Source organism: Parambassis ranga, chromosome 21 (genome assembly GCF_900634625.1).
Source record: "Parambassis ranga chromosome 21, fParRan2.1, whole genome shotgun sequence".
Lineage (NCBI taxonomy): Eukaryota > Metazoa > Chordata > Actinopteri > Ambassidae > Parambassis > Parambassis ranga.
The window spans coordinates 18,965,007-19,084,886 of NC_041041.1; the positions used below are offsets into that span (position 1 = coordinate 18,965,007).

A 119,880-nucleotide genomic window follows, 5' to 3' on the forward strand; every position below is an offset into this window, starting at 1 on the left:
GATTTAAGTCCAACTTTGCTAAAGAAAGGAGCAACACTGGTGCACTTTAGCACATAAAAAGGCTACGCTCGGGTACAATTGAAGTAATTTAGTTTGAAAATGTGGATTTGCACATTAAATTGTTGAACACACATGGAAGTGGAATGAGTTAGATGAAGTCCCCAGAGTTACATAGTTAAAAGCGGAGTGTAGTTGCTGCTCTTACAGTCTTGCACCTTCCCTGTCAGCTCTCTGTTCTCATTACCTGTGTGATGCATGCTTTCAGAACTCCTCTGTCTTGTGTTGCCACTTTTATCTCATTCTCATTCCTTGTCAGTTTCTATCTGTCATCACTGGCACTCTTTAATCCCAAGAAGAAATGAGACAGAGATTTTTAAGCAGTCATACCTTCTGCTTCATGCTTTTGTTTCAGTCTGGATTTCTCAAATCGGTGTCTTCTCTTTCTCCCTGACATTTTTTTCATCCTTGTATTTATCTACTTTTTACTCTTTCTACCTCATTATTTCCATCTCTCTATGTGCCTCTCTCACCATTCTGCCTCTAGAACCCCTCAGAAAATCACTACGATCTGCCTTTCACTACGGTTACATGTTACATATGCCATTTGAAATTGCTATGCTTGTTGCAACCATGGTAATCAAGCTCTAATTAGACTTAGGAGTGAAAGTCCAGGACAATGGAAGGATTTCCTTATGTCAAAGCAGCTGTAGTTGTGTTTATTTCTATATTTTTTTGTATGGGCACACGTTGGATATGGCTTGTAGCACAGCATACATTGTACTGCACTCCACTTTTTTTTAACTCCACTAAATTGTAGTCTAAGAGGAAGGCCAAAGTCATAGTACCAATAAATGAGAAGAGGTGCACTTAGTGATGAGGTTCTGCTGCAATAAGAAAACCAGGGTTGCAATGCCAATGCCAATACAACCCTGCCATGCAGTGCAATGATGCTAACACATGAGATGCTCTGCACACACAGAATCGTATGAATGAAACAGAACAGAATGCATTTGTGAGGTAAAATCAATGAAGCCTTAACACACACACTGAGAGCTGCTGAGTTATCTGAAATAATACGAGCTGTAAGTAATGATGACTCCAGGAGTGATTGATTGAATGAAGGAGGAGGCATATAGAGGACCAACTGTGGAAAATTGATTAGTGGGTACTATACTGGGTGTTATGATTAGAATTGTGGCCACTATAAAAACATCATCACTATGTTAAATAAAGGGTTTTTATTCCAATAAAATGTATTCCACGAAAATCTACTTATTCAAAAAAACAAAAGATCCTTACAAAAAACAAGTGAATGCAATAATAGGATTTGTTGTGTTGTTTGGCAACGGTGGTCAAAATAATGAAAAAAGAAAAAAAATGTACTTTCTAAAAAGTTTAAAAATAGTTTGTACGGTTTTTTTCTTTTCTTGTCATTGCCTGGTTAGTTGGGTCAAAATTGAACCTTACAACAAGCTTCTCCACCATCTTCTTTCTATTGCCCATTTTTCAAAGAGACGTCTATGGGGACTGACTTTTGAATCCACAGATTTTGCTCAAACTCTCAAGGTATGCACTTGTCACATCCGACTGCTAACGATAAATAAAGATAGACACTTTGAATAAATAAGGCCTAAAACCTGCTGTGTGGTTCATCTACCTGACCTTAGCCTGTTGCAGTAGCTTGCTATGACAAAGCTAACAATACCTAGAAGAAACGTAGTGATAAAATGATCCTTCAATCCACTCTGATCTTGTTTTCAGTGAAAAACCGCTATAATAATTTGTATTATTTCAGTTTGAGGTGCTGACTGGTCCCCCTTCAGTGGGCGGGACTTGAGAGTAAAATTCACATTGACAGAGGCAGACAGTGCTATGATCCCATGGTACACTATTATCCAAGTGATTCTGAATGGGCACTACTATACAGCCGGAGGCAGTGGCACCCTATCTTTAGACATGGCTGTGGCTGCTATAAGAGCATGAGGGAGTCACTGTATGTCAACTGTGATGAAAACAAGGTGATGATGTATGGTTAGTGACACATGAAAAACAAAACTGCTTTATTTGCGGCTGTGTGGATGTTTAAAAAGTGCCTTGTTTTTTTTTCTACATCAAAAATCCTGCAGTGTATTCATTATGCTACACATCAATCTTTTTTCAAATTCCTTATTTCCATCTAAATGGACATATTAAAGTCTGCATTGTATTTTAAATCACAATTTTAAAAAAAAGACCCACTGACTTTCGTTTCATTTCATTTTCCACTTAACATGCAAAATGCTTGTTCAGTCATTCAAATTGTCTTTTAGAAAATTGCTTTTCGCTGCTTTGAAATATGTGTTTGTTGTAAATGCATCAGGCTTTCCACTAATGAGAGAGGATCCACTGTCGGTGCAGTGCTGACCCCCAGTGGTAAGACCCACAAATACCACAAACATAACAGTTACGGTGGATGATGATGGATGATTTTGTGAACCCCACCTTCCTGATCCATGTTAAAAATACTAAATATAGGAGCCATCAGGTGGTTTTCCTTCATTTGCCATGGAAAATACAGTATATTCATTTTTAATAAACCTGAACAAGATCTTGTAGTTCTTCACACCACCTCCTTTTATCAATTTCACTCTAAATGGAACATGAATGTAATCAATTAGAGACCTGGTACCTATTCTGTGCGCCAGGTTGCCTCAATTCCCAGAGGGCTTGAAATCAATGAGGCAAAATGATGCTTTCAGCATTCTCACACCACTGAGCTAGATGCATCTTGACGGCCCTGAAGATTAATGAGGGGGAGGCTTCTGCTGAACAAGCAAGAAACACACAAGGTGATGTTAGTAGCAGCTGTTAACAAGACTACGGTCAGAGGTAGGTGAAAAGCTATGCGTTCCAACATCATGTGAAAAAAACAAACACAGTGAATCTGTGGAATGAGTAAAGTCACAATACTCTTTTTTTATTGAAATATAATCGACCCCTGAGGCTAGATAAAAAGGCCACAGTTTGTTTGTGCCTCGTCTAGCTCCTCAGTCTGACACAGCCATTTAGAAACACAGCAGACCTGTCAAAAATCACACATTACACAACTGGTGTAGAAACTTCAATTTTTTTTTAACTTAAAAAGTTTACACAACAAATTTTCAGGATGCACGAAACTGAAATTTTAAAAAAAAATTGCTACCTCTCCAAATAAAAGTGCACAATTTTGCTCACATATAACCCAGGGTCAAATCACTTTCAGCATTTATATTTGGTAAGTTTATGATGATTTATCCAGCTGTATACAGGACCTCAAAGTTAAAACTCAGAGAAAATAATGGATGCACAACATTATTGGTATGACATCGTTATATTATACCATAAAATGAAATATCAGAATGGAGATATTAGCAGAGACATTGACTTTAAACTTTAAAACTCAGCGTCCCTTGTAGACGTATCACAAATGATGTCAGTGTGTCACTGTGCATGTAAAAGAGACAGCTATGTCTGCAGCGTAGAGGCTCGAAGTGTCAGAAACTGCTAGCATAGCTGCACTGTATGGGCGACACTACAAGTTTTATTACCAAGTCAAAGCTAACGTGTGTAAACTAGTATTAGCAATCGGCCAATAGGAGTTCAAATAAATTATTGTGCATCCTAAGCATACAGATCAGAGATGAATAAACACCTTCATCAGTTTGATATTCATGAAATTTGACTTATTTTTGATTATCTTTGAGGTCCTTATACTTCAAAAAATAATAATTCCTCAGGTACATTTCTTCATTTTGGTCCACAACATATGGAATAGTCAAAAGGCCTTTGACCCTATCAGAGTAAAGAAAAAAGAAAAAAAAGGAGCTTTTTTGTCCAGGTCTGGGACACACTGAGGTAACATAGACAGTAATAAATTATTCAGTTGTTTTAAAAAAAACACTTTGCAAGAATCATATCAATAATACAAAATGGTATCAAACATACATGATGCAACATTTTTCATCAAACACATTCAGTTTTTTTCTTCATTTTTTCTCTCCTTCCATCCAGAGTCTGTTCATGATTTGAGTCCTGCTCTGAAAAGTCCCTTTAACAGTAGATGTAGGTTAATACCGTGTTCCTTCGTTTGCTGAGGTTGGTTTTTTTGTCACGTCCATGCTGAGGTGAATTGATAATAATCTGCAATAACGCAACCTTCTCAATTCAGAAGCTGCTTTCTTTGAATATATTTTCAATGATTAAATCCCAATGTGTTTAATCTCGGTTGCAATGATCGCCAAGGCAACAGGCATATGCAGGCACACAGGGTTACAACAGCTGTCCGCTATAGCCTTGTTATCCGATTATTTTTTTAACCATGCCTTTCTTTCATTTTGCTTACAGATTTGAAAAAAAAAACAAAAAAAACAAAACAAAACAACATGCCAATAGGAAAGTTTGTATTAAAAGTGCAAAAATGTATTCCTTCAAGAGTCGGTATTCACCCAGACAAGAAAGTTGTCCTCTGAAACTTTAGTGCGTTAACAGTACAAGCCATTTTGTAGGTTATTAAATTATAAATTCCTATCCACCTAACGACTACGAACATGAATATGGTGAATGCTCAGAGTGCGTGGTGTTTAATCCTAGAACTAAACGTGGTCTGTAGCTATAGGTTAGCATGGCTTTAAGCCCCCCCCACCCCCAGGAGCTGCTGACTTCAAACAGATTCCCGGAGCCACAGTATGTATTCTCATCTTAGTCCTGAATTCAAAGCCCCAACATTTAAATAAAGTGACATCACATTGTTTTGGTTAGTGGCCAGTGCAAATCAGCCTCTCTCTTCATCCCTTATCTCTGTATCACACTGCCACCTATAGTTAGATTTGTTTATATATCACAAATATAAGTGTATTTTCTAGACTTTTTAGAAACAAAACACAGGCAAAGTAACATCTGGTAATTCGTTAAGAACGGGAAAAACTACATCAGGACTATTGTTCATATAGCACTGATCAAGGTTTGCACTAATAACACCACTGACAATAACTGAAGAGGCAACTGAACCCACAATAATTACTCTCCGATATTTGAAATACAGTGGCTCTTGTGCACTGTCTGTGAGAATATTAACCCCTGTAAGAGTCTGTAAACACGGCCCTTAACAGATCAGTGTTGGTATGAACCCTGTTACATTTAGAGGGCGACCACGAACACTTGTACAATTACAACACGTATTCAACAAGCCGATTATGGCCATAGCATTCACTTTGTCAACCGATATGTCACATCACGTTTCCTTTCTACGACACACAATTTCCCGCCCTATACCTCTCCAACCGAGCGTCACACGACCACATGGTGCAAGTAGCGCTCACACTGTACTCACAGTCCACCCGTCCACACAATATCACTGTCACCGCTCTCATACACTGCGGTCTACACAGAGAAGACTATCTAAGGATCACACAGGTGCTTTTTCTCCACAAACTCTAGCCATTGGTGTACAGATTCCAGAAAACAGGAGGTGCCGTTTCAAGCCACTTGCTCCCTTTTCTATCCCTTTCTCAAGTTCCGGTATGGTGGTTGATTCTGATCTCTGGCTTTTCTCCATCTTGAGCCACGTTTGATATTAAATTCAAAAATTACACTTGATTGAGAAGCAGCCCGGTGGCTGTCAAGTTCAGGGTTGAATACAGATGGGGAGTGGAGGTAAAAAAAAAAACCTTTGAAAGGGACCGTAAAGTGAGGAGAGAGGGCAAAGCACTCATCCGAAGGCATTGTGAAGGGCTGAGGGGGACACCGGTCCAACGTTACATTTCAGCCTCTGGTTCCACAGAGCCATTCGACGTCGTTAACACCCCCCCACCTCCTTTGTTGTGCTCCAGTAGTTAACCACTGCTGGGAGGGTTCCCTGACATCCAAAGGCATGTTGAATGTGCGTGTGGGTGTGTGTATGCTGTGAAGGATGAATAGAGATGATTGGAGGTCACAATATGGCGCAGTGGAACCTGTGGGAACCCGTGGAACGCTCTGCTCTCCATTTCATCTTCTTTTTCTTCTTCTGGTTTCGTTCTGGTACTTGTTGTCTGTTGATGAAAATAAAAAAAGCTCTTTTAGTGACCTGGCTTACAGTAACTCAGTGGTATTCAGTGGACACTGATAAACACTTGTGTAGAGATGTGAGCAATGTAATCCAAAGGTGAAGAGAGACATTGGATTAGTCAGTTTACTATGTCTATACACAGCAGTAACATAGTGACCCTATTCATTGAACTGTTTTTTTCCATGTGTCCTGATGGTGATTTGAGTTTCTGTTTCCTGCTTTATTTTGAAAGATTCATTTACTTCCTGCTATGGTTTTTTTCAACCCGTTTTCTGTCCCACCTGAGTTTCATTAATTAGTTTCGTTAATTAGTGTGTTTTGTATTTGTACCTCTCCACCTGCACGCCTCCTCTGTTTGTCAGCTGTGTTTGCTGTGTCTTCTAGTTTGCTTCTTTTAGTATAGTATTATGTATAGTGAACTCTAAATCTGATGCTTTTAAAATTTGACATGTGCATTAGTTGGATTTAGTTTTTCCTTCCTGCCGCCAGTGTCCTTTATTCTGTCCTTCCTTTTCCTTTTTTTGTACCGATGCTGTTAAAGTGAGTCATTCCTTTATGTGATTTGGAGTTTTTGTATTTAGTTTTCACATTTATTTTTGTTTGTTGTCAGCAGAGTTTTCAATCTCTTATTTGAACTGAAAATAATCTATACCATGAGTGCTCAGTGAAACCTGAGAACCATGGCTGGATCAGTCAGGAGAAAGCAAACCTTTACATTTCCACTTGTTGACCACAAGGGGGCAATGTTGCTTCATGAATCTGCACCACTGAGACTATTATAAAAGGAGCTTTTCCTCACGAGTCAGTCACAGACCTGGTAAGTGCACGAGAGCTTTTCCACTACTAATGGATAGGAGAACACACCACACATTTCTCTATTGGTCCTTACAACAGGATATGACCACATACAGACCTTTTTGTTTTTTTTAAATTACATGTATAAGACGTTCTGGGATTTAACTGTCTTTTTCCTTTTTCAGATACCATCATTGCAGTCTCTACAGTAAGTCAATCTGTCTCATTCATTCATATTTCATGCAAAGTTCTTAGGTCATGATCGCAATGGGAAAAACACATAAATGCAGTTACCTTATGACCCGGACCAGTTCATGAAAGGCTTTGTCCACATTCATTGGGGGATCCTTGGCACTGGTTTCAATATAAGTTATCTGATGAAAGACATGTCAGACGTTTTATTAAATACAATACATTCTGCAGGCAGCACAATCATATGCTAGTTATGTGTGTTCGTAATTAATCTTTAGGTGGCATATTGTCAACTTAGTCTTGATCTATTATATTTTTGGTGCTTTTCCCTCAATCTCTCAGGACCAAAGAAAGAAAACTCAGCGGCCTCTCTTTCCCTCTTCCTCTCACTTTCTTTAGGGCTGAATGATAAGCGTGAGCTGTATTAAGTAAAATATAATCTAGATATTGGCAATGCTAAAGAACAGTTACAAAAGGGCCCTTTCACACCTAAGGCTGACTACACACTAGAGGATTTTTAGATCTTAACCGATTTTAAAAACGTGGGAGGCCACAGTCATGGGACAAGTTTGACCAATTTTTACATTTGATCCTCTGACTGCACACACTAGGCGATTTGGCATATTAGCCCCAAAATCATGTATGAAATCATCCAGTGTGTAGCCACAACATTACAGGTGTGAAACATTCCTTTGACCACAGTTCAGTGATCATCATTTGTATTTTTAGAGTCTTGTATAGTCTATTACAAAAAGTCAACTAAAAAACAAAACTGCAGACACTCATTTTCAAAGAGAACCTGAAGATAAGGAACCTGCAGCAGTGCTAGATTTTGCATTCAATAAGGCTACCCACCGCTAACTTGCTCCTACCGGTTTTAACAATCAGGCTGTGCTCACTGAATGTATACCTTACACTCATACACTCTATTAGCTATTAATAACCAAGCATCCAGCTGTGGAAACCAACAACTGATGTCTCTGGTACATTAAACACTCAGCAAGCACAGAAGCCATATGCTGAACATACAGAACAACCATTCACAGGATTGAGCTCAGAGAGAGGTTAGCTACTTACATTATGTTTTGCAGCCATCTCTTGGCCCTGGTCAGTTGTGACCTTTCTTAAATGGACAAGGTCCACTTTGTTTGCAACCAGCACCATAGGGAAGGCTTCCCTGAGAGTAACATACACAAAATAAAACACATTAATAGGTGAATAAAACATTCAAACAACCTTCACTGATTTTAGAGCATCTTCGTGTTGTTTTTTAATCTAAAGTCTTTGGGGTCAGAAAGAGCATCCTGTGCTACAGAAATTGCATGTGAGGTTTAGATTTCAGCAACATTTCAATGTGGAAAACTGGAGTACAGTTGAGCACCACCAAATATGGACAAACAGCAGCATGCTCAGTTCTAGTTTCTATTTCTGCTTCATCTCAGGCTCAGTTTTATTGTCTGCTGTCAGTCAGTGTCAGTGCACAGATGCTTGTGCTCTCTCACGGCTGACAGTCACAACATTACACATTTGATGTCTTTCCAAGTGTGTGCAGCTTTAGGAAAAAGTATAGAAGCTCGTCTTTCAGCACCCAAATGGTATGAAAGCAGTTCGTCTTAGTGCAGCCTTCACTGAAACATGCCTGCTGAGTCAGCAAATATCAATCTGATGTGACAGAGGGCAAAGCTTGGTTCTCAGAGGTGCTCTATGGCTCTGTGTTAAAGCTAAGTTCTTCCTGTTTAAAGGGTAAGGTAATGTAATCCAAGTATGTGAGAAAGTCCCAGTTTTACCCTCATGTAAATGACCTACATCTGACAGAGCTACTTCCTCATTTTGGCTTTGACTCGCTATATTTACCAGGTACCGTGGTACTAGACATTTTAGTGCACTCTTACTGCTCCGTCAGTTTATTCAGATGTTCTTAAGTTAACTTAGAGAATAAGATGATAGAATTACCATTAGCCTTTTGTTTATGTTTGTGTGTCATAACCCAATAACACAATAAAGAGTCTCAATATTTGAAAGAGCCACTCAGAAGCACTTCAACAAGACATCCATTATGGCCTTTCTACGCTAATGCTATTAACACCACTCAGTTAATGAGCTGTTGCATCTTACCTGTCTTTTACCCGTAGTATAAGTTGATGGAATCGGTCCACATGTTCAAAGCTGGCCTTGTCTGTCACAGAGAAGACGATGAGGAAGCCGTCTCCTGTCCTCATGTACTGCTCTCTCATGGCACTAAACTCCTCCTGGCCAGCTGTGTCTAGCACTGGGTGGATGTGAGGACACATACACATCACTACACATTGCAGAGTCAAGTATGAGCACATTGTACTGAATAAATAGCATAACATAAATAAATAAATTCCCATTCTGACTATAGAAAAGATTCCAAGTAAATAAATAACCCACTCCACTACCATACATGGTCATGTATTTTGTATTTTATTTCTTATTGCACCATCTACACAATAAGGTTCTCACAAAGCATGCCAGGACCTAATAAAAACGGATTTATTCTGATTATTAATTGTTAACCCTTTGCTGAACAAAAGGATTATGAGATTTATTTGCTAATAAGCAACATCAACACATAAACTGGCCCAGTTTGGAGTAATGGGTGTGCACTGGGATTGTGCAAGTGGACTGTTACATTAAATTTGAGTTTCCTCCATGAATTTGTAGAGGTCATTAACAGCGGTGGACTGATTAATCAGGCTACCTTTGGCCATCTGCCAACCTGAGCATATTAAGCTGATTAATAAGCAAGTGCATGTGTGGACAGCCCAGTGTTGCTGCTGTTGAACCGCCTTGTATTTTGATTTTCATTGAATGATATACAGGCATAGTTCACTGCAGAGGAGACGTACAATTCTATATATTGTTTTTATTAGGCTGTTATATCTCATCATCGGGTGGGCAGAAAAAGGAGAGCAGGCAAACATATTAATAAAAAAGTCTGCATCATATATTAGCCGCATATGAGCCACCCTGGTTTCCCATGAACAGCATCAGCCATAGAATAACTCAGAGTCAATCTATAGTTGATAGGTTTCATGGGTCATGAAATCATTAATGTCAAAATTCGACACGTTTTTATGTGTTGTTTGTTTTCAGATATGTGATATGCTTCTAACTTGGAACTGAATACTTGGGTGTAGGCTAAAATTATAGAATGCTACATAGTCTCTCCCGCATGCTAACCATAGTGGTGTCTTTCCTCACTAATTCTGTTAGACAATTGCTAGCTCAGTGTAGAAGCCAGCTACCACAGGAATGTAGTAAAAGTGTAAATGATTTTAAAACCATTTACACATATCAACTCACTGGACAGTGATGCCACTGAAACCTAAAGGATCCCTACTCACCATCCAGTATTGCCCACTGTCCATCTATTTCAGTGTGTTTGAGATAGGAGTCTTCAATTGTGGGATCATAGTCTGGCACAAATATCTTCTGGAAAAACTGGATAGTGAGAGCGCTCTTCCCAACACCACCATCCCCCACCACCACCAGCTTGTATGTTGGCAGGTTGTCGCTTGGCACGGCACTGGTCGCCATGGCAACCGTTACAGAGGTGGTGAAGGTGGGAAGTAGGCTAGTAGGTGGCTGATAAGAAGCACCTGGGAGACACGGAGGGGAGAGAGAGAGAGAGAAAACAAAAAAAAACAGATCATCAATGAGGCAAAAGACAGAGAACAAGGAGAGGTGTTAAGGCTTTTTGTTGCACCTGCTTTTTCATTACCATGGAGACCACAGTCCGCAGCAAGGGGCTGCTGATCAAAGTAAAAAGATGGTGAAAAAAAACAGAAAGATGGGAAAAACAAAGATGGAAAGGCCAAAAAAAGCAGAGTTCAGCACACTTCAAACCAGCATTTTTTTCACAGCTGAGTGACAGTGATTTAAATCCCAAGCTGCACCCAGCAAAGTAAGCTGAATTCCAGTGAAGGGTTTTATATTGGAAGCGATTCACTATAGTTCCAGAGAACTAGATCTTTATTATTTTATCTTTGATAGACTTGATGATGTACGACACAACATTGTGTCCAGACAGAAGACATCAGAGTAAGCAAAACAGTGTAGTCCTTTATATTTAAACACAGTTTCCACAAATATACTCCTACCTAAAACTGCTCACGTTCTTTATTATGAACTGAGCGTTATTCTGTACTCACAGTCTAAGGAGGATACACTGAATGACAATAACACTGTCCCCAAATAACATGCAAAAAGACCTTTATTGTAAAATCTACTACAGGAAATGCAGCAGCACTAGTCACCAAGATTAGCAGCATAGTGCTAAGATATGTATAGCATTTTTTTTTGTAAACTGACAAGTTTTAAATATAAGAAAACCACAGCCACAAACGGGTTGGATAGGGTTTTGGCCTAGAAACAGAACCCAGACTAATGACAATCTTCTCTTCTTGGCTCTATATGACCACAGAGCCAGCTAGCAGAGAAATATGATGTCTCAGACACAGATGGACAACTGCAGTATGCAATTATGGCTTTTTCAATACGAAAATAAACATCTCTCTACAATGAGAGGTTTAACAGAGGAGTCTTCTTAGCACAAGTGAAGTCAAAGCCACTATATTAAAAAAATCTATTTAAATAAATAATTTCAATGGACTGTGTTCTTACACAACAGGAACCAACTTGTTCAGTACTCACAGTCTAAAATGTAATACAGTAACATTTGTATGGTTCAAATCCTTAAAGGATAGAACCATACAATCATACATCACTGTTATAGCACACACTACATTTCACACAATGCACTCAAAAAGAAAAAAGAGCATGGAACAAAAGAGTCAGGCAGAGGCAGCAGGGGCGCATGAGGACAAAGTTGATAAAAATGTTACAATATAGTGTTGAGTCACTACATAGAAACCAGCGTTTTATAGTTTGCTTCCTGTTTTTAGACCATTATTTATTATTTCTTCAGGTGCCGGCTTTTGACCACACTGCTTTCAGACAACACTGCCGACAAATGATCTTTAAGTGATTAGATCTTCATACTGGCACAGATTAGAAGTGTACAGTAAGTTCCAATCAGCCACAATCAGCCCAGAGGTGGTAATGTTCATCTCCACCTTTACTTGACATCATCATGATAAAGTTCAGGCATTTATGAGTCTCATTCTTTAATGACTCTCCTCTGAGTATATACAGTAAGTTATATATACGTATACTGACTATTTAGATAATGCGTGTTTGTTGGCTTCCTGTTCCTGTTTGTCATGACCTCAATGCCACTCAATGTCTGACCACATCACTCTTCATCAGACTTTGCAAATACTTAATGGAAAAGGAAGGGATGTGACAGACATGATGGGTCATGTAGCCATTTAAAGCAACAGACCCATGAAGGGTGCAATCCACAGCCTTCTGGGTGAAAGTTTGGGGCAAAGTAATTTCCCCATTTCAACTCCCCTACCCTCCCTTTGTTGACTTCTCTCTGCCTCTATACAAATGTCACATGAACATAAACATTCTGTTTGAATATATTTGCTTTCTCTTTACATCCTCTGATATCTGAAAACAGTGGCTTATATTAGAATGTAGGAAAGAAGGACTTTTTTTATCCTGATGTCAGCATATTCAGTTACATAATAAGTGGATTAAAAGGTTGCCACCAGTCCACACTGTCAATAAGCAAGAAATAGACCAATCTACTCTGTCTTATTATGGAGCCTTCAGATTTATGTTTGTGAAATTGCAGCGACAGTTAAAAAGACACACATTCACATACTCCAAGCATAACATCTCCACCACCCACCCGCCAACCCACGCACCCATTCCTCCTTCATCCACCAGGAAACAGCTGTCAGCTGGCTAAAGTCCATCCTTTCCTGCTAAGCACAATGGAGGGAAGGAAGATGTTTCCTTCCTTTCCAAAGCCCAACAGCCAATCAGTGAGTCTGTAGCAGTCAGCCAGCCAGGTTTGGCAAAAGAATTTCTGTGCCAAATTCCTGACATTAGTCATTTACTTTGGTTGGCTGGGTGGCTATAGCAAAATACACTCCACTGTTTCAAACAGCATGACCTAGGACAGACGGTTCGGACTGAGAAGGAAAACAAAAACAGCTTTAGAAGCCCAATGAAATCGAAGTACCTGCCACCAGTGGTGTTTTTCACTCTAGCCATGTGTGGTATGGCCTAGCTGAAGCCAGTAAGGTCACAACATTGAAGGGTGTGTCAGGATTTTCCCTCTGTGAGACTATGTGGTGGGACCATGAGTTCTCTGAAACACTGCTTACCAGGACAACACAAACAGTGTGTTTGGGTACCATGAACTGAAAGAGAAAGCAAACAGATCCACTGTCTGTATAACTCACACTGCCATTTACTCCCACTTCTCAATAGCTTATGGCTATAAATCTTCATTTAGTTCATTTAGTCCCAAAAAGAGCGTCACCCAGCCACACATTTTATCAAGATGTAGCACAACAGCTTATACTGACTTATATTTCGTCTTCACAAATCCTCTCTGGGGTCTTGGAAGTGGCTAGGTTTCTGTCTTGGGATAAGGATAAAGGGATTTCCCTCTTCACGTGGAAACAAAGCAGTGACATAACTCAAATAACAGAAATAAGGAGGAACACAGTGGTGCACACACCCTAGCCTGTACTAGCCTTGATATCATCGATCACTCATCGAGGATGTGTTAAACATAGTTCACACAGTTGAAAATGTTCTGTCATGCAACACATTTTAAACAGTATCCTTCCTATCTTTACAAACTCTGCATTTTTAAACAGGTAGTATTTTATATAAACCACATTAAATTCTGCACAAAATATTATCTTACAGGATGAAGCCTTTTCGCTTTTGTCCACCCAAGTACAAAGTCAGAGAGCAAAATATAATTTATGAGCCATGCGAGGGTTGTTTCTTTCCTGAGGCACGCATTATTTGTATTCACATGTCTTCAAATGTATTTTGACGAATAATTTATACTGTATGCCTGTTCGAAACAGAAAAAAGGACACTTTTATTTAATGGAGTCAAGTCAGCTGCCCTGCCAACACACTTCCTCCTATAATGACAGACTTCACACTCAGGAGTTATTACACTCTGTGCCACATTAGACTGAGAAGACAAAGTGCGAATAGACTATTAAATGGCTAATTACATGATTGTGGGTCACCATCAGTGACTAACCTGGCAGTTTCCAGTCCCAAAGCAGTGACTGAGAGCCCCTTTAGTCATACACTCGATTGATGTCTTTTTTATTATAACGCTGCTGTAGAATTCCTCTGTGGATATGGCTGCCGTCAACACGCAATTCTCACATTTTACAGCAGTGCATTGTAACTTATGTCAGTCCTGTCCTTCTCTGACCTCTTTTTGCAGACATTTACTCTGATTATTTTGCTTTCTTTTACTCAACCAGGCCACAGAATGTCAAGACTGAACCCCTGCCAGGCATAGAGAACACTAAGTGAATGACTGAGCACTTGTTGTTATGAAGGACTGATTTCTAGTTGCAGTTACAAGAAGGAAACCAATGATACTCCCATGACCACAGTCGTTGGTTTCAGTGTTTCAGATTGTATCACTGAAATCATCATGTAAGTGGAAATAAACAGTGATCTGTCCATAGAGAGAATACCAGTAATATAATAATTAAGCTCTGTTCACACACTCTGCACACAAACAGCTAAGTGGCTGTTGGAACACCTGACATGCCCTTGCATGGAAACCTGTTTCTAACACATGACTTTTTGTCTCAATACAAATGAAACCTTGTGTCATATAACAGTGAGCAGTGGGGCAGCTTTTCACCATTTACCTTCCATGCCTTGCTGGAGTGCAAGAAACTACGTTAATAGTGTTGGAATTACATTTCCACGTTTGTTGTTGTCTTGCAGTTACAAATCATAACTTGATCATGAGGTCAGAATGCAACAATATTGCCTACAACACAAGTCTATGGTGTTAAAACGGATACATAGGTAGGTACATGTAGGTACAGTAAAAAGAGCCAATAATTATAGTCTGACTATGCTATTGTAGACTATAAATGACTATTATTCTGTTCACACAGACTATGACTATAGCTTATGTCTGTAGTCATTTGGGATGTTGAATATGGCGCACAAGAAACAAAACTGAAAGCCAGACTTTCAGTCTTAACTACTGAAAATGGGAAAGAAATCACTGTACTGTACTGTAATTTTTAAACCTGTCACATGTACACACTAATTTTGATGTAAAGAGGACATGGTTGACACTTTAGATACATTTCTGATATGGCCCTTGTTTATCATTGTCAATTGTCACTGTCAACAGAAAAAAAATATCCTAAAAGTAAACCATTGGACAGCACAAAATTAAGTTTTACCAATGTGACTTTTTATAAAAAAAATATATAAAATCTACTAATCCCAGATTAAATATTTTTTCTCAATCTGTGGTAAATGTAATGTCAATGTATCTTTAAAGGCCTACAATTAACTATTAATTGTCAATAGTACTTTTACAAACATGTTACATTACTAATATTAAACCAATGTAATAATAATGCAAGCCCTCAACAATGCAATAATTTGAATTCATTATATTATCTTTGGTTGCAGTCATATAGTTGTAGGGCAGCTCCTGTGCAAGGCAGCTCTGTCTTCATAATGAAGTGATCTAATTTATTTTTGTTGACTTTTTAGTCAAATAGCTAAACCTACAACCTCGTGCCCAAAAAGCCTCCTTCTCTACACTGTAGACCAAACTTTAGTCACACTGTGAAATGTCACCTAGGTGAGACTCTGTACGTGTGAGTGCCAATCTGACGCTCACAGGAATCACTAATTATTAACCTCTAATATCAGGTGTATGCACATAATAATGATAAACTGTGGGTTTAACAGTTATCCACATGCATCCACAGGCAGCATTTAACATCATCTGCAGCAGCAGCAGCAGCAGCAGCGAGGCTTGGCCTTTCCCTGAAGTTATGATGTAAAGATAAAGAGGCATCTGTCCCTCAGACAGAATGGTGATTTCAATGTGCTATTAATAGTGATTAGCGAGTGTGCATCAGTGTGTGTGTGTGTGTTTCTGCAGACTGACTGCTGCTTCTGAATGATCTCATCCTATGATTTGATACATGAAGAATCTCTCTGTTCTCTAGTCTGTCCAGCGGTTCAGTCCACACACACACACACACACACACACACACACACACCATCCCTGCCTCTGTGTGTACACAGCTGTTGAAAACACCGTCGTGAAACAGACATCCAGTGTAATCGTGACCATTTCTGACACAGGAGAGATGACAAACAAACAAAGTGTTTTTGTCTCGTCCCCACGGGGAAAATGTTTAAAACACGTAGCCACGGCCTGTGCGTGGAAAACCGACAGTAGCCGCCCCTGAATAACGGATTTGTGTTGCTTCATCTTTCTCTTCAAGTTTGTAGCAAAAAAAAAAAGAAGGAAATTCCGCAAACATTACACGGCCGTTCACGAGTTAAATTAAAAACAAGCTAAGCTCCCCTGGCTCTTCACGGCTGTCATTAGCTGCAATAATCTGTTAGCTAGTAAGTTGTTGATGCTGGCAGTAGTTGATGATGTTACATTAGCTGTAGGTTTAGTCCGAATACAGACGGCCGCATTCACGACCTCTTCTGTCTCAGCAGGAAAAGCTACTCACCGATGTGAGCTCCTCTGTCGTGAACACGGAGACACGTCCTCACGCCGACATATTCCTGCTCATCTCTCCCTTCATCGACTTCAAACCACCGCCGCCCTTTCGCCACAGTCGGGAGCGTACTCCTGCTGCTGCCCACATCTGCGAAACAACACGGCGAGTAGCTAATCTTTGTATTGCAACAGCTGATGCTATAAATAGAAAAGCCCCAAAGGGGTGGGCATCATTTTTACTAAGACACGAAACGACTAAATGTTGCTTTTCAGTGTAATGTCATATAAACGCTCACGAGGAATACGAAAGTTGTGTATTCATTTTGTTTCATGGTGTATAATTTAGATTAAAATGTGTGAATCTTCAGAAAGAGTGATAGGGTTCCCCTTTTTTGGTGAAATGGACTGTTCCCTTGTGCAGCGGACTTCTTTAAAGGGATAGTCCTGTCAAATGAGCAGTTCCTAATTTAAAGGGAGTGAAGTGGATTAATTAGTGGTGAGAAGAAAACGTGTGTGTGGTTGGAGTGTATGTTGCCTGACTTTGTTTGGCCTGTTATATCAATTATACCTTACACATTCTTACATTAATATATTATTACATAACAGGTTCCTTTACCAGTAAGGAAATCTCAAATAACAGAAGTACTAGTAGAAGTTTTGCTAATTGTGTGATATGTATACTCATGTACTACACCTTACAGAAAAATCAAAATGCAGGCTCCATCCCATTAAACCATGACTGTGTCACACAGGCAGGTTTCAATGTTAATGTTAGAATGCTGTGTTAGAAACATGCACAAAGGCAGGACCTCCTCTACCTGGAATGCAGCCTTAATTAATACACCTATTAATTGATAAGTCAAAAAAGTCACGAAAAAGAATCACAGGACCAATAAACTAACACCTACCATTCCTGTTGGTATATACACCTTTTTAGTGTCATGTCAGAGTAACTTCTCTAGATGATGATAAGATAATAAAGATAATGCTGTGTGCCCCAACAGTGTTTGTATAGTCCTACATGTGTAGTCCTACATGCCATACAGGCAAAAGAGTGTAGTTTATGGACACTCACACACACCTGTGTGATGTAGGTAGGCCTATTTAATCATAATAATAATAATATTTTTGTAACGTTTGGAGTCATTTTTTAGATCCCTTTACTTCCTTAAATGTAGGATACAAATCTTTACTTTGCAAAAATATAATAAAGAATTCTAAAAAAAAAATTAGGGAATGTTATGTAATATTTGTAGCTTTACTAATATAGAATAGAATAGAATACTTTATTTATCCCAGGCTGGGAAATTTCGCTAATGCAGCAGCAAAAACAGGCCCTCAGCATACTAAAAATATACCTCTTACGGTAAAAATTAAACAGTATAAGAAAATAGCCAAATATTTCAATTTTGGAAGTGAAAATATTTTTTGGTTAAAAACAAATCAAGTGTGAGGTGGCACACATATAGTGTGTAGTGAAGTATTGACATGCAAATCTGATTTCACTTCAACAGAGGAAGAAACCAGCTCCTCGTTTTAGTCCTATAGGATTCGCACAGTCAATGGAAAATGAGCGAGGGTGTGTAAGAGCAATAAAGAATGATTGAGAGTAAAAGGCAGAGGGGTGGTGTGACATTGAGAATAGATTATTGCAGATGCTGTAGGCTGCAATTTATTAAAACTGCATGCACTGGAATTTAAATGCAGAAGAGAACAGAGAACCTCTGTGGCCTGTTTTATAGATTTAAAACTGATCAGGAGCCCCTTCGATACCTCGATAACTGTCAACAAAACAATCATTCCTATACAACAACGGTGTGTTGCATTTGAGTTTAACTCTCCAAAGGAAGGTCTCCAGTTCCTTGAGTGACTTATTAGTTAGTCACACTAGCTTCTAGCCACTTAACCTAGAGTGCTTCCCAGAAACCTTGGTAATTATAAGGTTGTTTGTGAGCAGTGACCAAAGGGGAAAGCACCCAGGAATGCTGATGGAATACACATTTATGGGATATATTATTTAAACAGAGATATAATATAATTTTTCAAGTGCAAAATAACACAAATACAAGCGTAACTCACATGAATTTTACACTTTACAAGCTGTTATGATGTAGTAGTCCATTACCAGTATCTGTGTGAAAGGTGTGTGAGAAAGAGGTAGATAATGCTATTAAACCCAGGGAGTGGGAGCCGGACATTATACCTCTGTAAATAATCAGGCATTAGAGGGTTTTTAAGTTACATTATAGAGACTAAGTGATGGGAAATGAAGTCTCTTTTTCTTGTTCTCTCTACCTCGCTCTCTTGCTGTGTGTGTGTGTGTGTGTGTGTGCAGTATGCATTATTTCCAGGAATCCCTGCTGCTTTAAAAAGCTTTACTCTGACAAACACACATCAACACACATACCATGCACACAGTCATGTTTCCATAACACTTTTTCTGTAACGAAGGGACAAGATACTTCCTAATATTTTATGGCTATGTAAAATATACATGTAACAAATACTTGTGAAACATTCAAGAAGTGTAAAAGTACATAAGTATCAGCAGCAACTGTAGCGAGAAGGTGATCGGCTGCAGCCTCTCATCTCTCCAAGACCTGTACATCTGCAGGACTCTAAGGCATGCAGGTCGGATCACAGCTGACCTCTTCACTTACATGGCAGTAAACACAATTCTGATTCTGATTCGGATTAAAGAAGTAAACAGACTTTGTTATCAGGGCTACACTCACACAACAATCCTGTTTTCCCAGTATCTTATTCAAGGAGTCAGAATTGTGATCTGTTTGACGTAAGGAACTATTGATTTAGGCTTGAGGAAAGCAATCAAGAGGTGCTGAATTGATTGACTGGGTTGTTGATTTATGCCTTCATTGAGAGGTCACTCCATTAGATTGGGCAGCAGGCTGATGGGGTCTTAATTTAAGAATTGATTGCATTGTCTCTTAAAAACCTCTCATTTTGTCCAGATTGTACAGGTATGTGGTGGGCAGGGGTCAGACAGTGTGCTTCTCGAGCCATCCGTCCTGCACCTGCAGTCAAATCATTGGTTCAAACGCGTAATATTGATTTTTCTCATAAGAGTCATCAAAAAGCTTCATCATGTTCCTCTTGGAAAGCGTCACTGACGCTCTCTGTCGCAGATCGTTAAACACCTGTGACGTCTGTGTGTGTGTATTGATATGCTGAACAAATGAATGCATGAATGTGCGCATGCATCCATTTGTGAGGAAATACCAGCGCCTCCTTGACCTCTGCGTTTGCCCTTATTAATGTCAGCTTCCTCCACTGCTCAACTTAGGGTATGAACACACACAGGATGGATCACAGGTATCAGTATGAATGCAGCTCTTTTAAATATACTTGAATATATTATATTTCAGTCTAACAAGGCAAAGACCATGATTATATTTCATTGTGCAGAGGAGACACCATAAAAAGGTTGGTGATAAGTCACAGGAATGACCTATGAATTAAGTTAATTACAAACATACTCTCAGATACACTGATAATAGAATAGAATAGAATAGAACAGGGAATTCTCTCTTTACCTTAAAATATCACACACATAAAGACACATACCTCCTTTGCTGCTTGCCTGTTTCCATGGAAACCATAGTGAGCTGTTTTTCCCCTCTGAGGAACCCTGTATGACTTCAACACAAAATGCACATGCGCACACACACACACATACTGTAGTTATTTTGAGTCCATGGGCATAATTTCTTTAATATTTTCTGTTTTCTAAATTCTCCAGATTATATTTTAATGAACTAAACTAAAACTAAGTTAACCCTAAAGTACAGACTGACCCGGACCACGGCTCTAATGTTTCATGTTAAAGGAGAGGACAAGATTTTCAAGTGGTTGCACTTCATGTACATTTGTCGTCATCACACTATCAAGTCATCGCGAGATACAGTCTCACTAGTATGCACACAGCTTTCACTTCCTTCTTTAAACCACACATACATATGGAGGACCAAAAAAAAAAGATTAAAAAGATTAAGAAAACCTTTATTTGTCCCACAATGGGGAATATTGCATAATAAATTATAAATAATGCAAAAAAATTGCATCATAACTAAAAGCAAATTTGAAAGCAGTATTTTAAATGCTTAAATGTTTTGATATATTAATAACATATTTGTTTGCTTGTTCACTCACTCACAGTCAACGATGAACTGTAAAGGACGATGAACATAGATTTTTTTGAAGAAAGATGGACAGTGCTGCATTGTTATGGAGTTTAGAGGAAAAGTCATGTGCTTGATTGCAATGAAAGGGTTGGCGCCCTGGAGGAATAGTGCTATGACTCCATTATATCAGAGTGGGATGTGTCCCCCCCACATATGAGAATAACCTCACCGCTGAAATCCACTCAAGGCCAGGTTAGCTCCTGTTAGCCTGCTAGCGCCAGCCTCGCCGCGCCAGTGCACAGCCACCTGCTCCTATTCTTATCAGCAAGAATAAAATAAATGTAACCGTCAGGACACAGTGGAGCATTAATAAACAGGGAAACACTGATGTAGCAGATGAGGCAGGGCATAAACACTATCTACAAGGTTTGTTGTGGATTAAGTAGTTTTATAAACAAGTAAAAACAAAGACATGCATTTTTTTTGTAAGTTAGTATTTTCAGTGTTTCAGTATTATCTGCATTAAGCAGAGTTTTGTTCATGGTCCAACAACTTTTTGAAACTCAGATGATGAGAAGACCACTGTGTTCAATCAAAATATGCTGATGTTATTTCATTGATGATATTTTAAGCTCACTTATATTGGTTGTTAATTGAAAAGTAAAGCACGGTCTATCTCCATCTCTCTGCTCCATATTTGAGGTTGGTGAGAGTGAGTCAGAGGCAGGGCCATCATGTACTGAGGCAGGGCCAGTGGAGGAAGTTCTACTGCTGAGGGGAGTGATGACTGGAAAACTCTATCAGGTGGACATGAGGGAGATTTGCCAGTTTTTTGTCTCTGTAAATGAGAGAAGGCCTCAAATATGGAGGCTTTGTATCATCTGTTAGTGCAGTGCCACCAGTATGTTTGACAACACTGTTGTTTCACTTGGAATTTGTTTCTGTTTGTTACCGTGTTTTAAAATCAATGAGTGTTTATTGAATCTGTCTCTGAAATAGTCATTAAGTGTTTACTTCTGTAGGTAAAGTAGGTGTTTAACAACCTGTTAAAATCTGCAGGAAATCGCATTTACTTCATATTTCTTGTTCTTCACCCTCTTTCTTCTTCTTTCTTATTCTTCCGTACGTTTTTTGGCGCAGCTTATCTTCAGCATACATTGACCGATTTCAGCCATTCAGCTATCAAAATGTTCATCTCACAGAGGACATTCCGGGTCAACGTCAAGTTTGTTTTCCAAAAATTATAGTTTTTCAAATATTAAGCAATTTCTGTGTCACCTGCCAAATGTATCTCCTCCTACAAATTTCATGCTACAGACTCCATTTTAGTCTTAAAACACTCATTGGCTGCTGCTCTATCAAACTTCAGAATTTCCAGATCGTTTCCGCACGCCAGGCTCTCAAAGTGGGAGTGGGCCTGCTGTTACCATGGTGACAGGCTGACACACAGAAGCATACAAAGCTCTGAACTGCTCTGATTCTCCAGCAATTCAGAGCATCAATCCTTCACATCAGCATTCAAAGCAATGCTTGCAGCAATCAAACTGGCATTTTCTTCAGGAAATTTCTTTTTTTTCTAGTACTGGCACAATTTCAACAGGTTGACAATACCAGGTGTTTAATGAAGGATGTGAAATCCTCGGAGCAGAAGAGGGCGCTAGTGTGCCAGTACACGGAACTGCCGCTACAATTAACCAGAAGAAGTTAAAGTAGACTACAAATAGAAGGTGAAACTTAAAAATCACCACTTTCATCATGGCCTGTATGTGGTCACCTTCCGCCGAAGATCTCACCTGCGCTATCTGTAAGGGGGTCTTCAGAGACCCCGTCCTGCTTCAGTGCGGACATAACTTCTGTGAGGCCTGCGTGCTGCAGTGGTGGGGAGTTAAACGCAAGCGCGAATGTCCCTGTTGTAAATCGGTGTGTACGCGTCGTGTGCTGCCTCGGAACCTGGTGCTGAAAAACTTCTGTGACACATTTTCACTTGAAGTGGATTCGGGCATCGTTTGTGGCCGACATTACGAGAAATTCAAACTCTTCTGCTTAGACGATAACACGCCTGTTTGCGTGGTCTGCAAAGAGTCGGCGCAGCACAGAGACCACAGGTTCGTGCCCGTGGATGAAGCTGCAGACATTCACAGGCGTAGTTTTTCGGTTCACCTGGAACCTTTACGGAAGAAGCTGAACCTCTGCAAAGACGTTAAAGGTAAATATGAGAAGGCGGATAGTGACATTGAAAGTCAAGCTCAGGACACAGAGGAGAAGATACGAGGGGAGTTCCGGGTCCTTCGGGACTTTCTGTTGACGGAGGAAAACACCAGGATTGCAGCACTTAGAGAAGAGGAGGCGTTTATTAGAAACGCGATGAAGAACAAAATTGCAGATCTGACGAGCAAGATAAACACACTGGAAAGTACCATCGATACCATAGAGGCATCACTGAAAGAGGCAGACTCCTCTTTACTGCTAAAGTGTAATGCTATAAATAATGATGTTAGGCGCCCCCTGCCGGATCCAGAGGCAGCCACAGGGCCCCTTATCAATGTCGCCAAACACCTTGGAAACATGAGCTTTAAAGTCTGGCACAAGATGCAGAGCATAGTGTCGCACACACCAGTGATCCTTAACCCCAACACTGCCCATCGGCAGCTCCACCTGTCTGATGGGTTGACCTCTGTGAAATGCGGACCAGAACAGCCTCTTGCTGAAACTCCTGAGAGGATGGAGCATCACCGCTCTGTCCTGGGCCTGGAGGGCTTCACTTCAGGGAGTCACAGCTGGAGTGTGGAAGTAGGGGACAACCCAGTGTGGTCCCTGGGTGTGATAGCACAGGATGCTCAGAAGATGAAAGACGTGGCGTCCGGGTTGTGGATGGTAAGGTTCTGCCACGGTAAATTCACAGCTTTCTCCCCGACGTGTCAAGTCTCCATCCTCCCCCTGAAGGCCAGGCCAAAGACAGTCAGAGTGCATCTGGATTGGTACAGGGGCAGGCTGTCTTTCTATGACTCAGATGCAAACACGGTCATACACACCTTCACACACACGTTCATCGACAAACTTTTTCCATACATCAACACTTGGAATGAAAGTATCCCCCTGAAGATTCTGCCCATGAAATACTCAATAACTGTAACAGAGTAGATCAATGGTTTACCATGGAGTTCAAAAAGCAAATGGTACTGAACAATTGATGCTTTCATTTATTAATATCTCACTTTTGTTGATTGATTCATGTTTTTTTTGTCATGAATCAACATGTTTTTGTTGGATATATTCTGCAGCAGCATTTCCATTTGTTTGAACCATGGTTGCCTTACTTTTGCACTTTGTAATCATCTACTGCATACTGGCTACTCTACAAAATCTCTGCATGGTTATCTGCTTACATACATTTATACAACAGAGGAAACATGTTTTTGAGTTCTGTTTTTCCCCTCTCTTAATTATTGGATAATAAAAAAAAAAGTCAGATGTTCTTCAAAGATCCTTTATGGTGAGCTTTCCCTGTTAATAAGAATAAGAATTATCCGTTTTTGTGTCTAAAAAGTGCTGTGAATTCGTATAATTAGCACTTTAATGGATGAAAAACACGCCAAAGGTGTAAAAGCATCTACTGCCGTAAAAACTGTCGTAAAAACCAACGACGGCAACTGAATCTTTTTGCGGACTTGATCATCTGTCATCATGTAACCGCAGTGTAGTTGTCCTTGTAAAGATGTGGAGAACACGTGAGTGTTTGCTGACATTGGTTGATTGAACAAAATAAAAGCGTTTGTTTGCCATGTTGTACTTGTATTTAGTGAGATACATCGGTTTCGTTTGCGAGGCTTTTTCCGCATTTGTTAGCTAAGCTTAAGGCTGCAGTGCAAAGTAGCTAGGTTTAATAACAGCTAAACATTAGCACGCTTAGTGTAACACCTTGTGATGTTCTGTTACAGTTAAAAAACACGTTTGTGCTTTTACAATAAATATTTGCGTTAAATGACACCAGTCTGTGCTGTTACTCATTTGTTTAGAAATGCATCACTACTTTCTGTTTCCTCTAACAACTCAGGTTTCTCATTTTTTACCTGAAATAAACATTTTACAGAAACACATGAACGCGATAAATACTTCGCTAATGCTAGAAATGTGTTAACAAATGTGAACGACACCGCGGTATATTACTGTGGGGCTTGAAAGTTTGTGGACTCTTCAGAATTTTCAATATTTCTGCATAATTATGACCCAAAACATCTACACATTCTCACACAATAAGTGTAGAGTCACTAAAATAATAAATTTCGATATCTATATATTCAACTTAATAAATGTGTATTCATGACATGTTTTTTTATCCACATCTGTAAGGCTGTTGCAAAGGCTTGCACGCATTTATGTTTTGATAGTATGAACTAAAGGATACACACATTTCAATTTGAATATGTATAAATAATTATTTAGTTTTGTGACGAATCATGATCCAAAATTCTTCAGTTCCTGGAAGCTGTGCTGGTCTTGATCCCAAGCTACTACGTAAAGAAGGTTTTACAACTTCAAGACTTCAATAATTCAAGAATGTGCCAGGTTGATAGAGTAGTAGCAATTTTAGCAATTTTAAAAACACATTGAAGTACAGTTGGCAGATTTTGTCTAGATGTTAATAAACATCAACTTTGTCTCCTTGATAGATGTCACCTGCTGAACCTTGCTGACACAAAATAAGTCAAGACAGAAAACAACATGGCGTCTCGTTTCCTCAAGTACTCTGTCCTTCTTCAGAAGTACCGGACTCCGCTGCTCATTGCAAGCTGTGGTGGGGTCTTCACAGCTAAGATTTTCTACCATGTTTTCCCTGACTTGATCTACCGTCAGCTCTATCAGGCTTGGCACAAAGGAGAGCCAGACACACTGTCTGAAAAGCTGGAGAATCTTTTTCAGCAGGTGTTGTATGCATATTTAACGTTTTTAGTAGGTTATGTAAGAAAAATAGTTAAATATTAAGACTTCTTGATAGAATCAAATGCTGCACACAAACAAAGCACATACCCCACTGCTTTGTGGAGGAAAAATGATCACAAATAAATCTTAGTTTTGTCTTTTTAAGGTGTTAAAGGACTATGGCATCAGCTCAACCAAGAACTTCTCTGCTTTTGCCTCTTTTGGGTTCCATCCTGTTGGTGCTGGTGTCCCATGGCTTCCTGCAGGGGCCCAGGTTGGCATCCCGGCTAACTTTAACAGCACTGCCGATGACCCAAGTGGAATTACAAACCGTCACATTTTCATCAATGGAAAAACAGTGGACTGGAGCAGTGAAGCTGGTTCCGCTCTAAAGATGGCCCTGGTGTTTTCCCCCGAGGCACAGAAGTTTGCCATGGCACGAGAGGTGGCCCGCCTGCAGTCTGGAGGACCTGTTATGAGTGCTGCTGTTGCCCCATTCTGCCTGGGTGGGGTTTGGGTGTACAGCGTGATGCTAAAGCAAGTGTTTGGGCTACATGCTGGACCTGTGCTGTTTCGTGGATTTGCGAACGCCGTGGCACTGGGCATTGGTGCTGTTTCCTACTTCCTCACGTCAGATGCTCTCAACCAGTGGATTGACTATAGTTCAGACCGACGTGCAGCTGGAGTGTCCCATGATTATGCCAAAGGAGGGGTAGAGTTTTATGACAAAATCCTGTCTAGAAACAAGACACTGCGCTCACTGATGGGGCAAAAGGGAGAGGAGATGTATGCTCCCAGTGGAAACTTGTTCCCTGCTCACATCCTACGGCTGAAACACACACCCTACACATCCAGGAGGGATGGGCTCCTGGCTCTTCTGAAAGAGGAAAAGGCATGAAGGTTGTTCTTTTCTAAATGGTCCCTGAGATGTTTTGAAAAAGCCTAGCTAAAGAAATGTGCTTATTGCCATGTTTTGTCATCACAAGCTTGATGTTATTTGTGTTAAGTGTACAAAAGGTATAGGGGGAGAATGTGAGTGTCAACTGTACTTGATATGGAGGAGGGGAATTCTGGACCCAGTCGACAAATAAACAATTTTGATGACTGAGTATGTGGTGAAGTATATGTTGTATAAGCAGGGAGGATCGATTATTTAAAACAAGATTATTTTCTGTGATTGTTTTCAGCCATGCATATGGCTGGACTGACCGTGTCGGACAATCATTTTAAGGCAGCTTTGCACAAGCATAACTGAAATACAAATATTTTTTGTGTTGTGATAAATCACAGGTGCACATGTGTGGTCAAAGGTGCCATCTGCTGGACAAATGTATAAACATGAAACAGCAAGAAGGTCTGGAACCTAGTATAGACAGTATAGTACGGCAGTATATAATTCTGCTGAGTAGTAGGCAATTGGGTCTCTGCAGGAGCAGGATGTGATCGAGTGTGGTGTTGCCTGGGTAAAAGACATGTCAACTTTTCAATTTTCATTAAAAATGATCTCATCCTAGATTACCCATAAACGTTCACCTCACCAGCTCAGTCAATAAATCCTTATTGTGTCTTGTGTGTTTGAACCAGATTTTGGCAGGTGGTTAGTGCAGATTTGCCACCATGCTGGGTACAGTAATTACTGGAACAACATATAAAGACACTGATCTCAAATATGGGCAGCATGCTCTGTGGAAGATCCTGAATGTTGGCCATGTTGTTTTTTATTAACTGATCTGATCTCAGTAATGGACATGAAAGCACTACAGCACAGGATCATCCAACACCCAATTATCAGCCTTATTAAAAGTTCACATGCTCCTTTGTAGCCACCTGCAAAGAAATTGAGACACACTCATCCTGAGCTGTATTACCACTTATTTTATAACAAAAAGAAAGAATGTATCCGATTAATATGGAACCCTGTCATGTCTGTCTGCACAAAGTAGACATGTAGCACCCACAGTCACCAGCTGTGCTCATTTATTTCTCACAGGTCAGAAAAGAAACGACCCTCTAAAGAGAGTGACACTCTGAGGACTGATCATTTGCATGACCCTGTCTAAACTGTTAACTGATAATAATCTTAATATGCAGCGCTTGGTGACTCAGAGCCCATCATATAGCATTCCCTTAGGTCATTTCTTCTGCTTATTACCAAGGCTGAGATGGTGTTTTAATTACATTTGAAATCTTGTACCCTGTGGACTGAACTAAATATAGACGCCTGTAACTAATAGCGTTTCTGATACATACACAGACATACCGTCGTCCTTTGTCAGACCAGGCTGTGAAGACATGAAGCTGAAAGAGCTGTATAGAAGGAGTATAGGAGGAAAGCTCGGGTGCATTGTCCTCTGACAGTGTGCACTGTCCGTACATTAGTTCCTTTGAGCAGGATGCTGGATTTGTTCCAGCTCCACAGTCTTACAGCAGATTTTGGGTTTTGACATGCTAGATTCTTCATTAGGAAATAATCCAAATGCACAAATTAGATATTTCTGTTGTTCCAAAAATAATCAGGTCACATTATGCTGGAAAGGTTTATTATTTATTTATTTATTTTCGGTGTACTCACATCATTTACCTCGACCACAAAGCGGCTTTTGGAATATGCATATCAACACACACTGGGCTTATTGTGTTCTTCTCACCACTTCGCTTCATCAGCTTACTTCATTGTATGCTTGACTGAGTTATCTGCACAACGGCCCATTGTTCGTTGCACTGCAGCGTGTTTCTTTTTTGAGCCACTAGAGGTCAGTACAGCCCACATTACCAGTCTTAAAAAGCTCTTTGTTTTTACAATGTTCATCAATGACAGATTTTTAGATATATTATATTATATATATTATAATATATAACAAACACATAAATACAAACACATAAATACATACATACATCTATTTAAAAATTGAGCATATAGTATAGTACATATATTAGTAATTCATTCTCAGACCCTGACTTGGATCAAAACTTTTTCAAATGCATTTTAAATTTATATTGCGAATAAATAATAATATCTGTGCTTGGGTGAATGTGTACGTTTGCATCCATTTTGAATGAATTTTCACTAATAATGCATCTGGAAATGCATTTTAATCAAATATAAAATAAATATAATTTCTAGTGTTTTGTTTAATAACCGTGCAATTTATATAAAAACTAATGTTATATGAGTATGTTTAATTACATGCAAATACATATGCAATCCCCATATCCCTCTGCACTGCTCACATACATTTTGCAGAGGACTTTAAAAACCTTATGTTAATATACAGTTTTCCAGCTCTTGATATCATTCATTAAATGGCCACAGGATGTCTTATAAATTATTTTATTTATATTTTATTTATTATTTCAGTAGTAGTGCAATTATTTAAACTGTTAAAAATATCCCCAAGTGGCCATAAAATCATCTCCCAGTGTAAACCCCTGCGGACTAATGCTGGGGTTTATGGAAGAAAGTGTGCTCCTGACCAGGTTATGTTCACAGACTAAGTTACCATAGTAACAGACTCCGAGGATGAGTCACCGTGCTTTCTGATGTGGGCTTTAGTTAGCCCCTCTCCCCCTCAGGGTTAAGTTACCTCAACAGAAATAAAAACCAAACTTTTCCTCATTAGGCTGAGCATTCAAAGCTTCTACAAACCTGCGCTGGTATGTCTCACTCTCAGAGTGATACCAAATACCACGTTGGGATCTCTCCGCTGCTGCTATACTCTACAAGCCACGGCCAATTTTGCAGCAGCGGTTCTACCGGGGTCCGCTCAAAAACAAACACCGCGCCTCCCGCCTGGTGGCCCCGCCCCTGTGCGTTCGCCTTGCGCCATTACGTCGCTTTACAGCTCGCTGCTGTGCTGCAAGGCAGACAGGCAGCAGCTGCAGACACCAGGGTAATGCTGACAACAACGGACAGGCTCACGCTGGAAAAGTCAGAATCGCAGCCTTTGCATATTCCGTGAATATATGTTCAAGGTTTTTCCCCCGCCTAACCCTTTTGCTGATCACGTTATTCCTTATTTTTACGCATGCGTCGGATTATATTTCTTATTCTCTCGACCTGAAATGACTGCTAGTCGACTCGTCTAGCCAATGGTTACTGCGGGGGCTCCTGTCTTGTGGATTATCCGTCGTCGCCGAGTCAGTCGCATGGTCGAGCCCGGAGGAGGCCCCGCTTTGCTGGATGGATGTGTGTGAAGCAGCGCCGAAGTCCGAGTACTGATGAAGACGGTGATAATGATGATGCTCGGGTTTCATCGACAGTGGGTGAACTGATCTTGGATGTTCGGGCATTATCGCCCCTACACAAACCATTTCCTCATACAGCAAAATATATATTCCTTAAAAACTGGACGCCCCTGGAGCAGTTTATGACGGTAAGAAAGACACTCATTCAGAGGCCACCAGTTTTTTTACACAGCCAGCTGATGGTAGCTAGCTAGCTTAGCGCTGTCACTTTTATCCAAGTTGCTCCCCGCACATCTAAAATGGCCAATATTGCGAAATAACACTGGAATAATCCTGTTCAAAGGGACATGTTTTGTGTGTATTTGAGTGGGGGGATAAAAAACAGAAAGTCCGATTTTTACATTTCATTCCATAACCTTAACAGCCAGTGGTTGTGTAGCTTGCTTGTTAGCTAGCTGTGTTTTAGCCCATTCAATATCTCGCAGCTTACTTTATGTAGCTGCAAAACAGGAGCTAATCCTGTGTGCGCAGTATTAGTATGCATTTAAAGCCTTATTAAATCCATAAAACTTTGCTTCTGCTACATTAATCCCACGTTTATATTTGAGTGGAATAGGGTCGTTAGAGGCTCATTCATTGGACAGTGCACAATAAGCCCTTTAATGACAGGGTCCAGTTAGCGTTCAGTGGATGCGGTGCAGCGTCAGGAATATTATGGCTTTAAACATGGCATGCGTTTATCATGTGATAGCCATTTATCGGTGATTATTGTGACATTCGAGCGTTGTTTGATCAAAGCAAATCTTAAAGCGTAGCATGGAAGCTAAATGGCTGCAGAGGCAGAGCTGGATGTGTGCTTCAGTCATTCATTGCTGAATAATTGGCGAAGCAGCGCTTGTTATATCTGCTATATCTGCTGTTTAATGTCACATTCTAGAAATGTCACAGCAGAGGGCCTAACGTGCACAAGCTGCTTGTTGACACATTGTTGTGCATTAATAATATTTATTGTTTTTTTTATGCGTTTATGTGAATGAACCGGTCTGCGCGGACTGTGTCGCTGTTAATTGTCTGGTGTTAAGTAATGGATGTGAGCGTTTGCTGTGATGAGGCGTCCTTCTCTTTTTTTTCGATGACGTAATCCTCCACCATCCGTGCCACATCTTTTGGGTCGCAGTCGGTTCCTCTGCTGCCTGCCGCTTGCCGGTCTGCTGCCGCTGCTGAGATCATATGGACCCTGCTCTGTCCTGTTTGTCTAACCCCTGCGTCTCCCTGCTCTTGCTCTCTAGTCGTTTTTCCCTAACTGTACTGCATGCCATGTCACTATTGGCTTTGAATGGGATCTCAGTTCAGGGCAGGAAGCCTAAGGATTCAGTTGCTGGGTTCATTGCTCTCCAAAACAAAGCAACAGAGTGAGGCTGGGGGGTTCCAAGGGGTCCCTGAAGGGAACAACAGAAACACCCCATAGCCCTAAATAGAGGCATTAAATCAGGTTTTTTATTACAGAATAAATGGCTTTAATGCAATATTTTGTTGTTTATGGTGTATTTGATTCAAACTTTGTTAGCTGACCTTCTACCTATAGTGATGCTGCTAATAAATAGCAAAGAGACTATAAATACTGTTAAGACCTGCAACACACAAAAAAAAAATCAAGCAAGGTTACAATTTACGTTCTGAGTTGTTACCGTAATCAGATCTGTGTGTGGTGCAGCGTGCTGTCTTCTGTAATGGAATCTTAAAATCATTGTCATCTCACAATCATTTTCTTTTTCTTTGCTGGATACAGAGAGTGTGTCTACTTTTACAGAGCAAAAAAGATTGCATTGCAGAAGATGCGATTGTGAGAACTGGTAGAAATATATGTATTTTTTTTACCTTGTTGTTGCTGAATAGAGTCATTTAAAGAACTTAATAGTTGGGCAGTCTAGAAATGTATTTTATCTAACATTTGTGATTGGTCTTGACCTGAATACATGTGGGAATCCCTGCACTTGTTGTTGGAGCTGAACTACTTATCTTGCGAATTAGGCCCGTCATGCTTCACATTTTTTATTTAGGACACCCATTTCCTGACTGTTGGTTGCCACCATATAATGTGTTAAGCTCTTGATAGCAAGGATTATTTTTGCTAGGGATTGGTTTGAAAAGTACTTGTCACAGGCTTGTTTTACAATATTGAGTCTTGTAAATAACTTGCTATCAAATTCAAGTAGCAAGTTGTTGCAATTATAATGCATCTTTGCAATATTGCTATAAAATGCCTGAAAAACAAATTGCTGTGGCACTGTTGGCACCTAAACATGGCTAAATAAGGCAAAGTTTGTTTTCATGAAATAAATGCACTTTAAATTTATAAATGGTGCACCAAGTAGAATCCTAGTTTGAGCTAGGCCCCTCTTTTAAGCCCAAAGAAGTCCTGATTTTTAGGAGTGATGGACGGACTCAGCTGGTGAAGATTAAATTGCCCGTGGCAACAGCCCTGCTCCACTCTTGCAGTGCACCTGAACCTGCCATCACTATGGTATGCGAAAGCATGCATGTGTATGTGATAATAGACACCAAAAAGTGGAAGGAGAAGGGACACAGGTGTGGCAAGGGTAATTGGGATAAACTGCACCTGCTTAGCAGAGGGCAGGGGGATCTCATGGGGCTAAGTTTGGAGTCAGGTAGCATCATTGGATCCCGAGACACCATGGATATGATGCAAAGGCATAATGTAATTCATCCTTACATGTACTAACAATCACACTCAGACTTGTGTTGGTTGGTAGTAGTGGCTAAAAATGGCAAACCTTGCATTGCTGTAATACACAAAGTATGAGCTGTACAAATGTAAACTCTTTGGCATTCTGAGATCTTTGTTGCAAATTTAGCATTGTGCCGTTGTTGTAGTTGGATCTCCACAGTCTTGACTCGTGACCGTAGACAAGATGAATTAGGATGACAACCTCCTGGTTAAACATCATAAACTGGCCCACATAGCAGACTGGTCAAAGGTCAGCCATTGTTCTTGCCAGTTTGAAAGGCTGAGATGTGCATACACTTCCCTAGGAGCACTGCACGTTAGGGAATGTATATTACATTGTGTGTTTAAAGACCCTCTGCTAGTCGAGTTGTGTGCAACTTTGACATACCTTTGCACCGACCTTTGAGGCGTTTAAGGACGTTAGTCTGGGTTTATATGTTGATTGTGAGGATGTGAGCTTTAGCTACTCTCTGACTTTCCAACATTTTTGCATGCTTGTGTGCCTTTATGTTAATTTTTCTCCCCTTCTCTCTCCCTTTATCTGCTAGATTATTTTTTGTTAGTCCCAACATCAGAAAGGCACACCCTGACAGCTTAGTATGGGTGTTAATTCACAGTTATGGTAAGAAAGCTATGGCTATGTGCTGCAGAAGAGATATACATTATCAGGCTTTATGGCATTGGTAGGGTTGGAATCATTGCCAGAAATGCTATGAAGGAGCCCAACTTTAACCCATGTCAGGTTTGAATAACTCTGTGTGACTGCCAAGTGGATTTTTAAACCTCATACCCAAATTAATAACTTAGTTTTTAAGACCCATACTAAATAAGTGGTTCTTACCTCCTCTTTATTTAACCAAGGCCAACTTCCTGAACCTATGCTGACTGCCCTGTCAAAGAACGTCTTGTTCAGGTTTCACCAAGAGGACCAGCTGCCTGTCAATTCCTTTATAACCCTTCGGAAAGCTTGCAGTTAAAGAAGTCTACAGTGGCTGCACACCATCCCGACAGATGCCAAATGGCTTGTGATATTGTCCCAACTTATTATTTTTTATTTTAATGTTGTGTATCTTCCACGTAGCAATTACATGAAGGGTAATTGCTGGTAGTGTCCTCTACACCATCACCATCATTCTTCTGCTCAAGCTCAAGCTGCAGTTTTTTTTTGATTCTGTCTGACTGGCAGTCCTTAAATGAACCAGCCAAACAGCCATCCATTCACACAAATATCTAGCCAGATAGCGCCCAGAAAGGCAGCTAGTTAGTGGTCTGTTGCTGGGGCGGATATGGCACGACTCTTTAGCGAAAATCCTCTCCCAGGCTCCAAACACAGCTGTGTTTATTTGGTGCAAGATACCACAGCTACAGAATGCCAGGATGAAGGTGCCTTGACAGATCTAGACTTCCAAAATGGATAGCAAGCAGTGACATATTGATATGAGAATTACTATCAAAATGTCAGACTTGAAGCATTTCATCTCAGTATTGTTCAAAACTGGGGAGGATACTCAAAGAAGTTTTTTAATTTAAAGGCCAGATCAAAAATAAATATTGCCTGCCTTGTACTCTGTGTGCAGATGGATTCAGTTCATGTAAGTATGATTAATTTAGGAATAAGCAATACTGTAATTGTAGTTATCATCATATAAATTATATTACTGATCACTAATAAATTGATTTATGTGTATGGACTGTGTCTCTGAAAACTGACTTGTTTTCTTATAGTCATTTTTTTGATCATATTCTAGATTTTAGATGCGCTGTTGTCAGATCCGGGTAACCTCTTCTGTCCCCTCCCCACTCTCAGTGGGTCCACTGTTGGCATATCTGGATCATGCATAACTAATCAGATGAAACTGCAAATTATGGTAATGGTGTTCTCAGTTAGTGGGCAGTCATAATGCTTTGATAAGCTAAAACAGCATGTTCTCCAGCCAAAGCAGAGTGATATACAGACCCCCTGCTTCCACACGCACACACACACACACACACACACACACACACACACACACACAATCACAATACCTTGTAGAGCTGCATTGATTGCACCATTACTTAGAGAGAAAATTAATAGGCAGCTATTTTAGTAATTGATTAATCTGCCAGTTTTAATCAAGTATACATAATTTTGGAGAGAATTATGGCTACATGCATTTTTGACACTTACTGTACATGTATCTCAGGTAACAAATGTCAGATTCCATGATTCCATATTTGGCTTAGGGCTTGGCAAAAATATGGCCTAAAAATAAAATCTAAGATTTTTTTCTTTACATGAAACCTCATTTATGATTTTAAACTATTTTCTTTTCTGCTGTCCCAAAAACAACACATCTTGAGATGCTGAAATAATCATAATAATCAAAGAAAACATCAACACAAGTAGACTAACTAACGAGCCAAAGCACCGGCATCATGATTAAAGGACATTATAAAAAAGCAGCGAGACACCTTCAGTCTTCTTCCACATCCAGTCTGAACTCTCAGACGGCATCAGGCTGCTGCCCTCTGTCTCTCGGCCCACAGGATTCAGCCGTATGTCCTGTTTGTTGACATGACCCAAAAATTTGCATGTTGTTTAAAGAACTTGTATTAATTGATTGATCACCCAGCCCTAATTCGGCTCCAAACAAACTTGGACAGTCTTAATTGTTTGTCACTAGCCCCTACTTATTTCTGAAGCCTCATGGGCCAGTGACTGTACCAGCACTTGGTGATATGGGTGGAGAAATACTGGTAGAAGCATTAGTGTTGACCCCACAAACATTTCCCATCAGCCGTTTATCTCTCCAAGCAGAGGCGACTGCCCACTGTTTATCTTCAACACCATTTCCGTAGTGTCTAAATGGCCTTCCTTTCATTATGAATGAAAGAGTAAAATCTTTTTTTTTATATATTTAGTTATATTTACCTGTATACTTGATAACAGTCATGTTTAAAAGTTTGTACCCTTTCAACCTCAGATGAACAACATAACCCTTTCACTGTGCCATTATTTATTTAGTGCAAATAAGGGCAAGGAGAAAAAAAATACATGTGGGCAGTACTAAATACCCACTTCATTCAGTCGCTTGTGATCCACCTTTGGCAGCAACAACTTGAAGTAATTGTTTCCTGTATGAGTGTATCAGTCTCAGACATTATTGTGGAGGAATTATGGCCACTTCTTCACAGCGTTGTTTCAGTTCATTTAGGTTTTTGAGATCTCACTTATGCTCTTAGGGTCCCTCCACAGCATTTCAAGGTTAAGATCTGGATTTTGACCAGGCCATTCTAAAACCTTGATTTTTCTATTTTTCAGCCATGCCGGTGTAGATTTGCTGCTGTGCTTTGGATCATTGTCCTGTTGCATGACCCAGTTTCGACCAAGCTTTAGCTCATGACAGATGGCCTTACATTAGCCTCTAAAATACTGTGGTATACAGAGGAGGTCATGGTTGAATCAGTGTCTGCGAACTGTGCACGTCCTGTGGTTGCAAAACAGGCCCAAATAATCACCCTTCCACCACCATGCTTGACACTGGGTATGAGGTGTATGGGTCTGCTGAAATGCTGCGATTGGTTTTGTGACAGACATGGCCATGAGCACTAAGGTCAACAACTCCACTTTGGTCTCATCTGTCCAAAGGACGTTGTTTCAGAAGTGCTGTGGTTTGTTTAGATGTTCAGTTTTGTGAACCTAATAAGTTGTGCTTTCTGACTGCTACTTGTTCAGTGTTCCTCTAATTGTACTGTCAGGAACATTAACATTTAACATGGTCAGTGAGGCTCGTATGCTAGAAGATGTAGCTCTTTTTTTGTCGGCATCGCACGGTCTGACCTTGGGGTGAATTTGCTGGAACATTCAGTCCTGGGAAGATTGGCAACTGTTTACAACACTGTGTCAAACACTTACTGCTTAAAAGCTTGGTTTGAAATGATGACAGCCCTTTTCTACCCCAGAATTTAAATTATTTTCTTACTTTATGTGGCATAAAAATAAATTTCTAGTCTAACAATTAGTTAGATCTGAGCCGGTCTTTGTGCAACCAGTCAGATTTTTTTTTTGTAGCTATCATGCTGTATCATCACAACAGACCAGCCTGGTTATGAAAGGACAGTCCCTTTTGTTTCCCACTGGGAGCAGTGAGATAAAGGTGGCCAGAACACAGCTCCCATGAGAAGAGAGAACATGCAACGAAAATGTCCTTTGAGGATTTAGGAAAAAAAGGAAGGTTGTCTATAATATTAAATAATTTCTATCTGACTATAATTAATGCATTGGTAAAATTCCTCTCAAAAAGTTCAGATTCATTAAGTAAAATTAAGTTTATGCTCATGCCAGTGTCTGTAGCCATGGTAACACAGCAAGTGGATGTTATAATTCATCATCCTTTATCGGCCTTGTATGTATGTCTCTAGTGTGTTCTGTAGTAGATTAGTATGGTAGCAAGCCAGGAAATAAAGCTAGATTATAGTTTAGTGGCTGTGAGAGAGACGTATAGCAAGCAGCACAGCGGTGGCAATATAAACACATTAATGGACTAACACAGTCATTGATGAGCACTGACAATTAGATGAGTAGACTGTGGTATAAATGGGGTGCACTACAGATGGTGAGGTGGGTAGATGTGGACAGGGGGTCACTGACAAGCATATGGGAGTGGGTAGAGAAGACATGAATCAGTGCTGCATATTTGCTGTCACAGGTAATGAGATAATGCAGCATTTTTACTTAACAACACATATAGCTAAAATAGCAGCGAGTCCCTGTGGTGCTTTGCACCATGGGAAACGACTCGACTAAATAAGTAATCTCAGGGATTAATATGCTTTATTTAAGGAAATATGTCACATTTTATTTAGCAGTATCCTTGCTTGGCAAAGGATACAATTACCTGCTGCAGTTACCAGTGTTCTTCAAATTAAATCAGTTAAGCTGTTCAGGCATGGTCAAGACATCTGTCTGTCTCCTCACCATCTCTAGACACAATGACACTGTTTAAAAAGCCTATATGCATTTTTTTTATGGTTGATAGTGGAACACATTGAAATGAAATTGTTTGGTTTACATTAGGTTATTTTAGCCTGATGTGCTAAATAATTTGATACTTCAGGCAACTATAGCTGCAGTAGTGTTGTAGTATGTTGATGTTTCTGGTTGGTCTAAATACTCTTTGATTAGGTCAGTGTGCTTCCAATATGTGATCTTTAGGAACTATCTTAGCAAAGTGAAAACTTCGCAAAAGTGATATTTATACTTTTTGTGGAAGATGTCAGTTGAATTTAGACACAGGTTTTTGACTCAAACTGTCATAAAAGACTGAACTGGCACTTGCCACTCTAAGGTAAACATGTTGAATCTGACAGAGAGGATTCCACTCCACTGCAACCCCACCCCCTGTCTTTACGCTCCTCAGGTATGTGAGTACTGCTTGCTCCGTACTCCTAACTCAATAGTTATGCTCCGGTGCATGTCTTGGCTTGTCGTTTTCTTTCTCTAGCCTCCATCCCAATCTCCTTTAGACTGCAGTGAAACATACACCTTTGAGCTCATTTGCACATATATGCATCGTTTTCTAAAGGTGTATTGCGATGTGCAAATCAAAGAGTTGTTGCCATGTGCCCATTTTAACCTGCTGCCTGTGCAATCTGAGCTTACTTTGTCTGTGTGCGTGTCAGCTTCAGATTGTCAGGTCTCCCTTTGAAACAGCTGCTTAAAGAGCCTTGAATACCTCCGGAGGTCAGAGGACACAGTTGCTTAAGAACAGTGGGTTAGTGCCAAAAATGGAACATAGCACTCCTTATTCAGCTGTGTGCATCATGAGAATTGTGTTAAATTCATTCATTGTTCTTGATCTAAGGATGAGAATTGATGTTTTGGTTTCATCGTAGACTGTAAGCAGAAAGTCTTACCATGGTTACTGTGTTTCTAAACCGTTAGTTTTAAGCATGCTTTTGTGTGTCACTTGACAGTTATTTCTGGAACATCAACAGTTTACATGGTTAAAACCTTGTTTTATCCACTGCTTGTTGTTTTTGGGGATATGTGGAGGAGGAAGCACAAAGTGAGTCCATATCCAACTCAAACAACGACATAAAGAGCAGCCTAAAAACAGGACATTAGTACTACTGTTTTCATTTCGAACTGTTTCCGATTCCTTCAGGGAAGCCTGTTTTTCATCCATGCGTCTTTCTCTGCTTTCTTTTTAGCTGACCAGCGGATGGTAAATTCTTTCTGTTCATAATTTTATGCTTTGTTTTAGCCTATGGATGTGCTCCAATAGACATAGACATCTGGGCCTCCTCGACCTTTCTCAAAGCAAACTCATAGCCTGAGGATAGCAATGATCCTTTCCTCGAGCTGTTTTTTCACTAAATGAAGAAGCGCTGTGTTTTCTAACCACAGATTGTCATTGTGACTAAAGTGTTACATGCAAAAGAGCTGTTCTCTTGTTTATTTTTTTCCTATTGATTTAATAATTGTGTATTAGGAGAATTAGGTCGCCTACTTTCATGTGCATGCATGCACACACTATTTAAACGGACTCTTATCAGATGTAGGTATCCACTAAATGATCAAAAGACGGGGATATATAAATAATGGTGTGCAAAATCATTGTTTAAGTGTAGTTATTCAAGATGATTTGTAAATATATGAGGCTGCTCAGCACCAATTGATTGGACAGCAACCACAGAAAACCACTTAGTCTGCTCTTTATGTGAGGTTTAGGCTGTCATGAGACGTGAGGTTTTACAGCATTATCATCTCAAACTTGCTAAGTACTTAGATAATAGGGTTTAATTGCAATTTACATTCATTATTATTCAGTTATTATTGCAATAGTCATGTAAAAAAGTTATGTGAAAAAGCCCCCCCCCCACACTCCACCCAAAAAAAGGAATAAAATGCAGTTTGTCTCAGACAATTGCCGATAGCCGATAGATTCATCTTATCCCAACACTAGCCGGAAACCCATCTAATCTTACTGTTGGCTCAGAGTTATCTGTACACTGCTGCAGCTCTGTTCATGTTAGAGACAGTAAAACGAGGCCACAGGGCAGCTATCACCCAAAAGTTTTCTGTGGAGCTGCAGAGTCAGCTTCGTGTGACACATAAAGGTCTTAAGCCTACAGCAGTAAACATTACACATGCAACTCTCTGCAGTTTTACTTTAACCAAAGAATCTCTTGTTTCTCGGGAGGGTGAATGATCTTATTATAAGCTTCTTTGGACAAATACAGCTACCAAATGAATGGAATGTATTGACTGCTCAGTTTAATATTACTGTGCTGTGAGTCCTGTGCAAAAACACACCGGGTCCTTAAAAAGTGATGCTGGAGAGCATTTAAATCTTGGTATAATATATTGAACTCTATCAATCTGTCTGTCTTTCATTTGGTTGTTTTGTTTCACGTTACGTCTGGCTAGTCCCAGCATGTGCTGTGTATGAACGTGTTTTTTCTGCAGGCATTTGTCTAGATTTGTCGGCTGTTTGCAGCAACTCTCAGTAGGAAAAACAAATTGACGTCTGTGTGATTTTGCACTGTCAGGTCCTTTGTGTGTGCAAGCTTATATACAGTATCTGTGTGTGCAACAAGAAACCGGGCAAAATGGACAGCTATACCCTGAGAGAAATCAGCGTATGTGTCAGGGATGAGAATGAGAGGACAGGGAGAACATGAGAACGTACGTGTGTGTGTGTGTGTGTGTGTGTGTGAGAGAGAGAGAGAAACAGGCAGCCTCATTGCTATTTTCTGGGGCAGGCCATCAGGCTGCGAGGCAGCAGGGAGGGATAATAACAGAAGCTGTTACATTCTTGTGGTTTCTCTGATTTCAGCATGAGGCAGGGGGCTGGCTCTGGCTGACTCACGGCTGCTTTGCCTGCTTTCTTTTTCGATCAGCCTCTGTGCCAGCATGGAAGCTGCTAGCAAGAGGACAATACATGACATTTCTTGGACACTTTAATCTAAGACACGTTAATTATGTGCCCATAAATCTGTGCATATTTTACCACCTCTCTTGCCTAAGCAGAATCCTACCAACTGATTAACACTGGCTAAGCCACCAGAGTGAGCAGTGGCAGTAATTTCACTTTATGGTTTGTTTGTTCAGGTTGATTCCCCAGGCCATTTAAAGGCCAATTTCAGCTTGTGCAGCTTAGGACTGGCCATTATTTAGAAATTATTGATCTTTGTGAATGACTGCTCATGTTTCAGTACAATCTAGTGCATTGATTTTTAGAGTTGATAAATTGTTATGAATGTCCAAGAACAACATCTGGTAAAAACAGAACTGTGTTTGCTTGTTTCAAGCCAGCAAGATAAGGAGCAAAGTGATATGAACTTAGAACTGAAACTGGCCAAACTGGTTAAGTGACATCTGGACACTAGAGTCCAGATAATAAAGACCTATACATGAATGATAAGAACACTATAACACAGTTGTAGACCCGTCAAACGTTCCTGCATCAAAAATTAACTGAAGACTGATGGAGCATCACATGTGTTCGCACGTGCTTAGTGGCTTTCAAAGCCATAGTCCGTTTTTTGAAAATACAATAACATCATTACTCTGAGTTTTAACCTGTTTCATTGGATCTTTTAAGCCCTCACTTAGGTCTGGGGTTGCTTTAAGCTTCTTTTGTAAAACCAGATTAATGCAGAACAGGCTAAATCAAGCGCTCTTTAACCCATGTTTGCGAAAACTGGTTTAAGGGTTGTGTCGATCAGGCCAAGCTTGCACAGGAAATGCTGTCTTCTTTAACATGACACATGCACCATAACTCTTGTGATCGCAATCACAATGTTGCCACACGGTATCCCGTATAACAGCCTGTGTTGTTATCAAAAACATGCCCCCAGGACTCTGGGTTGAGCAGATGTAAAACGTCACTACAAAACATGCTGGTTGCAGATTTGTGTCAGCTGTTCGAGTTAAGCACATCAGCATGTGTCACATTATTTTACACAAAGCAAGCAGTATCCTTAAAGGGGAACACCGGAGCCAAATTTCTACCTTTTATACATCAAGACATGCAATAGCGACAAGCTGCTGTCTCAGTATTTTTCACCAGCAGCTAACCTTATTTTCTAGTGTGGCAACATTGTACAGGATCTGAGGTGACTGTCAGGTGGGCCCACGCTTTCCTGTTTCGGCCCTGTTTACCAACCACAATGTGTTCCACCCACCGCTGTTTTTCATCTTCATCTCTCCATACAAGCAATGGTAAAAGTGACAGCCCCTAACACCTCTCCCACACACAGACTTCTTGTAATATGAGCTATATAAATTATTTAATCATCAGCTCCACGTTTGAATCATATATTCCTCTTGAATCACGTGTGGGTTGTAATACAATGATTGTACAATCATCATCAACAATGATAATGTTTGAAGGTTATTGTAATCCACCTCAAGGACATTGTGAGAATTTGTCTGTTTCAGGTCTTTATCTTGAGCACTTAAGGTACTGCTAATATATTGATAAGTGAAGCTTCTGACCAGATGCACTGGTTCATAAGATATTTCTGTGTTTTTAATCTTTTTACACACAGACATGCAGGCAAGCACTAACCGCCCCAGGCACATCACTGTAAAACATGCTTGAGGGATCAACTCTTTAGCCCATGTCCCACCAGGTGCATTTACATCTATCTGGCTGCATAAGGGTTTTGTTCAACCTTAGTGTGAACTCCCACTGGAAGTAGAGTGTTGCCTTATGAGTTAACCCAAAACTTTTAGGCTAATGTGATCATTAAATCACGCTATTCACTTCCAAAATAAACCTCTCCTGTTTACGGTGGTTTACATATGGCCCTTCCTCACCAGTTAGACTTAATGGCAATAATGAAGAAACTGGAATCTGTGCATAGTATTTGAAAATGTCCAGGTTCTTTATGATGTTATGGACTTTCTGTCTACTCAATCTACTTGGCAGGGATTGCTGTGCCTGAGAGCTAAAATAGACAGTGGAACAGCGTAAGCAGTTGCTTGTGAAACGTGTTGTGGTACATCTGGCAGGACCACAGGCAATGTAAAGTGACCATAATGCAGCCTGTTTGTGGCCCACATGCACCTAGTGGGTACAGGGCTTTAGTAGTACACATTTGTGCTCAAGGCACCTTGACAATAAAGTTTTAGATGTTTTCAAGCAGCAGATGTGTTTTAAAATGTGGCCATGCGATCATATCACATCCTATACAGTGTTAAAAAACACATGTAGATTTGTGTTTTTGTTCATGTATTGCCAACATCAGAGGCAAAACCTCAACATCCATCTACCATTTACAGTACAATATCACAACTTAGAGTTTTTTTCCAGGAAAACGACTGTTGCATTGCCTCTGATGGATTTGGCAGCTCTTTCACATACTGTTTCCTCAACAACCTGCTGCGTCTCAGTTGTTTTAAATATCAATCTCAGTCTAATTCTGTTTCTCTGCAAAGAACAAGAATAGAAAAGGGCTTCTCAGAAAAAAGGCTCCAATGGTGTGAGGGGAGAGTGGTAATGAAGAGATGGGTTGAAATTTGATGAGATGAGTTCTGATTGGTTTAGTCTTTGAGTATTACAACCTCAACAGCTATAGCTTCTAAGAATAGGAATACAGGGTCATCCTGAGGGTGCAGGGGATTAAGTGAATCATGTAGTTGTCATATCTTTGTCACATGCTACCCTCCGTCTGGCTTTTTCTAAGACACCAACAGATTTAGTTACTTCAATGTTGCCAGAAAACACGCCTTAATATATTTATTTTGAGCTTGTCTTGGTCTGTGTTTTCACCAGTGGCACATGGTGCTCAAGTATGCACTGGTGTAGAGTAACTTAACATTTATAGTGCATACAAGTTTGCCTTCAGATGGTCTCATTTCCTGAGCTGGGAAGTCCTTTCCTTTTATGTGCTTTTTAAGTTTTGGAGTGTGGAAACAACATGGGCGCTATGAACAGTTTTCTTGCTCCAAACATCTGAACAACATTGATCGCTGTTTACAATGTTTGTGTGACCGCAAAGAGCAAAGGAAATAAACCAGGAGAGCCGTGACATTGGATGCAATTCGATTATTTCTTGTGAGAGATGTCCAGGTAAAGGTATACTGTAATTTGAAGATGTTTGCTTTGATTGAATGTCAACAACTCAGAGAGTTGTCTACCAAACATTTCTATTTGTAAAATTGTAGTGTAGCAGTTATGTTCCTGTAATTGTGGCTGTTAAATGTGTTATATAATAATGCATTCAGGCTTTGCTGGCATTTTGAAGGACCCACTATATCAAACTCAACCGAGCTGTTGTCTTCTGCAACGTTGCTGAGCTGCTGCGGCTGTGTCACTAACCTAGCAGCATGACTGCCTGTAGCAGCAGGAGGGCGTGTGCCTGGTAGAGAACACCTGGCCTCCCTGCTGGTGGGGCAGGAATGTGCAGGGTTGGGGTGGATGCGGGTGGAAATTTGCAGCGTGTTCAGAACACGACCCCTGGTAACATTTAAAGGTGCCAGCGTCAGCAGGAAAGAAAAAAATCAGGGGAATGTGCTGCTTTAATCAGACCTGCATCTCTGTCTCTCTGCTTTCTGTTTGTTTTACCTATGCGTGTGTTTTGTTATGCGCGAGTGCTGCATTACTGTACAGAAGAGGGCCTCTTGTTGTAGGGAACACTGTCCCACCCCTCTCATATTTCTGACTTAAGTGTTTAGTTTAGCTTTTTTCTTTCATAATAATCTTTCAGAAGCATCACTTGCTGCTCTGACAGCTGTTTTTGTTTCAACTTTATCTATTAGTTCAAGACAAAGTATTGAAGCCTCATAGAAAACAAACAAATAAAACATTATGCTTTAATAATGAGCTAAAAAGAGCTACTGCGAGTCTCCATTATCTGCATCTTTGATTCAGCAGGAATCTCCGTGACAGGTGTTAGGTTTTATGAATGGCTCTGTGTGTGTTTGTGTGCACAAGTAAATGGCTGCTCCTTGGCACTGATGACTGTAATTTGCATAATGGACTCACAGGCCACACCGACAGAGAAAAATCAAGGAAATAGTTTTTTTTTTCTCTATTTCAGAGAGGTGGATTCTAGAAAATTTGTACTGTTTCTTTCCTTATTTAGTGGTCAACACATTACTCTTTAACTGATGCTGTTGTCCTTTACTCTATATCTGTGAATTATTGACCTTTTTAAGTATTTTGGCTTGTCAAACAAAAATTGTAGCAGTGGTAGCTGGACCAGAGCTATTGCTCTTCTATTGCCAGAACACAAGGAATCACTCATTTTAATGTTGTTTTTAACAGCTCTTTACATTGGCTGATCATAGAGCACTTGCACATATGATGACACTCCATGCTGACAGAGAAACATTTTTGAGTAAAAATACAGATGGGGGCAGTGGCAGGAAACCAATTAAGAATATAAGAATGTTGGTTTCTGAGTTTTTCCATGACATACTGTTTATAAAGCTGATCTGTTTGCTGTAGCATGAAACAAAACAATTTAGCATTAGTTTCCAGCTCAATCATCATATGCGTCTAGTTACATGAGAAGTGGCTTACAACGGAGTCCTGGACTTATGTTTTTCTTTCCTTCCCCCCCACATCCTTAATTAAGAACACAGAAAAAGTAGCCTGGTTGGTGAAACCTCAATCTTGTGTATATAATATTAAATAACTGATTGAGATTCTGGGCCCCTTACTTGAAGTGGTATTATTCTTTTACTACAGCTTTTTTTTGGTGGCACATGTTCATCACTTATGGTGAAATAACAACTGAAGTGCTGTAGGAAGCTGAGAACTGGAAGGGACTGTGTAGTTTTTCCCAATCAATGCAGTTGGGGCTGGCTGACTCAGGATTTTCATTCATGCACTTGGAGAGGCTTATTCCATAAGGGTTCAGTAAGGTTCAAGCAGAGGTTTGCAGACGTTTGCAACACTGTGCAGCTGAATTATGAGGAATTTAATACCAAAGGGGAGGAAACTGAACTCGACATTTGGCACTGATAAAAAATAAATCATGATTAGTACAGTTTACTTCCAATTAGTGGAAGAGTATGCACTTTAATCATATACTACATGATTTCAGTGCACTATGAGAGAAGCAAGTTACATTCAAACTGGGAAGAAGATTAGAACAAACTCCTGGTTGTGTTATGGGAAATACAGACTGGGAAGGCTTGGCATTGTAGCATGCTTTCCTAAGTGTTGTCCTTCATTTGATAGCTGCCATACCTTTACCAGTTGCCGTGGTGAGAGGTAAAGATGCTGGAAAAAGCTTCTAACCTTCCAAACTTCTGAGTAATTTGTTTGACTCGTTTTTTTTTTTCATGCTGTTTGGATCATTTCTCCTCTCCACTGTATGACTTAACCATCAGCCGCATATGGCTAACCCTAAAGGAGGCCAGAGGTCATTTGCTGCCCACATTCCTTCAGCTGCAGCGTCCCCACCTCCCACCATGCAGGCACATTTTTTTTTTCAAATGTTTTGTTTGAATCTGTCGGTTATTCTGCACGCACACTCTCACACACACACACACAGATGTAGACATGAAACAGCGAACTGTCGCCTGTTGTTGCTACCGACATAAAATAAGTAGAGAACAGGGGGGTGGTCTGATGATGGAGGAGGGGGAACATGTCTAACACAAATTGTTCACAGCAAAAAAAGGGCAGGTAGAGAAGAGCGGGGATGTAACAGAAAACAAGATGTAACAGGAAATCTTTTTTTTTTCTCTCGAGCACATCGTGGCCTTGCTAAATGTAACAATAAGTCATGTCAGGTCTGTTCTATATTGCGCATTTCACTAGTAGGTTCAAATGAGCTGCGAAGGCTGTGAAGTTGCCCCCCCCCCAAATCATTCATTATGAAGATGGCAATGATAAACTCAGACAGTGATTCACACACATAGTGGCACACATCTGTAATTGACCACCTGTTTGTCTATGGCCTAGTTTGTGCTTTATGAAACAGTGGAGCGGTTATGTGCAATTCCTTTGGGATTCTTAACAGCTTGCTTCTTATTTCAGCTGCTCCAAATGCAACACAAAGGGACAGAAAACCATACGTAGCAAGATTCTTTGAAGAAACCGGGGATATAGATGGAAATGCACAGGGCAAATAAAGTTCAGTAGTCAGCCGATATTTGAACTCTGAAGCAACTTTTGTGTTGATGACTTTTGTTCTGTTGGTATATAAAAAAAAAGAGCTATTGAGAATTTTAGTGCAGCAGGCAATTTTATTTGTGTTTTTGCGTACATCTGGATAGGTCAGAGCTACAGAATGAATACATGACCTGATTCTGATGTACGACAACATGTGTGTATGTTTATGTGTTTAAGTAGGTGTGTGTCTATATGAATGCCGTGTATTCCTGTATACAGACAGGAAGGCTACAGGACCGTCTGTGTTTGTAATAAGGTACAAGCCCACCAGTGAGGGAAGCTTTAGGGTCGAGGGCCCTCATACACACACACACACACACACACACACACAAACACAGAGGGATGCACTCCTGCCTGTTTATAAGCTCTGCTGACTGCAGGAAGCAATAATGGTAGCGTGCTTCCGGAGTTCCGGAGGCTTCTCTCAGGGGAGTGTGGCCGTCCTGTCCAGCTCAGCAGAGCAAAACTGAAAAGAACACAGCAGAGCAGAAAATTATAGAACATTGGGAATAGAATAGAAAATGGTACAATGCAACAGGACAGTGAGGAATACAGTAGAAAAGTGCAGAAGCCAAAATATTAGAATGGGGACAATTTCAAAGCGAAAACAGTATAAATAAAAAAAAAAAAAAAAAAAAAAAAAAAAACTTCCACTGAAACAGATGGAAAATAATAAGGCCAAAGCAAAGGTGACAGGAAACATGTAGTAATTAGTTTGCTGTAGCCTTGGCAACAAAGCTTAGACTAGGTTTGATCTATTATTTTAGTGTATTTGGCAACAATTCTAGTGTTATTTTTGACTTGGATTTGGTGCTTTCACAGACTTTTTAATTATTACGATAATTTAAATCCACAGTTGTTATTTGAAAGTATGATGAAATGGTTGCACGCTATGTGTATGAACTGTCTGTTATTAGAATGTCTTTAGCTGGATGGCAACAATATCAGAGCAGCAACAGAGCAGGGAAGCCGATACAGCCTGGAGAGAGTCTATGTGTCAAAGCTCATCATCTATGTATCCCACAGCTCTTACTCAGTGTGAGAGAGTGATAGGAGCACAGCGGCCCATCCAGCCTTCCTTCCTTCTGCATGGCTTCATCCCTGCATCCGTTTCTGCTCATCTCCCTGGCCCATTCGCCCTGTTGACTCTGCTGTGTCTGCTGGCATCGGTCTGCATGCTCGTCTGTGTCTTCGTACGTTTGTGTTTGTACTGGCCCGTGCACTTTGTGTGAATGTGTTGGTGTCACCAGGATGACCTGCATAGCCACCTCCAGATTGTTTTGTGATATAAACCATAGGTTTTCATGGGAATTAACAGAGGTGGTAAATTGTCTTCTCCTGTGATTGATTTTGTTACTTAATGACATCACTGATCGTCATCATTATGCTCTACATTGTACATACTCTGTGTGATGTAACCCTCCTCTGCTCTTTTCCTGTGTAGGCTAATGCTCTATTTCATAACAGTGTAAGAATGTCTTCTGACATTAGTGGGGGCGGTTTTCTGCCACTTTCCAATAAAAACATGGTGGATTCAAAGATAAAACTTGGGATAACCCCAGTGATGTCATCAGGATTACCTTTTCAGCCTTTTTAAAAGCCAGAGATAACATTATAGAACCATTTCTATGGCTTGGCATTGCCTGCCTGCTTCTTGTGAAACATTCCCTGATGTTTAAAACCAGTTGAGTGCTCCTTTAACAAATATGTAATGGCTATTTGCGCTTTTGTATGATCTAAAGGTGACGGTTCAAGACATAGACATGCTTTTTTCTCACACCTGGATTCACGAAGGAAGCAAAAAATGTTGAACTAAACTTAACTAGATGTAATGAGATATTTTTCCCCAAATTGTCAGTTGAAGGGATAGTTAAGCACTTATTTCCACATTAAATAAAAAGATTGCTACCTCTCACTGTGGAAATATGAAGTTAGAATCAAGAAGTTAGCTCTTTTTTTGCCCAGTAACCTCACAATGACGACAGATTGACATGTCTGGTAATACACTCTTGTAAAACCACAATTCGTTGTTTTTACTCTTTGTTGCTCAGCTGGGAGATTTATATACCAAAGCTCCTTGGTATTCATATTTTTATGTGGTTCTGAGGTCAGTAGGCATTTAGCCAGGCATTTTATGAAGCACTTAATCGAGTACTGCGACTTGAGATTGATTCAGAAAAATAGGAGTGTTGTGATGTCTCACTCCTGTTTTTCTGAATGTGTGCAGGGAACTGTACAGTATATGGTGCATATTAAAGATATAATCCTCTCATGTGCAACTTAAACGTTTGGAGGTGAAAAGGTGAACTGTGCGATTGTCACTTGTGCCACCAGTACAGATGTGTATGTGCAAGGTATACATAAAAGAGCACACAATCTGCTAGTGGTCACGGGGTTTGAACTGATGTGTAGTGACAAGCAGCTCAGACACACTGGGAGCCCCACATATATACCATACACAAACACAAATGTCCTGTCACAGAGCCATCTGTACAAAAGCGGCAGCTCTTGACATTGGGCCACGGCCTCTTGTGGGGTTATTAAATGTCCTGTCGTGGCAAATCAACCCAAACTAAAGATGCAAGAGGAAAGACAGGAAACAGAATCCACTGCAGTGGCATATGCTCTAAGACAAAATATAAAATCTAAAGGCTAGGAATCCAGATTATAGTATTTGTTATTTGTGTGCAATATTACAACTGAAAATCACTTGGAAGTGTTTTAGTGCTGGGCAGCTGTGTGTTTTGGGGTAGGAAATCTGCAGCTTGCCTAGTCATTGACATTCTTTTCTCATGAAGCATTCACTCACTGCGCTTGTACAGGCTTGCATCGGAGTGTGGCTGCCTTCAGTAATGCAGATGGGGAAGAAAGTAGAACTTAGTGTATGTCGAAATATTGTGTTTTTGTGGACAGGTGAACCTTTACCAAGGTGTTTGTTTGTTTTTCTGCCCTACCCTTTTTACCGTTTGTTTATCTCACTTATCATTTTCTCCTCTCGATGTGTCTTGCAGACCCTGGTAAGAGCGTGATGAGCGCGCGCTTCCGCTTGCCTGCTGGCAGATCTTACAATGTCCGGGCGACGGAGCTGGAGCGAGACAGGCAGCACACACAGGTTGTGTGCAACGTACTGCTGCTGGACAACACCGTCCAGGCCTTCAAAGTCAGCGTAAGTACTGCTCTTCCATTTAGTCAGGCCAGAGCGAAAAGATTAAGTATATTTCACTCAGTTTGAAATTCGAATCAGAAGGTCATTAAATCATAGAGCAAATAACTGAGCCCACAAATAAACATTCATTAGGCCAAGCAAAACCTCCTAAAAGAAAAACAAAAAAATTAGAGCAACAATATTGAACCCCTTTCCTTCCTTCCTCTCACAGTCCTCCCTCCACTTCTCCCATTACTGTAAATTTCCCCTCGAGCCCACCTTAGATTAATGTTGGTGGGGGGAAAGCCTCTGTGTGCCTGTACACGTTGGCAGACACTTGTAACACAGCCCACACTATGTATTTTTTTTTAATATACTCAAAATTGTTTCTCTGATACTGTCTTCACTTTGTTCCCTTTTTTGCCCCGAGCTTTGATTCCAGTCTTGTACGAGCACTCAGTCATTCGCTTATCTTGAGGGAAGAGAAAAATTGTGTGTGTTGCATGTGCTCCATACCAGGTGACAGTTTGGCTTGTGACTGATGTGACAGTCGTCAGTCACAGGCTTCATGTCAGCATGTGTTTGATCAGGCTTGTCAAAATAAAAGCCGGGGGAATTCCCTTTGGTCATTCACCCGTCTTTGTCTGATCTCATGTTAATGCATACATTATCCCTGAGTGCTGATGTGAGAAAGGCCTGTCTGTGGATTTTGTAAGTGTGTTTTGTTGTTTTGGAAGCTCTTTCACTTCCTGCTGCTCTTCGCTGTTCTGCTCTTTCTGTGGTTTCTACCAAACTTAGTGGAGATGTACTTTTTCGTGTGAACCATAAACCAAAGGAAATTTCTATTACTTTATCTGACACAGAAACCTCTCATAGGTAGATCACTATCTTACACAATATCTTCTATATACATGTCTCCCTCCCGCCCTCCCTCTCTCTCTCTGTGTTTCCTGCTCCAGACACTTCACCCCTCCCTCTGCATCATGCTGAATGAATGACTCGGTCTCTGTCAGTTGCTCTGCCAGTGTCATTGATCAGACCCCTGCAGCAGCAGTAACTTCCTGGAAAGACAAGCCATCCTGAGAGCAACAATACTTCTATTGATCCTCTCTCTGGCCGAGTGGCCGTGATTCTAGTGCAGAGGGAAAATCCAGAAGCACTCCCTTATTGTCATGGAAACCGTGGAGCTTGTGGTGTGTCAGTGTGTCCGTGCAGATTGAGGGCTTGTATTGATGATCTTATAAATGATACTTCATTTGTCTGAAATGATACCAATACAAAGCAGAATCTCTTGTAGCTTGATAAATGACAAGGAATTTAAAAAAAAAAAAGCCCTGCCTACTCCTGACCCACCTCTCCACCATCACAAAGGCAAGGTCAGGAGCACAATTTATTCAGGTTAAAAGCAGTGGTAACCACAGCAACCACTACACACCACATAAACATTCAGCTGTCCACGAGAGCTATTTGGTAATCAAGTAAAAAGCAAGAGAGAAAAGTAAGAGGCAAAGCAGTGGTTGACTGCTAAAAGGAATGCAGGAGATTTCATGATATATTACATGTTACTAGAAAAAAAGACATTTAGAAGTTGAGGTTTTCTGTCTGATAAATGATAAATTATCTGATAAATTAAGTGAAATATAAGCAAGTATATTATTTGCCTCTTTTTTAGCCCTAATGGCTGTACTCCAGAACACAACAAACACACACACAGACATATCCTGGTTGGTCCCTGCAGCCAGCAGAGAATCACTGTGTTGTTATTGTTAGTCTGAAAAAGAGGATTTTAATTACTGTAAAAACATTTTACCATAAGGTCCATTTGGTTTCATTCACTGTCCTCCATACTAAATGATAGATTGACATCAATTTATGAAGTAACTTTTAAAATCTGAAGTATATCAACATTGCAGACCTCTTGGTGTTTTCTACACACCATAGCACGAGTCCTCCTTCAAATTGTTCTCCTCCTGTCTGAACAAGCTCACGCATTCCTGAATTTCCCTCGTTCTTTGACTGAACACATACATGCCACATTCATTTGTGTTTCCGGCACAAGGAGGGGAAATAAAGATGTCACAGCTTTTGTTAACCTGCCTTTATAACAAACTTGGGATTTCCCCCCCTGAATGCCACTGGGGTCCATCCGGTGTTATTGATGTTTGAGGGTTATTTCCCCTCTAACACTGAAGATAGACCCTCAGGGTGAAAAACTTATCAGAGCATCTCCCCCCTCTTGATCCCCCCCTTCTTTTTTCCTCCCAGCCGATCTCTCTTGCTCTGATTGCTCTCTATCACTCCGTCTCCTTCCTCTTCTCCTCACTCTCACGCACACAGACACTATTTCAGTCTGTGGTGCTGGTGGAGTGCACAAAGGACGTTTGTCTCACCCAGTCGCATCGTCAATCACTCCTTTTCTCTTCTGCCATGCTCTTTCTTTTTCTTCCTCAGTGTCTCTGTGACTCTCTGTCTTCTTCTTAGATTTGCTTTCTTTTTCTTTTTTTTCCTTGTTTGAAAGTCTGTCTCTCAATTTATGTTGTGTTTCTCTTCGGGAGTGCTACCCCATGAACTGTCCACAATATGGAGTTGCTGTAGCTGCTATAGTTTGTTGATGAGAGTGTGTGTGTGTGTGTGTGTGTGTGTGTGTGAGGACACGCCTGCCTGCGTGCATGTCCCTTGCTCGGTTTTAACAGTGTATGGCTGTTTGCTCTTGCAGTGGCAGCGATCACACACTTGGCTCAGATACCCGAAGAGGCTAGCACCAACCAACACACACACAGACTGGCAATGGTGTTTCACAGAGGGCTCCTACATGCAGCTGAAAAGCTGCCTCATACGAAGGAAAAGCATTGGACACACACATACAATTTTTATTTCTCACACAGAGTAGTTAGGTCTATTAATAGATGGAGAAACGCTGCATTACTTTTTCACTTTTTTTCACGTTTTTTCATATTCAGCCACAGGCAGCTGGTCACAATCACCAGACGCTTTACAACCACCGTCTCTTGAATTTAGCAACCTTTTAAACACTGAAGTTCTTTAAATGTGTAAAATATGAGAAACATGCTGGTGTCATATTTATGTACCCGTAGGACAGAAGATGTAGTCAAAAATAAAATCTATCCCTGCCATTCATGCCATTCTCATTAAATGTCCCCCAGATTTAGACCCAAGAATGGCATACATGAGATTGTTTTTTAGACATAATTTCTACAATATGACACCAATGTTGGATATAATGAAGTGAGTCTAATAGGTTTAGCTAATAGGTTTACCCTAGTGTGGCATATCCTGCAAAAATCTACATGTTTTTGAGCATTTTGATGGTTGACTGTGGAAGTATTAGCAGGAATATGACACGCTGCAGAGGTAAGTGCAGGGTGGTGAGGACTGTAGCGTCACATTTTCTTAACAGCAATGGATGTGAACTACAATGAGAATGGTCAGCAGAGTCATAAAATGATGAGGTACCAATTCTAGTTAAACGTGTCTGAATGTCAGGACATTTGTGATACAGTGTAAATATTACATTGTTAAATACAACATGTATATGTCGTCATTTTTTTTTCCATCACTCAGACATTGCAGTGGAGCTGTAGGCAAGCTAGCAGGGAAGGGGAGCTGGAGCACAGTGGGTATCAGAGTTGACTCACACTTAACAAGGCTTTGACAGCAGTAGACTGCACATACACTAACACACACACACACACACTCTGCCAGTTATCCTAGAGGGCAGCCATGTCAACATGTCAACTGTCAACTATCATTCCATTCGTTCTCCCGCGCACTCTCACACATGCTGTGCTGTAAAACTGTGTCACCAGGGCAGAGGGGAGAAGTGGAGGAGAGTAGTAGTTGTGTATGCATGCATGCAAGTGTGTGTCTGTGCTCCCATGGGAGCTCTGATGGAGTTACACACTCTCTTCTTTCCTCTCTTAAAGTTGCGGCATGATCAGGTGTGAATTTCTGCTCCACTTGTGGGCCCACAGTTTATCCTGGCGCCCTCCCTGCTACACTCTCAGGAAATGATGTGATATTAATGATGAATGTAATAAATTATTACTTATGTTTTTTTTTTCTAGCCATTTGTTCATTTGTAGCTGGCGTTATTAAATCCTTGAAGAGAAAAATATCCTGTTTTGTACCATGTTTATTACTTTTTTTAGGGCTTTTAATATAGATATGCTAGGACCATTTATTTTGGATTGCCAGATTGAGCAAGACCTTTTCATTTGAAGCAAATGCTTTCAATTATCTCTACTTATTTGTCACTAACTAACTAGCTCCCTTTTTGATAGTAAATTATGACCGCAGATAAGACACAGGTCTGTGTTGCTTACATTGTCATGGTGTCATAAAGTTTTTTGTGTAGCTCTGTGACTTTGCTCCTTTTTTCAAACAGGTGTTTTGTTATCAAAAGCGCTTAATAGCCCACAGTCACGCTCATTTCCTCAACCATGAAATTCGGATGGATGCTATTAAACATGTACAAACCACATACATTTTAATTGGGTGAAGTGCTTCAATGCAAATAATTTAAATATCTGTAGGGATGTGGATTTATGTATGTGCAGAGAGCGCCAGTACCATGTTTTAGACTTTACTCTTCTTCTGTGACCTCTTACTGAGCAGTTCAGGAGCAGCAAAGAGGCAGCAGTGTGATTCAGGAACATTTTGCAAGACCTTAATTCATTCTTTGTGTTGTATTGTTTCTCTCTGCAGAAGTCGGATGACGGCCAGGTGCTGCTGGACGCTGTCTTTAAGCACCTGGAGTTGACTGAGAGAGACTACTTTGGCCTGCACTTGACTGATGACTCCTCAGATGCACCAGTAAGTATGAGGTTTTCAGTGTACACAGCTTTGTGTATGTCACATTGAATTATGAATCATCTGGACATATTGATATTAAATTAGACATTAAAACTGTAACTTTACTATAAGCCTGTGTTAACATGCCGGTGTGTGTTTGTGTCTGCATGCTGTGTGTGAGTATTCCTGACAGGTCAGATGTGTGTGTGGCCAGTGGTGAATAATTTAAGTTGTGTAGTCGTGCTTTATGGTGTCTCTAAGTGTCTCTCAATCAATATTTTACAGCGCTGGCTGGATCCCAATAAACCCATCAGGAAACAGTTAAAAAGTAGGTGAACTTCACAACATAACACATTAACTAATCCAGTGCATTTTAGATAACATCAGAAAGTTCTGCAGTCCAACCTTGGTGACAGTTAAACATCCACAATCCAACCTCAAGACAAAGTCTCTCATCCATGCAGTCGTGTCATCTAAAATTCTGAATTTGCTTCAAGCAATGATTAAACTCCATTTCAACTCTGCTCCTATTTTTGATAATGACTAATAGAATTTGTAACATGTAGAACAATTAAGGAGTAGCTCGAGTAAGATGTGCAGTCCTCCTCCAGCAATGATTGAACTATGCTTCAACCCTGTTTTTATGCTGACTGATTGACTCATTGAAGAAAACAGGTTTTTCTTTCCCTCTCATAGAGCACGGATACAGGCTGATGTGTTACTATGAATGAATATGCAATCTCTCCATTGTAGGATATATAAAGGGTTTGGTAATCTTAATCTGACAAATTTACACTTTGAGTCATTTATGCCACCTATATATATCCTGTTATCAGCCATAAAGGTGGAGTAGCCTCTGTGTTATAATAAAAAGGGATCTTTCTCACATTTTTAGATGCATGTTCATGGTAAAGGGATTTCCTGTTTTTCTGGTTATTTATCAATGACACTTATTTCCTCAGGAGGGTCTCCCCATAACTTGAGCTTCAGAGTCAAATTCTTTGTCTCAGACCCTGGCAAACTTCAGGAAGAATACACACGGTAAGATTCTTTTAACACCACTGAGAGGATTGATGGCTCATTGGTGGATTTCATCACTGCAGCATTAGACCTCTGTTATATGGTATTGGGCCTCAATTTTTTAAATTGCACTGTTATAAGTTATAAGTTGCTTTGCTAGATGTGTATGCCTTCACACTAGCGACTGCCATTGGCTAAGGCATGGATTTTTGGGATTGTCAGTTCCATGTCAGGAATGCCTGCAGGAGCTACCTTTATATTTAGTATGTCAAATTATTAGTGGTCAAAGTTCCATGGTCATAACTCGAAGGATTTCGAAGCTATCCAGGACAAACAGTGTAAGATAAAAAGGCAGCATCGGAACTCGTAGAACAAAACACCAGCAGTTGTTGTGGACAGCGTGTGCATCTTTGTACCCAACATATACACTTACATGTTTTAAAGGCATTTTTTTCTGCATTGTAGCCTTCTTGTTTGCATGTAATGTATAATTCAGAATTGTATTTGATGTGCTTGTTTACATTACATTATGTGTACTTTTATACATTCAGCGAAGTGTATATTCCTTAGCTCCGGGTTGAGACTTTTTCTGATGTAACATTAGGTTATACTATTAGTTTGCTGGCCTTTGTGTGGGTGTTGAAAATGGCTGCAAATGGGGGTATATAATGTACCATAGCTGCTCAAGTAAAAAGCTGTTAGGTCTATAATGTATACATGTGTTTCTTTTCTGAAAACCCTTGGTAAACTGGGAAATATATAAAATCTGAATCCCTTTTGCTCTCTAAAGTGAGTAGTGGACCTTGAATCTATTTGGATTTGATGTATCCAAGTCACGACTGAAACACACTCCTCATAGCTCTCCTACAGTGTTTATGACATTGGTAGTGTAGTAAAGCTTCCTTAAGCCCTATTGATAACTTTGGATTTGTACCCAGATCGTTTTCCATTGGTGTGTTATCCTAATGCAGTGTGTTGTCCCTCCTTAGGTACCAGTATTTTCTTCAGATCAAACAGGACATATTAACTGGAAGGTGAGTATGTTATTTGGGTGGTGCTGTACCATTTCCTTGAAATGATGAGTCTATGTATGACGAGTGGAAACTTGAGTGTTCTGTGTTCTTTGAAAAGAACTATAATACCTTTTCATCTGTGTGTTGTGTGTGTGTTGTGTGTGTGTTCCAGATTGCCCTGTCCTCACAACACAGCTGCACTGCTGGCATCCTACGCTGTTCAATGTAAGTAGTGCTCCCTGGATACGCCCATTCTACATAACGATGGAAAGGCAATTCATTAGAACTCTGTGTAGCTACACACAAACACACACACACTGGAAAATGTAACGACTGTGGTTGCTGGAGTGCATTGTTGCTCTGAAGCCATTAGAATTCAATTAAGCTGTGTGGTGATATGTGATATAGAAGGCTGAAGGATATTTTCTTTTCTTTTTTTTAAATTCAATCGTTTAATGGGCAGTGTATTATGACGTAGCACTCAGCTGTATTTATGCGTTTCATTTTACTGAATGGAAAAACAAAAAAACTTTATTACTAAAAATAGACCTACAGATGAGTCTGTGGAGGTTGAGCATGAACACTAATCTCTACTGTTGTGATGTTAAATGGTCTGTCATCAGAATGATGGTGACAGGGCCTGGTCTGTCTGTCGTCTTCGCTGCTCCTCATTGTTTTCGTGCAGCCCGTTGCCCTCTGCCTGTTTCTTTGTTTTATCTCCAGCTAGTCTTCCTCATCCCTTTTTCACTCCCCCCACCCCCTCCTCTCCACTCTCTTTTTATCCACTTACAACCCCCCCTCCCATCCTCCCTCTTTCTTTCCCCGCTCTTCCTCTGTGGCATATTTTGCTGGGGAATATGCACAGCTACGGTATATAGGTCAGAGAAGAGATTTGGCCTATCCTAGCAACATCATGACACTACTGCTTTTACACACCACACACACACACACACGTGTGTATCTAGGTCCATGTTGTCACTTTGCGCAGTGCCAGCCTAGATTATGAAGATAAATGTTTGCTTTGGGAAAAAACGGCTTGAAGCAGCTGCTATGCTGCTAATTCAGTTAGCACAGCCTGAGTGCCAATGCTGATGACTCTAAATCCCACACTAAAGCTTGCATTCTCGAAACATCACAAATCCCTCCCAGCAGACCTCAATTCTTGTTTAAAATGGACCAAATACTGTCTGAAAACCATAGCAACGCCATCCTCAGACATAAAGGAAAAACAAGCAGTGTGTGGATGAAGGCTTCACTAATGCTTATCATACCTCGCTTTAAAGCTAGTTTTCTGGAGTGTTGCACTTTTTATTTATATTATAATAATCAATATTCACATTAAGGGTGGTCGATGGGTGGGGAACACACTCACACACTTAGCTTAAACACAACATGTGCAAGTAAATGCATCATCACAAATGAGGAGTGGAACTTCTTGTTTGATCGGTAAGTAGCTCCAGCTTGTCCTCCACTACCAGCCAGTATGGATTCCACATGACAAGATGGATATAAAAAGAGTTATCACGTTGGCTGGTCTTTGACTTCATTGGTCTTAACACTGTACCTTGTTAGAGTAATAACAGCAGCATAAAATATAACACCAGCCTACTGTTCTGAAACATAAACTATTGAGCGTACACACATATATATATATGTCCCCGGTGGTGTGTGCACATCAATAAGTGGGTGAGCCAGAATTGATTGGTTGGTCAATATGCTTAGGCTACTAGCTTGTAGGTTAGTCAAGGGACTACTTGAGTGAATTGATGCTTTTGAGCTTCAACTGTGAGCTAGTGAGCTAATGGATTCACTTTGAACTCTTTATCTCGGAGCGCTCTGAAAGCATTTCATTCCTTACGCCTCTTTCTGTTATCTGCGATCGCTCCTTCCATGTTTTGTTATTTTGAGATTCAGTTAAAACATCTGACCTCCCGCCTTAGGGAATGCTGTGTTCGTTTTTGAATTATTGAATTCTGAACTTCTGATAGTCACAACGTTTTTGATAGAAAATCAGACCTAATCTTACATTTTTGATATTTCAACAGAACCACTTCACTGTACATAACAAAAATCATTCTGCTCTCTTTAGCACATCTGATAGTAATGACAGACTGTGGTTCAACCAGCAGTGAAGTCACAAAAAAAAAAGCAGCCAGTTTTTTATCTGCAGGTTTTTCTGTAGATGTGCACAATGAGTAACAATGTGTTTTTTTTTTCTTCTTCTTTATGATTTATGGCACATTAACTGTGGTGTTCTGCAAAAAAACATGTTTGGGTTCTTTGTCCTTGTAGCCATGATCATGCTGTTTCCAATAGAGCAGTAGAACTTTATATTATGATGACAAATGAGCCCACAGTGAATGAAAATGTGATTTAAGAAATGCTTAAAAACTGCTTGAGGCATGAATTGTTTAGCTGTTGAGCTGGTAATAAACTGTATCCACCCACCTCTGCTTTATGTTTAAACATGAAATACCTGTGGTGGTGTTATTGTTTGACATAGCAGTATTGTTGTGCCTTTAGCTGTGAGGAAAATCAGTGTGAACATGTAACAATATAGACACATTTACTATTATATATACACCAACATCCCACTCATTGTTGCCTTATATAATGAGCATCTTATTCTGTGGTGGTTGTCAATACTGTGCTTTTAATACCCAGTCTTGTGTGTTTTTTCCCACACATAGGGGCTTTTTGTGGTTATGTATATTTTCTTAATTGGATTGTCATAGACAGTGAAAGAATTTGCAGCAAACATAAAGATTTCCACCACTGTGTTGTTGTTTCAAACCTCTTCCTGCACCAACAAGCGCACACAACAATGTAAATGAGATTACAGGAAGACAGAAAGATAGTGTCAGAGAGCAGTGTTTGTCAGAAGTTTTGTGTTGTTGTACAAATGTGTGACACAGCGATGTTGGTCAATGACAGCAACCTGAACAAGTTTCCACTGCCAGGAGGACACACTGAGCTAAGATATCAGCTGTAGACTTGCATTTTCCAGTCTGCAGCTGATATAGATAGATGACACAATTTATCTTTATCTATTGATCTCTAGTTTTCAGCGAGTGGTGTACTTTCTGCAGATATGGTGATAAAATTCTTTGTTCTGTTTGTTAAACGTTTGATGTATTGGCATGACATTAATCTCTTTTTATCTCTCTTGTCTTTTTGTAGCCGAGTTGGGGGACTACAGTGAAACGGAGCATAGTTCAGGCTATCTGTCTGAGTACTGCTTCATTCCAAACCCCCCACAAGACTTCCACAAAGAGGTCTCCAAACATCACCAGCAGCATAGGTACACAGAGACACTGCCTAAATTGATCTTTATCATTTAATCTCTGGCTGCCTGTCCCTTCTTTCCTCCTCCATATGTCACTACCCTGTCATCCTCACTGCCTTTGCCCTCACACACAAACTCACATCCCTGTGTGCTGCTGTCTCTTCTTCTCTCTCAGCGGTCTATCTCCTGCCCAGTCAGAGTTTAATTATCTGAACACAGCACGCACGCTGGAGCTCTACGGGGTAGAGCTGCACTATGCAAGGGTAAGTAAGGTTTTTTTTCCGTGTCTATTATGCTTGACTGTTTGTGTGTGTTAAATGCTCTCTATATACATACAATTAGGGCTGTGTGTAATCCCCCTCCCCCCTTCAAAATCTCTGAGCACTGTCTATAAGCCACCCTACAATTCTTATGATCGCAACTGATATCTGGAAGTTTCCATCTGTAAAAGGTTTTTCCCCTTCCCACTGTCACAAAGCTTGATTCTACTGTATGTTGTAGCACCATTTTCATTCTGGCAGCGACTTACAGAGCTAGGCCACTCTGTGCTGGGAATGAGAACAGGTTGGAGGAGCTGCAGTGTGTAGAGTTGATGTTGATGCCCACACCCTGCAGGAAAAAAAAACACTCACTGGCATTCAGCTCTCACCATAGCACCAAGAAATAGCAGCAGAGAAACAAAGTAATCGTTTTTTAATCAGTTTTTTTATCGTTTGTAGTCTTCTGTCTTTTTAAGCTTATCTTGTATAGATTAGATCCTCAGCTGCTGAGAGAAACAAGATCAATATAAATATGAGGCCTACATGTGGATTCAACTAGAGACCTTACAGTGATGCTAATTTAAAAAAAAACTTTTTACATAGTTACTAAAACATAAAAAGTACAGACCCTCATAAACCACAATCAATGTAGCATTAATCAGGACAGGTTAGGTGGTGTCCTTAGCCACAATCAATGTTTGGAATTATCTAGTTTAGGGATCTGTGTCAAAACACACAGAAAATCAAGCCTTATGTTTTTTTCTGGCTCCTAATTGGCCCTTTGGAAGTGACTATGCATGCCAATAATCATGAGTCAGTGTTACCTTATTTGACAAAAATCAATGACTTTCCTGTTATTGGAAAAAACCCAGGTTGTACTGGTTAATCAGAAGAACATGAATCACCACACAGTCACCATGACAGTCTAGTATACTGTTGGAACTTATTGTGCATGTTAATCTGACACATATTATTGTACAGGCTTTTCCTGTTGTGTTTCTGGCTCCTCTTCTGTTTCTATGTGACTGTTCTCAGCCACCTCCACCTTCACTACACTCACTATTCTCCTCTCCTCAGGACCAGAGTAACACAGAGATCCTCATTGGGGTGATGTCCGCTGGTATTGTGGTTTACAAGAATAGGGTACGGATCAACTATCTCCCATGGTGAGTGATGACACGCACGATATAAAATTTCACATACAGGCCTGTTCATGTATCTGCCTCAAGCCTGTGATCAACGTGTCACTGCGCAGCCTTAAATCTGGGACCACAGGGACTGTATGTATTGCACAAACACCAGGAGGACAGTCATTTTGAGGAGATTACACTCCTTTCTAATTCATTATTTAAAAAGTACAAGGACACACAGATGGTGCTAAAATACTGACACGGAATCATTCTCAATTCTAGCAAAATGCTCAGTTGCTGTGCTTGAGGTGAGAATGCAGCAAAGTCCAGTGGCAGGCCCCCACATTGTGCTTTGTTTGTACTACTCAAGAATAATCACTGACAGAGCTACAGACCAATCTGTAACTAGCTGTTACACTTTGCTCGTGTTTTTTTTTTTTTTTTTTACTGCCACTGTCTGCGTTTAAATTCTGGAAACCATGGAAACCATGAATTGGCCTCTGGTCTGATGTTTTTGAAAGATTTATGTGTTGCGTTTTCAGTCAAGGAAGAGACAAAAAAAAAGTTAATATAACACTTCTGATTCAGTTACAGGGATCGCAATAGGAGCTTTCCAGAATAAGATTACAGAGATGCGATAAGTGGAGCCTACAGCGATGACAGTGTTATAAGTTTTATTTTAGACGCTTGGTTTGCATGTTTTAATTATAGCAATGCGCTTAGTCGGGTCAAATGAGTGGCAGCAGACATGGGTTTAGTGAACATGTATCATCGCTGTTGCAGTAAGGATGAAGGAGGATTTTATAAAGAATGAATACAGAGGATAAATGGGAGAAGACCAAGTACTAACCCATGTGGGACACCTTAGCAAAACATTCCAGCTGAACAGAAAAGCTCAAGTTAGACGGATAAATATGCACAGAAGATCAAAACTAAACCAAAACACATTTTATTTTATTTTATATTATGTTATTATATATATTTTTTTACAAGGGAATCTTGTGATCAGCTGCTTGGAGTCCAAGATGTAGTGAGGCTAGTAACAGAAATCTTGGCAGCTATCAGATGTAAATAAGGGTATCTGCAGAAAAGAAGCATTGCTAGGGGGTCAAAAAAAAAAGATTGATTTTCATTGATATATTCCAACTGTCCTCCTCCCTATCAGATTTCCTACTGAATGGGGGGCGGGAAGCTGTGGATCTTCTCAGCACATACCCACCTCAGTCTGGTGCCAGCTTCACTTGAACTGCCTCCAGGCACCCTTCTTTTTTTGCTGAGAAATGAGCTGCATAATATGCTGGAAACCTCTCACATACTGATTATTGACATGGCATATGAATGTTTAAGCCTGAGTTAATCTTTTTTTCCAATTATGTAGATGATTTCACCAGATATTTCTGTTGAAGAGCGCAGTGTTTAACTAGGTTTCCTGGAAATATTACAGGCATCAACTATACTCACTCTCCATATGTCTTTGTACTCCTTTCATCTCTCAGTGTCTAAGTCACTTACATCACTCTTTTTTTGTTTCATGCTCTTGTTCTCTCTCTCCAAAGCATTGATTCTTGGAAATCTCCCATGCTTTACTGCTGCACCGTGGGAGGCTAAATGTTAATGGGTGCCGGGGGTGGGAGAGTAACTACTCAAACCCTAGTAACTCCGGAAGATAATTCACTCATGTGTAGGCTTAACACATGTACACACATCCTGGCCAAATGCACATAGCAGCTGGTGTGTGTGTGTGAGTTTTTGTACATAGAAATTGTGGGTATATCAAGCAAAAGCATGATATTTTGAATGTGTAGAACCAACACGAGTGGAGGAAAAACAAGCTAAAGCAAGGTTGTGTTTGCATCCAGTCAGCTGCGCTAAATTTAGAGCCCAACAGTGGTGTCCCCAACAGCTGTTGACTACCGTGTGTGTGTGAGAGAGTGAAACATAATCGTCAACAGTATCTCTCAGCTCCTACACTGACTGATTTTTTTTTCTCACTTTTTCCTTCCACTTCACTGTCTATCTCTTTCCTCAATGATTCTACATGTGATTTATTCCTACTGCTGCTCATTCTTCTTATCACAAATTGATCAGCAACGGTCAAGAGAGCTAAAGAGTGAGAGAGAGAGACATTTAGATTTTTTTGCCTCTTTCCTATTTCTGCTCACAGCAGCCTGACAAATGAGCCACACTTAGATGGGGCATGACTCACGCTCTGCCTAAGCGTGTGTGTGTGTGTGTATGTGTTTGTCCATGCAAGTGTGTGTGTGTGTGTGAGTAAGTATGTACAATATATTTAGCAGGGAGCGATGACTCACAGCAGCAACAGAGCGGGATTATGGTGCCGCTCTTACTCTTCAGCGGACTTCTTACTGCGGCCACGCGTGTGTGGCCCTCTGATTAGAATATTACTAAGGCTATTTTCTCATCCTGTGTTTGTGTGTGACCAGATGATACACACATTGATGACACCGCAGTGCTGTCACACTTTTTTTAACCAATACCCTCCCGACTATAGCAGTTTAAACAAACAGATGGAAAGTGAAGCATGTGTCCGTTGACCTGTTCGTGCTTCAGGCTTTAACATATCTGTACTGTACAGTGTGTGGGATATGGTGGACAAGAGCAACATCAGCACTTTAATACTGGTAGCAACTAACTTTCCATTGTGTTTGCCTTTTTCTGCTTTCAGGTTGAAAATAGTGAAAATATCTTTCAAGTGCAAACAGTTCTTCGTCCAGCTGAGAAGAGAGGCGGTAGGTGTTCACACACACAAACACACACACACACACACACACCCACACCAACATTCAAACACATATGCACACATCTTATCTGCCACCTCCTTCCCACAAATGTGTCAAGTTTGTGAACAGATGGAGTTTATCCAGTCTGATTGTATTTTTCTATATAAATGTACCGTGGCTGCCGCGGCTCTGTAGATGCTAACTGAGCACTGTCTGCATATGTCTGTGTAACCAATGTCAGATTAACCCCCTGCTGTTTGTGTCCTGCTTTACTCTACTTTAATCCCCCACTGCGTCTTGCATCCTTTGTTCGACACGTGAACGTCAACACGACAAACAATTCTGCCGTCAGTTGGATGTTTCTTTTCACCAAGTGTAGTCACTCGCTTCATTTTTAAACTAGCCTTTAATTAAACTGCTGCTAACTGACAGACCCTTTCTTCTTATTTATCTTTCATTTGTCCCGTTTTATTGCTTATTGATCTACACTGGGCTTGCACATAAAATAATTTAACTGATAACAATTAAATGCTGACATTGCATTTTGCTGTCTACTCCTATGTTTATGTCCATGTCTCGTCTATCTGCTGCCATCCACTTCCTGTCCCGTCACTCCATCTGACTCTCTAAGAAAAATACAAAATACAGCTAATTGGAAAATGCACCACTACATAATGTGTTGAAGGTACCAATGTCACCCTCATAGGTCAGATGTCTTGCAGTGTCTCACTCACTGTTATTCCCTATTCTGTGCACACAGACTGAGACTCGAGAGACACTGCTGGGTTTCAACATGGTCAACTACCGGGCCTGTAAGAACCTGTGGAAGGCCTGTGTGGAGCATCACACCTTCTTCAGGCTGGAGCAGCCCATCCCACCACAGAAGAACTTCTTTGCCCATTACTTCACCCTGGGATCAAAGTTCAGATATTGGTGAGGCACAAATACACACATACAGAGCAACAACAGCATGCTTATATCTGAAAAGGGTTGTAGCCCTGACATCCAGACAGGTCCAAATATATGCACGTACCAGGCTGGAGCCTGCTTTGTCTGCAGCTCACCAGTAGAACCACTTCAAGGATAAAATTCTGAGTCAATGCATTTGTTTTGGTCTGGGGGGCTGAAACACTGAAAGGATTCTGGGTGCATGTCTGCTTACCTTTCCACAACTTCATTCCTCCAAGATTTTCAAAAAAGTAACTTGTTTATGTTTGGCCCTGCAGCTATTCTTTTAAGTTGCTGTACAGCTCATTTCACAGACCTAAATTGTTGCTGCCACTCCCTCCTCAAACAAACCACTTCTTCTACATTGGTGGAATCTTTTTTGATCTTAAAGATGAAAATGTTTTTTTCCTTACTGGAGTGTGATATTATCCTATGTCAACTTTGTTTTACTTCACTTGGTAGCATCTTTCATTTGCTTCCTTCCTTCCTATGAAGTGTGAGTGAGAGATGAACTGGGAGTTGGAGGTGATGCATTATTGAGCAGTGATGATGCAATGTGAGCAAGCTTTGTCTGATGTTTGACTTGACGTTGTGTGAGAGTGTGTGTTTGTATCTGTGGGTGTGTTTTTGCCCTCTAGATATTGACAGACTTTTCAGTAAGGATGTGCTTTTGAATATTGTAAATGTGCGCTGGTAACATGTTGTTAACAGCGGTCAGATGATAGAATATGTCACACTGGCAGTGTGCTGGTGATATTTTGATTGATTTGTTTTGATGATTGATTCTCCTGAAGTCGCTTTCATGGTTACAAAATAAGGCACATGGTTCTGTTGTCACATGGAAACCATATATATCTCTATCCATAGACTTTGACTTTGTTTTTTTTTTTTGTTTTTTATTGCCAGACCACTGACTTTTTTTGTTGTTTCGGTTTTCAGCGGGCGGACAGAGGTGCAGTCTGTGCAGTATGGAAAGGAGAAGGGCATCAAGGACAGAGTATTTGCCAGGTAATAGACACGCCCTAGTTTCCCAGGTGAATGTAAGTATAGAAAAAAAAACATGTTTTGGACCCCCAACAAAATTAATATCTTGGTCTAAGCAGGTCTCCGAGTAAGCCGCTGGCCAGAAAGCTGGTCGGCGGAACTGACTGGGAGTCTGTCAGCAGGAACAGCCTATCGGATGAGAGATTGGAGACCCAGAGCCTGCCCACTCGCTCACCACCTGGCACGCCTAATCAGTGAGTTTTAACTACAGTTTTTTTGTTTTGTTTTGTTTCATCAATATGTCCAAGAGAAGTTAAACATTTCCGTAAATACCTTTTTAATAATAGGAAATACTATTGTATTTGGGGTTTGCAAGAAGAAATAAGTTAAAAATAACCAGTGCCTACGAGTAACACTGCAGCATTACTGTGTGGAAAAATTGCAAAATGCATGTTACCTCACTTCAGTTTAGCCTCACTTCCTGGGCATTGTGGGTTTTTAGATTTAAAGTGAATACCACACCACAAAGTGAATGAACATGAATGTGATTTGGATTGGTTTTTGGGTCATGATAAACCACAGATATATTTCAGGTTGCGCTTCTAGTCCTTAAGCATGATGTGTCTTTGTGTGTGCGTATCAGGAACTCACTGTTTGTACAAGAGGGCACACGACTACGCCCATCCTCAGTCGGTCACCTGGTTGATCATGTGATCCACGCTTCACCCAGCCTTCCTGTCTTCTCCTCCAATCACAAGTCAGCATCGTCCACACAGGCCAACAGCATCAGCCTCGACTCTACACCGTGAGTTAATATTGATGATATTGTTCTTCCTCTTTCCCCTTTCTGTCTGTGTCCTTGCCTTTGACATACATCCCACCCAAAGTCTTCTAACCTGGAAAGAACATCAGCTTTTGACTTGGTGGCAGATCATTAGTTAGATCATAAATTCACTTCATAAATAGAACACCCTCCCCCCTAAAAAACAGCCACCCTTTAATTTGGAAGTTACATTTTACTCATCAGCGTTGGTCACAGTCTGTCTGACTGGACTGTTTTTTTTAAGTGTCTGTTGGTGTCTGTGGCTTCTCACAACAGTTCACACCCTCTCCCAGTGTCACTTAGTCGGCCCCATTGGAAAGATGAACCCTTTGAAAAACAGACCATAAAATGTGTTTATAGCGGGTAGCAGGGCGGAGGGGTTGTGCAACAGGGCTGAACTAGGAATTAGCGTGTGTGTATTTGTGCTTTCTGCATGTCCTTACAGTTCTCACACACTGTAAAATATCTGGTAAAGTCCCTTTAACTATTAGGATTCCACATAAATTCAGAGCTTGCAATATTCTGAGTCATTGACTGAGGGAGGAGTATATAATAGTAGTAGTAGTAGTATATAATAGAATATCTGATAGAACATATCTCTGTTGGAAATCAGAGTTGTTAAGTAACACTAAAGTGGTAGGTCCTGTACAATGCTACACACACACACACACACACTCTAGCACATGCCAAGTTAGTGGCTCATCTCTCTACAGAGCCAATATATGACATAATACCTGCTCTCTTCCTCAGACAACATCCATGTTATTTTAATATTTTCTTGTGGTTTGTCTGTTCAAATCATTCATTATTTTCATCTAAAATGTTTAAGTTATGCTTTAATATTTCCTCTAGTGACTACCCTACAGTAGTATTATAGTATAGTAGTATTATATTACACTAATATTTGTCTCCAATGGGAAAGGACAATAAGCAATGTCTCTGGGGTCAAATAACACAGATGTGGATGCACCAATTTCAACCCCACTTCAGATCCACAACAGCGACTTCAGCTGCCATCTTGGCCACAAACTCCATCTGTGTTTTCATACAGTAATACCTGCTTCTGTGTATGGATGTTCAATTCTTATATAAAATCAGCCATACAGCCATACTTCTCCTGAATACTGCCTATATTGTCTGTATTGCTTTTGGACAGTCAATCCTCCAGCTGTATTTGTATTGCATCTTTTCAGTCAAAATGATTTCTCTGAGGTTTACAAAAGCACAGAACCTGACTCCTAAGGTAGCGGGTAATGTGACAGTGGCAGGCTGAAGTTCAGGAAGAGATCTTAATAAGTAGATGGAACAGAAGCAAATGGAGAGAAAGGGGACAAAACTATTAGTTGACTGCAGGTTAATCGTTATATTAGACAGAGAACGAGGCTGCAAATGAAGTCAGTGTTGAGATCAACATCTCAGCATTCATCTTGTAGCACAGAAACTAGCAATGTAGTAATGTTACAATGAGAAGTGTTTTCAGATGACTTGTGGAGAGATACTATGTGAGGCCTAGATATCTCGTTGTGCCTGAATGTCTGTATCTAGTTTAATGTGCCACTTTCTCAGACTTCCAATTTTCTTGCCTAAACCATTTTTCAACTTTAAAGAAAGGTTGGTTAATCCTTTATTTGCTGCCATGAAAATCCCAAGGACAAGAAAAGAAATCACTTCAAGACACGAATCAGTCCACCACTGGACCATCCTAATCTCAGATATTGCTCCGAGGCCACAGCACAGGAAATGTAGTGTACTTGTTCTAATTTAAAAAAGTAGATTATTTTCAGAAGAAACTTAATTCATCCTTTTTTTTTTAGCTTGGATGTGCGTTAATTGCCTCCTCTGCCAGTGCCAATTGTATGTAAAACAATTTGGTTGTAATCCAGATTCTGCTTTGGTTTTAGGGATCTTCTTTTCTACATTACTATATCTTTGCACCAGACAGATTAATTTCAGTTTGCAGTCTAGATATGGGTCAACCCATTTTCAAGGTTTCTCAGACTGTCTCAGAAGAACACTATGTATGCGTGTGTGAACACACATTCAGTGTAACAAAGCCACAACACTTGGAGCCTCTCTCTATAATCTAGCGAATCCTGCAAAGTGAAAATTATCTGCTAAGCTAACTTGCATACATTAAATTGATGGTTGTTAAAATGTAGTGCCTTTATTTTCCTTGAGGTGCAACTTTGTTTGCAGCTGTATGCCTTGCTTTGATAAATGACTTTGTAAGCTGTAATGAGGCCCGTTTCTTCACTGATTTATTGCAAAGACTGGCTTTGGAAAGTATTTAAAAAAACTAACTGGGGGTGGACTGGAAACGTTTTTAAATTTATCTTTAGGTGGTTTTGGGAGGCAGCTGTATAGAAGCTTCTCTTGTCAATTATCTGTCACATTTGTTTCAGTCCTGTGTCAGTTCATTTAAATGCAAACAGAAGGATAACTAAAGAGCAGGGCTTAATCATGTCCAGCAGAACTTAGGTTTAAATATCCCAGGGCCTGTCCTGTGTTGTGGTTGTGTATGAAGATGTTTGCGTATCAATTGCACTCATCTGCGTCGTGTTGAGGAAATACAGTAATGTAGGAGGATGTGCTGTCTTGGCTCATGCCTGCTGCTGCTGCTGCTGCTGTGCTCTGCCCTCTTTGTGAAAGCCTGACCTGCTTTTGACCCATAATAAATGTTAGTTTGCGTGTGTGTATTTAAGACACTAAGTGACACCAGCAGCAGCAGCCAAAACAAAGGGAATGCTCTCTGACTGGTGTTCCCGCCCCTAAGGAGTGCCTGTGCACAGTGTATCAGACACACACACACAGATATAGAGTGCAATGACTGGCTTTTTACCCTTCAGAGTGAGCCATGATGTTGCTGAAAGCCTCACCTGGCTGAGTGTGGTTTTTTTTAGAATAGAAGTACTTTATTTCACTGTTGTTTCACCATACACACGTACTACCTTTTATTGTCTGGATGATGGAAGCGGGGTGTTTTCCTTCCTCTTGTAGTCCTTTTATTAAGGTTAATGCATTGTGACTAACAGTGCTATTAAGCCTTTTGTCTCTTGCAATCTCTTTCTCTTTCATTCTGCATTGTCCCTTTTTTCTTCAGTCCACCTCTTATACAAATAGGAAGACCTTAAACAATGCCGGTGGTTGTTGTAGTAAGTCTGAAGAAAATTGGAATTGTAATAATACACAGGTGTCTTCATATTGTCTTTGTGTGTTCTGTTTCTTGATCTCTGCTTTCTTCTGTGTGTTTGCATCTCTCAGGTCTCCAGATGGGATAGACGGCCAGCCCCCAGCTCTGCCCCCTAAACAGCTGAGCAGGAAGACACTGAGCCAGATCATCCAGGCTCATTCTCAGCAGAGCCTCCTGGACAACCACCTGAATGAGATGTATGATGTTCCCGTCAATGCTGACAAGACCACGGTCAGTGCAGTAACACAAATACTTAAATTGCATTATTACTGCCTTCCTGTGATTTGAAATAACATTTGAATAACTACACAACTAACTTACTTAGGCACTGTTGCTATGACACTACAAAAAAATTTGACTAAAAAATTATTTAAAATATATGTTAAATTGTTTCTTTGAGCCTGAGTATGAGTTATAGTTTTTGATTGTAACAATGAACAGAATTACTTGGTTGTATGATCTAAAAACATTTTAGACGCTTTAAACTTTGTTTTGGTTCTAAAAGAAAAAAATACTGTTTGTATTGTTGTTTTTCTCAAGTATATTGTGATTACTAGGGGTTATCAAGGGCAAAGAAACCTGACTTGTGACCTGTAATAAAATTAGGATCTAAATGTAATGTGTATGTGTGTAATGTGTTCCTTTAGTTGAATGGAGTAGTCCCTCATGATAACCTGGTCCTGATCAAGATGAGACCCGATGAACATGGACGATTTGGCTTCAATGTAAAGGTGAGAACTGAATCACCTTCCCCTTACAAAGTAAAAATGATCGTATCAGGCCATACACTGTGAACCTTCTGCTTTGTATCTCCAGGGTGGAGCTGACCAGAAGATGCCTATTATTGTGTCTAGAGTGGCCCCAGGAACATCAGTAAGTTCTAACAAAAGCTGAGCTATTGTTGCTCAGCACATTTTTTTCTACAGCTGGAAAAAAATGTTGAATCAAACACTATAAAAGTTTCAGGACACATCATTGATCTGTTATCTGGTCTTTGACATTCACCTCTCTCTCCTCTCCTCTCTCCTTGTGTCCAGGCTGACCTGTGTGTGCCTCGCCTTAACGAAGGTGACCAGGTGGTCTTAATAAATGGGCGGGACATCTCGGACCACACCCACGACCAGGTGGTGATGTTCATCAAGGCCAGCTGTGAGAGCCACTCTGGGGAGCTCATCCTATTGGTCAGACCGAATGGTAAGTTGTTCCCATTGATTAGGTCCACTGTGATCTATTTTAATAACAGCGGATTTTGGGTTTGTAAGCTACATTATAGTGACATTTCTGTGTGTTTATTTTCCCTGGTGAAGTGATATCCGGGCTCAAAGTGTAATAACATATGTATAGCTTGTGCTATACATATGTTATTTCCCTCTCTAGAAAATGAACTCACTTTGATTCGGCTCTGGTTCGCTTATGTAAGTTCAAATGAGACCTATGAAGTTGTACGTTTTGGGTTCTGTGCATCTCAGCTATATGTAAAAAGATGCAAAAGTATTCCCTTTAATCAGCACCAGCGAGGTGGCAAAGGGAGCTTTTAAAAGATGATGAAACATACAAATTCAGTTTTAACTGGGTCAGAGAGGGATTTGTGCAATCCAACCTCTCCTACATCAAGCCAGATATAAGATCACATCAATGTATTGAGTGTCTGTTGATTCACAGTTGTATACGCTGTATGTATTTCCTTTGTCTGGTGCACATATTGTCATATACACCATTCCCCCTGTTCTGTCAGCTATCTATGATGTGGTAGAAGAAAAGGTGGACTCGGAGCCAGATTTTCAGTACATCCCAGAAAAGTCCCCCCAGGACCCTGCCCATGTAGACCAGCATGCTTTGAGGGACTCTATGGTCACGCTAAAGGAAGGCCTGAGCAGTGGAGCCATACTGGCACAGTTTGATGTAAGGAGAAAACAGTCCTCACTGCACATTAGCAAAGTCTATGCATGTATTCATGGTGATGCTTACTGGTCTTCCATATTTTTTTACAGCAACTGTACAGGAAGAAGCCGGGGATGACCATGCTGTGTGCCAGATTACCTCAGAATGTTTCCAAAAATCGCTACAGAGACATCTCTCCTTGTACGTGACTACACACGGTGGACTATTTCTGTTGGCTTGCATGTTCAAAAGAGTTCCGACATTAACCTTTTGTTCCTCACATCACACACACAGACGCTCTCAAACCTCTGGAAATCTTTTATTTCTTTTTCCTTTCTGCTATTTTTCTTCTGCGTGAAACCCTTCTCTTCTCTTTCTCCCAACAGATGATGCCACGCGGGTCATTCTGAAAAGCACAGATGACTACATCAATGCAAATTACATCAATGTGAGTTTGTTTTTTCCCCTTCTATTCCATGCTCTTTCATCTTTTCATCAGTGTCTCTGCTTTTTTGCTGGTTTGAATCATAGTAGGTGGTCTGTTTTTCACTAACCATCAAAACACACGTTGAAACACTTTATTGGCCAGACTGGTGAACGTAATTAACCATAGTTGTGAATGACATTGTGGATTCATGTTTTTGATGTCATTGAGGTGTTTGTCTTTAGTTGTATACAGCAGCCTGAGTGTGATTAGAATTGAAGTTAGATTTTGAAATATTACAGACATCTGTTATGAGACTTGCTTTGTCTGTCTGTTTAAGTAATGATTGTATAAGTCCATAGAAACATTTACAAATAAGAGTACCGTATTTTTGCGACCATAAGGCGCACCGCATTATAAGGCGCAGTGTCAGTTACACGGTCTATTTCTGTCCTCAGCGCATACACAAGGCGCACCGTACTACAAGGCGCAGGTTACGCTAAAACATACCAGTACGTAAATTCAGTAAAAACCGGCTGGATATCAGCGAGGAGCCGTTGCAGCCTCTCTCTCAACAGTGGCAGCGACAGAGAAACAGCGTGTGTGTTTCTATGGGCAGAGCAGTGGCTGCTGCCGAATGCCTGTTGTGATTCCAACGTTATCTTTACACTTTATTAACAAATAAAGACTGTCATCGGATATAAATTGCACCACAGTGATTCCTAAGTCATTATCGCTGCCTCCCAGTCTTGGTAAAGCTGTGCTCGCCGTCTGCCATCCATCGCTCCCACAGCTTAGCTTTAAATGCCCTGTTTACTCCGATAACGGCAAGCTCCGAATTCGTCTGCTTCACCTGTTTTTTTACTCCAGCGGTGAGATGGGCGCGCATGGAGTGATTCCAACTTTATCTTTACACTTTATTAACAAATAAAGACCGTCATCGGATATAAATTGCACCACAGTGATTCCTAATTCATTATTGCTCTGAAATTACGCCGGCTTTCACAAAAGCTCGGACAACAGTCACTGAGACGCTAAGACGCCAGATACCAGTACGTACGGTAAATAAAAAGGTAATGGGACAAAAATGAGTTAAGTCGAACTTTATTACAGCTATGTACAATACACTCACATTTTAATCAATCCTCTCCCGCAAACCCATCAAAGTCCTCATCTTCAGTGTCAGAATAAAACAACTGTGCGAGTGCTTGCAACCAGCTTCCCTCTCGTCACTGTCGGAGTCACTGTCGTTGCCGGCTGGCTGTTCTGAAATTACGCCGGCTTTCACAAAAGCCCGGACAACAGTCAATGCAGAAACATGAGCCCATGTGTCCACAATCCACTCACATATGGTGGCGTAACTCGCCCGGCGAGCTGCACTGTGAAAACTGCTCTGCATTAAAAAGTGGTGTGACAGAAGTGTGCTCAGATTTCTTTATAAGGCTGCATCAAGGATATAAAGATGTATTATGCTGGCAAATTATTGTTTTCTCTGTGGTTTATTTAATGATCACTGTGTGTGAGAAAGATTCTGGCCCATAGTATCATTTTAAGTTATCAAATGCAAACATTATATTATATTTATTTAGCCTTGTGTCACTATGCAGTCCTGAAAACACAGCATATTTAAGTCTAACCCCTCTGCTTTCTCTCTTTCTCTCTCTCTCTCGTTCTGTAGATGGAGATTCCTGCCTCCAGTCTGATAAACCGCTACATAGCGTGCCAGGGCCCGCTGCCCAACACCTGCCCTGATTTCTGGCAAATGACCTGGGAGCAGGGCTCATCCATGGTGGTCATGCTGACTACACAGGTTGAGAGGGGGCGGGTATGTGAAATGTTCTTCTTCAAGGACAAGGGCTGGAAAACTGCATAGAGCCCTTTCACTGTTACTGAACATAGACACAAATATATTTTGATTGAATATTACTGATTATTAATGAGCGTGTCAGCACATCTCATTGTTTACTATAGACTTTTCTGGCAGCTAAAACCATCATAAACATAATATTGTAGCAGGACTGGACACCAATTGACCTTTATATTCAATGAAGATCTTTAAAATAATGTCAATTAAACTGTATATATGCCATAAAATGTATGTAGTGAGAGAATTGGCGAGGACATGGCAGACCCTGGCCTGTGAAATGTTGTAACCTATAAACTAAGCTGAATGATTCAGTTATAACTTGAAGCCCTTGTCCATGTTTAAAGGTGAAGTGTCACCAGTACTGGCCCAGTCCAGACAGCAGCGCCACCTATGGAGACTTTACAGTGACGTGCCACAACGAAGAAGGCAACTCTGCTTTCCTGGTCCGGGAGATGACGCTCACTCACACACCGGTAACTCACACACCAACACGCACACTTATGTATCCCACCAAAAGGCAGAGACCTGAAGTGAGGCCAGGAAGAAAGACAACCAGAGCAGGTTAGACAGGAGGGCGAAGGCGCCACCGAGAAAAAGCTCTGGGTCCAATCAAAGAGAGGGACCAGTGTCTCAGGAAGGATGAGCTACTGAGGACCCCGAGGAGGTGTGTTGCCATAGTGACCAGTGTGGGCTGTTCTTTTTCTGGCTCCCGCTGCTGCATGCGGGCCACATATTGGGATCAGGTTACCATGACAACTCAACCACCCTAGTCAGTCATAATGCAGAAATAGAGAGCGAGAGAAAGAGAAGCCAAACAGAGGATAAGAGTGGGATGATAGGGAATGTAAGTTCGTTTTGTGGTGATGGAGAAGCCTTTGATTCGTCCCCTCTTGTTTTTGCTGTGAAATATTAAACCCACGGAACAAAACTTTCAAATGATGACCAAATATTTGTTATTTCCTGGTGTCTGTGTTTCAAGATTACTTCCCCGTGTGTTGCCTATGTAGCATGACCTTTAAAGTATGTGAATATAGAGGAGGTAATTAGCATTCTTCTTTGCCTGTGATTGTTGCCATGGAGATACATGTGTTACCATGGTGATGTGGCGAGGCAGTATTTAAGAGGAACACAAGGGCTCTAAGCCGCACAAAAAACAGTGGTCAGTGCAGGCTGTCTTCTGTGGGTCGTGTGCGTTAATATGGCCTAGTCATGGTGTTCGTGTGGGAGTTTAATCCTACTGATTCAAGATCACTCGGCGAACATCGCCTGGCACCTGTTTCTCTAGATCATGAATGAACTCTGACCCTCTGTACCTCGAACATATTCTGGCATCATCATTCTGGCATGGAAATGGCATCATCATCATCCCGTAGAGAGAACTAAAACGTGATTGTGCAGTTTACCATAATGCCATAAATCATGAAGAAACAACAAACAAAAGAAGGTGGAATCATAAAAAACAATTGTTATGAAAGCCTTCAAAACCACCACTTTCACTCTAATCTACACACCGACTGTGTAATATTGTAAATAATTAACACACAGGATTCTATGTGTTGCGTATGTCAAAGGATGTTTTTGCAAGCTTTGTTCTGACTCAGTTTAGAGTGAATACCCTCACTTGGTTTCACATTGTGTTGATTGTTCCTTTCAATGGCAGTACAGTAAATGCTTCTCTTCTTCTTCTTCTGTGTGTTCAGAGTGAGCAGCAGAGGGAACTTACTCAGATTCAGTACCTGGCTTGGCCAGATCACGGTGTTCCTGATGACTCAACTGACTTTCTGGACTTTGTGGCTCTGGTACGGACCAAACGGGCTGGACAGGACCAGCCGATGGTGGTACACTGCAGGTACACTAAAGTCACTCTGAATGATCTGAAATGACATCCTAACAGCTACTGTAACTCTTTTCATCCAGAATCTAATCCAAGTTTATAACGGAATGCCCATGTTTGTCCCTGCTGTGTTTTCCCAGCGCTGGGATTGGTCGTACAGGAGTTCTGATCACCATGGAGACGGCGTTGTGTCTAATGGAGTGTGGTCAGCCAGTATATCCTCTAGATATCGTCAGGACTATGAGAGATCAGAGGGCAATGATGATTCAAACACCTGTATGTAGACATTTGTCCGTCTGGCTTCTTTTAACCACTTCAAAACAACAGCAGATACATTTCTGTGTTTTTTTTCTCTCCTTCATCAGAGCCAGTACCGCTTTGTTTGCGAGGCCATCCTGAAAGTCTACGAGGAAGGTCTGGTCAAGCCACTCATGACGGCCGTCTACCAGCAGAGAGAAAAGGTCGGTGATGAGAGGGAAGAGGAGAAGAAAGAGCAGCAGAAAGCAGGAGAAGAAACGGAAGAGACAGCAGCGATAGAAGAAGGGGAGGCAGCTGTGGTGGAGCTGCTGGAAGGAGGACTGGATGAAGAGGATGATGACGATGAGGAAGTGGAGGTGCTGGACGTTGGAGAAGTGACAGAAGAGGGGGAGGAAGAGGAAGAGGAGGAGGAGGAAGTGGAGGAGCCAAGTGTCGCGAGCGCCACCAGCATGACGAGCGAGACCAGCGCAAACCCTGACCCTGATTCTGCTAACCCGTGACCTTTGACCTCAGAGGCGGGGTTGTCAAGGGTTGCAGAGAAGATGCCAGGTGGCTGGAGGAGAGAACAAAAGCACTGTTGCACTTTATGCTGATTTAAAAAATGGAAAAAAAGACAAACACAAAATCGTGGACAAGGTTGAAAAAAAAAAAAAAAGAATTGAAATTCAGCTGTTGTTGAGTAGGTACTATTAGGGGATATTGTATGATCAGGGTAAAGAAAAAGTATACAAAGAATAAAAAGTGAAAAGTACGAGAGAATAAATGTGGATGGGGAATCGCTGTAGTGCCATAAGTAAGAAGGGGAAGGGCTGCCTCTGTGGATGGAAAGCTCCCCCGCCCCCATTTTTCTTTCTCCTTTTTTTTTTAGGGTCGCCCTGTCCCCTTCAGAGCGAGTCTGCCAGACGGACCTGCCTTTTTTTTTTTAGTGTCCTTTTAGCTGATAAAGAAATATACCTTATCTTCTGTTCCTCAGAAAGAGTATTTATTGTGTTTTAGTTTGTGTCAAACCCTGTCCACTGAACAAAAAAAAAAGTTGTATGTTTTGTTTGTACGAGTCTAGAGCTTCATGCTTTCCTGATTAAATCTTAGGTAGTAAAGTAGTGTGATTCCTCCTCTAACTACTTTTAATTTCTTTTACTTTTTGTGGAAAAAGTGATTTAATTTATTGTACTTGGGTTTTATTTTTTTTTATCTTTCTCAGCTTTCTTGTCTGAGTTTCTGACAGCACAGACTGACAGATGGACAGCTGAAAGCACTTTGTGTCTCACCTCTTGTTCAATGCTGTGGCGAGTTTGGATCTATCCTGCTTTGTGCTGTGTTTTTGAGCTTACGGACGACACACGAGTGGCCAACTGGTTTTAGGATCCTTAGGGCCAGCGTTTATTGGGGACCTTTTCTTACACTTTTTTGGTCTTAGTTAGTCCTTTGACACAAGTTGTCTTTATTATTATTATTATTATTCAACACAAAGACAACGTTACAATAAGAGTCCCCAGTAGACACACGCCCTCACTGCAGTCCAAACAAGGCTGAGGTCAGTTCATTGCTTTATTATTGTTTTTCATACGCACTCAGTTCAGTGCTTATTCAGACCTGCTGACGTGTCCTTGAGCCAGACACTTGACAGCACAGCCCCATTTTTATGTTGAGAGCAATGGCTTCCCTCTGACCAGGATGACTTTGAGCAAACTTTATGCAACCCAAATATTTCTTGCTTTCTTTGCACAAAGTAGAGGGTCAGACATTAGAATTACTTCAGAACCTGCTACAAGTTTTATGCAATCAGTATTTGCTAAGTTTCAAAACATAAAAGCGAATTGACTTGACAGTGAACTGACCTCACCCTTTAGTGTGAATAATAATCGCTCCCTGATTTGACCTGTGAACTGGAGCAAAGCCTGGTACCTGCTTACATGTTTACAGCTGACGAATGATGTGACGGTCCCTCAGAATCAACCATTGCTGTTCAATTTGATCTAGTCCTGCCTGCCCAAGTTCAAAGAAGCAGCACAAACAAAGCATTCAATCATTTTTTTTTTAATATTGTTCTTTCTCAATGGTACTTCATCATTTTAAAGGCACATGTTGTTTTTTAATCAAGATGATGTAATATGATGATGTATTTTCAATTCACAAAACCCAGAATCAAGTTGCTTCTTGTCTCATTTTTTTTTCCTTTTTCTTATTTTAACTTTGTCCAAGTACAGGCAGAGGTGTCATTGTCCGTTTCATTAGCCGTACGGAGGTGTGGGACATGGAGTGTTGCCTCTTCATAATATGAGATATTTTTTACTTACCGGCTGCTTCAGTATCTGCTGTCATTGGCTCCTACAGTGGAATTCTGCTGGAAAAACCTACTGCTGTGTGTGTGTGTGTGTGTGTGAGAGAGAGCGAGAGAGAGAGAGAGTGAGTGTGTGTGAGTGATTTTGTCTCTCTCTGTGCCCCTGTCCCCCCTCTCTCTTCCTTCGCCATGTAGCTTATTAGCTGTCTGGTCTAAGCCTGCTTGTCTGTTAACTGGAATGAAAGGTTGTGCCACAAACCTAAATCTAACCTGAGCTCAAGTATATAGGGTAGATAGACAAACGGCTGAATCATACTTTTTTGGAGGTGGGATCAAGAAGAGCCTAGAAACTGCTTCCCTCATTTTTCTTCTTAATCTCTCTTGTATCGCATCCCGCTCCCAAAATCAGCTGAACATCCTTCAGTGGTTTCTGCAGAGCCTACGCAACATCCTCAGTCCGTTCTTCTTCATGGTTTCTCCCCAGATGCCTCTGTTTTGGATCATTATACGTACCCCGAAAGACAGACTAAGGGTAGTCTGTGAATGACCGATGGTGGGGGAAAAAAGAAGAAAAACAGAAAGCAGCTATGATAGTGGGGCCGACGAAGAGATTGCCTGGTGAACGTGGCATGAATTGCTAATTCAAAAAGACATTAAAAAAAAACACAGTTTCTAAGATGAAAATAAAACACTGTTGGCCCACTGAGTTAATAATTGATAATTCAGAACAGCCATGTTTTCCATCTGCACAAAGCATCCAGCAGTGACCTGTCTGTTTTAAAGTGTTTAGTTGTTAACACATAATTGGTACTGTCTGTGCATTTAGGGCACTGATCAAAAGTAGTTTGGAAGGGGGGGACCGTATGTTGGGACTAGGGAGGGCTTGGGTTAGTTGTATTTTTGTAAAGATGATAACAGTTTTAGTTGGGTATAGGGAAGGGACAGCACTTTGTAGAAGGCTGAGTGGCAGGTAGTGCTACTGGAAAAAAAAAAGGTTAGAGACAAAGCATTGTTAAAATGTTTTTTTTTTTTTAATTTATCATTTTTATTTTGTTTGAAAATACAGACACCTGTAGGGAACAAGAAAAGAACTCCTAACTACACAGTGCCACTTGTTAATTTTGTGTAAATAATACTAGACCATGTAAATACAATGTTGTATATGAAAAAATCTTTAAAATAAAAGGGAAAATCCTTTGTGAGCAGAAAGATTTTGTTTTTATTTTCATTTTTTTTTTGGATGATTCAAAATGTGACACATGGTGTGTATATTTCAAGATTGCTCTTTCAAAGAAAAAAAATCTTTTGTTTTATTTGAATCTATCTACACGAGTGTGTAAATATATAAATATATATAATGAACCACAAACTAATGAAAAATGTTTTACCGTATTTTACCATTGGTTAACTCCTTACTCCTGTGTCATAAAAAACACCCTTTGTCCTCAGTTGCTTGTTTCTTTCTGGTATCATGGTTTTACGGTGCTTTGGACATGTCTATAAGCTTGATTATGAACAATTAAAGCTTGTCTGTCAAAGCATGGAGACGTGGCTTCAGATCACCTTGCTTTTCCACACTGTAAAAGTGAGGTTGGGCAACGAGTAGATAAAATGAGATTGCAACAGAGCTTTTAGCAAGAGGGTGCAATTAGAGCAATTTTGTATGCATTGATATAAATAAATACCCACATTTAGTAACATTTAGTTTTTAGACAAACTTATTTAAACACCTAAAATATATCCATAGACATGTACTATTTGCTTACAGGAGTACAGTGAGTAATGCTCACTTGATGGCCACACAGTAATACATTATCAAATTCTACCTGTACTGGATTAGGATGAGGTTACTGCTACTTTTAAATACACGTGTTGTAGTGATCACTGAAATCTTGCTGCAGCTCCCAGTCAATACACACATAACACTGTATAGTGGACCCTATGAAGAGCCCAGTTTGGTCTTTGGAAAATCTTGTAACAGTAGAATTTCTGGTCTTTAAAAAGTTTTTTAAAATATACTTGATATAAAATATACAAAATCACAATTAATCATGTTACATATTTAATATTCCTTACTTTGTCAGAGCTGTTTTCCTTATTCGAATATATACTGAAGACAGGACAGGAAGTCTTTTATTCTGAAAAACCGAACCTGTATCTATGCTGTCAATGTAAATGAATAGAGTCTAATCAAAACAGTATAAATGGGGTTTTAGATCTAGAACTACCTTTCCTTGAACAAACCAGAAGGGGGCGCTGCTGTCAAATGATGGTGAGCTAGACCTAAAGTTTCAGATTTAAAAAAAATCCTTTTTAACATTTGAATGTGTTGTGTGTTGATATGTTTATATATTTTTATATATATGTAGCAGCCTTTTTCTTAGGCCTTAAACTCTTAAAATATTACCGATACATTGCTAGAAAACATAAAAAAATGTTTGTTTCAGAAAACAAAAGGGAATCAGTAAAAAATGTGACGTTTTCAAATGTGTGTTTATAGTCGCTTAAAAAGAAGTTTGTCTCTTTAAAAATGCTAATTACGTTTTTGTTAGGGATTTATCGTGACGTCACATCCTCCTCGCCTCCTACTTTTTGTTGGGACCTGTGAGAGAAAATTATCCTGCAGAGACAGCGAGGGGCGAGAAAAGAGGGGGAATAACCAAGAAAAAACAGAAGTTTCAAGCTATGGGAATGTACGAGATTTCTGTTTAGTCGTCTACGATGCAAGCGGGAGTGCTTTCACCGTGAATTCCTACTAGGAGGTTTCTGTAAGTAGCCCAGCATCCAGACGTCCTCCGTTCCACAAGTGGCTGCAGCCGGAGCAAGTGTATGTCGGATCCAGCTCTGAGCCAAAGCGGTGTTCGTTTTTGTGTACGGGACACGCTTGCACGGTCGGAGTTATACTCATTTTACGCTCTCGTTGGTAGCGGTTAGCCCGCAATAGCGTAACAAGCGCACACCTGTTGCTCTTACTTACACCAGGTACTTCAGGCCCTAACCAATGAAACAAGGGTTAGATAGTTTTTGCTGCTTGTTTTTTTAATACCACTGCTGAAAATGTACATATTTTCTGGTGTATTTCTAAACTTGTTAGTTTATTTGTTGTCCTCGGAAGGCTCGGTGCATTTGTTCGGTAAACTGAGGGCACAAATAGCGTCTTTGAGGACGCTTCGGTTAGCTAACAGTACAGAATAATGTAGTATGTAAAGTCTTTCAAAGGTCCTGTAATATGATTTTATTTGTCGAATAACTGCACATTTGTGGGTTTCTGTCTTCTGTAAGGCTTTTATTGTCCGTTTTAAAGTAGCTTAGATTAAGCTAACATTGTAATACTGACAATAATGTTCGACATAAACTGTGATATCGTCAAACTACTAATGGAGCCAAAAAGTGCATCGGCTGTTCTTCCTGTCTTCAGTTAAGTTAACAATATAGAACAGGATAGCATCAAGTGCGGTTATAAATATCTAATACTAGTTAGCCCATGACCATATGTCAGTACATAGCCATAGGTCATAACCAGTCAAACTACTTATCTAATTGTACAAATGACAGTTGTGATGCCTTGTGTGAGTGTAGCTGTGTTGCCAGGTGTTCCTGGCTGGTAAACTGGCTGCTAGCTTTGTTTACATTGGGGTTCTTTGTATGTTTCTTTGTATGTTTCTAGCATACAACCAGTGTCCACTGACATATTTCCCCTTTTGGGGTAGTTCACATTACATTAACAGATCACATACTTCAATTCAGTGTTTTTGTTTATGTTGCACGGGCAAGAATATATAACTGATTTAAGTGTCAATCAAGATTGAAACTTGTATTTATTTGTCTACACAAACCTAAAATAAACAATTACATTTGAATCACATAATCCAACGTAATCAGATTTGAGTTGCTTCAACCTCTGAACATTGCCTCACATACCGGTATAATCCCTGTTTTTCAATATATGAAAATTGAATCTCTACTTTCTTCCTTGACAGGTGTGGTACTGCTGCCCTCCCTCTCCCCCATCATGCTGAGTTTCCTGCGCAGGACGCTGGGGCGGCGCTCCATTCGGAAGCATGCAGAGAAAACCCGGTTACGGGAGGCCCAGCGGGCCACAACGCACATCCCTGCTGCTGGGGATGCAAAGTCTATCATAACCTGCCGTGTATCCTTACTGGACGGCACAGACGTCAGTGTTGACCTGCCGGTAAGAACAATAACTTCAGTTTGAAACTTTCTGCACAGTTTTCAGCCAAGACAGCCAGGCAAACAAATGGCAGGATTATAGTCAGTGTCTTATAATAAATGTGTCCTTTATGTGTGCATTTTGTTGTACTGTTAACACCGAATGAATTATACTAAAAGATGAATCCCTGTCCAAAAACATTAGAATGTATGTGGCTAAACGAAAGCTGGAAAGTTAAAGCAGTGTGTCAGTTGTGCAGCTATGTCAGTAGAGCAGTCCTGTTAAGCCTGTGAAGTGTGTATATGTGTGGCAGTGCTGCTGATCACCTGTAATTCCATGATCCTCTCTGGAGAACACAGTTAATCACATGACAGCATCACATGACATGTGCTCATCACAGAGTGGACACAGAGCAGAACTTCACTCTTCCCACGGCCTCCTACGCTTGTCTCTATTCTTTTGTTTTTATCGTGCATCTTGCCTTTCTTTCTGCTGAGATGTGTATTTTTGTATACACCATTACATTACACCATACACATACATTTTCTGCCATATTCAAGGAAGTGGTGTACTTGGTGATGGTTAATTTAGTACTGAAGGCATAAATATCCATTCCCCCTCATATGATGGTTATTTTCCAGCTCGCTGATTTTTACTGCTTCATGTTTCCACTGGCACACATGTGCCAACGTTTCAGCAAACCAGTGAGGCCAATCTGGCTTTTAACTCATCTTGGAATGTATACATCAACAACAGATTTCAAGGACATGTTTTTGTTTTGCCTTTTTTATTTTTACCACACTGCATTACAGATGTCCTTACTAGCTTATTGAGCAAGAATGCATTTCATTCACAAGTGATGTCACAAATCTTTGAGCCTGTCTACTCCAAGTGCTAAATCCTTAACATGTAATCCTTCCTATCAGCACAGTATTGTGTGTGTATAGAGAGGCTGCATTGTATTCTTATTAATCATTCTTTTTGTGGAATGTGTGTTTCGCTTCTCTCTCTCTGGCACTGTGTTTCAAGTTGGGCTGAAATATTTTTGGGGAATTTTTACTAGTATTTTACACTATTTTGTTTGGCTGTTTGTCTGAAGCTAAGCGATTCTGCTTACTGTCCTCTCAGGAATGTGATGTGAGCCTGAAGAATTGCTTGAAATTTAATTGGATTCATGAATGAATGTCAGCAAGGCACAAGCTGTCTGCTGGGATGCAGATTGAGGCTCCCTTTTGTTTTTCCCCCTCCCCCAGATATACTTTTCTGTCTGTGTTATCATTTAGCTCTGTAGTGATAGGGCAGTAACAAAAACAAAGCAGTTCGAAGCATTGCTCAGTTTGAATGTTTTGTCTGCTCCTGTAGGAACCTGGAGAACCTGAACCAGGGGAAAGGCATCGGGGGAAAAAAAGAAATTAGAAATTATTGTCTTTATAGTTTTCCCCCTAACACCCTTTTAAAGTCTGGCTGAAATAAATGTCTCCCTTAATGCATTTGGAGGTTTCTCCTTCCTGTTGTGTTGGTGTCTTTGCCCTTTATGTCTCTTTATTACATTTAAGCCTGCGTAATAAAAAGCAGTATCTGTTGACAGATGGTCTGGTGCCTACTGAAACTGCAGATCTCTTTTTTGATAACCCTATAACAAGCTGTTCCATTGGTAATCTGCCTGTAGAAGTGTATTGTGTCGATCTAATCCATGTTCATGCTATGATTGCAAGATACTTATGGAGGAAGAAAAGTGAATTTGAAAGTAGCACATTAGCCATTAAAACTCTGTTTTTGTGCTGCTAAACGAAGACCTTCCATGTTGTGTGTGTGTGTGTGTGTGTACGCCCTGGTTTCTAATTAGGGATTTGTAATTTCAACAGCAGCTGTGAAGATTCAGATAAAAGTGCATTTTCCCCTTACAGCAGCATCCTACTGGGAAATGTTACATAGACGAAGGCGATAAAGTCTAGTTAAGAGAACTGAGTAAAGAAAGCTTGTGTAAGTTGGCTCTTGGGAGCCTTGATAGTTTTGAGAGGTTGTTGTTTTTCTTTGTTTTGCTATTCTGTTTGAACTATTCCTACCACTCTGTTAGCTTGTGAACACAGGGAACCGAAGGAATGGTGTGAACATGCACAGACCTTCAGCTTGCTGCTTCCAGATGTCTGCATTTCAGATAGATTTATCACTCTGTTAAACAAACTTAAACTTTAGCACTTAACATACCCTTCAGATTCAAACCAGTAGTGTTAGTGGTTCCTGGAGTTTTGATCTGACATGTACTATTTTTAGGTTTTTGCTCTCTAGACCACTTGCTCCAGTGGTGTGTTATAGTTGTCATATGTGCAACAGTGCTTGCATAGTACAGAGTGTCTGACTTAAAGGTTTATCATCCATTGTGTGATCAGATGTGCTCTTGGGTACCTGAGTTTTGCACCAGTTGCCATATGTACTGGTGGTATGGAATTTGGTGCCCACCCACTGTCTGCCTGAGTCTATAATATTTGTATCTTCCCTTTATGTAGCATCTACTAATTTCCCTTCCAATTATTCAAATGTCCACTCTTTCCCTACTTCCCTACTAGCACCGCATGCTTTGCGAGGAAGCAAAGAAGTGCAATGACTAACAGTGCTACATCTGCCATCCACTGCCTGGAGTTTTTCAATGGTTCCATTGCAGTGATCGTGAAATCAACAATTATACAGCAGATGGTCATTCACTTTTATGTACACTGCTGTATGTGTGGTGCATATATCCTCACCTCACATTATTATCGGCTTTTGTGCAGACATGTTTAATACATCTGGCCCCAGGTTCCAGTTAAATAGCTGCATCTGCAACTCAAGCTGGCAGGGACTCTTGACAGATCTTTAAGTGGTAGTAAATACACAGCAACCAATCTGAATAGGACTCATTCAAATGCGTTGCTTGCTTCCCTGCTGTGTTTGTGTGTCCTTAGTGTGTAAGGCCACCCAAAGTTGTCGCCAGGGGATACTTCTATTTGGGAGCATCCCTGTCAACACCCATGATTCACATTCCTCTTCTGTCGGCCTTATTTACATCCATGTTGTTCCTGTATTAACTCCCTCCCACATAGACTATGTGAGCATTTTCTACTATTGCTTGACATTTTTAAGTGTGTGAATTACTACACTGGTTTAGTAGTAGTGAATTACAGTTGTTGAGATCATCAGTTAAATTCTTCAGCTGTAACTTAAATCATCTTACAGAATGTCTAAGAGACAGAACTGTATGCTTGCAGGCAAAAAGACTACAAACAGTCGAACAATACTGCAAGCATTGCAGCAAGGCCTTGGGTGCACCACACTTGCACACACATACACAATGCGTCCTTTGTTCTCTCTCTCCCTGGGTACTGTAGGGGTGCGGTATGCCTTGTCAGCTATGCCAGCTAGCATGGGGCCAACCCCCCTGAGCTGCCCAGGAGCTCTCTTGGGGTGTGTGAGAGCAAGATCAAGAGTGTGTGTGTGTATGAAAGACTTAGGGCCACCCAGTGTCTAATCTTTTTTTTTTATTTTTCCTTTTTGTTCTTTTTTTTTTTAATTTTACCTGGTTCATAGTTTTACTTTCTCAATAAGTAACCTCTTCCTTGATTTTCTGTAGATAATACATATTATATGCAACAAATTACTTTAATGAAAGGTAATAAATATAATGACATGTTGCAAGGTTTGTTTTAATTGAGAAAAGAGGGTGAATAAATATATGATTTCTTCAAAATATCTGCAACATCTCATAACTATAATGAGGTTGGCAACAGGTGTCACCTACATGTTTGGGTCTAATAGGTGCAGTAAAGATGGGCAGGGGTTCCCCTCAGTAAAACTCTGTGCAGCAACAAATGTTAACATAAATATGCACAATATCGTGATGAGTGTCGGTGCTTTCACAAATGTTACAAAGTTAAAATTCTACTATGCAAAACTATAAACAAGATCCCTTAACTGTGCTGCCTTCATTTCAGAAACTGGAGCAGTTTGTTCAAAGAAAAGGTGATAAACTCAGTGGTAAACTTACCCCTGAAACATGGAGTCATATTCAGTATAAGGTTTACACTTCTGATATGTTGAAGTGCTATTTTCTAAAAACAAGGTATTTAAATGTGGAAAAAATGCATTTTGTTCATCACCACCACGTCTTTAGCTGCTGGGTATGTGGGCCACTCATTACCACAGCCGGGCTGTCACTCTGCCTTATGGCAGGCCGTGGAAGTTTCATGTGCATGCTGTGTGAGAGTGCACATATGAGAGAGATTTGCCAGTCCCAGGCAGTGACTGGTACAGCCTCGTCAGAAAGGGAAACACCTTTTCAGATTTTGATAACTTGATACTTCGCTCTGTCTTCCAAAATCTTTCAAATATATTACCTAAACCAAGCAACCAATTCCAAACACTGATAAGACAAATGTGGTTTTTATTGGTTCCTCCCTTAAACATTTAATTGTTAAATTGTAGTGATTGGTTAGTTGATTGATTAAAGTCCATTGATATAAATTTAATCTCCAGCAAATGCAAATATTATTTACTAATTTCAGCATGTTTTCACTATCTTCTGACATGTTATGAACAGTTTAATCAGCCACAGATGTTTAGACCCGTAACTAGTATTTTTGACCCTGTGTCTTTATTTAACCCATGTGTTTTTCAGAGGGCTGCATTTATGAATTGAGTATTTCCATATAAGTTACATATTGCTGTGTTTCAGTTTCCTGAATTCTCTGAGTCTTGCTGAGACCTTCTCTTAACAATGATTCTCAGGCCTTATGTTTCTCATGTCTGATTTCCCCATCAGAAAAAAGCCAAAGGTGAGGAACTGTTCGAACAGATCATGTACCATCTGGATATTGTAGAGAAAGACTACTTTGGACTGCGCTTCATGGACTCGGCACAAGTTCCGGTAAGAACAAAGATACTTTTAAATCCGTATACTTCTGTTGTTTTATGCCATATTACAGGCGAGTAATTTGTTACATCGGCTAGTTCAAATGGGAAAAATTTCCCAATTGGTAACAAGTGAATGTTATTTTTTTATTTACACTCAAAAAGGTTCAACTAAAAATAAAATAAAAAAATCCACATCTATTTCGTAATATCCTTTTTTGGCTATTTTGGCTAATTTTGTCAGCACTGTGACTCAGGCTGTCCTCTTACACAAACTGAATTCACTGGTTTGCCACTGACCACGTTCCTTCACACCAATAGCCTGTCAAGGCTGTGGAAGGAGGGGGTGGGAGGAAAGATGAAGCAGAAAGGAGGGAATCAGTGGAGATGGGTGGAGAGCGTATTGAAGTTGAGGGAGAGAGAGGAAGAGCCTGAGAGAGGGAGGGCTGTAATAAGGAATGTGGGGGAGAGGAGACTAGAGAGTGCTCTAAGTTCCTGTGTTATCTCTCTCTCTCTCTCTCTCTCTCTCTGTCACTCCTTGTCTTTTTTCCTCTAACTTGGACACACAACACCACCACCTCCTCTCCTTAGCATTGTTCATGCCTCATAGAGCCTGAAGTTCCAAGAAGTATTACCACACAGCACAATGACGTGTGTGTGTGATTTTAGCTTCAGTTTCATTTTGGTGTGTCCATTTAGTTGAACATTAGAAAATTAATTTAAAACTGCAGGCTTTGTGAAAAATCACTTCATGTGTTTGTTGTTGCAGCACTGGCTTGATGTTACAAAAAGTATCAAAAAACAAGTGAAAAGTAAGTGACCTATGTTCATCATACGTTCAAACTGTATGGAATGAAACAGAATGAGGTTATACTTGCCTGTCATTAGTAACTGTGCACCAAGTTTATAATGCCAAATATGTCTTTATAAACATAGCTTATGAGTGTTATTACATTTAAATGGTTATATTTACAATAATTACTCAGCTATCATTTTGATTGTTTTTTTTAGTTGGTCCACCATACTGCCTTCACATGAGAGTCAAGTTCTACTCCTCAGAACCGAACAACCTACACGAGGAGCTCACAAGGTGACACAAGACACACAGACTATATAGGTCACAGTGTACTGGGAATGTTTTCTTTGTTTTTGATATGAATGTTTGTAGATCTAACCAACTGTCACCATATTTATTAGTGTGGCTTTGTTTTTCTTTCAGATACCTATTTGTGTTACAGTTAAAGCAAGACATCCTCAGTGGCAAGTATGTAATTTTTCCTTCATTGTATGGTAATTGCCTCTCTTAGGAGGTACTTTTATAAAAAGACAACCATACATATGTAAATTATTTACCGTTACATCAAAGGGAGCTTGTGTCACTTGCCAGCTGTATTTTTGCAGTGAACTGGCAGGACCTGATGCAGCTAATACACAGTTCCCAACTTGGAAGTTCCCCACTTTGTGAAACAACCTTAGTTGTTTACACTTTCAGAATACTTGCTCCTGTGTTTGTTATAAATTGTCTGAATAGCTAGTCTGATTGTCAGATGGGCACAGGTAGAGCAGACCAGAACAAATAGGGAGCCTTTCAAAGTGAAAATACTGTAGGAAGGAGGGATGTCCCGATCAGGTTTTTTTGCCCTCGAGTCCGAGTGATTTGATTTTGAGTATCGGCAGATACCGAGTCCCGATCCGATACTTTCAAGATTCTCTATAAATGCGGCAACTGTCATACCCCTACACTACAGGACACAGAGCCACCCTGCACAGAAGGCGTTAACCTTGACAGCCCTAATAAATATATATCCGAGTTCTCATCGGGAGGATTCCGATCGAGTCTCAAATCACGTAATCGGTCCCAATTTCCGATCACGTGATTGGATCGGAACATCCCTTGTAGGAAGTAAATATTTTCTAAGCACTGTGTCCCATTGTCTACATTTCCTGACACTTCAATTGTTATACTGCATTTGTTTTTAATTATTAGTATTCAGTAAACCAGTTTTGGTAGTACAGTGTATTTTTTTTTAGTCTTCTGTTAAATCCTTTAAACATGAATCGTCATTTGTATTTGAGTCATGCCCATGTTACTTTAAGGGTCTTATAGGATTACATGTTGGTCAGTGGAATGCAATTACTTTTGTCATCAACTGACTGTAAATTTCACCAAAAAAACAGAATTATTTGGCTGAATTCTGGTAGGAAGTGGTAGAGACCACTAGTCCTCCGTAAAGGCCAAATCAGAATTTGGGATTATTCATTTTCACTGGGACTGACTTGTATATTTGCATTTTTAGGCTGGAATGTCCATTTGAAACAGCGGTGGAGCTGGCTGCATTCTCACTACAGGGTAAACATAACAATTTGATATATATGATATGAAGTATTTATTTTTTAGACAAGACTGTTACACCATAAAACAACATAGATGTTGAGGTTAGAACACTACTTCTACTTCCTAACTTGTTCTACTATATTGATGTAAACACACTTTAGTTTAAGTTAAATCTATGCAAAACAAGTTGTAGTGTTTATGTCCGGACTGTGGATTAAGTCTGTCACAAACTTGCCTTGTGCTTAGCAATCAGGTCTCTCAGGCCAAACATTTACTCAGTATCACACAATCTTATTTAAGTTATGTCTCAACAAGGCACTCACCTGACACAGCCATGTACTGGCAAGCCCGAATGCATAGTTGATCCTTGTGTCACTGTTCCACAAGAGTATTCCAGTCATGGCTGTCTTTGCAACTTACCATCTGCCTTGAGTAAGGTTCTAGTAACACTGCTGCCATGGTCACATAATCTCCACTACAATCAAGTTGCAATTGAAGGACTGGTGTATTCACTGTAAGGTTTTTTTTAATGTTTTTTTATGTTTACTGGCGTATTTTCTCATCCAACAACCTGCAGAGCATTTTTGATATTTCTGTCCCAGCACCAATGAGCCCATATCTTCACACACCCATATTAAGTGTATCCGACAGCCAGAAATGCAGCTTTACCTGCAAGAGCAATTTGAACCATTTCAGAGGTGCTTCAGAGGAACAAAGACTGAGTCACTAGAGACATTTATGGAATGGGATTGCGTGTGCAAACCCTTGGGCATTCACATACACATCGTCACTGCAGGGTAGATGCCAGCTCATTAGTGCTGTGTCCTCTTCGGAGGCCCCCTAATCCAGCACCCTTTTCTCTTCTCTCTCTCCTCCATAGTTGAGCTTTCTCCCTTTATCTTTCAGAATTATTTTGTTGGTCCACTGACATTTACTGGCAGACGGATAGGATAAAGTTATCTTTTCTCTCCTTTATATCCAGAGGCTTTGCTCACAGCTGGACTTGCTAAACAGGGAGGAGCTCCCAGCCGATCCTAGTTTCTCCTATCTACTCAAACATTGCAAAATGTAATCAGTCAAGACTCTGTGTCCTGTTTATCTATGCCACAGGGCTTATGGCATCCCTTTTTTCTCACAGTCTCACCGTAATATTCTCATTCCTATCTTGTAAAGATGTAATTGTTTCCTGCTGTACTGTATTTTTTCCTCTATTTTGCTCATGATAAAATGTATGACCTCATCAGTCATCAGTCCGCGTGGATACTCATTACTTACTACTATAGTATTAGTCACTGTTTGTGGGTCTTCTTCCTGTATATGAAGGTCAGATTCTCTTTTTAAAACATTATCTTAAGTTGATTTATACACTTAATAACCACTTTTTTAGTACGGAGCAATCTATCATTGTGAACCTGTGTGTCTGTATGTTTGTGTGTTTCCAGCTGAGTTAGGAGACGCTGACCCCTTAGAACATACTCTGGAGCTGGTGTCAGAATTTCGCTTTGTACCCAACCAGACGGAGGATGTGGAGTTGGCTATATATAATGCCTGGAAGGAGTGCAGGTAAGAATTCACTTTCATTAAACTAATTTAAACACTGCATAAAAATACTGTGAACATGTTGTCGCTTCCAGTTCAACTTTTCTGATTTGTGTATCTGTCCCATTTTTCCCCACACATTTTTTCAGAGGGCAGACTCCAGCCCAAGCTGAGATTAACTACCTGAATAAAGCAAAGTGGTTAGAAATGTATGGAGTGGACATGCATATGGTCAAGGTAAGTAAGACACTTGTCACTAATCTACTCTACAGCCTAAGTCCGCAGTGTCACATATATGTTGCACAGACATTTATGCAGAATGTGTTCTTGAAACAAGACAGAAAGTAACTGAAATGTGAATACGAACATTAAGTGTCTTTGCTATCACCTTTTCTTTTTTTCTTCTCCTTAATCCATTTCTGTTCTGCAGGCAAGAGATGGTAATGAGTACAGTTTGGGTTTGACACCCACTGGAGTTCTGGTGTTTGAAGGACAAACCAAGATCGGGCTCTTCTTCTGGTATGTTTTATTATGCACCACACTATACCCATTTTATTTTAATTATACTCTTATGTTTTTATGCGTCTTATCTAATCATTGTTTCTAAACTCTTTTAGGCCTAAAATCACTCGTCTGGATTTCAGAAAGAGCAAACTAACGCTTGTAGTAGTGGAGGATGATGAACAGGTAAACATGCACACAACTCACACACACTCTCTCTCTCTCTCTCATGTACTTGACGGATGATGAAACGATTTCATTGCAGAACATACATCAATCCCCATTAGTTGGCATTTTGATAACAATATCTCAGCTCTCCCTACATCCAATAACAGACAATATTAACGAACATACAACTCCATGCCGTTCCTGTGGCCGTCAGAATCAAAAAAATTAACGCAGTGCATTTCTAGACAATTGCTTTCAAGTATGGTTTGTACTACAAGCATTACTATTTGTGTCCAGGTGTAAGATCCAGCTTGACTGCGGAAAAGCATTAGTGTGTGCATGTGAACCTGTCAGACCATTCAGTAAGACAGTCAATTTCTCAGATGTGTGTATTGTAGACTGCCTGCCTTTGTCCTTATCCTCAAACAAAACTTCAGATAAAACAAATGTATATATGCACAACATGTAAGTCTTTGTCTAAGTCATATAAACTTACAGTGTTTGCATTGTTTGTTTCCTAACAACAGTCTATACCTCCAAAAACTGTTCTCTGATGTAGTGCCTAAGCCACAAAAGTGGTCAGTTCCAAAACCAAATGAAACAAGAAATATTGAAATACTCAGAGGCTTGAGTGCATAAGGGAGAGAGAAGGAGAGTCTGTTTACGTCTGTCCCCAGGGTCTTTGAGTGAGGTTAATAAAGAAGCCTGCCCCCTCTGGTATTTCTGGTATGCACCATTCTCCCACACACACAAACACACTTACCGTAACACAACTTTGCCCTGAACAGATATAAACTATATACTGTATGCTTGTCTTGTCACTAAAGAAACTTACTTAGACTTTCAATTCTCTAACAAATTGACTGTCCATCTTACACTTAAATAACCCTGTTAAAAAGTCAGTATTAATCAATGTCTTCAGATCATTGATGCAAGTATTTAGTAGAGCTTTTAAAGTGGATCAGAAGTTGTGCTGTCTGGACAGACTACTGTGTACGGATTGTACCAAGCAAAGTACAACTGTGACACTGCAATGGCTCCGGTCCAAGTTCTGTAACTAGCTGTGGTGCCGGACAGACTTTCATCTGGGGTGAAATCGGATTAATGAGGCAGCACCTGCTCTAGTTTTGCAGCTATTCATTCTTCACATATCAGTCTCCCTCTCTCAGTAAGCTGGCAGACAACCTTTGTTTTATTAGATACAGAAATATATTTTCTCAATATGTGCCAAACTTGTGTCTTTGTCAGTAGCTTTCAATTACAACTTGTTTATGAGACAAATCTGCATCCTATTCTATGGATTACTCATAACCACCTTCTTACCAATCGTCCTTAGGGTAAAGAACAGGAACACACATTTGTCTTCAGGATGGACCACCCCAAGGCCTGTAAGCATCTCTGGAAGTGTGCTGTGGAACACCATGCTTTCTTTAGGCTAAGAGGGCCAGTACAGAAGAACTCTGCCCGCTCTGGATTCATACGCATGGGATCACGCTTCAGATACAGGTAACACATATAAAGACTATGTCTCTTTTTATCCCTTAGTCTGGAAAACAAATACTTTATCTTTTAGTAATGTTTAAGATGACATACACATGACATTACACATTGTAAGACCATTTGGGATACTACTAATGAGTTAAATGGCACGTTTTAACAGCCATGCGTTTGTTTCTTTGCAGTGTGTGCGTCTACTAACAAGATAACTCCACTGTGACTTACAGTATTACATTATTCTCTGTGCATACAGTACAATAGAAACCCACATGTGTACACACAGATACTTGCAGTGGTACTCGACAGGCACTCAGTGTCAACATACAGCAGTAGCCAGTGAGTTCCCCTCTGTGTGTTTAAACATTGCCCACTTGGATAAGCATTGGCGGTAATGTTGATCCAACACAGGGGTTGCAGGGGTTTGTTATTAATAGAAGGTTATCGCCTGGATGGGTCCAGAGTTCAGCAGGGGTCATTCTATGCCTGTTGTTTTTGTGGAAAAGAAACAAAACGCATTTAAAAGTTATTACTAGGAACAAATAGGCACTAAATTTTAAAATGGATGTTTTGTTTCTGTGACAGTGGAAAGACAGAATACCAGACAACCAAGGCCAATAAAGCCCGGCGGTCAGCCTCTTTTGAGAGGAGACCCAGTCGACGCTACTCCAGAAGAACCATGCAAAACAGAGGTAAGTGTGCAAGAAAAAGGGCCTGAATATTATCTAAATCCTCTAATGTAAACATGCATTTAACTATGATTATGTGCTGACATGAAAGTATATCTATCTCTACAATGCTTACTATTTTTCTTTTTGTTTTTACAGGAATGTTCAATTCCCACGAGTAAGTACACTGATGATAAAATAATGTGATTGTGCCTGTTTGTCATTCTATCTGTTGTTTAGCTTTGATTTCATTGTGTTCACATCCACATTAGTTCATTTGTGTAGAAACTGTATCTCCTTTATTGATTGCCACAGTACTTGCTGTGTACTCATGTGACAAAGAACAGTATAGAACACTTCATTCCGCTTGATCAAAAGGCTTGGCTCTAATCTTTACACAGAGTCTTCTGTGTGTGGGCTAAGAAATGATGTCAGTTGAAGCTTTAAGCTGTCAGGGGAAGTGCTGAGTCCAAGCATTTATGTGTTGAATAGGACTTCGGTTAGACTGGCCTGCACTGTCATGCATTTTGGATGTTGTTCAACGTTCAGATAAAAACAATAATAACACTGAGTTATTATTGTGTTTTACATTTTCAATCCATGTACACTATTAAATTGTTCTTATAGTTGTTCTTTATTATCTGTAAATGGATATGCAAAGTTCCAGTGTACAATGTTCAAATTTAAATGTGGTCAGTTTTTTAAAAATAAAAAGTTAATTTCTTTATTTTTCAGGGGTTTTTCTTCAGGCAATGGAGTAAGCTCCAGCAAAGACAAGGTGAGGAGAAAAACAGAGTTTTTTTAGCATTCCTTTCATTCTGGTCATCAGTTTATGCAGAGTGTGTGCAGGAAGCGGGATTCAAACACGTGCACTTTCAGAAGCTGCTATAGGTTAAATTTACACCTGTACGCTTATTGTCACCTTTGACACCTGCAGGACATCCCCTAAAAGTATAAAGACCATTAATCTAATTTGCTAAATTAAAATGACAATATAAATTATGTAAAAAAAAAAAAAAATAATAATAATTATAGGCTTATTAGGCCTACCATTGTCACTGTGGTATAACTATCCCTTAATCTGGAGCATGCTTAACCACTCTGGATTGAAGAGTCGAAGAGTCAGATCCCCTATGTTTATTCATTCTTGAGTATGTCTCCTCTACCATGAACACAAGAATAGAAATTACTTTCCCCACATATTATTTTTTTAAACCTGTCTACACTAATGTGTTTTCTCCCTCACCTGTTCCTTCAGCTGTAGCTGCCTGTGTCACAGCAGCATTCTAGGTGCTGTCCTCCTGGCCTGTTATCTCCTCTATCTCACCTGAGCAGCCATGTTTGATGCCTAGGAGCATTCGAAATAAATTAATAACATAACCACACCATTTGACTGTTAAACTTTATTTCTGACTGATACCTCCTCAAGCGTCTCCTCCGGACGAGGCCTTTTTACAGAAATATTTCTAAAAACTCATCTGAAAACACAGTAAAAAAAAAAAAACCTTAGAAATATGTTATCAGTTAGGGTGCGGGATGTTCCATTATTGATAACGTTGAGTTCATAATGCTAATATAACCTATAGTCAACAATAATTTTGTGCAGGTGTGTTTTGAGCACAGTACATCATCCGACCATCTTCTCTATGCAAATAGGCTGTTTCGGGCTTCCTTAATAGGCTATAGGTGCCAGGCATTGTCCATGGAGAGGAGCGGGCGAATCAGCTGTCAGTATGTGTGAGAACGAGAATGAGCGGGGGAGAGAGAGTTGATGAACAGAGCGATAGTTATGTTTTAAAATCAGTTGAGGAACAAAAAAACACAGAATCAATTTGTGGCGGCAGGTGTTTGTGTTGCAGCCCGCCACACATTAGCCTATGTATGGGAAACACTTTAGCAGTAACAAAGTGACTAAGACCAGCTTTTTTTGATGGAGTAAGAGATAAGTGTTGAACTTATACTTATTTTGTAAAAGGCAACAGAAAACTTTCTTAGTGTAACTATACAAATTTGCTTGAAAAAGTCATGACAAAACTTTGTTTTCCTCAGTACAGCTCTTCCCAAATTTAACATTTTGGCCCATTGTGTACCTTTCCCTTCTCTTTTAACATGTTTGTTCTGTCTCCTGCATCTCTTCCTTAAGGTTACTCCCAGTAGAGGTGCCTGGTCAGGCATGCCTGTGGTCAGCCCAGTGGCTGCTTCTGTCTGTGGACCAATGGAAATTGAGGCTTTACCTAGGAGTCCTGGAGGAGAAAAAAGGAGGTTGGTACCAAAGTTTTCCCTTTTTGTAGAAGCCACGTTTTTGATGTTTGCCATGGATAACATGGTGAGAGTTCCCTTTCACCTCTTCACCCCTGCTGGACTTTAGTTCATGGTTTCAGTTCATTTCTAAGCAAGCTATTTATTTAAATATACCAGCAGAAGCTTACAACTGCTCAACACTTACTAATAAAGAAGAAAATAAAACCAGATTAGGAAAGGATGGGACAAGCTGACTGATCCTTATGGGTGCCAAAAGAAGTAGGTGGATAGCTGGGTGTGTTTTGCATGGACTAATGCCATGTGAGTGGCTTAACGTGGCTTATCCACTGACCCTGTCTTGTTGTGGCCAAGGAAAGGAGTAAAGAAGGAAGGATAGAGGCAGAGAGAAAAAAATCTTTTTAAAAAAAGTACAAGATCTGTGAAGACAAATTTAGGGGGGACAATAAACTAAACTAAATAAACTAACTGTTTGTGCTGTATGTGAATGAAACATGGTCATTACTTGATGACTGTGAACATGTCTTCAGAGTGAAGACAGTAGTGTCAGCTCAATAGCACAATTCAAGTAAGACAAGTAAATGAATAATAAATAGATAGATAATAGATAATCAATGGAGGCAGACCAGATTATATTGATTGATATATAGCTGCTGGATTGTTCTTGGCTTATTGATTCTGCATTTTTGTTCTTATATTACTTATTATCATTTTCCAGTTGCCATGTGGATATTTACATACAATTACTTTCTTTTTTTGTTTTTGTTTTTTTTGTCTTGGATGAATCTTTTGTCTCTTATGTGCATCATCCACACAAATATGCACCCACCTCTGTTATAAACCTACAGTGTTCCCTTGTGTGTTCCAGTATTAACATTTATTGAGGACAAATTGATCTTGTTTGGAGGCAGACCGGGTAGGTACAAGCAAACGCTGAATGTCGGCTTTAACCAATCAGTCGCATTGCATTGGTGGGCTTGATGATTTTTGGCTTTGGAAATGGGTCTTCTTGCAGCGGACAGACAGCAACATGCTGTTTGGACGTTTTTGATCAGCATGACATGCCAACCTAATTGTTGTGGGGATGGTGTTATGATTTGGGGTGCTGTGGAAGGGTCTTGTGTTTGATATGAATCAGTGATGTAACATGATTGAAGCTTTGGATCTATTCTCTTTAAAGACGCTGGTGCCTTCCAGTGTTTAGGTATCTTTACTTTCTCATCTGAATATTATCTTGTCATCTGATGTCAATCTGTGCATCCTCTGAATCACCTGCTCCTCTTTACATCCTCATGAATGGAGGTTTGTTCAAGTGAATTTACTGCCAACATTGTAGTAATAGTATACCATTACCAAAGAAACTTAAGAACTGAGAATTAAGATTTGAGAACACTTTCTTCCTGACATAATGTCTGACTCTGAAAGGGGGAAAAAAGCTTTTAGATTTGGAGATTAGGCTAAGCCAAGTTCTAGTAAAATTCTGTTCAGTTGTAATAAGAGGATTGCCTGTTACTTCCTTGTATTCTTCACTTATTAGCCTCTGGGGATAATTATTTTTATTTCTAACTGTGTGTTGCTCATGCAGACTTGTCATTCTCTGCTTTTGGTTAGATTTTCAGGGCTGTAAGTGCAAACTCAATGCAGCTGATTTTTGATCATTCACTATAAACATTTAGTTTCAGTCTGATTGAAGTTAGCATGAGCCACAATTAAGACATATTAATGGAAATACAAAAAGAATCATTCTTCGAAATTGGATGCACAGGCATGACCTTGGTCAAGACCAGTACATAGAAAAATATCACAACCTATTACCGGTACACTAAGTATGCTGTATCCTCCTCTTTCATTCTTTGTTACCTAAAGTGTAAACTGCAGATAAGTGCAAAGGCAGGCTAACCACTGTGTGTAACCACTATGACCATATAATGGCTATTTAATTATAAGACGTAATGGGAAACTGCACAGGGCCTCATTGCTCTGTAAACATGTCCAGTCTTCGTAAGGCTTTCAGACCTCTTCATCATTTAAACAAAAAACTTTGCCAGCGCTTCCACAAGTGCTACAAGCATGTGTATTTTATCAGCACATGATGATACACTTAGCTGCCCCCTGTCTGAGGTCTTGTTTATGCTATCAACACATGGCAACAGTTTAACGCTGACTCAGTGGATGTAAGGAGGATGCTTTGAAAATGACATACTGCCGATAGATTTCCCTTTTCCTTTCCTTTCATTTCCTGTACTTTTTTCTCCTTTAGTTACGTCACTGTTGATTTTGCATGAAGCACTATAATCCTCAGCTGGTGTCTTGTTAACATGAGTTGTCAGAAGAACTGGTTCTATTGCATATACAGCACATGAAAACATGCAACATCATAATTTAATGCTTACAACATATACCAAATCTGTTCATTACCAACATCACAGGGGAAGTATCCTAAATTCTAAATAAAAGTCTTGATATTACTGAATTATTTTTTTCCCTATTTATGCAATGATTTGCCTTACAGCAGTATAGCTGTCATATAGTGCTGTGTGTCAAACTGTTGCCTGACCTCTGTTCGTTCAAGGTACTTAACTACTCCGAAACATTACCATTAATAGAAAATATTAAGGTCAGTGAAAGTTCATCTGCTGACTGCGTAATCATCAACCATATGGAAACTATATGCCTTGTTGCCTTCTTATTTCACAGTAGATTTGTCGTGACTGAACGTTTCTTTTCAGGTCCTCCAGCAGCAAATATATATATATATATATATATATATATATATATATATATATATATATATATATACTAAAGGTATAGATTTACCAAAGGTATAGATTTACCATCAGTGACTAGAGGTGCACAGCCAGGTCACTGAAGCTCCAGAGACATGCAGTCCACTTCACTTAACTCAAGTGTTCATAAGACAACACATGTCAAACCACACTTGAATGCACACAACTATACAGTGTAGCAAAAGCGACGTACTATAAGCTGCATAGATTATTTAGTATCCTGACACTATGGGGCTCACTGCACCTAATTATTTATTTATGTTTTTTGCTTATTTTGATATGATATCATGATTTGTTGTTGAAGACATGAACAGATGAGAGCAATTGGTAGAGAAAGAAGTAGTAGAAAGCTCTACATACACTCAAAGACAAAGTTAGCCTGCATGTCTGGCATCTGAAATGAATTACGGTTTGTCTGTCTGTAACTCATGTTATCAGGTCCCTGCTGCCTCAGATTCTTGTTCACTGCCTCCTGCTCCTCAATTCCTTCCTCATATTTCTGGCCTTTCTGTTATCTGCTTCTCATTAATTTAAGTAGCCTCCTTCTCCCTGTCGTTGATTTCATTTACTGCTTTCCTTCTCTCACTGACTCATACCCCATGTCTTTATGTCCACCACCTGTGTCCTTATCCCCCTTTTTTTTTTTTTTTTTTACCTCTACCCTGTCCTCCTCAGGTCTCCTCCTCCCTCCATCCTCCCTGCTTATGTCCCATCAAACTTCCCCACACAGCGTTGGACAGCTCTGACCAACAGACCACGAAGGGACTTACTCAACGCTTAGCATTTGAGGCAGTGACTAAATCACATGAGCGAACACACTTGGTGTGAATTCATGTATTTCTTTAGTAAATCATTGCTCAGTCCTTTGTGACACTGAGTACAGACTGACATTTCCATGCTTGTCATCATGTTGTTAATCCATATGTTTTAGTCCATCCCTGCATCACATGGCTCTTCCCAGTGATGTTTATGTTACCCATCCATAGCCCATGTCTTTCTCTTTCCTCATTTTCTTATATGATACACTGTATTTTTTTCTCTTTTGCCGGTCATTCTTTTCTTCTCATTTTTTTTTTCTTCTTCTGACCTTCACTCTGAACCTCAGTGAAACTAGCCAGCTGGGGAAAGATGGTATCAGTGTGTGGCTTAGGAATTCAATTCCACTCTCGACTCTGCAAGGAAACAATAGGTCACATAGTTCCTGGGGGGGTTTAGAACAGTCCTCCTCTGCTACTCATTTTCACTCTCAGAATAATTTCCTGTTTTGTTATATTTCAAAGACTATTATAATATTAAGCTTGAATTCCATCAAATGATTTTGATGAATGAAAATAATGATTTATTTTGTATTTAATCTGCTCCCTTTCATGGCTCCACTGCAGTTTGAAAAAGCAGTTGGATATGAGGGTTGATATCTTTCTCATCTGCAGACAGATTTTTCTATAGAGCTTGAGCAGAGCACCACAAAAGGAAGTTATGCATTCCAGCAATTCCATATCAGCCACATGTCCACTTTTTTCTTGGAAAGCATTTCAGAAATGCAAAAAGAAAGATTTTTTAATGGTAAAGTATAGCTGCTTGTCCCCTGCTTCCAGTATTAAACCTGCCTAATATGTATTGTACTCAATGCTCAGAAATGAAATCAATGCTGCCTTCTCATCCAACTTCTGGTAAGACAAACAACAATAATGATTTCAAATTGTTTCATTACATTTAAATCTGTTTTAATACACGGTAACTCATGTGAACACATGTGATGCAAGCAAGCATAGTTAACAGCTTTATGACCCATACACCAAGGTAAATGATGAAGAGTAACAGTTGATGATCTACACATTGAATGCACTGCTGTATAAGATTATTGCACAGCTCAACAAAATGAAGTTGATTGCCTAATATTATTTCATTTTTGAATGTTTACAACATGACTATGACCAAAGGATGTGTAACTTTCCTAAGCATTTGAAATCATTTCAGAGAATAAAGACAGACCTGTGTCTGCATGGGTGTTTGATCCCTTGAATGATATCATGCTGTAATATAGATCAATCAGCCATGTGGCGTGTTGTGAGTATTCATTGGTTACTAGTGATCACAAGTTGTCCAAAGAAGGACAACCATTAATCTAGCAACACCCTAATTGAAGCACCATGTGGCTCAAACCCACTGATTTGTTGAAATGTTAATGTTGGCTACACCTAAAAAGAGTCAAAACTCTGTCCACTGCCAAGAGGACCTACTGTGGACAGGCATGGGACAACCAGAGCTGGATAAAGAGCTGGCATAGGGATGCTTTAGGGGAAGGCAGGGCAGCATAGGCATTGGAAAACCTTTCTAGCATTTTTGTGGATGTTACTTTGACACATTGTTGGAGCCACGTACACCTCGCCGTGGTGACAGTTTGCCCTGATTGCAGTGGCCTCATCCAGCAGGATACTACACTCTGAGATACTGAAAAAAGGTTTGAGGAACGTCAACATCTCCATTTGATCATTCGTTGGTGGAATGTGCAGCTTTTTTGGAGGATTTGAGTGCTATGAGGCTTAAAAATTAGTAGTATTTTGTATCTTCTGCTGTCTTTCAAGTTGTACCGCTGCTGAATTAGGACTGAAATTGCATATTGCTCTTTAGAGCTTGCTTGGCAGGAAGCTGTATGTCTTTGTTAATATGTCCTATTTCTGTCTTTATGTTCCACATGTTGGCTGGATATGTCTATTCTGTTTCCTTCACGGATTACTTAACATGAGGGAGTATGCATATACATTGGTTTTCTGTGTTGGGCCTTTCTTCACATCTTTGTGTGTGTTGCCCTTTAACTCCATTGCTCTTCAGGCAGCATGTAGCAATATATACTTGTTATGTTTTGCTGTGTCTGCAGGCTACAGAAATATGAGGTAATTACCAGGCTGCTGGAAGAGCTTTGACCAAAATCCTTTATATCAAATGTTTTTGCTTCAAGCATCTCTAATTCTGAGAATATTACCCCACATTATTTCCCATAAAAGTTATTGAAGTTATTGCTTGCTTCAAATGCTCATTTATATGGATTGAAATGTGGTATTTACCTCTTGATTTTGAGGCATTTTTGGGGCTGTTTTAGTCTGTCAGGCGGAAAGTAAAACAATATCATCATATGAAGCGGTTCTGTTTGCACTTTACCATCAAAGTAGAAGTTGGTCGGTGCAATTTGCTTTCCGTAAGGCACAGGTATATGTTTGCCATATGTATATTATTTTGAAGTCACCATGCTTCAGTGTTACCTTCATTGCAGGGTCCGGTTATTATCTTGTGCATGCAGGTAAGCTGTGTAATACAATTTTGCTTAAAGAACGTACAATCAAGCCCACATTTGTTTTTGTAAATGTTAAACCATCCATTTTGATCTGTTGGCCCTTTCATAGTAAATTTCCTTTCCTGCCCCACTCCCTCTGTTCTTTTAACCTGTAGCATGCCCATGGTTGCTGACCTGATGGAGACATGCATTGATGACGTGCTCAAGACTCCTGTTCCGGCCCTAGCGGCTGCAGAGGAGGCTGGTCCAAGCAGTGCCTACGCCGCTGCCAGTGCCACTGCAGAAGATCCGCTCAGTCTCGCCGGTGAGGCTATAACACCCACAAATTGTATTCAGCGTAAATATAAAAAAGATTCTAATGAAACTTAATGAAAAGCTGCTTTAATCCTAAACATTTTGCAGGATAATTTCATGACTGTGTGAGAGGCACTGAAACCGCTAACTCCTTCCTTAATGAACATTTTAAACACAGCAGTGCCTCACACACATTTTTCTGCTAATTCCAGCAATCGACTTATTTGCAATAAGTCATTTATTAGGAAATTCCAAAGCTGATTATGTAAACATAGTAAAACATGTCACGAACACTGACGGGAAACTTAATCACTTTGTATTTCTTAGAATATAAATATTGTAATTAATATTGCCATGTTCATTAACAGAAGGTTTAGACTAAAGAGAGTTGTGTGTTTTTCTTTCTTTGCATCCGGTTAGAAGCAGCAGCACGTCTGAAGCAGCTAGAGTTGGAGAGCAGTCCACTTCTTGCTGCTCCGAGAAATAATATTAACGTCAATGTGGCCATGAACAATCAGGTGAGCGTTTGTTTACACAATAAAGATAGAACTAGTTCAACCTGTGTAGTGTTGTGCAAAGCTAGTATTTATAGAACCGAGAATGTCAACACAGACACATTGATTATGTCTGGAAAGCATTTGTTTTGTTTTTTTTTTTGGGATATATGTGCATTCTGTCTGATATTTAACCTTGTTGCAACAGGAGGACGTGGTGAAGCTCACAGAGAAGTGTGTTCTCAACAGTGCAGGCAGTAGTCCAGTTGTCACTCCACTGCGCACCCCAGAGGATCTGAAGAGTAACATCCTGAAAGCTCAAGCTGAGGCGGCTGCCGTTAAGGTGTGAATCAGACCCCACTTAACTGAACAAACACAAAGATCATCCAGTAATTTCTGTTCGAGATGCATATCTGCCTTTGTTTTCTCTGTGTAGGGGCCATTGGAGGAACCGGTTGTAATTGTTGGAGATAAAAACTGTAACTTACAGGAAGCTTCTGCCAGGTATGACCTTTTTTCTGACATGAATAAATGAATTTAAATGTGATATTTATTGAACATTACATATTTATAAAAAATGTATAGGTGCACCAGTATGTATGTACATGTAAAAGCCATTGTGGCTCGCGCTTCATTGTCTTCAAATGTGGCCCTCCCTCCTTCATCTTCCTTAGTCATGCCAACTGTCAGTGCATTGTCTCAGCCAATCACAGCGTTCCCTGCTGCTTGAGCTGATTAACCTCCTGAATATTCATGAGGATGATTAGCATAGCCCACAACATTACATCACCCACAGCTTGTCTTCAGAAGCACAGCTCCACAGATTGACAAGCTTCTCCCCGACTCTGGCTCCTATCCGAGGGAGTTCATAGCTCAAATTGAAGAATAAACAACATGAGATTTGGCAGATTCTCTTGGCTATCATTTGTTCTTTTGCATGGCTGAAAGATATTGTTTGAAAACATGTAGAGATTGACTGTATCCATTAGGTGTAGGGATGCATTAAATGATAATAAAACCTGGATAAAATGAACTGATTGTATAAGGTTGTAATGTAGCTTCAAGCAAGCCTGTATAAACCACTACACATTGATGTTGTGTGTTGTGAGGTTTAGTGTGTGTAGTTGGATCGCTGTAATCCCATCCCGTCAGTCATGTTTTTCTTTGTAAATCAGACTGAAGGTTTCATGCAGGAATTTACATGATGTTGACCCAGCACTGTCAGCACTAACACCAAGATGTGTCTGTCTGCCAGGTTGAAGGTGCGTACCGGGCGACTGGGCAGTAACTCATCTCTTTCTGTTAGCAGCCGCCCAGATGTCCAGGACTCCTGGGACCTGCTAAAGCCAGCCTCACTGGCCTCATCTGCAGGGGCCAGGTTAGTATGTGTGTTTGTTTGTTGCCGTTTTGTACCCTGGCAGGGACAATCTGAGCAAGTGGTATCAACACTACTGTACAATTTTATCTTTCAAACATTTGTATTGATCTGTATAGTACTGATTGGACTGTGATACCTTGGAGACAGTAGGTGCTGCTTGATCTTTGTAGTCTCTACTGACATCTAGTGGGATGTTTTTGTAATTTATATGTATGCCTGTGTGTGTGTGGTTTGGGTGTGTTGAGTCACATGACTTGACTTCTGCCTGGATACTGGCAGAGTCTCTGCTCAAGAAGTGTTTACAGGAGAATGACAGAAAAAAACAGACGCACACAGATGCCTAACCAGACAATTCATAATGTCTGTATGGCCCATTGGCTCATTGATACAGGAAAAGCTTCTGTCGTCCAGGCTGCTTTTCTGACTCAGCCTGGAAAATGTAGTTGTGTTTTAGTTGAATAGAAATGTACAAATGGGTGAGTCAGTCACAGGTTAAGCAGGAGTAATAGTTATTTAAACATTTTATCCATTATCAAAAATGAAAGAGATATTTTTTTTTCTGTTTCACACTGAAAAATATCTTGTGGCTGCATGATGGTATTTCCTTAATTACAAGGACAAGAAAAACACTTGAAAGACATGTTTGTATTGTTTATGCTTCAATACTCTTCCTGTTCTTCAGTGCTGAGAGGTTAGCTGAAGACGTAATCCCTTCTATTGCCACGATGCCCTCTGAGTCTGCCAGCGAAGGCTTGGCACCAAAGGTAATAATTACCCACTGTTACTTAAATCATTTAATATTGACTCATTGTTGTATGTGCTGTGGAAATAGCAATGAAAATATGTGTAAAAATACACCTGGTGTCAAGTATGATCTGGATTACTTACTGTATTAACACAGTGTATGAGCAGGTCTGAGGTTGAGCCTGAGGGAGTTTGTGTCTAATTACTTTTTTAATGCATGCTGCGCCTTTATTTAGTTTGCACTGTGCTTGCATCATCCTGCAGGTTAAAGCAGAGGAGGCTGACCTGCAAAACACTGCCCCACTGTCTGACAACCTTATTGACTTCACTGATCCAGCCCCTGCGGTAAGTGTGTGTGTGTGTGTGTGTGTGTGTGTGTGTGTGTGTGTGTGTATATATATATATATATATATATATATATATATATATATATATATATATATATATATATATATATATATATATATATATATATATATATATATATATATATATATATATTCATACCCCGGTTTTGGGGTCACAATACAAGCCTGTATTGATTTTTTTTTTTAAGAAAATCTTGAAAATATAATAAATCTAAAGATTAAAAATAATTTGCTCCACATTTTCCCTAATGAGTGAAGATCCTCTGGTGGTAACATCACCTGCCATTTGAGACCTGCTTGGGACTGAGGTTGCAGGAATTAGTTGTTGCCCTGCTGCAGTCTTTTATTGTCTGACTCTGGTGACTAGCACATCTGGATGATGTCGTCTGATATGCGTTAGCATGTTGATCGTATTTCCACTTCCGTACCGTACAGTGCCTTACAAAGCCGACACACGGTCATCGTCCTATCCACAACTCACCTTCTCTGTCGTACTTCTAAAGACACCCAGAACTTTCCCACACTACAGTTTTAAAACAAGCAGGCAGTTCTTCAAGCTCCTGTGTGCTGTCTGAACTTGCCATTCTTGTTTTGGATTGGTTTGTGCGTACTGTGTTTAGCAGGTAGCAGATCGTCTCTTAGCGTTTCATTATTACGTGCGCCCCCTTCTGGACGCCTGTGACTGACTGTATTTAGCGTTGTAGTGCATGAACCGAACCGTGGCACGTGTATTGTGATGGTGATTGAATTTTAGAGAAAGAAAGGCATGAAGGAGAGAGAAATTGCAACTTAAAATATAGGTTGAACAATATATTTGACCTTAGAGATAAGACAACTGTGTTCTTACTGTGTTCTAGCTACCACCAGTCCAGCAGCCCAAACCTCTCATCACACCTCGCTGGATCATACCTACCAATGCTGTGAGTTCATTTCTGTTGTAATAAACTTTTATGTCCTTTTTTTGTGGCAGGTTTACTAAAATTGTGATTTGCTGTTAAGTATTTGAAACTTTAACCTTTTAACTGTCTCATGACACAAGGCTTGGTACTTTTAATATGCACGTGCATAGCAGCTGATGTAGAGGCTATGTAGACTCTGACCTCACTCCCTTCTAACGCAGCCTCCCGGCGTTTTTACTAATGGCCTGCTCGACCTTGACCCCCCGTCTAAGGTCCCGCTTCTCCCTGCAGATGAGCGAGCAGCTCTCACCCCAGCTCTACCACACCTCGCACACACACGCAACACCGCCAGGTAAAGCTTTTTGTAGATGTGAAGAGATTTGATCGTTAAAGCTTGTTTATAAAGCAAGCTTTTCCTGTGCTTTGACCGCTGCTCTGACCAAAGAAATCCTGCTTGGCCATAACATTTTAAAAGCTCAAACACTTACTGTTTTTTCTTATAGGTGCAAAAGAAAGTAGCAGAACATGGAAATATCTTGCTACTCAAATCTTTCTATTGATTGGCCATGTCAAAATCTAAATTGGTTCACAGTTATGAGTGAGATCATGTAGGTAGACCTCGAGAAAGCTTTCCATGTGGTGAATATCTGTGGTTGTTTGTTTTCAGAAATTAAATAGTATTGTAATGTGCCGCAAACCAATCGATCTAGCAGAATTTAAACTCACAATAATGTTATTATTTATATCAAATATTAACTTGCTTGTTGCTGAATTCAAGAAATCTGTGCGATTGATTTAATATGGACATTCTCTCTTTAATGATGCAAACCGTGCAGATAGAAACAGTCTGTCTGAGGAGGTAATATGAGACCATGGGATGATGCAATTGAACAGTCAGAAGGAAGAAATCCACAAAGCCATGTAGTGAATATGTACAGTGCTGCTTGAAAGCTTGTGAAGCCTGTTGAATTTTCTATATTTGTGGAAAAATATGACCCAGAGCATCGGTAGATTTTCACACAAGTCCTGAAAGTAGAAAAAGGAATAAGGTTTTGTTTTACCTGATTATTTCAGAACATTGGTTTTTTCCATTTTAACTATTGTTTTGTAAAATGACTTTTGTGGTTGTTGTGGTTTAGCTGCATGACCCACTTTTGTCTTGAGCTCACAGACAGATGTCTGTGACGAAGATGACATTTCCTTGGTGCATTCACTGGTGTTATTCAGAATTCATTGTTCTATCAATGCTGGCGAGTCATCCTGGTTCAGATGCAGAAAAAAGACCCACGACCACCATGTCTTTATACACTGAAATGCAGTGTCATGCTGTCTCCTAACATGAGCAGCCCCCTGGTTTGTCCACACAAACTGTAGGACGTTAAAGATGGGCAGTGAAGTATTTCTGTTTCCTCTGTCTGGTCAGGTTGTCTCTTTCACTCTCATGTTGACATCCACTCCACTCTTGTGTCCTGCAGCACTGTGGGTCAGCCGCCAGCCTCGGAGGATGGAGCCAAACCCAGAGGTCTCTTGACCACTGAGCTCTGATGGAAGAAATGAGCAGCCAACATCACTACATTCATCTTCCTGACTGCTGTCTCACTTCACACACTCACCCACCCACACTCAGGTGTGCCATGGAAAACAGAAAGCAGAAAAGGAAGAGGCAGCTCACGACCACCACCCTAGGTGCAAACACACTGACATGACATCAAGCTTAGTTTTTTTGTAAAAACACACATGTAGGTACAGTATTAACATCTTTTTTTGTTGTAAATTTCCTGTTTTTGTTCCACCAATAGTCACCTGCCACTTATTTAATCCATCCAGTCAATCAAACCTCTCAACCAGCATCATCTCCTAGTAAATATAATAAGACTCACTGACCTCATTCCACTGTAAAATAGGCAAACAAACGCGTTGAATCACTGACTCATATGGTAGATTGTCTGTTTTAGTGCCTACAGTTTTTAGCACTGGATCACTGCTACACTGAGCTTTTTGTACAGTCACATGTAGAGCTGCTGAATACACTGGATGAAGGACTAAAGACAGCTGAGAATCAATGAAGGAGTAGACATGGCAGCACTGTTGTAGCACACTACAGTACAAAGCTTTTGAAACCAGTCATGTGAAAATTGCAGCCACTGGACATGAAAACATCACTGGAATATCTTTGCAACACTGGACTTTGTATGTTTTTATTTTATTTTTTCAAAGGATGGTGATAGAAATCTGATGTTTTTATTACTATTAGTCTTACATTTTTTTGGTTTTTAATCTTTTATATTCCCATTCAACTCTGCGAATTCACACACTTCAGTCCCTGCACCACAGGGAAGTGAATGCAAGGAAGATCTATGTGTATTTTTGGAGTCTCTTTGTTCCCCTGATAATTTCAAGTTTTAGCATTTTGTCACCATACACCACTGGGGTCATTTTTTTTGGTTTTCATACATTAATTTTAGCTTTTAAAACCACTGGAGTATGTGGGGTCATCTAACTGGACAGCTTCTCGACCTTGCTCTTAACATGTAGTTGCTACTACCCTGCCTTATGTAAAATGAATGTATTTCACAATGTCTCGTCTAAGAACGCTGGAGATGCCACAGTACAGATCGTATTTATCCCACACGTATAGTTCAGGACCGGGAGGAAAAAAAAAACCCGTGAAATATGTGAAAAGCAGATTTTGTACATGTTGAAAGTGGAGCCTGCTTCTACACTTTCTTGAGTTAAATGACATTGACTCTTTAATGCTAGAGTTGTAGTTCACATGAATTTTTTTTTTGGAAAAAAAACTCATTATCATTGTACACACTAAGTCTGGACCCTCTGTGTAGTTAATGATGATTTTATTACCTGTCTCGAACAAGGGAAGCTACAATGTCTTATTAGCAGTGACAGTATTTATGCTACTACTCAGATATTATATGTTGTCCAGAATTGTTGTAGTGGACAGTTATAATGTATTGTCAGTATAATGACAGCAGCTGGCTGTAGATATGAAGTAGAATTATTATATATATATTTTTTAAAGATGACAGTATAGTTACTACATTCTGGGGAGAATTTCAGCCTTGAAGTGTTTTTTTTTTTTTCTAATTACAAAAAAAGTAGTATTACTGATCGGACTGACTGGAAAAACGCATGTCTCAAATGCAATTTTATATAAACTTTTATTTTTGTCTGGAATACCTGATCATGATTCAGTAAAGCTTTGCTACAGTAGGAGCCACTTGTTTTTCATTCATTTGTCTGTTGTTACTTAAACTCCTTCTCTATTATACGTAGTTTTATTTTCTTTCTTCTCACAAGGTTTCATATCAATGTTTTGATCCGATATCAGCAGAACTTTAAAAATATAGATGTGACCCCTCAGATTACTTCAAACTTGCAAAAAAATATTGTAGTAATAAATCAGTGTATCAGAGTGGTTTGGATATTTCGATGATATTCTGCCTTCAGAATTTTTCATGTAAGAACTGTGCTTGTAATTTATACCGTTTAAAAAAATGTTACATACTGTACACTGCTGTATTGGTACTTTTTAGATTATCTTAATATTACCTTAAATGTGAATTTAGAGCTGATTTAGTCAGTTGTATGGTGACCTGCTGACCACTTGGTGGCAGCACAGTACCTTTTTTTATCATATAAGCAGGACCTGGCTCATAAGGGGGGCACCCTCTTGATGCTCATGATCCGCCATGTAAAATTATCAAGTCATTCAAAAACCACATTTGTGTTTGTTCTTAATTTTATTTTATACTTTATAGCGCATCGTTAGTGTACTTTCTCTCCTAATTATTTTATTTGGTACAAAATGATTGCTGTTTTTCACCCTCTTGAAACAGGACTGCTTTGTACCTGTTTTAACCTCTAGGGTGTAGTGTCGCTCCATGAGGAGTCTACCAGCTTGGCAGGAGGTATTTTAATCAATGTATGGAATTTACTTATCTGATGTGTAAAAAATCTTATACAAACAAACTCAAATATGATTCCAGTGAATATTTGCCTCTGCTTATACTTTTTCATCACAGTTTAATATCTGCAGGTTTACCATTAGGCTGTTTATTAGATATGATATATGACTGACGTCCCTGTTGGGAATTATTTTAAACAGTAGAGTTTAGTTCTGTTAACTTAAGTATTTTTTAACAAATGAGTTGTGCTTCATGTCTCCACACCAAGGCAAGATAAACCAAAACAACACATGCTCATTACGGAGCATAGTTATCAAGTAGTTTTTTGCATAAACCAAGAAAAAAACAACAACTTTGTCCTCACTCTGAAATGTTTCCATTGCTAAGAATGGTATTTGTAAGCAGTCATTTGAAATGCAGCGACTTGAAACTGATTGACTGGTCCGTGCTACAGAGCAATACATAGCCGGATCATTATTCGGCAGCAGAACAGCCTACAGCTCAATAACTCAGCCAGGACTGCTCCCCTCAGCAGATGGGCCGACTTTCCCCCCACCTTCCAAATGAATAATTGATTACGTACACGGACCTTATGCCAGGTCATGATTGCTTAAGCATGCTCAAAGCTCTGGGTGGATTCATGGAGATTTGGCGTACGGCCTATGCCCTGATGTCACCAAGCAGATATTACATGGCATCTCTTACATTTTAATAGTCTTTGTGCTTAGATACGAGTAGTTTGGTGAAACCAAATGCATTCATTAAATGATTAACCTTATTTATACTTTGATGACCAGCTGCCAGATACTAATGTTTTAGTCTGATTTAATAAAGAAGATTATATAATCTGACTAAATCTGCACCAAACGAAATAGAGAAAGTAAAATGTCAGTCTTGTTTCAACTAGTGCATCTGTTATTTCAGTAATAACACTCCCAAGACATTTACTATGGCAAGTTATTTTGTTATTTTGCCACTTCCCAAATTGTGACTTGTGACATCTTTTTAAATGTCATAGCTTGTTAAAGGTACTTTGTATTTGCATGTTTTCTGTTCATCGTGTGTAAATTCTCACAATAGTTTGTAAAAATGGGGAAAAACAGTTAATTTTGTTCACGTGGCGTTTATTCAACACGCTGTTGAATTGCATTTAAAAGACAACATTTGCACTAAATGCATAAAAGTTCAACATGAAGTAAAATTATCATCAGCATGTGAGGATGTAACGGTAATGACTCAATGCTGCATCTAGTCTGCCCTGAATCCTACATAAAATGTGACAGTGAACATACCACTAGCATGCAGCAGTCTCTGAGCTAGAATCAAATAGCTTTGATAATATCCAACAGGATTTTTTCTATTGGCTTTTTCAGAAAATGAGCTCTGTTGTAAAAATCTTGTGAGCCTGTGTTAACACCACTCATTCCTGGCATCAATGAAGCACATTGACTTCAGACAAGGGAAGACCCAAGTATGAGAACTCATTCTTTGTAGGATGATGGTGCAGTGGTGAGCACTGTTGCCTCACAGCAAGAAGGTCCCTGGTTCCAAATTGGCTGAGGCCTTTCTGGCTTTCTGTACAGAGTTTGCATGTTTTCCCCATAATCCCTACCTGGACCAGTACTCCAGGATGAAGCCAGGAAAATGAATGGACATGGATGGATAGGACTTATTCCTGCAGCAGTCCATTGCTGAGCTCATCACAAGCAACCATCATAACCCACAGGACCCATTCCAGATATGAAATCAGGAATGTTTCTTCAAGGCTGGTGAGTAAATAAGGTGTCAACACAAATTGCACAAAAAAACATAAATAGTGCAAATTTAATGATTCGCTGTTTCTTGCATAGCCTGAACTGAGGAGCCAACGGGCATTTAACAAAATGAGACATCTTTGCTTCAAGCCATCATATTAAAGCAACATCAATTACATATGATGTGTGGCACAGCTGCATCACCGCTCTGTTGTTCTCTGATAGCCTACAGCTGTATTCCATGATCTCTGTCAGATCAGCGTTCCACTGTTCATGACATTTATTTTTGAAATTCTGTTCACAATGGAGCGTAATACTCCAGCTGTGTGTCACGCCTCTTTTGCAGTTTGTCCTGGGTGCCACTTTGGAAAAAAAGATACACCTGTGTGCATCCTCCCTCACAGCAAGTCTCCTGTCTCAAGATGCATTTGAGGAATGTTAACATCCTTCAAGATGCAGTGCAGGTGCACGGAGACAGATTTTAGGAGGAGAGAGGTGGCACAAAGTGGAGAAATGAGGTGAGAAGACAGTATGATGTGACTTAATTAGGATGCTAACTAGCTAGCTGTTAACCATGGCATGCCAAAAACAGTGAAGTACCTTGAGTGGTACATACAGGCTGCCTCCAAAAACAGAGAAATAAAAATCAAACAGTCCCTATAGGATGCAGAAAGTCATACCTATTGAATGAAGCCAAACAAAAAACATATCTAATACTAAGTCTTTCTTCCTGCTTCCATAGGATTTAATTAGTTGAGCTGCAGCAGGTGCTGCTGATCATCAGTCCTTGGTGAATTGATCATCAGCAGGTGTACAGACCTCGATAACAGTTTCAGGAGTTTGCTGCTCTGGAACATTTAGGTGTGTGTTAACACAATGACAAGAAATAGACATAAACAATGGTGTTAGAGAAGCAGCTGTTGCTGCACATCAATCTGAAAGTCTTATAAAACCATTTCAAACTATCTGGAGTTCAACATTCTACAGTGAGAAAGATTATCTTTTACAGGAGTGGACGTCCCAGCAGATTCACCACAAGATCAGAGAAATACAAAAACAAAGAGCTACATGTCAGAGCCTACAGGTCTCACTGAGCATGCTCAATGTTGATGTGACAGCACAATCAGAAGAAGACTGAAGTACAGTAGTGGTTGCCAGGAGAAAGACTCTTCTGTATAAAAAGCACATGGAAGCAGGACTGAGACAACACTTATGCAACGATGTCCTATGGACAGATGAGGCCAAGGTTGAGTTGTTGTCCTTAATGGTCACTGCTATGTCTGGTGAAACCAAACGCAGTATTTCAGCAGAAACACCTCATACTCACTGTCAAGCACAGTGGTGGAGAGGTGATGATCCTCTGTAAACTATTGCAGAGGCAAATGCGAGGCCATCTGCCTAAACAACCACAATGAAGTCGATGAGAAGAAGAATGGGCCAATGGGTAAAAAAGGTTATGTTGTTGTTCATCTGAAGTTCTAAGCTAATTAAGCTAATGCCAAGGCATGACAACCACATTTTTTCAAATCAGGGTTCCATGGGATCCAATAGAGGAGACGTGACTGCTGCACTGCATACACCTCCATCCTAAAGTGACCAACTTTTTATAAAGTTGTACAGCCTGGTACATCAAAAAAAATTCATTCTGGATTATACACAGATGTTGATGTCTCTGTGACTTCCTCAGATCATGATGCAGCTTCCTGTTCGGCCACAATGAGCTGACCTTTATGAAAAATTTCACAGCACAAAAAGATGTGCAAATGCTGGAGCATCTGGACAGGCAGGGAGAAAGAGATAGCTTTTCAGCGGCGGTGCGCACATTTGATCATATCTCTCAAGAGATCCGCTCTCTGGATCCACATGTCCTGAAAATTCAACAGGTAAGCTCTGTTAGCCAGAAAAGGGTACTCCCTCTGCCACATGTGCAGATGGGACTCACTGTCCATCATCACAATAAAGGCTATTGTGTTGTTTGGCTAGCTGCTGCAGGAGATAGCATTTGGAAAATAAGATTATACACCTCAGTTATCAAAATGGGTTTACATATTTGATGTGTGTGTGTGTGAGAGAGAGAGAGATTGAGTGTGTGTGTGTGTCTGGTCAGTGTGGGGAGGTATTCACAGTCAAAGCTTTGAGATGATAAAGACGTGAGTGAGCGGTAATTGATCCCTAAAGGGCTGCATTGTGCCAGTAAGTGTGTATTGTATGCATTTGTGTGAGTGTGTGTGTGCCAGGTGAGACGGTGAGGTGCCAGATTCGGTAAAAAGCCTCATTATTCATACAAGAATTGACACACACACACACACACACACAATGTCCTGTCTCTCTCTCTTACACACTCTGTCTTTAATTGCCAATTTTCATGTCAGCAGTTTGTCTCTTTCTAAGGAAAGCTTATTATTTATCTGTCTTGTGTTGCGTATTGTACAGTGAATTAAAGTCTAGACAGCTGGACACAACACAACCACACACGTTCACAGCTCCTTTTAGACACACACAAACACACACTTTGATCTCCTGTGTAAAAACAAACCTTCCAGTCAGTTGTGCCTGTTTTTGAAAAGGCTGGAAAAAGCAGTGGAGGTTGGCACAGTGTACAACACACAGCTATACCGTAATATAAAGTAAGAAATTTACCAGATAAAGCTTCTAAAAGATGCTTTCCAGTCATGCAGTAGTTTCTACACAATAATTCACCACTGCTAGCTTCTGCCTGATCATGATGCCTTTATTCCAAAGTTCCCCTAAACCAGTGTAACATTGGTTACATTGGTTCCTTTCTGGTCTCCAAGTATTTATCAGCTCTGTGTCCAATCACCTGTTTGTTCACCACCCCAATGAGGTGCTTATTTTAAGCCACAAGCCTCCCTTCAGCTCTTTGTACCTAAAACTGAACTTGCACCTTGGGTGTTTTCTCCTTTCAGTATATTTTCACCAGTCCTGAACTTGAAAGATTTAGATTTACCACCTGTCAGTCAGCATCAGGAGCTTTAACAAGTATCAATCAAAGCTATTGTAGTAGTTTTTTCAGTATTTTTTTTTTTTTTTTTTGCAAAAGTAAAGAACGTAGAAAAGATTAACAGATGCTTAACCACACGGTTTAACGGAAGCAACAACCTCTCGGACTTAGAAATGAAATGAAGCCCATGCTTTGGTGTCAAAAACTGCAGTTCCCCCTATGGCCACTAAGCCAGTCCCCATAGACTTCTGTGTTAAAGTGTCCAATTTTTGCAAGAGAGCTTTACAAGGAATAACTTTACTTGCCTGTATTTGGATTAACCAGTAGTTGGGCGTACTCAGACACTCTCTAACACTGTGATGGTGGAGAGATAGATGTGTGAGTGTTTGTGGTCACAAATTTCACAAGAATTCAGCTACTTTACCTCGTTGTTGGTCTATTTTGAATGAGTTGTCTTTTATTTATCTCTGAGTCTAACGGTTAAAGGCTTTGACTTGCTTAGTTTTTTAGGGCTGCTCATACAACACTGAAAGAAAATCCACAGGAGGGAGTTCCAGGGGGTGAAATGGTCCAGTGGGATTTAGCAGTACTTCAGCAGAGTGTGACAACAAACTCTGTCACCAATATACACCTTTTTCTTTAACTAAATCTCCGTCTCAATCACTGTCAATATGGCTGCCCATGTACTGAAAAACCACTTCCCCTCTCAGTTGCTGTACTAAAAAAAAAAGAAAATCTCCAAATGTCAGCCTGGTCTGTGACAGAGATTCCCCAACACATCAAAAGATACATATGAATGAGACGTTTCACCCTGCTGAGGAGAAGCCTGTTGTTGCTGTTATCAGAATACAGGTTCAATGACTAGCCATTGGAAGGGCTGTGTGTGTGTGTGCAGACAGAGGACACAGACGAGATGCAGGTCCTGCGACAAGTGTGAGTTTGAGAGCAGAGAGAGATTCTGTGTGTGTGTCAAACACAAACAAGAGTCAAAGCAGGAGTCACAGTGAGAGAAATTGAGTTGTAGGTTTTTGTGTGTGAGAGAGGTGAATCGAGAAAAGGGTTTGTGTGTGTGTGTGTGTGTGTGTGTGATGGGCAGACAGCTTGACAGAGCTCATCTGACAGTCGCCCTCCCGTGTGTTATCAACAATGCCCAAACAGGCGCTGCCAATCATCCCACATGCCAACGGGACCACACATCAACCCATCAACTCAGACCAAACACGCACACACACACACACACACACAAACACCTGGCATCACATCTACAACAGTGTTGCATACTCATACCCTACATCTCAGTGGCTGTCATTTATCTTACACAAACACACACACTGGGAGCAGGTGTCACTCTACTCCATCTACACACACACACACACACACTCACATACAAACACACAAACTGTCTTTATAATTCACACATTCTCAGACACAGACCACTGAGTTCTCATTCTCTGCTGCCTTCACAGCTCTGATCATTAGATGTGGTGCGCCAGGTGAAAGCAGGAGGACCGATGTCACACTGTACCAAATTATCAGAAGCCTGTGTTCCCCTTGTTAGACCGTTCTTCAAGTCACATAAACAACTTGAATAATTTCAGAACCGCATTGATTTCAAGTCATGAGTGCACAACAGGGAGACGGCATAACAACAGCTTTAAAATTCCAGATAGGCATAGAGGGAACTCTGCAGCACCTCAGCCAGCGGGCTACAAATCTGTGAAAACTTAGATGTGTTCACTGCAGGAACCTTCCCCAGGGACCAGGAACCTGAGGATGAACTCAGTGCAGGGATTAGAGTCTAAATTAAGAGACCATTTTAACCCTGGAAAGCCTGTGTTTCGGGGAATTTCGTAGGAGGGACTATATGGAGCACTAAACACTCTGACTGCCTGAGATGGCATTGACTCAGTTTGATCAGCTGTTCATAGACAGGTGAGGTGATAACACTGATTATGTAGTTACCATGCTGCCAGTAGGTGGGTGGGATATATTAAGCAGTCCGTAGAACTGGAACTGTTAGGAGCAGGGAAAAGTTGGCAGCAGACAGACTGACTAACTAGATGACTTTGACTGACATCTGCACAGCTGCAGCCTGTTTCATAGATAACAGACTGTACCTCAAACTGCTGAAAAACTACTGCTGGTTTTGACAGAAAGATGGAGGAAATGGAAGAAGGTCTGTTGACTTTCTTTGACATCATGTGAATGTCCAGGTGTGTGTGTGTGTTACATGTAGCAGCTTGACTGTGGGAGGAGGCGGTGTGATGCTTTAATCACACTTTAATGACCTTGGGTTCTGCCATTCATTTTGATGTTTATTTGACCAAAGCACTGCAACAGACTTGATGGCAGTGATCTTTATCTGTAGGAAAACACAGGCACAAAATCGCAATAGTTTGAAATTGTTTGAAGAACACAGCATTGAGTTAGCATGGCCTTTAAATTCCTCAGATATCAGTCCAAACGAGCATGGATCTGGATCTGCTGCAACTTGTTATGAGTCTGTGTTTCTTTGATTTGGTTTCTGTTTTGTTTTCATCCCTGCGCTGACCTTCTGTGTGTTTGTAGTCATCTAGTGCTTCCTGTTTTATTTTGAAAATCCTTGTTCCCCTTGTATTCCTGTGTGTCTTACTTCCTTGTGTTTCCTGCCTTTGAGATTGGTTGCCCCGCCCTAATGTGTCTCACCTGTGTCTTGCTGTCCTCTTGTATTTAAGTCCTGTGTTTCCCTTGGTCTTTGTCAGTCCGTCCGTTTATCGATCGGTCACGTTTCCCGTGTCTTCCTGTCAACCCTTTTGGATCTCTTTTGTGGATTTGTGGGTTCCTTTTGACTCTTTTGGTTTGCACTTTGTGTTTTTTTTGTGTGTTTTGATTTTGGTTTTTGTATTAAAACTCACCTTCAGTTCACTTCAGTCTTTCTTTGTGTCTGTGTTTGGGTCCCTACAACCTTAATACACAACAGCAACTTGAGGTTTGATCCAACCAAGCACATCAAAAGCTGAAACATTCCAGTCACCAAAAAACTTCTTAAAAAGGCTTTTATTGTGAAGGATGGACACAATTTTAATGAGAACAGGACATGACAAAATAAAGAAGATCTGCTTCTTAAAACTGACCATGATGTGGCCCTTCAGATTCTTGAAAGTAGTTCCTGGTAGTTCTTGAATGAATAAACACATTATTCTGCGTAGTAAGCTTCACAGCCGCAGCTTGCTTGGTTGGTGTCTTATGTTGGCTATTCTATTGTATAGTTTTGAGCAGTTGCACACATCTCTGCTAAATGCCACAGAATAATCACAATAACAGAGGATCTTTCTTTCTTTGTGATCTGAAATATTTACCCCTAATTAAGCCTTTAAATCTGTAATCAGGTGGAATAATATTGCAGATTGAAACATTCATTCCAGTTTGTTGGCATTTAGTAAAGCCCCTTCCATGAATGTGTTCATCCACTGTGCCTGTTTAATATTCTGCTATTATCCTACACATTGTTCAGCTATCTATTCTCCAGCACTTCCTCTGAATCCACGTGTGTCCCTTGTGTTTTGCCGTATCCCGATTGCCACAAACACATCTGTCACGCCGACCGTCGTTACCATAACAACCATTATGGAGACAGGCAGCTTGCAGTCTGCGCAGAGTGTCAATTAACTCAAAAGGCAAAAAGATGCAAAAGCCAATGGACACACATAGGGTCCACGCGAACGTCTCAAGCACACACTCATGAGTATTTCAATGATGTCGTCGGCTGCATGTGAAGACGTTATTATTCGGCTGTTTCAAACTGAACATGATTAGTTACTCATTACCGTCTCTTTTTCCTGTCACACACACTGTCTCACTTTCTCTCTCACACACATACACTCTGTGGATAGACTATCAAGCCTCCATTCAAGTTAATTAGTGAAGTGTAATTCTGTCAATGTGTGGGTCTAAATACAGAAGTGTCTGTGTGTGAGACACTGTGCCACACAGATACCATCTGCTTAGACAACAGCTAAATGTGCTTGACTCCATTTCATATCAAAACAAGGATAAAAACAGCTTAAGGGTTCAGCGGCAGCTCGATGACAGACCTTTTACTGTTTACTAAATGCAAGTAATCATATAGCCAAAAGTGCTGTAAATTACTGGTGACTTTCAAAAGTTCAGAAAGCATGCATCATTTCCGATCCATTTGGAAACAACTTACATACATAACAGGACTGTATATGGTGCTAGAAACGTTCTTCCTCATTTTGAATGCAAATTTGTTGCC

At 40.2% G+C, this 119,880-nt stretch overlaps 5 protein-coding genes across 8 annotated transcripts; 4 read left to right on the forward strand and 1 right to left on the reverse strand.

Annotated features, from left to right (window-relative positions):
* Positions 1-4,118: 4,118 nt before the first annotated feature.
* mrasa (muscle RAS oncogene homolog a) lies at positions 4,119-16,853 on the reverse strand. Its single transcript, XM_028393166.1, has 6 exons — positions 16,710-16,853; positions 10,420-10,674; positions 9,167-9,320; positions 8,129-8,228; positions 7,154-7,233; positions 4,119-6,047 (listed from the first exon to the last, which is right to left on the reverse strand). The coding sequence occupies exons 2-6, from the start codon at positions 10,610-10,612 to the stop codon at positions 5,948-5,950; spliced, it is 627 nt and encodes a 208-aa protein (XP_028248967.1). The 5' UTR covers positions 10,613-10,674; positions 16,710-16,853; the 3' UTR covers positions 4,119-5,947.
* A 5,743-nt stretch (positions 16,854-22,596) lies between these two features.
* Positions 22,597-24,265, forward strand: LOC114426821 (zinc-binding protein A33-like). Its single transcript, XM_028394466.1, has one exon. It carries the CDS (start codon positions 22,597-22,599, stop codon positions 23,980-23,982), a length of 1,386 nt encoding a protein of 461 aa, XP_028250267.1. The 3' UTR covers positions 23,983-24,265.
* Positions 24,266-24,492: 227 nt separating this feature from the next.
* Positions 24,493-26,870, forward strand: tmem177 (transmembrane protein 177). Of its 2 annotated transcripts, none has more exons than XM_028394467.1 (3): positions 24,493-24,569; positions 25,512-25,764; positions 25,928-26,870. In XM_028394467.1, exons 2-3 carry the CDS (start codon positions 25,564-25,566, stop codon positions 26,657-26,659), a joined length of 933 nt encoding a protein of 310 aa, XP_028250268.1. In that variant the 5' UTR covers positions 24,493-24,569; positions 25,512-25,563; the 3' UTR covers positions 26,660-26,870. The 2 variants fall into 2 exon arrangements, with proteins under 2 accessions (XP_028250268.1, XP_028250269.1); XM_028394468.1 differs by lacking the exon at positions 24,493-24,569 and adding an exon at positions 25,157-25,407.
* A 2,755-nt stretch (positions 26,871-29,625) lies between these two features.
* On the forward strand, positions 29,626-79,004 carry ptpn4a (protein tyrosine phosphatase non-receptor type 4a). 3 transcript variants are annotated; one of them, XM_028394353.1, is made up of 27 exons: positions 29,626-30,134; positions 49,827-49,981; positions 54,686-54,793; positions 55,058-55,100; positions 55,735-55,813; positions 56,782-56,826; positions 56,978-57,030; positions 59,986-60,106; positions 60,267-60,354; positions 61,429-61,517; positions 64,168-64,231; positions 64,983-65,155; positions 66,110-66,178; positions 66,271-66,408; positions 66,798-66,959; positions 70,239-70,398; positions 70,815-70,898; positions 70,984-71,040; positions 71,205-71,361; positions 71,903-72,069; positions 72,159-72,249; positions 72,435-72,496; positions 74,151-74,297; positions 74,684-74,812; positions 76,040-76,188; positions 76,314-76,449; positions 76,539-79,004. In XM_028394353.1, the coding sequence occupies exons 2-27, from the start codon at positions 49,844-49,846 to the stop codon at positions 76,929-76,931; spliced, it is 3,102 nt and encodes a 1,033-aa protein (XP_028250154.1). In that variant the 5' UTR covers positions 29,626-30,134; positions 49,827-49,843; the 3' UTR covers positions 76,932-79,004. The 3 variants fall into 3 exon arrangements, with proteins under 3 accessions (XP_028250154.1, XP_028250156.1, XP_028250155.1); XM_028394355.1 differs by having other exon boundaries at positions 66,274-66,408; XM_028394354.1 differs by lacking the exon at positions 29,626-30,134 and adding an exon at positions 43,529-43,758.
* Positions 79,005-81,304: 2,300 nt separating this feature from the next.
* Positions 81,305-110,139, forward strand: epb41l5 (erythrocyte membrane protein band 4.1 like 5). The gene is made up of 26 exons (XM_028394356.1): positions 81,305-81,480; positions 82,693-82,904; positions 87,679-87,783; positions 88,537-88,579; positions 88,779-88,857; positions 88,987-89,031; positions 90,065-90,117; positions 91,545-91,665; positions 91,791-91,878; positions 92,072-92,160; positions 92,259-92,328; positions 93,647-93,816; positions 94,390-94,496; positions 94,632-94,650; positions 95,208-95,250; positions 96,616-96,734; positions 102,965-103,113; positions 103,524-103,621; positions 103,806-103,940; positions 104,034-104,101; positions 104,853-104,975; positions 105,658-105,739; positions 105,984-106,064; positions 106,945-107,007; positions 107,208-107,338; positions 108,462-110,139. The coding sequence occupies exons 2-26, from the start codon at positions 82,725-82,727 to the stop codon at positions 108,529-108,531; spliced, it is 2,331 nt and encodes a 776-aa protein (XP_028250157.1). The 5' UTR covers positions 81,305-81,480; positions 82,693-82,724; the 3' UTR covers positions 108,532-110,139.
* The last annotated feature ends 9,741 nt before the right edge of the window (positions 110,140-119,880 follow it).

Coding starts and splice junctions, on each gene's coding strand:
- mrasa (XM_028393166.1), bottom strand. CDS start 10,612: ATGGCGACCAGTGCCGTGCCAAGCGACAACCTGCCAACATACAAGCTG. Junction 8,229..9,166: donor ATACTACGGGTAAAAGACAG/GTAAGATGCAAC, acceptor TGTTACTCTCAG/GGAAGCCTTCCCTATGGTGC. Junction 7,234..8,128: donor AGATGGCTGCAAAACATAAT/GTAAGTAGCTAA, acceptor GTCTTTCATCAG/ATAACTTATATTGAAACCAG.
- LOC114426821 (XM_028394466.1), top strand. CDS start 22,597: ATGGCCTGTATGTGGTCACCTTCCGCCGAAGATCTCACCTGCGCTATC.
- tmem177 (XM_028394467.1), top strand. CDS start 25,564: ATGGCGTCTCGTTTCCTCAAGTACTCTGTCCTTCTTCAGAAGTACCGG. Junction 25,765..25,927: donor TGGAGAATCTTTTTCAGCAG/GTGTTGTATGCA, acceptor TGTCTTTTTAAG/GTGTTAAAGGACTATGGCAT.
- ptpn4a (XM_028394353.1), top strand. CDS start 49,844: ATGAGCGCGCGCTTCCGCTTGCCTGCTGGCAGATCTTACAATGTCCGG. Junction 55,814..56,781: donor CTTCAGGAAGAATACACACG/GTAAGATTCTTT, acceptor GTCCCTCCTTAG/GTACCAGTATTTTCTTCAGA. Junction 66,179..66,270: donor AAGGACAGAGTATTTGCCAG/GTAATAGACACG, acceptor TCTTGGTCTAAG/CAGGTCTCCGAGTAAGCCGC.
- epb41l5 (XM_028394356.1), top strand. CDS start 82,725: ATGCTGAGTTTCCTGCGCAGGACGCTGGGGCGGCGCTCCATTCGGAAG. Junction 91,666..91,790: donor AATGCCTGGAAGGAGTGCAG/GTAAGAATTCAC, acceptor ACATTTTTTCAG/AGGGCAGACTCCAGCCCAAG. Junction 91,879..92,071: donor TGGACATGCATATGGTCAAG/GTAAGTAAGACA, acceptor TCTGTTCTGCAG/GCAAGAGATGGTAATGAGTA.